Genomic DNA, 144,179 nt, shown 5'->3' on the forward strand with positions numbered 1-144,179 from the left:
GTAGGACACCCAGTTGGTGTCCACTAAGAATTAGAGAATTGCTTGGTATGGGGGAGGGGAACCACACCCCCAACACTTGGAGTACAGAAGTATTCAGTGAGTAGTGAATATAGGGAACAAGTGTTTTCCTTTTCATTACCATATTTCTTTTAACCCTCACATAACCCTGATGGGTTCATGGAATCCTGGCAGAGGAAACTCTTAGTTGACCACTCAGCATCCATTTTTCCCTTTCCTTTATCAGTGTCATTTTTTTTTTCTTTTTGTTTTTATTTTTTATTTATTTGACAGAGAGAGAGATAGCGAGAGCAGGAACACAAGCAGGGGGAGTGGGAGAGGGAGAAGCAGGCTTCCCGCCGAGAAGGGAGCCCTATGTGGGACTCGATCCCAGGACTCTGGGATCATGACCTGAGCTGAAGGCAGACGCTTAACGACTGAGCCACCCAGGCGCCCTATCGGTGTCATGATTTGTTTTTCCCTAGCGCAGCTTCAGGAAAACCAAATGTATTCCTGCTCCAATGAGGGGCTTGATTTATCTCAGAGTAAGCCCACCCCTTCCTGGTGGTTGGTTCAGGAATGGCTACTGTAGAGGCCATTTGTAGGCAACAGGCTTGAACAACGGAAACCTGAGTAAGGTAAAAGGGCCCACAGTGACCCCAACCCCCTGGCTGAAGACAGGCCCAGCAGGTGACCCACCTCAAAATAGCCATAAGCCCTAACTGACCAATAGGCTACTTACAACCAGGCACAGTTACCAAAAAGGGGAAAATTCCACAGGTCCCCATACCCCCTCACGTTCCTCCTTTAAAAGCAGCCCCCACCCACCGCTTCATGGCAGACAGCCTCGCCTCTGCTGTCCTGCCCACGGCTCCCTTGTGGTGGGTCCAATAAACTTCTACTCCTTTGTTCTGCCTCACATGAATCCTTTCACCACCCGTGCCACTGGCTTCCCTCACATTTGGGGGCCCCCATCGGATCAGAGACCCCTCAACTTGAAAGTGAGTTGAGAGGAGAATGCTCCTGGGGAACTTCTTAGAAAAGTTTCCTTAATCTTTGATGCTTAGATCACCTGCAACCATATAGCTAACAGCTTGGGCAAAGCCAACATGAGGATGACAGAGCTGAGAGAAGTCAAGACCAGCTTCCTTGATAGTACAATTGAATTGCTGAATCAGCAGAATTCAGAATCAATGTCTTTACTGCTTAAGCCAGTATGAATTGGATTATTTTGCTACTTGCGGCCAAAAGTATCCTAACTGATACACTGCTATATTTTCCCACTTGGAAATCTTGACTCAGACAGCTAAGTAACTCAAGCAAGAACTGGAGAGCAGACTGAGGTCTCTCTGACTCTGATGCCAAGCTCTAATCTGCTGACTAACCTGAGAATGGGCCATTCATGGCCGTGGAGGAGAGCCACAGGAACAATGAGCCAGACAGTGGGGGCTGCAACAGCAGAAGGGAGCTAATGTGATTCTTCTTCAAATGTTCCTCCCCAACACAGGGGGAGGGATCTGAGGCAGAGTCTCCTAATCAGCCAGAGCAGTGTAACATACTAGACTTAAAAATAACATTCTCTCTCTCTCTCTCTCTCTCACACACACACACACATAGCATTATCACAGTGTTTTTCTGTGTACAAGGTGCTTTTCTGATACACAATTTTAGCTGATTTCATTCTTTTAAGGATTCTGTTGAGGCATGCAACCCACTTTAGAGATGAGGAACTGAGGCTCTGTGAAGTTACCGGATTTGCCCAAAGTCTCTCCCCTACGCGGTAGAGTTGCAGCTTAATACAAAGTCTGATTCTAAATCCATGCTCTTTCCATGTGTTTGTCAATATGACTCTTGTTCCTACAGATGACATGCTTGAAACCATGTACTTCAAAAACATTCTTGGCAACACCTTGGGGAATGGTGGCCTGCACAGTTCATGCAAGGACAGAGTGAGAGGGAGGTCTGCACACCCACCCATTCAGAGTTCCCAAGCATACTTCAACCCTGGAGCCAGGAATCTTTTTGTCTAGAAACAAGCCCTTTAAGGAAGGCTGGAAAACCTCAAGCAATGAGCCTTTTAGCCAAACCTCCTGCAGGATTAGAATTCTGCAGTGCATTGATCTTTAATTGAAAAACTCTTTGAGGGTGCCTGAGTGGCTCAGTCCATTGAATGTCAGACTCTTGAGCTCAGCTCTGGTCTTGATCTCAGGGTCATTAGTTCAAGCCCCATGCTGGGCCCCATGCTGGGCCCCATGCTGGGTGTGGAACCTCCTTTAAAAAAAAAAAAAAAAAAGCAAAGCTCTTTGCTCTCCACTAGTACCCTTAGGCCATGGAAGAAGACATTACCAGTATCTACCTCTCATGGTAACTGGCAAAGGAGCCATGCTGAGACAACCTGTATCATAAACCAGAGAAGAAATTCAAGCTGTTGGTCTCCTAATATTACTGGCTGAGGGTTCTCTTTGGTTGTTTATAAAGATGATTATAAATTGGGTTTCCTCAAGCAAGCGCCCACCCACCCAGAACTCTTCTGTTGTCTTCACTAGCAGCTATGTGCACTGGGGGATTCTGTGTAGAGCCCTTCCCTGACATTGCCATGGGACGGCACTAACTCCATGACTTGCCTATATGACAAGGGTAGCAAGAGCAGATTTTTGTGGCAAATCTTGTTTATGAACCATCAACTATGCATCCATATTGTGCTAGCACTTGGTAGAATCAGGGTTGCCAAAGATCTGGTCATCAGTGAGCTTCCAGTCCAGTAGAGACAGCTGTTATGGCAGAGACTTCTGGTTGAAATCTAATATTCACTCTTCCCTTCTTCTAGAGAGATAGAATTTTTAAGTTGGTACATGACTACCAAGCTAAATGCTGTATTTCTCAGCCTCCCCTGAAGCTAAAGATGGCCCTGTAACAAAGTTCTGACCAATGGGATATAAGAAATGATCTGTGCAACTTCCCTGTTGTGCCTTTAAAAAGAAGCGATGTCTTCACCCTTTCCCCTTCTTTTCCCTCCCACTGCTTAGAATGCAGACATGATGGCAGGAGTGTGAGGGGCCATCTAGAACCATGAGGTGAAAGCCACATATTAAGGATGGCAGAGCCAGGGTGCCTGGCTGGCTCAGTTGGTGGAGCATATGACTCTGGATCTCGGGGTTGTGGGTTCAAGCCCCAAGATGGGTGTAGAGATCACTTAAAAATGAAATCTTTGGGGAAAAAATAAAAGTATGGCAGAGCAGCAACATAGGAGTAGGTAAGGCCCTGATGGTGAAGCTGCCATACTAGCCCTGGACTATCTCCCTGAACTTTTACCCATAAGAGAAGTCAACTTTTCATTTAAACCACTGTTCTTTAGGTCTCTTTGTTGAAGAGGCCAACTTTATATGCCAATGAATATAGATGTGAACACCAATACCTGTAAACCAATGTCTAATAACTCAGTAGCCCCATCTGTGTAATGGTAGAACCTCAGCAAGATGTTCTCCATTTACTCCAGGGAGCCCTCAGAAAACTTCACAAGTGACCTACAACCAGTGTGTGGATATGCACACTTGCTCTGTTCTTCCCTTTCTACTCCCTGTCATTGACATTGCCTTCCATGTGGCAAGCCTGGCCACAGTCACAGCCCATCACAAGAAGGCCACCACCCAGGCCAAGAGTAGTATCTCGTCCACTTCCAAATCCCTCAGGCTTCTGGGTGAAGAGAGGTCCAGAAGTTCTGGCAAAGGCCAGAGGGACTCTTCTACAATTCTGGTCACTCTGTGTCTGCTGGGGCATCTGGGCAGCTCTACCTAGAGCCCCTCCCAACACTCACATTAGCTTTGGATTCCCCCTCTTCACCATAGTGCACACTCAGCCCAAAGGGCCATCCCTAGAGGAACAGATACCACATTGTCCCTTCCAAGCAACTCCTCCTCTTCTCCCTGCCCCCACCAATGCCTCCTCCATGGCTCACCAACACAAAGTTCACAACCACATGAATAAAGGCAAATAGACCCCAAGATGCATTGAGGGTGTGTGTAGGGGGAACACTGACAATAAGCAACTGAAGTTAAACCATATATCAAAGGTGTGTGTGTGTGTGTGTTAGGATTGGAGATTCTGTATCAGCAGGAGTAACTATGGAGGAAGCATTATCTCCAGACCCAGGCCAGTTATAGGGACCTCAGAGAGACTTCCAATTTCCCATCCCCTCCAAATGCTTAACAGGTAGCCAGATAAAAGAGCCAATAGGTAACTGGATGGATAAACCGAAGAGTCTGTTTTTCCTTAATCCAGTTGCTTTGGTTCATTCGTCAAGAGTTCATAAAACAAAAGTGCCTAGAGGGACCATAAAGAAAATGTCAATGAGTAAAGTGAAAAACATATGTCCCACCCAAGGGACCGTGGATGCTCAGATCCTGCTAACTGTTACCATGTAGGAATGGGGACCCAGACCAGATTAAACCAGACTTGTCAAAGAAAATGACCAAGACATCCTAGTTTTTTATGTGAAATATTCCAATTTAAAAAAATGTTTTGTAAATATCCCAATTTTTAAATACTGATCCTTAACTCAAATCTTTTTAAATCACTAAGTGGGCCAAATTAAATACATCTTTGGGCCGTATTCAGCCTGCATTCTGAATTTTGAGACCATGTTTATATCTGTACTTAATGTTTGCTGAATACTTGTCTTGAGCAGGGCACTGTATTAGCTCCAGGTTGTATGTGTATATATGTGTGTGGGGAGAGGTCTAAAAACAAGGTCACTGCTCTCAGGGAATTTATAATCTATAAGGACAGATATGAAGATGTGACACAGACACATGCAACTGCAGGGAGGAAGAAGTCCCATCTTATTTGGGGAAATCTGAGACAGCTGCCTGGAGAAAGCACTACTTCCTGGAAGGGAAGCCAGAAGAAGGAGAAGAAATTTGGGAAGGGTGAGGTGAGTCAACAATACCAAATGCTACCCAGAGATTAAGGAGGACAAAATCAGGGAAACATATTGACTTTGACAATCAGGAGGCCATAGGTCACCAAGGAGTAGGTATTTTTAAAGGGTAATAGGACCAAGGTGATGAAACTACCTGTGATACCATTTGTTGGAGAGACTTGATCGCCGCAGGAAGGGAAGAGGACAACAGCTCAAGGACTAGCAAGACTAGAAGAGACAGGGAGTCAGTGAGATTGTGAGGTCATAGGAGAGGGAGCCATGGGTGATGGTGGGACAGAAGACCAAGAGTAGACTCTTGGAGAGGAGGGAGCCAAGGGCCTGGGTAAGGGGTTAACCTAGGTCAGAGAAGGAAAGCCTCTGTGAAAGGAAAGAGTCATTGCTCTGAGGACATCGCAAATCACAAGACAGTCCCCAAAGGTCCCATTTCTGAAAAACATCAGAACAGAAATCCACGCTGAAGAGTTGTAAAGAAGAAAGGGGGAAAAGATGCTTAAAATTATTTCCATGGAAGTTCAATTAAAGAATAAATCTTTTTGATTGCAGGAAACATCTTTGAGAAAATAAGAACTCAGTGACAAGTTTTAAACAGGGTTGGAGGCAACACAAGTAAAGATGCAAAAAAATTCACTTTGGCTACAGATGAAATCAAGGGCAGGGTTAGCGTTAAGTTTATCTTGGGGAATGGAAAAAATGTTCTAAGAGTCCATATTAATAGAGTGGGGTTATCTGGGAGGCAGAAAGAAAGCCAATGACTCTCCAGTCATGAAACAGAAAAACAAAAGGATTAGACCACTGAAGATTATTTTAGAAAGAAGTGGGGAAGTCTGTTGCACAGTTATCCCCTTCACATTCTCTTAGACCTTTCCAGCCATTGTGAGAACTCGGCGCTCCTTCCTCTCCCGAGCTTGCCTTTAGTTGTCCATCCACACTGGCCCCGAGCCTGACTTGAACTTGCTGCTTCTCCTCAACAGCTTCCTCGAAAACCCATCACTGCCTCCCCTGGCGTGTCACTACCGCACTAACTTGGTTTCAATAAGAATATTCAGTGCTTTTATTTGTGCTACTTCCCTCACTCAAGAACCTCAACAGGTTTCTATAATTGTGTCTAAGGTGATATCGTGGGCAGAAGGTGACCTAGAAATAACACCTAGCACGTGTTAGGGCACACACCTACTATGTGCCCAGCAGGGCTTCCCATACAGCCATTATGGCCTTCAGTCCTGACAGTAACCCTCTATCCAATCTCTGCCCCTTGCCCGCTGTGTGATCAAAGGGAAGGTTCTTACCCTTCAATTTCTTTCTCATAAAATGCAATAATAATAATAATAATAATAATAAAGTCTATGTCATCGAGTTGTGAAGATTAAATGAGTTTGACATATTTAGTGTGCTTAAAATAGTGTTTGGTATGTAGGTCACCTGGGTGGCGAAGTGGGTTGAGTGTCTGACTCTTGGTTTTGGCTCAGGTCATGATCTCAGGGTCGTGGGATCGAGCCCCACGTCAGGCTCTGCACTGAGCGTGGAGTCTGCTAAAGTTTCTCCCTCCCTCCCCTTTTGCTCCTCTCCCTGCTCACTCTCTTCCTCTCTCTCTAAAATGGATAGACAAATCTTTTTTTAAAAATAGTGTTTGGTATGCAGTAAGCTCTCAACAAATATTCATTATTATGATTTTTAAGGAGGGGCCATTGTTATCTTTATATTACTTGTGAGGAAACTGAGGCACAGCTTGTTTAACTTATTTCCCCAATGTCCACAGAGCCAGCTGGGAATGATGCCAGAGTCTTCCTTTTTATACAAGAAGCCAGTTAGAATAGTGAGCTAACAGAACTCCCTGCGTGAAGAAGGAAAGCTAAGTCGGCCAGTCATTTAGGAAGGTTGTCTTCTGTGTCCATCCTTAAGTCCATAGGGCCACCACTCTTTGCTTTTAGGTGAGAGACAGGCTGCAAACTGATCTTTAGCAATGACGTAGTGGTATTTCTTGAGATAAAAGAAAGAAACCCAGGTCTATTAATACAAACTCCTGACATAGTACATGATGGCAGGAATGTGCTTGGCTGCTGGAGGGCCTCAGGTCCACGCCGGCTGTCAGCCAGAAACATCAGGGTTTTTTGTCATGTGACACTCCCTTCAGGGCAGCTCACAATGCAGCTTCCTCCAGAACAAGCAAATGAGAGAAAGAAAGTGAGAGGACAGCCTGGGAGAAGAGCCACCGAATTTCTGTTACCCAGTATCAGCAGTGATGTCCATCCTCTCTGCCAGATTCGATTGACTAGGATCGGGTCACTAACTCCAGCCCGCACTCATGGTCGCAGGGGCACACAAATGCGTGAATGCCCGGGAGCGGGGGACGGGGCGCAATTTCAGAGACTGCCTACTGAATGAGTCTCGGATGCAAACTATAACTATTATCATCCAGATTCCCCTGTGTCGTTAAACGCACTTGACCCTTACTGGTCAGGTTTCCAAGGCACCTGACTACATTTGACCTTGTCAACAGCTCACTCTTTCTTACAATTTTCTCCTTTAATTTTTGGCAACACCTCAGTTTGCAAGGTTTTGTCTTACCTTTACTTAGCTGCTGTTTTTATTTTCTTTCACAGGTCCATATTACTCTGCCAAACTTCAAGTTTTCAGTTATTCTCTTCATCAAGTGTCATTTGCCCAAGGATGGATGCATCACTGAAATGACCATTTCCTGAGCATCTACCATGTGTTAGATGCCCTGACATTAACTACTCTAACTGGCAGGATCATTTACAGATTAAACTCCTTTGAATCAGTGGCCCAAGACTTCTAGATTCACATTACTGGCTCTGAGGATAAACATACCAGAGATTCCCTTTGATTCCACTTCTGTATTACATCTGAAATCACCTGTATAAGCAGGTGGAGTAAAAACAGGCCATTCTGCTTTATTGTTTTCCATTTTGCTTTTGGAACCTATGATGTACTTTAAAAAGTTGGTAATGTTTGTCCCGAATTTGCTCATCTGAAAATGATTTCAGTTGAGAAATTTAGTGATTGGAACATTTCAGAGCTTTTTCCAGGGCACCAAAACTCTTAACATGGTTTATGAATTCTGCAGCCCTCTCTGGCTGACTGTTCCCAGCTGTCTCTCTGTAACGCCACAGATCTGGCCTCACGAAGGGGTTTTCATACCCTTTATTTTCTTAAAATGTTTTCCACTTGATCTTAGGATCAGGTTCTGATCATGGTAAAATACGAGAGACAGAAATGATCCTAGGTGGGTAAAAATCACTGTAAACATTTACTTAGTCGTCATCAGATCGAAGAGTCCTTGAGCCTAGAGTCTGGGAACATCCAAGATTCCTTTGGAAGACCTGACAGGATTCTGTTGAGCGAGACGATTAACGAAGAGAAAGCTGCAGGAACAAAGGCTATAGTGGATGTTACCACGACTTACCACCGGCTTCTTAGGGATAAAGAAATAATAAATAGTCATTTGTGAATAATGCATGAATCTGAAGAAGATGATTCTTAGCTAAATTCAGAGCATCTGAATTCTGGGAGTCCATATCATGTCAGCCACCAAGAGGACTCTTTCGATAAAGCTCCCATTGACAAAGCAGCTTCACCAGGCGCTGTCAGGGTGAATGCTCCCTCACCCTCAACAAACATTTCCTTCCTTTTCTCTCCCTCACTCTGAGCATTCGCCATGCTTCTTTTATATTCTAGACAGGATTTTAAAGCTGTTTTAAAGAGCTGGACATATGTCAAGAAGAAAACTATTCAGGGCAGGGTTCCAGAAAATACATACCCAAATGATTTCATTCCTAGCTCCATCACATGGTGTTGTCCTTGGCTGAAATGTGGCGATTAATATTCCCTTCAAATTCTGAAATAGCTAGAAGCTTCTTAAAGGGTTGAGGTTCGTGGCAAAGAGTTTTGCTTAGATTTTTAGATTGTTGTTCCATTATAGCAGAAAGTTATTTTTAGTTCATTCTTTTGTATTCTTGTTCAATAATGTCTAATCTTGAGCAAGGAGAGGCTCCCCAGATTAAGTCACAGATCAGTTAAGGTTAAAATGAGATCTCTAGGTTCTTTAATAGTCTTTGACAAGGAGGACACGGATTTTGGTTTATATGGTTAACAGGTGACAACCTTTGGCTCAGGCGAATTGAGGCAACTTGCTCTGCTAAAAAGAGCAGAGAACCAAACTTCCAGAAGGTCTTAGAACTCTTTGGTTTAATTCAACATCTACCAAGAAGTTGTTCATTGAAGATTCCTTGCTGTCAGCAGAATTGCAATGATAATAAGACATGGTCTCTTGCCCTAAAGGATCTGAGAGTGTGTGCTGGGTGGGGCGGGGGGCAAACATGAATAAATCATAAAAACAAGACTTGATACTCTATACAGAGACATCCTTCTAGACAAGTAAGATAAATAGATGTCTGTTGAATATCAGGCAGAACATGTATAAAATGGTAACGAGTCTTTTTTAAAATTATACTTTGTTTTTATTTTTCCCTTTATTTTCACACATAATATCATAATCTTATTCCCACCTTACTTTTTCTATTGTTCCTTCTAAATTCTACTAATTCTATATATACAGTCTTTTTTAAAAGTTTTATTTTAATCTCAGTTAGTTAACATACAGGGTTATATTAGTTTCAGGTGTACAATGTAGTGATTCTACACTTCCATACATCACCCTGTGCTCATCACAAGGGTCCTCCTTAATCCCCATCACCTATTTCACCCATCCCTCCACCACCTCCCCTCTGGGAACCATCAGTTTGTTCTCTATAGTTAAGAATCTGTTTCTTGGTTTCCCTTTCTCTGTTTTTTTTTTCCCTTTGCTCATTTGCTTTGTTTCTTAAATTCCACAGATTAGTGAAATCGTATGGTATTTGCCTTTCTCTGACTGACTTATTTTGCTTAGCATAATACTCTCTAGCTCCATCCACATCGTTGCAAATGGCAAGATTTCATTTTTTTTTTATGGCTAGTTAATATTCCCTTGTATTTATATATACACACCACATTTTCTCTATCCATTCATCAGTCAATGGACACTTGGGCTGTTTCCGTAGTTTCCATAGTTTGGCTATTGTAGATAATAGTGCTATAAATATCAGGTTGCACATATCCTTTTGAATTAGTATTTATATTTGTATTCCTCGGGTAAATACCTGGTAGTGCAATTACTGGATTGTAGGGTAGTTGTATTTTTAACCTTTTGAGGAACCTCTATACTGTTCTCCAGAGTGGCTGCACCAGTTTGCATTCCCACCAACAGTGCAAGAGGGGTCCTTTCTCTCCACATCCTCGCCAACACGTGTTGTTTCCTATGTTGTTGATTTTAGCCATTCTGACAGCTGTGAGGTGATATCTTATTGTAGTTTTGATTTGTATTTCCCTGATGATGAGTGATTGAGCATCTTTTCATGTGTCTGTTGGCCATCTGGATGTCTTCTTTGGAAAAATGTCTGTTCATGTCTTCTGCCCACTTTTTAATTGGATTATTTGGGGGTTTTTTTGGGTGTTGAGTTTTAGAAGTTCTTTATATATTTTGGATACTAACCCTTTATCAGTTATGTCGTTTGCAAATATCTTCTACCATTCCATAGGTTGCCTTTTAGTTTTGTTGATTATTCCCTTCACTGTGCAGAAGCTTTTTATTCTGATGTAGTCCCAATAATTCATTTTTGCTTTTGTTTCCCTTGCCTCAGGACACATATCTAGAAAGAAGTTGCTACAACTGATGTCAAAGAAGTTACTGCATTTGCTCTCCTCTAGATTTTTTATGGTTTCAAGTCTCACATTTAGATCTTTAATCGATAAAGACCTAAAAAAAAATCTTCAAAATGTATGGTGTGGAAATCAATGAAATTGAAAGTTCTGCAAGTACATAATTCAGTGAGTGAATCAAATTATGCACTCTATTCTATCTCTGTGTGGGAAAAAAATAACCAGGAGTAGTTGACTGAAGACACTATAATTGGTGAGATCCATCTCTACTTCTAAAATCCTCAAAGGATTTCTAAAATAAGGGCATCTGAGGTCCTTTCTGGACACTGGAAGTCATTTAGTCCATGATGCACAGTAAAAATGAGAACAGAATCCATGATGGCTTCCCCAAAACATCCTCATTCCCAGGCTGAGAAGCCATATGAAAGTTCAGTCCCAATATTGTGTTCAGTCTCCCAAGGGGTCCCACAAAACACCCCAGGGACAGAAGCCTGGACAACTGGCCATCAGGACCTTAGCCCACGTTCCAACAAGTAGAAGGAGAGAATGGTATAAGGAAATCTAGGACAATTCCAGATGCTGAAAATGAAGGTGCTTCAAACCTGCAGGGAAGAGAAAACTATTTTTTGTCCTCCCACAGAATGGATTTCCTCCCCCCACTGGTTTTTCCTCCCTGGCTGTCCCTGTCTCTGAATTCTGCCCGTCCTGTTCAATGCACACATCAATCTCTCCATTCTTCGAGCAGCTGAGCAGCTAACTCTTTTCTGTGTCCTAGACATAGATCTTGGCTCCACAATCAGATTCTAAGCTAAGCCATTCATGCATTTAAAAACTGGAGCATCTACTACGCTCCAGGCATCATGCTCAGTGCTGGGACACAGCAGGGAACAAGGTCTCTGCCCCTAAAAAAGCAGGCTAATAGAGGACACAATTATCACACTATGAAGAGCATTAGGAAGGAAATTAACAGGTGTTATGATAGAAAGTAACAGGCAGGACATCTCAGAGGAGGCAACCTTTACACCGAGACCAGCCAATGTTGTAGAATCATTAGCTACTATATGGGATGAATAAGTAAAAGAGCAAACTTTGACAGCCTTGGGAGCACAGGCTCAGCTCTGCGCCCCCACTGGTTGCCTCTGCCCCCACCTTTGCGATCACACCCCCAGTCAGCGACCGAGACAACAGGGGCTCCAAAGCTGGGTGGTTCCGACCAACACAGGCTCCGACAGACAGACAGTCTTTGCTTTGGGGCTCGACATCTGTCCTCCACCCCCACCCCGCCGCCGCCAGACTCTGAAAGCCTCACCACGCAGAGGCCCCACATTCTTCCTATCCATCTTCCTTCCTTCCTCTCTTCTTCAACAGCTCTCAAACTTCTATCCTGCTCCGGGGCTCCCTTTCCTTCTCTTACCCCTCACAGGCCTGTCCTCCCATCAGTCTCCTCCTTGTCTATTTCCACCTTGGCCTCTGCGTCGCGGAGGGTCTCCAGGAGAACACGCCAGTGCCTCCCTGGACCCACGCGACACTTCTGCCTCTCCTGCCTAGACAAGCATGGTTTGGGCCGCCAGAGGACGAGAAGCAGAGCTGAGAGGATGTGGAATAGCCCAGGGAGAAGGCAAAGCCGCTGGATGCCTTACCTCCGTGCCATTCGGCACAGGCTATGCCCGGATTTCAGCGAGCATGCACAAGGCCACGTTCGCTTCCTAAGGAAAATCCCTCCCCGCTCGGAGGCCCCAGGAAGGCTCACTGAAACCCCACTGTAAAAGGCAAAACTAAGTGGGGACCCTCAGCCACAGCCTCTCTGCTCCTGCCCTGCGGTGGACTTGGAAACCTCGAGAATATTTCCCCGGTTCTTCTTGTTCTCCATCAACCAGGCCATGCCTCCCTTGGGTTGTGTCTGGGCAGAGCCACCAGAAATTCTGTCGTGGGGATCTTTGCTTGGCCAGGAGCCAAAGAGGCCCAGTTTTATATTCTGTTACCAAGAATAGATTCTGTTTCCTCCCTTTCCTGTGCTTAATTCAAGAGTAACTAAAAATGCTAGGTAAACACACAGGCTATTTTTATCCGCACCTCCCGTGTTCACACCCTCCTCCACTTCCAAATGTAGCCTTTCAAATCCTGGACTTACACCTCAGCCCAGTTGTTGTGATGGAAACACTGAAAATGCTTTCTCTCAATCAGATGAACACTTGCTTCTGTGGCCTGCCCCTTCTTTGCTTGTCCTTCCTGTCTCATTGCCCACTCAGCTGCTTCTCTCAGGACCAGGACCACAGGGGAAAAGGAGGCTTTGGTTTCTGTCCAAAGAAACCAATGGCTATTGTAGACAGATAACTCTGGAGGCTCAAGGACGGCTTCTGCCTTCACCAGGGACATTACCAGGCCTGCACTCCAGGATCAACCCCGAACCCTAGAAATATCTACCATCTCAAGAGGCCTCGGTGCCTAAAGGGCCCAGATGGCTTACGAACGACTAACGCATAGCACGGACTCAGGAAATCATTTTGAAATGTCAAATGGGGCCTGTAACATGCCAGTGTGTAAAAATGGAAAACCAGTAAAATGGAAAAGAATTGCTTGTATTATAAAAAACGTTCATTTTTTACATGGTCAGTAATATTTCTTTACTTAGCCAACTCTCCAAGCACAGACACAAGAAGGTCACTTTAGGCAGACACGCCTTTTTAGAGTAATGTTTGAGAGCTGAATCTATGGTGAAAAGTGAGGCATTGGTGCTCCCTGCCCATCTCTGGCCTGCGGACAGGGCTGCTTTCCTGCAGCTGAACCGGCTTCTCTCTTCGCTGCTTCTCGGTTGGGGTTCTCAGGCTCCCAGGTGATGGCAGAGTGACCTGGGTCTGGACCCACCAGGCTGCTCTTAGTTGAAGGGTCTCTGTGGGCCAAGGAATGACTCTCCTGCCAGTGCTAACCCCCCACCCCCCTGAGCTCTGGGTCAGGTCCGTGTTTGCACCTGGGAACGGGTCTCGGCAGGGCTGGTTAGGATTGAAGGTGCCCAGAAAGTTGAAAGGACTGGGGAGCCAAGGTTCTGAAGAAGAACACTGATTGAGACCCTAAAAACGATCACATTCCACACCACCCTGGTACTGACTATGCCCTCTGGGGATTGTCCAGAATAAGGGTCCTCAGCTGGGGTCACACATTAAGATTCACTCAGAGAGAGTTTTTTAAAATGCTGAAGTTACGGCCCTCTGCCCGGAGTTACTAATTAATTTGGGGATGGGGCCCCAGAATGAGAATTTTTTTTTATTGAAATTGAATTAATCAACATATAGTGTATTACTAGTTTCAGAGGTAGTCCAGTGATTCATCAGTTGCATATAACACCCAGTGCTCATTACATCACGTGTCCTCCTTAATGCCCATCACCCAGTTACCCCATCTTCCCGTCCACCTCCCCTACAGCAACCCTCAGTTTGTTTCCTATAGTTAAAGTTCTCTTACGGTTTGTGTCCCTCTCTGATTTCATCTTATTTTTCCCTCCTTTCCTCTATGATCCTCTGTTTTTTTTCTTAAATTCCACATATGAGTGAAATCATATAGTAATTGTCTTTCTCTGATCCACTTTTTCGCTTAGCATAATACCCTCTAGTTCCTTCCATGTCGTTGCAAATGGCAAGATTTCATTTTTTGATGGCTGCATAATATTCCATTGTATATATATATACCACATCTTCTTTATCCATTCATCTGTCGATGGACATCTAGGCTCCTTCCATAGTTTGGCTATTGTGGACATTGCTGCTATAAACATCGGGGTGCAGGTACCTCTTCGAATCACTATTTGTATCTTTTGGATAAATACCTAGTAGTGCAATTGTTGGATCATAGGTTAGTTCTATTTTTAACTTCTTGAGGAACCTCCCTACTGTTTTCCAGAGTGACTGCACCAGCTTGCATTCCCACCAACAGTGTAAGAGGGTTCCCCTTTTTCCACATCCTCGCCAACATCTGTCATTTCCTGACTTGTTAATTTTAACCACAGAATGAGTGCTTTTGAAAAACTGCCCCAGGTAATTTTAACACGCATCCACTGAGAACCCCTGTAGTAGACAGCTGGTCATCCAACAGCTGACCACACTTCTTGGGACTCAGCCAGAATGAGACAGGCTTTTGTGAGGAGAAATTTAGGAGCAATGCCAGTGTGTGTGGTGTTTAGGGAACAAACATATCCACTGTATGGATATCTTCACATGTGTCTAAAATGTATATTTAAATGTATACGTGTGTGACACATATGGATACAGGCAAAATCAAAAATAGCATTAGTCTTAGTCTCCTCCTGAGATAACTTTGAGGTTTGAATTCTATTTTCTTTTTCTTTCCTGTTACTATTTTAAAACATTGATATTATGGACAAACATGGTAGGATTCCATTTATATGAGGTCCCTAGAATAATCAAATTCAGAGATAGAAAGTTAGAATAGTGGTTACCAGAGGCTCAGGGGAGGAGGGGATTGGGGAGTGATTGTTTCATGGGTAGAGTTTCATTTGGGAAGATGAAAATGTTCTGGAGATGGTTGTTGGTGATGGTTACACAACCATGTGGATTTACTTAATGCAAATGAACTGTACACTTAAGAATAGTTCAACTGATTTTTTAAAAGTTGAATTGTAAGATACTGTATCTTTTTGGATAACTTTTAAGGTTCCAAGTTTAACAAGCTTCCATGATGCATATAGCATGGCACAGAATCCTGGAAGTGAATTGGTTCCTTCTTACATTAGATACGTCAGAAGTCATCTCAGCTTCCTGACTGTGGGTTGTTTAGACCATGGAGCAACACCTGGAGATCTCCACTCTTAATTTACTGCTCCCCAGAAACCTCTGAGACATTCTATAGAGCTACTCACAAAAGCTGCCGTCTATTTCTCCCCCCTCCCCCCTCAGTCTCACAGCTATTTCTTAACCATGCAGAACTCCTCAAGGGATTTTTTTTTTTTTAAGATTTTATTTATTTATTTGACAGAGAGAGACACAGCAAGAGAGGGAACACAAGCAGGGGGAGTGGGAGAGGGAGAAGCAGGCTTCCCACGGAGCAGGGAGCAGGCTGAGGGGCTCGATCCCAGGACCCTGGGACCATGACCTGAGCCGAAGGCAGACGCTTAACGACTGAGCCACCCAGGTGGCCCTCGGGGGCTTTTTAATTCACAGACCAGTCAGCTCTGAGGACATTTGCATGGAGCATCAGGGTTTGTATGTAGGAGGAAGAAGGGTGGTGAAGTGGGAGTTTAAGGTGTCTTTGAGGATACAGTAGGTGAACCCAAGGAATGAATTCATTCCAATTTTGTCAAATGGGTGGCACTTAAGTGACAATAGCATAAGTGGCCAAAATGAATCAACTATTTCACTTACACATTCTTCAAAAAACTATGGAGGAAACACTATGAGCCAAGACTTGTCATAGTGGCATTGAAAAGATTCTGAGAAGTCCCAGACTAGTTGCAGAGATCAAAAGAGCTCTAATTGTAGAACATGAGAGGGACCATATGCAAGGTTCAAATACCATTCTTTTTGTTGCAAGGACCAGAAATCCATTGAGCTTCAAGCAAAAAAGGAATGTACTGGCTCACAAGATAGAAAAGGCCAGGGCAAGGTTGCCTTCAAACACATCTGGATCTTGATACTCAACATCTTTTGAATTTTCTCCTCTTATCTCTTGACTCTACATGGTCCTCGTTCAGGGGCAGGCTCACCTTTTGTGGTGATCAGAATGCTCTAAGTTTACTTCCTACTAGTTTAGCAAATTCCACTTAAAGAGAGCTATTTTTAAGAGTTTCAACTAGAATTCTAGAAGTTTTAGTGAGATAAAGTGCCTATCTCTAAAGCTGGAAGGATGAGGAAACACAGGGGGTTGGCTCTGCCCAAAGAATATAGGTAGGTGCGGGGAGGAAGAAATGTTTCCCTGTGGAAATAGAACTACTAGAACTGGTAGAGGAAATGGATCTTGGCCAAACAATCTTTCTCACCACAGCATGGAAGTTTAGATGAGGTAATGACCTGGTCTCCTGTAGGAAATCCGAGAAGGTTTCCCAAAGGCACCAGCATTTAAACTGGTCTTTAAGACCTTAAGAATGGGTAAGATCTGGTTGTGGAAGGAAGAGAAGGTTGAGAGAAAGGGCCAGCCTGGGGAAAAAAAAAAAAAAAAAGAGCAAGAAAAATATGAATACTAATAAAAGATTTTAGACGAGAAGGTTCTGTGTGATCAACCTATTATTAGGTGGTACAAATTGGTCCAGAGAGAATAACACTGAGTTGAAGAAGGATAGACCCCTGAACCTACCTCAGCAGACTTGCCTTGGAATACTTTGGTCTTTCAATAATGATAATAGGACTTCTTGAAAATAATGCAATGATGCATTTTTCCGTGACATAAATGTCACACCATAGCTACTCTTGGGCAAAAACACACAAGTTAGGGGCGCCGGAGTGGCTCAGTCAGTTGGGTGTCCAACTCTTGGTTTTGGCTCAGGTCATGATCTCAGGGTCCTAAGATCAAGTCCCGTGTCAAGTTCCATGCTCAGCAGGGAAACTGCTTGGGATTCTCTCTCTCTCCCTCTCCCTGGACCCCTCCCCTGCTTGCCCGTATATTCACTCTCTTTCTCTCTTAGATAAAAAAATCTTGGGGCACCTGGGTGGCTCAGTCAGTTGGGTGTCTGCCTTCGGCTCAGGTCATGATCTCAGGGTCCTGGGATCAAGCCCCACATCGGGCTCCCTGCTCAGCGGGGAGTCTGCCTCTCCCTCCCCTTCTGTTCCTCCCCTCTGTTTGTGTTCTCTCTCTCTCTCTCAAATAAATAAATAAATAAATAAATAAATAAATAAATAAATAAATAAATAAAATCTTTAAAATAAATTAATAAAATAAATCTTTAAAAACAAGAGCACACAAGTAAAATACTTACTGAATTTACTGATAAAGTTAGACTATTCTTTGGGTTGGGGTATAACTTGTGAAGTAAATTTGCTTTTGGTGCTCTTGGATTTTGGTTTTTTTGGGGGGGGATTTTTTTTTATTTTGTCTTTTAATGTACAGTGAAACAAGGGGGAACCTTACCCATTATGAGGTTTTCAATGAGCCTCATGTGAAAAAACAGGTAAAAGAGTCTGAAGCACAAGATATTACACAAGAAAGCAATACTGAGGTCTTAGAGTTTGGATATTTTCTTTTGCTTTAATTTTTTGCCTATAAAAAATACAAGTCCATAAAAAGGATTATTTATGAAAAATAGAACTTCATGGCCTGCTTCAGCTACCATTGTAAGAGCACCTTTTCAGATACAAGTTCTTTTCCAGAAAACTCTTGAAAATTCTGAGAGGCTTTGTAATGTTGAATGTTTTCAAGGTTCAAAGCATGAGCCAGACAATAATAGTTCCAGACCTAAAAATGCTTCAAATATCTAAGGTTTTCTTATTCAAAATATCTGTCTTGAACCCAACCTATGGTCCTGAAAGCAGTGAACTTTTATTTTATTGTAGACTCCTCCTTACAGACTAACTCTACATGGGAGGCAATTCTGATCAAGGTTAAGTAATCATTGTTTACCAGATATTCCCTCAACAAATGCAAAGAACCAGGAAGCAGAGCCAAAGAGCCCAAGAAACAAAACCACAGTCAACATTTATTCTTGATTTTTGTCACTACTTTTTCCATGTATTCTTATTTTCTTTCACTGTTAAATATACAGCAACCAAAACTTTATTAACATACACATAAGGAAAACATGTGCAGAACATAAGCATGGTAGGTAGTAAGTAAATCTGGTCAGTGGTTGGTTTCTGCACCAAAATTTATGGAAGTGGGCCTGTGTGGTCTGTGGTAGACTTGTGCCATATCCAAGTGGAAGAATCTCAAACGAAGAGCAATGTGAGCCACAGTGAGTTAAAGAAGGCTAATAACACAAAATAGTTTCTGTTCACACCAAGGGACAAGGCTTCCATTTTATTTTTTTCTTGAGACTTAACTTTGTTCTTTTCTCCAACGAATGTTTTAAAATTAGTGCAATACCAACTGAGACATGAGGAAGGAGACACAGGATGGAATTAGAGAAATTATAAATGGAATCCAGGAAGTTCTGTGGTGGATGACTGATAAATCTTGATAAGGAGAAAATGAACAGAATATTTCATCAGTCCATCTTTCCCTAAAGGGAAAAAACACATACATTTTTTTTTGTTTTGGATAAATAGCTAAAGCTTTTGCAGAGGGGAAAGTGTCATGGGAGAATGGGAAATGTCTCTAATGTCTATAGCACACAAAATATCAAAGAGTAATAAAATATTAAAGGGCAAGAGGGTATATCTGTAAAAAATTATAGTGCACATGCTGGATAAAAAAGTAAAATTATGGGATTAAGTGGCTGTGTTACTGAAATAGCACTCAGTACATAAACTCAAGCATTCCTTTTCAAATTCAGTTTTTCAGAGGTTGGGCTTCAGATGCCTGAGCACTTTCGACATTATCTTTGCCTTCATTCTTCTTTATTCGGATAAACACAACTGCTAAAATTATACCTAAAAGAGAAAATGCAGGGTCAAAGAGATGGAATCTTAAAATGTACTATCACATTCGTTTATAAAGTAGTACTGTGGCAGGAAAAAATGACTCATGTGACTTCATTTCTTTCTGTGGTTCAACAAAGTTTTGTTGTCCTGGTGAATAAGGGATTCTAGGCATTGGCTTTCTTGGATTCGTAAGCTTATCATTTATCTTGTTGTCAGTAAGTATGTATCAACTCCCAAATCATATCTAAGCTGGTGGATATCACTGGGTCTTTACCAAGGAATATAGGATCTAACGTATGCTGAAGACGAAGTGTATAAGCATCTGATAGAGTTCCTGATCTTTGGACATAGTCAATAAATGTCTATTCCAGTCCTTCCTCTTCTTTAGAGGAAATAGTCCAATCAGAACAACCAGAAAGCTGTTCTCTGACCTGTTCACCTACCTAAAGCTTAGGTGTGCCCACACCAGATACCACATTTTCTTTGGTGCCTTCCTCATGGCTCCAGCTCTAGTAGACTCCCTAACCTTTCTGGTTTCTCTTATCTCTGAACTCCTACAAAATTACATCGTGCATTTTAGCACTAATTGTGTACTATAAACCAGATACCAATATGGAAAAGGGATGCTGTTTGAAGGAAATTAACCTGGCAGTAAATTTACAGGAGGAATCATGGCAGAAGAGACTGGATGCTCAGAGACTGATTAAGAATCTTGCACTAAAGGGTGCCTGGGTGGCTCAGTCGGTTAAGCATCTGTCTTTGGCTCAGGTCATGATCTCCAGGTCTTGGGATCAAGCCCCACTTAGCAGGGAGTCTGCTTCTGCCCCTCCCCCTGTTTGTGCTCTCTCTCTCTGTCTCTCTCTTTCTCTCTCTCAAATGAACAAATAAAATCTTTTAAAAAATTTAAAAAAAAAGAATCTTGCACTTATCCCAACCCTATTTTGAAAAAAGTAAGGATATGAAACTGGAAGATCCTATTACTTCTATCTTTAGATATCCCCAAACTCATCAAATCTTTAATGTGTGGCAAAAATTTGGGATTAAATTGTCATGGGAGAGGGCGCCTGGGTGGCTCAGTTGGTTAAGCGACTGCCTTCGGCTCAGGTCATGATCCTGGAGTCCCGGGATCGAGTCCCGCATCGGGCTCCCTGCTCAGCGGGGAGTCTGCTTCTCCCTCTGACCCTCCTCCCTCTCCTGCTCTCTCTCTCATTCTCTCTGGCTCAAATAAATAAATAAAATCTTTAAAAAAAAAAAAAATAAATAAATAAATAAATAAATAAATAAATTGTCATGGGAGAAAACTATTTGGTGCATAAGCTCAAAAATCCTTTTAAGATGGGAGGGCGGACAGAGTAAGAAAAGGCCTAGAAGGCAGAAGGGAGCTTAGTAAGTGAGTGAAAACTCAAAAGGCCAGTTCAATTAGTATGAAAGGTGTGTACCAGCCTGTGGTCAGGGATAAAAGATGATCCCCATGCACATGTCAGGATGGACTGTGGCTACGTCACAAAGGTCCTTCCCTGTCGTGACAATGAGAAACTTGAATGGAATGGTATAAGGAAATGGGATCCCTTTTAGACCTGTGAATCAGAGTCCAATGTGACAGATTGGGTCGTGGCCGAAAAGACCAGATGCCAAGAGAACAATGAAGAATTCTTAGAAGAATCCCAGCCCTCCTTTTAAAAGAGAAAGGATGTGAAATGGTGTAAACCCCTTCAGTCAAGTGGATCTGACTTGATGAAGGATCTATTTTTAATATTTAACTTACGGTGAGGAAAACAGTTGAAAGAGGACGATTACCACAGTAAGCACTGAGCTTTTCACAAAAAAGAAGATGGCTAGAAATGGGGACTCTGCTGTCTAGCTTGGCCAGGGGCCAAGGCAGAGTGAGGCCTGTGATAAGCTAGAATTGTTCTGGGGTAATAAAGAATCAGAGTCTACAGTCATGAAAATATGCAACATTTCAGGTATGTGAGCATCTCCACTGGAAAGCTGATTCTACCTATTCCAACAACGGTAGACTAGACTGTGAGCTCTGTGAATGTAGGATCTGGTATGTCTTGCCCATCACTGTATCCCCCACATCAAGCACAGTGCCTGGCACATAGCAGGGGCACATCACCTGCATTTCTTTCTCCTTCATCACAAAACCTCAGTAACTAGGCCCAAAATATAACAATTTATGCTTTAAAGCCTCTTGTGTTATATTTCCCAAACTAACCAACAAGGCAATGATAAGTAAAGGGTTGTACGAAGGCAGCAGTCCTCAACTGGGAAAGTCTCATAGTTGGCTAGTGATCTGTGTTCCTGGCTATTGCATAGATTGCCAGTGAGCAGCTATCAGACCAGTCCTGAAGAGAGACCCTGAGGTAAGGGTTTCAAAGACCCAGAGCAGGAATCCTTGAATCTGAGAAATTATACTCACCAATAACCAAAACGGTGGTCAGGAGTATACCAACTGCCATGCCCACGGTGGGCATTCCAGACTGGTGACCTGCTGGCCGGAAACAGCTTCCTTCCACACACTTGCAGAAAGTAACTGAAAAGCAGAGCAGTATTCAGTAAAATACATTTTCAAGTAAACAGTTGCAGAATTCCTTATCAAAGACAAAAATTCTCTCAAACTACCCATGGTGACAGACATTATCCCAAGTTGCCTGTGGGATAATACCTACCTTGTAAAGACACTGTTCCTATCAAGGGTGGCCGACCACCATCATTGATGTGGATTGGGATGCTGTAAACTCTCTCCTCAAAGTTCGTGTGCCTGGTGGAAAGTTTGGCATGAGTTCCTGTCAGAATAGGGAAAAAAGAATGACATGAAAACACAACCTCAGAACTATGTATCAACGGGAATAAAGCTCATCTTTGCAGTACATACTAATGGTTGACCAGGAAAAGATTCGATGTAAGTATGAGTTAAACTACCCAAAGTATTACCACTCTACGTGTACTTTTCAGAATGTCAAACAGGATGCCAAAGCATCCTGTGATTTCTCGATCATGACTTCTCTGTAGAATGAATACTACTGAATATAGCTGGTTATCATTATTCCCTATCGCTATGATTTTTTATAAAGTTAAACTGAATTAAACACTGAATTAGGAAGAGAAAAAGTATTTGAAGAAATAATTGCCAACTGCTTTTCCAAATTTGATGACAACTCTAAATCCTCAGATCCAAGAAGATTAGTAAATCCCAGGAAAAAGAAAAACAAACAAAACTACACTAAGGCATGTAATAATCAAATTGCTTAAAACTAGTGGAAAAGAAAATCTTAAAAGCATCTGAAGAAAAAAAGATACATTACATTTAAGGGAACAAAAAAGAACAATGCAATCCAAAACACAGTAAAAAAAAATCTTTAAAGTACTGAGAGACAAAAGTCCCAATAAATTTAAAAGTATTCCAGTCAAATGTTCTCTGGTCACTATGAAATTAAGTTAGAAATCAATAATCAGAAAGATGTGGGAAATCCCCATATATTTGAAAACTATATAACACACTTCTAAATAACCCATGAGTCACAGAAGAAACGTAAAAGGAAATTAGAAAGTATTTTGAACTGAATGAAGATGAAAACACAATATATCAAACTTTGTGGAACACAGCTAACATGACACTAAGAGATAAATTTATTGCACCAAATGCCCATGTTAACAAAGCAAAAATTTCTAAATTAATTGCCGCAGCTTCCACTTAATAAAAATGGAACAAGAACAACAAATTAAATACAACATAAGAAGAATGAAGGAAATAATAAAGATCTGAGCACTGAAATACAAAACAAAAAATAGAGAAAAACCTATGAAATCAAAAGCTGGTTCTTTGAGAATATCAATAAAATTAATAACCTCTAGCCAGATTGATTTGGAAAAAAGAGACAATTTTCCAATATCAGAATGAGGTGATGATATCACTACATATTCTGTAGATATTAAAATAATAATAAAATAATATGGCAAATAACTTTGTGCCAATAAATTAGACAAATCAAATGAAATAGATAAATTATTTAAAAGATACAAACTAACAAGTTCAACCAACAAGAGATCTATAACTTAAATAGTCCTGTATCTATTAAAGAAATTGAATTTTTTTTTTTTAAGATTTTATTTATTTATTTGACAGAGACAGCGAGAGAGGGAATACAAGCAGGGGGAGTGGGAGAGGGAGAAGCAGGCTCCCGGCCGAGCAGGGAGCCCGATGTGGGGCTCGATCCCAGGACCCTGGGATCATGACCTGAGCCGAAGGCAGACACTTAACAACTGAGCCACTGAGGTGCCCCGAAATTGAGTTTTTAATTAAAATTTCCTATAAAGACAGCTCTGGGTCCAGATGGCTTTACTGGCGAATTCTACAAAACTTTAAGAGAGAAATAAAAAACAATTTTACATAAACTCTTTCAGATAATTGAAGAAGTAGAATACTTCCTAACTCATTCTATGAGACCAGCATTACTCTGATACCAAAACCAGACAAAGACATTACAAGGAAAGAAAAATATAGACCAATATTCCTCAAGAATACAGATAGAGAAATCCTTAAAATTTTAGCAAATCAAATCTAACAATATATAAAAATGCTAATATTTCACCACCAACTAGGCATTATACCAAGAAGGGACTGGTTTAAGATCCAAAAGTTGATTGATATAATTCACCAATCAACAGACCAAAAAAAAAAAAAAAATCAACAATACAATCATCTCAATAGATGCAAAAGAGGTATATGAAAATTTTAGTATCCATTCCCAGTTTAAAAAAAGAAAGAAAGAAAACCCTCTCTGCAGGGTGCCTGGGTGGCTCAGTTGGTTAAGCGACTGCCTTCGGCTCAGGTCATGATCCTGGAGTCCTGAGATTGAGTCCCACATCAGGCTCCCTGCTCAGCAGGGAGTCTGCTTCTCCCTCTGACCCTCTGACCCTCTGACCCTCTTCCCTCTCGTGCTATCTCTCATTCTCTCTCACCCAAATAAATAAATAAAATCTTTAAAAAAAAAAAAAAAGAGAGAAAACCCTCTCTGCAAGTTAGCAATAGGAGAAAAATTCTTCAATCTGATAAAGGGCATGGACAAAAAAGCTACAGCAAACTTCATATTTAATGGTCAAAGACTGAATGCTTTCTCCCCATATCGGGTACAAGCCAGGTTATTTCTACTCTCACTACTTTCATTCAACATTCTACTGATAGTTTTAGCCAGTAATAAAAAGCAAGATAAAGTAATAAAAGGCATCCAGTTTGGAAAGGAAATTAAAATGTTACTATTCGCAGACAACAGGATTGCCCACATAGAAAATCTACGGAGTCGTAAAAAAAGGAAAAGAGAGAGCACAGCAAAGTGAGGTCAGCAGTGTCATAGGATATAAGATCAAAACACAAAAATAATTATTATATTCCCATATCCTGGAATTACTTAAAAATTAAAATTTTAAATGCCATTTAAGATAGCATCAAAAATATGAGATGCTTAGGGGAAATTTTGCAAGAACTATACACTGAAAATTAAAACACTGCTCAGAGAAATTAAGGAAGACCTAAATAAATGGAGATATATAGCATGTCCATGGGTTAGAAGATTCAGTTTTGTTAAGATGTCAATTCTCCCCCAAATTCAGCTACAGATTCACATGATCCCAAATCACAATCTCCACAGGCTTTTTTGATAGAAATGGACAAGCAAAATTCTAAAATTTATATGGAATGCAAAAGACCTAGAATAGATGAAAAAATCTTGAAAAAGAACACAGTTGGAAAAATTACACTATCTGATTTGAAGTTTTATTATAGTGTAACAGTCATCAAAACAGTGTAATATTGGTATAAAGGTAGGCAAAGAGATCAGTGAAACAGAAAAGTCCAGAAATGGATCCATATACATGTGGTCACTTGATCTTTGACAAAGCTGCCAAGACAATTCAATGTGAAAAGGATATTTTCAATAAATAATGTCAGAACAATTAAATAGTCCTATTAAATACAATGAAACTTGACCTTAACTACATACCACATACAAAAATTAACTTGAAGGGCACTGGGGTGGCTCAGTCAGTTAAACATTGGACTCTTGATTTCGGCTTAGGTCATGATCTCAGGGTCATGAGATCCAGCCCCATGGCGGGCTCCATGCTCAGTGAGGAGTCTGCTTGAGATTCTCTCTCTCTCTCTCCCTGTTCAGCCAGGAGCCCTGCTTCTCCCTCTCCCACTCTCCCCCTCCCCCTCACTCTCTCTCTGAAATAAAATAAATAAAATCTTTAAAAAAACCAAAAACATATTATCTGACAAAGAATTTGTATCTTGGCTATAGAAAGAATGCTAGGAGTCAACAATGGAAACCAAACAGCCAAATTTTTCAAATGGGCACAAAATTTGACCAGACGCTTCACCAGTGAAGATACATGGGTGGCAAATAAGCACATGGAAAGATGCTCAACACCATTAGTCTTTAGGGAAACATAAATTAAAACCAAAATGAAATGCTACTGCACTCTCACTAGAATGCCTAAAATCAAAAAGACTATGCATAACAAGTGTTGGGGAGAACATCGAGCAACTAGACTTCTCATGCGCCCAAACTGGAAAACAATTTGCCATTTTCTTAAAAATTTAACCATGCAGCTACCATATGGCCCAACCATTCTACTGCTGGGGATTCAACCAAGAAAAATGAAAGTGTATGCTCTTACAAAATTCTTGTTCACAAATGCTTATAGCAGCTTTACTTGATGCTAGGTGAAAATAGCCGACAAAAAAGAATACATACTGTATTACTGTATCTAGATAAAATTCTTAAAAATGCAAACTAATCTATAGTGACAGAAAGCAGATCAGTGGTTACCTGAGGATAGGGGGTGGAGGATAGGCAGGGTGGGGTGGAAAATGGGATTTGCAACTGGAGCATGAAAAATCTTGGGAGGTGGTATAAGTGTTCTTGTCCTTATTGTGCTGATGGCTTCAATGATATCTACATTTATCAATTTTTATGAAATTGTACACTTTAAATACGTGCTGCTTATTGGATGACAATTGTTATTTCAATGAAGCTGTTTTTAAGAACCATTATGAAATCTGTTTCTCAGCTGCCATTGGAAATTTTGCAAATGCTGTTCAAATTGTTCAATTATCCAATTGTCCAATGTACACTAAGGGGGATGCTGTGTGTTAATCTTTCCTCCCTCCAAAGCCCAGGGCTTTCTTCCCTCTGAAGAGCTCCTCTCTACAAGTTTTCTTTCAGAGCATGTACCTGCAGCATGGAAGAAATGCAAATAAAAACTAATTTTAATCATTGATCAGTGCTTGTTTGATGTACTTTTGACAACTTACCATTGATTTTGGAAACTTGCCAGTCCTTTTGTAAGATTTCACTGCTAAGAGAAAATTCAAACTGTGGACCCCGAAATGACTGCTGGTCATCATCAGTGGCCTCGAAAATAACACTTCCGGTTGTTTGGAGGGGATGGCACAGAAACAAGCCTGAGTTGTCCTTGGCTAGCCGAGGGGGGTTGTCGTTCACATCCGAGAGGGTCAGGTGGAAACTGGCTATGGAGCTCAGGGAGGAGCCACCTAAGGCAGTGAGCGATTAAAACATGGTATCAGCTCTCTCATTTTCCTTTAATGGGAAAAAGATACTTCTTTTTCTTAAAAAAAAAAAAAAATACACACACACACAGTTCAAGCAGTTGGGTATACTGAGGTATACCCAACATTTGAGGTAGTAGGAAGATAGCAAGATTTTAGAATCAGACCTGGCTTCATTTCCTGGTTAAAAAGTCTCAGTGATAATAATAATAACTAAGATTTATGTGCTAATATTTTTTTATTTAAATTCAAGTTAGTTAACAGATATTGTAGTATTGGTTTCAGGAGTAGAATCTAGTGATTCATCAGTTACATACAACACCCAGTGCTCATCCCAACTAGTGCTCTCTTTAACGCCCGCCACCCATTTAGCCCATCCCCCCCCTTCCAGCAACACTTAGTTTGTTTCCTATAGTTAAGAGTCTTTTATGGTTTGCCTCCCTCTCTGTTTTAACTTACTTTGTTTTTCCTTCCCTTCCCCTATGTTCATCTGTTTTGTTTCTTAAATTCCACATATGAGGAAAATCATATGATATATGCCTTTGACTAACTTATTTCGCTTAGCATAATACCCTCTAGTTTCACCCATGTCATTGCAAATGGCAAGAATTAGTTCTTTTTGATGGCTGAGTGATATTCCGTTGTATATATCTATACCACATCTTCTTTATCCATTCGTCTGTCGATGGACATCTGGGCTCTTTCCATAATTTGGCTATTGTAGACATTGCTGCTATAAACAACAGGGTACATGTACCCCTTCAAATCTGTATCTTGGCATCCTTTGGATAAATACCTAGTAGTGCAATTGCCGGGTCATAGGGAAGTTCTATTTCTAACTTTTTGAGGACCCTCCATACTGTTTTCTAGAGTGGCTGCACCAGTTTGCATCCCCACCAACAGTGCAAAAAGGCTCCCCTTTCTCAGCATCCTCACCAATACCTGTTGTCTTCTGAGTTGTTCATTTTAGCCATTCTGACAGGTGTGAGGTGGTATTGCATCGTGGTTTTGATTTGTATTTCCCTGATGCCGAGTGATGTTGGGCGTCTTTTCATGTGTCTGTTAGTCATTTGTGTGTCTTCTTTGGAAGAATGTCTATTCATGTCTTCTGCCCATCTCTTAACTGGATTATTTATTTTTTGGGTGCATGTGTCCCTTTGAATCAGCACTTGTGTATCCTTTGGATAAATACCTAGTAGTGCAATTGCAATTGATTTTGATGAGTTCTTTATAGATTCTGGATACTAGCCCTTTATCCAATATGTCATTTACGAATATCTCCACCCACTCTGTAGGTTGCCTTTTAGTTTTGTTGATTGTTTCCTTCAATGCGCAGAAGCTCTTTATCTTGATGAAGTCCCAATAGTTCATTTTTGCCCTTGCTTCCCTTGCCTTTGGTGATGTTTCTAGGAAGAAGTTGCTGCGGCTGAGGTCGAAGAGGTTGCTGCCTGTGTTCTCCTCTAGGATTTTGATGGTTTCCTGTCTCACATTTAGGTCTTCCATCCCTTTTGAATTTGTTTTTGTGTATGATATAAGAAAGTGGTCCAGTTTCATTCTTCTGCATGTGGCTGTCCAGTTTTCCCAGCACCATTTGTTGAAGAGACTCTCTTTTTTACGTTGGATATTCTTTCCTGCTTTGTTGAAGATTAGTTGACCATACAGTTGAGGGTCCATTTCTGGGTTCTCTATTCTGTTCCATTGATCTATGTGTCTGTTTTTTGGGCCAGTATCATACCGTCTTGATGATGACAGCTTTGTAATAGAGCTTGAAGTCCAGAATCAAGATGCCTTCAGCTTTGTTGTTCTTTTTCAGGATTGCTTTGGCTATCTGGGGTCTTTTGTGGTTCCATACAAATTTTAGGATTGTTTGTCTAGTTCTGTGAAAAATGCTGGTGTTATTTTGATCAGGATTGCATTGAATGCGTAGATTGCTTTGGGTATACATTACTTCAAAACAACTCCGATGTGTGTTTACTGATGACAAGACTGAGGTTCAGAGAAGTTGTGTGACATCCCAAGGTCACACAGCAATAGAAAGGCTTCCACCCCAGGAAGTCTGACTCTAGAGCCCACAATTTCTCTTCAACACTGACCTAGGCATATTTGTTAAGTTTTCTACACATCGTTTTTTCAGCTATAAGATATGTGACTTTGTGAGGATCCCACACGTAGTGTTTGTTGAAAATAGTAAAGGGCTGCACAAACGTTATTTACTATGATGTAGCGGTGAGAGATTTAAACTCTGTAGCCTTAACAGATGGTAGCTGTGTGATTGTGAGCAAGTTACTTCACTTCTCAGTGCCTTGACTTCCTCATCCATAAAATATGGTCAAGAATAGCACCTACCTATAGCGTTGTATGAGGATTAAGTTATTACACTAAGTGCTTAAAACCAGGGCTGCCAGTGCAATGTAAACACTGACTCTTCTCATTCTCCCTGACGTCAATCAGATACCAGTTCCACAGTTTCTGACCCCATCTTGTTTTAATTCCAGTGAGCCTTGTCCTCTTGCTTTGCTTTTCAACTGTCTTCCATGGCCCTGACAACACATAACCAAAGGAGGAAAAGCCACGGTGCTCTTGAAGTCATTTCATCTATCTGCACCGTTTCAGAACCAACAAAGGGAACAGGGCTTGGGATCCTGGCTTTGATTCATGGAACTTCTAAAACGTGAGAGGTCTCTAGGACACATCCAAAGTGAAGTGTTGATCTCCACAGTATGTTGTAGTGGAATGTGAGGCATAAAGGCTCAGCCAGAAACTTCCTACTGATTAATCGGGAGCTTTTAAATCAAGAGTTCAATGTATACGATGTGATAGTGGAATGTGCTCATCCGGAAACAAGCAGGGGAGAGAGCGAGTCCCTGATCTGCCTCAGCAAGGCATGTCTGCTTGCACACAACTCTTCCAAATTTGGCACAGACTCCAGCATTTCTACCCTCATTGGCTTAACTTGACTGTGGCACTTTTGTTTTTCTTAATCCTTTCACATGCGGGGGCCATTTTTATGATTCCCATCCACTGGAATGTTCCCCATTCCACCTCCCAATTCCTGGGACTCACATTTAGAAGTTTATTTTTTTGGTCTAAAACTGTATTTATTTCGTCCTAATTTGTTCCATTCTCATTTTTCGGTAAACCGGGCAGATGTATTTGCTACTCAATTAGAGGATTCAACCAGCATAAGATCAACAGAATTTCTATGCTAAGTTGGAAAATTCCATTTAAATGCAAAGAAACCTAATGTTTTAATCACCAGCCTTATCACTGGTAAGCATACTATTCCTATGGGTGTATGTTTATTTTAATTTTTCAAGTTCCCTGGAACTCCACATTCAAAGTCAGAGAGGAATATATATCACCATGACCAGATTAAGTGGGATGCAAGGATTATACAGGATGATTCAAACATCCTTGGCTTATCTATATAATAAGTCTTTCCTTTCAAAAGCTCACCCAATTTCAGCAAAACAGAGATACCCAGGGCCACCCAAACCTAGTGAATCAGAGTCTCCAGAGATGAACCCCTTGTATCTGATTGAACAAGCTCCCAGGTGATTCCGGCACATATGGAAGTTGAGAACATGGCATAAAACATTTTCTGTTTCAGAACGGATCAGCCCCGGGCCACTGCAATTTAAGGCTGAAGGAGCAAGTCATGGCCTAGGTCAGCAGGGCAGTGGTTTGGCCCTGCTCTCAGGAGAAACCCACAACTGCCTTGGAGGAAGGGGATGTAGTTCAGCAGAGATGCAGGAACCTTCCCCAAAGCTGTAGCCCCCACAGGAAACGAGAGCAACCGGAAAGAGCACCCCTGCAGCCTGGCCAGCCTGCAGGTGCACCCTTGCCGGAGAGATGCCGGTGGATCCCCCCCTGCACCAAGCCAGGAAGGTGTGAGCACTTCCCTCCCCTTCGGTACCTTTATCATCCTTCCACTAGAAGATATTCTGACAATCGGATCCAGTGAACTTTCCCACCCACCTCACCTTCCCTCCCATGTCTATCGGTGTAGCCCCTAATCATTCGTTACTTTTTTTCCTCACCTATTTCGGTGGCCACCACTTGCACCCGATACACACTCTCAGCTTCCCTGTCGAGCCGAGCCACAGTAGAGATTTCACCCGTGACGGGGTCAATTTTAAGCCAGCCTCTGCCATTGTCTCTCAGGGAATAACTTCATAAGGTGAAAAGAGCAAAAGAAAACCCACATTACTCTGTGTGAAGATGCGAAGATAGTTTAAGATCATTATGCTGTTCTAAGAGCCTCATCCCTTGCATATCCCTTACAGCATATTTAAAGGATCATTATTTTATATTATTGATGCTTTACTTGCATACCGTCCACCTTCAAAAGGAGGATTTGCGCATCCTTACAGAGTCGTAGTTATATTTGTTTTATTAAAAAAGGTATAGTCACAAACTCCAGAGGAAAAAAGTTCAACTTTCCTGGAAATCAAAGGATTCCAATTAAAACAACCTGGAAGCATCTTTGAAAACTGATTAGCCAACCACTCCCTCTAAGAAAACTCGGACACCCAGGGGTGGAGATGTTAGGTGAATGGGTGGATACTCAGAGGCTGCTCGTGGCACAGTGAATTAATTGCTCATTCTACAAACATCTACTGAGTGCTTAGCAAATATTGCGCATTAGACCAAGAGCGGAGATTACCCAAAAAGGGCGGGGAGCTCTTAGGCCAGTGGAAGAGACAGACACAGAAATAGTTCCAATAAAATGTGGCAAATACAATGAGAGGGGCCCTGCGGTATCCCAGAGAAGACTTTCTGAAGCCGAAGATGTTAACTAAGGCAAGAAAAAGAATGCTTTAAGAAGGAACAATTGTGTGAGCTAGTGCAGAAGAGGCCAAGGACTAGCCTGGTGGTGTGGGGGAGTCGGGCATTCCAGCCGTGTTGGGATAAAAATGGGAAGCAGTGGATGGCAAAAGATGAAGCCAGGGAGGTGGAAAGAGCCAGATCATTGGAAGCAACGGGCAGCAACAGAATGCTGTTAAGCAGGAAAGTGTTCTAGTCATATTTGTGTTTTCAGTGGAACTCATTGGCAGGTGTACGAGAGATGAATCTGAGATAAGACTAGAACCACCAGAACACCCCAATTAGTGCAGCCCTTTGGGAAGGAATACAACATAGCCATAAGGATGTCCATGTCTTCAGACCACAGAATACCACCTCTGGAAATTGTCCCCAAATAAAAAACAATTTAATTGAAGTTAGAAAAGAATTACATTCATACATAGATTCAAAATATTTTATACAATAAAAAAAAATACTGGAAACAACCTACATGTCCAAAAGCAAGAGCATGATTAAAAAGTCAGGATGTGTTCTTTCATCAAATTAATTTTTTTCATAATATTAGTATGATCTATATGCCAAGCACTGTTAGGCTGTGTGTACGGGTGATGAAGAAGAAATCCTATGTACTTGGGATTTCATTCTGAGTAAGATGGGAACTCTTTGGAGGGTTTTCGGAGGAGTCCTATGATCTGATCTACTTTTTTAAAGGACCACTGGGTGCTGATGGATTATGAGTTTGCCGAACTGAGAGAAAAAGAATGAACTCAGGCCAAAAACTTGGGAGTCATCCTTAATTCTTAACTGACTTATTACTAGCATCAGAACTATTGATTGATTATTCCTCATTCTTGAAACCCTTTTTCATTTGTCTTCTTACAGGACACTCCCCTTCTCTGTCTTCATCCTCATCTTCCTGATTTCAATTTAATAGTATTTTTGGTATACCTTTTCCCTGATCCAAGAACTTTTCTTAAATGTTTTTGTTTTGCCCACTCATAAACTCAAATTTTTATTTACTTGTCTTTGATGATTTTTATAGCATTCTCATGCAGAAGGCAGAAGCATTTGTTAAACAATAAATGGTTGTAAATTATAAACATTTTGTGCCCCATCATACTTCGTGACTCTGATGTATACAGTAGTATCTACTCTAAACCACACAGCGTAGCCCCCACTATTCTTTCTCTCTTCCCTTTGCCTTTATGGGACATAGAGAATGAAACAATAGGTAGGAACTTTACTCCCTGACAAAGAAAAAGGTCTTAGAGGTGATTTCACATGCCTAAATGACAGCTCACTGGGAGGCAAGACTCCCCTGAAATGTTTTGAGAAATTTAAGGAATTGGCATTCGTAACCATATGCAATGGGTTAAGCCAATGGCTTAAGCTGAAGTATTCATTATGCCACAGACAGTAGTGCCAAAGTGATAAAACAGAAGCAAAATATCCGGGCTCAAATCCTATCCATGTGCTTATTAACTATACAATCTTAAAGAGGTTATAGATATTGATGTATACACAACATATATATCTTGGGCAAATTATCATTGCACATGTTTAAGGCAAATCTGTGTAGGTCCTATTGCACTGGGGAAAAAATGATTGAGAATTGCTAAGATGGAAAGATTTGCACATTTTGTTTAACCACCTCAGCCTGAGCACTAGCCTCTCCAGGGGTAGGCTCTGGAATGAGTCTTGTCACCCCAGACCTGTTGTCTGGAGAGCCAAAGAACATAGGCGCTCTACATCCAGAAGATTCCCTTAACCCTATCAAGTGGGTGAGTCTGCCCAGTTGGGCTTTTGCTTCATTCTCTCTGTCTAGAAAGAACTTCAGTCCACCTTAAGGGTTGGACAGCAACTCTCCCCCAAACCCTGGCTCCCATGGCTGGTACAGACACAGAGCCTGGCTTTAGGTAGCCCAGTCTCTGGACCCCATCTCCTGAACTCACCAGCCGTCAGCTGGGATTTGTGGTGAGTGGGCTGGGATGGAAGCTGACATGCTTCCCACTTGCCTGAGCCTGATTTCTCATTGATGCCCCCAGGGTACTGACGACTGTTGGAACCAAGGTCATGTCCACCCTGTATCCTGGGATACAGCTTCAGATCACCGGCTGCTTTCTTAGAGGAGAGCCCTGGAGTCAGACCAGCTTCTCTATCCCTCCCAACCCTTCCTCCTCCCCACTGGCCATGGTCCCAGCACAGCTGGGCCTACCCAACACTGCTCTCCTCTACCTTATATCCAGATTTTCCGGATCCCTGGCAGTCACATTGCCCACTTTAGTGCCTATAGCCACATCTTCACTGACTTTTGCTTGGTATACGCGCTCGGAAAATTCTGGTACTTCATTCACATCTGTCACAATAAGTCTGAACGTGGCAGAAGAGCTGGTGTTGTAATTTACACCAGACACCAGAGGCTCAGGATTTTCCGCTTGGAACACAATATCGTGAATGGCTGTTGTTTCAAAATCAAGAGGCTGTGTAGGGGGAGAAAAAAGAGGAAAAATTAATTTGGGGGATGATTGGCTCCCTTAAAAGCTTCATTCCCAATGGTCCTTTAAAAACGTTCTTACAGGGGCACTTGGGTGGCTCAGTCAGTTAAGCATCCAACTCTTGATTTCAGCTCAGGTCTTGATCTCAGGGTCGTGAGATCAAGCCCCATGTTGGGTGTGGAGCCTGCTTAAGATTCTCTCCCTCTCCCTTTGCCCCTTCCCCCATACACTCTCTCTCTTTCTCTATAAATAAATAAATACTTTCTTACAGAGCAGCAGTTCCCAATTTGGTGTCAGCAAAAACCTACTTGTCAGAATGATAACAGAGCCAAAGTCTTTGCTGCAGGACTTATCAGAGCTTTCGATATGCTAGATGCATTATGACTCTCCTAGAAGAGGAAATCAATGCAGCATCCCTTAAATTTATGTAACCCTGGGATACTTCATTCACTGAGCAGAAACTTACTAGTTCTCTCAAGAAAATTCTCAGAAGACAGCTAGGGAAAGGCTTATATACAGACATCCACATTGTATAGAGAATGATTTCCCAGGGACCTCCGAATCCAAACCCCAAAATAAAGAACTTACCTGCATAAAAGGTAGGAGAGGTTAGCAGAGAAAATCGAAAGATAGAGGGTCTGCTCTTGTGACAGACTATGCTGGACAGAGCCAGGAATCAAGAATCAAGAAACCAACTTGAGTGTAGTATGAGGAAGAATCTAACAGGGCTACCCAAGACAGAAGGAGTGGCTTCAAAAAACAGTAAATTCCCAACTCTGGTACCTTTCAAGAACAGGCTTAAACAACGTGTGACAGGCCAGCATAGAAAGGACTTCCGTAGCATTTCAGCAACTGGTTTTACGTGACTTTTAAGGTCTCTCTCAAGACATTGAGTCCATGATTCTATGAGGGGAAAAAAATCCTAGTCCGAAAGGCCTGCTGAAGAGGAATAGCCCCTAAAGTTGGGCTTCTCATCTGGGATTAAAAGGCTTCTGGGAATCCGTGAGGCCCTAGAAACCAAAACCTAAATATTTATATTATGCGCACAAGTGAGTTTTTTCCTAGGGAGAGTATACAGTCACGGTCTCAATGGTACCAAGGACCTCAAAAACAAAGGAACCAAAGCGAAGCCCAAAAGGATATAAAGGATATAAAATTTTGTAAGCCAGATGAGATGTAAAAAAGAGGTTGCTCACAGAGATAAGCACCCACTGTCTGCAGGCCATGGCCCCATGATGACATTTTGATCACCACCAAGTGGTCTGATAGGTCTCCCTACCTGGGGGTGGGATGCAAGCTGGAGCTTTATGGATTATGGATTATGGAAACTACATTATTTGATTCACTCTCCCAGGCCTATAAGACCCAGGATCTCTTGGTGAGCTGTCAGTCTTTTAACTTTAGTTTATATCAGTTTCTCATCGGTTGAACAAAAATGGTAATATCCATTCATGAACAGAAAAACTCGCAGATGGGGCGCCTGGGTGGCTCAGTCGTTAAGCGTCTGCCTTCGGCTCAGGTCATGGTCCCAGGGTCCTGGGATCGAGCCCCGCATCAGGTTCTCTGCTCGGCGGGAAGCCTGCTTCTCCCTCTCCCACTCCCCCCTGCTTGTGTTCCGTCTCTCTCTGTCAAATAAATAAATAAAATCTTTAAAAAAAAAAAAAAAAAGAAAAGAAAAACTCGCAGAGGATTTGACACATGATTGCATTAGCTTGGCCTGCCCTTCCCTAACATCTGAAAAAGTTCTCCCCCTCAGGCAGGAGTTGGCTCAATGCTGTCCTCTCTACATCCAATCCCCATCTGCTATCTCCAAATGGACAAGCTCCATGTCCTCTGTAATCTCTCAGTTTCTGACTCAAGACTCTAATTGTTTGGTTATCTACTTTAGATCCTCACTAAGCATAAGCTCTCTGTGTTATACTGATCTTTGCTTCTCCCCTCTTCCTTGGCACACAGTATCCATCGTGTATCAGTCAAGAAATAGAAAGATGAGAAAGACTCGGTCTTCGTGGGCCCTTGAGGGCTCCAGTGGAAAAGACATTCCGGAGAAAATTCCCACTCTCCAGAAACCCCTCTCCTCCATGCACACACAAACACACACAACATCACAACCCAATTTCTAGTTCAAATAGAAAGTATGATAGAAAGGTTGTTCATATGGAAGAGAAAGAATTATGCGTGAAGATTCAAGGCCATTTGAGATAGAAAATAAGAAGCAATGGACAGGATATAATATAAAGGATATAAAATTTTGTAAGCCAGATGAGATGTAAAAAAGAGGTTGCTCACAGAGATAAGCACCCACTGTCCGCAGGCCATGGCCCCATGATGACATTTTGATCACCACCAAGTGGTCTGATAGGTCTCCCTACCTGGGGGTGGGATGCAAGCTGGAGCTTTTGATTCCCAGAGACCCACTCTTCATCTCGGGGAATGAAGGCAAGGGCATCAAACCGAGAAAGCCTGGTAGTTGGAACAGAAAGACAGCAGCCCCCAGAGCAAGCCTGCACTGTGGACAAAGGAAGCACTCTCTGCTCCTTGCTGGTCCAGCCAAGCCCAGGCTCAGGCAGGCAGCTCCACTCTCTGGGTGCTCAGACAGAAGAGGTGCATCCCATCCTCACACCAAACAGATCTTCAGGGGCCTCCCTGGCTTTCCCCTCCCATCACTGAGGCCCCCAGAGGTGGGCGATAAAGAAATGAGACACTACGTCTGCAAATGGGAAGCAGCCTGTGTCATCAAGATAGAATGCGTGACGCTGAGACAGAGAAGCCTGTGCATCCAGCTAAGGAGCTGGAACGTCATCCTTGAGGAGGAAAGGGAGGCACAAGGCACAAGAACTGATGTGGTGAGGGGTACCCACCCTCGACTGGGAGACCAGTTAGGAGAGGGCGTCAGTGCTCCTTAAACACATACTGAATGGAAGAACAAAGGAGAAAGAAGCAGCCTGCCATTGATCGGAGTGCTTAACTTTCACACCAGGAAAAACACTGAGCCAGATCTTCCAGGGAAAAAATCAGAAATGAAAGATGCTAAATTAGCAAATGATCATCAGCAGAACTTAATCAAAGAGAAGCCTTATCAAACCCTGTGTATCGTCATTCATAACACAGGGATGTGCCTGCAAAGCCAAGTCAAGAGACCTATCATGGCCTCCTGGGATGGTCGTGGGTCCCATCTGATGAGATACAGTCATCAAATGAGCTCACAAAACATGCTCAGGCCACTTTTCCTCTTCACACAACTGCTTGAGTTAAATCAAACCCAGTGATTTAGATTCAGCCTGGAGGCAGAGATAGAAGTGCTGAGGGAGAGGACTGCAGACTGGGGATATGTAACATTGTCACCAGTGATCACTGACGAGGAAAAAGTGTGTCCGTTACTTTTCCAAATGACACTTAAGCTAGTTAAAAACAGGTCAAGGACTGAGAATTCAAAATGACCAGCCATGATAGAGAAGTGACAACGTTTGCATTTAAAGAAATTAAAGCTGAAACAAAACCCCAAATTTCAAAAAGGGGATCCCATAGGGGAACTGTCAATAAGCCAGGCAGGACTCAAAGGAATAGACTTGCCACTCCTGATACCTGCTTGGCCCCAAGACTATCGTGTTCTACCGCATGACTGGCCAGAGCTTTGGGCAGCAGTAAATATTGAGGAGGACAGCATTTCCAAAACTTGTTTAATCCTCAACATCACGTTGGAATGTGAAGTAATAGAAAAAATATATATTGTTCTCTGCCCCTGGTTCCTGACACTGAGCTCCTAAATCCCTTGGAATTTCCTGGGTGAGAGGAATACCTTTTGTTCTAATGAAGCCATTCTTAATGGGCTCCTGGGTTGCTTCGGGATGGAGGCTGCTCACCAGAAAGATCAAGCACTTCTGGCCCCACCTGCACCTCCCAGGAAAGGGAGAGAAAGCTAGAGATTGAGTTAATGATCAACCCTGTCTATACGATGAAGCCTCCATAAAAATCCCACAAGTTCAGAGAGCTTCCAGGTTGGTGAACATATCCCATGTTCTGGGAGAATGGGGCACCCCAACTCAAGAGTAGGAAGAAGCTCCTGCACTGGGGAAACTTTCCAGACCTTGCCCTATGGATCTTTTCATCGGCTGTCCCCCTATGTCCTTTATCATATCTATGATACAATAAACTAGTCAATGTCCATGTTTCTCTGAGTTCTGTGAGCTATTTTAGCAAGTGGTGGGACCCAAGGAGGGAGTCACAGAGCCAACTTACAGCCAGTCGCTCCAAAGCACAGATGACAATCTGCGATTTGCAACTGGCTTCCGAAGAAGGGGCAGTCTCGTGGGACTGAGCCCTTACCCTGTGGAGTCTGTGCTATCTCCAGGTAGATAGTCCCAGAATTGAGTTAAATTGTAGGCCTTCAGGCCGGTGTCAAAGAATTGCTTGGTGTGGAAACGCACACATGTAGTGTCAGAAACGAGAGATGCTAAATTAGCTCAAATTAATCAGAATTAAAATAATGCTGGACATTTATTAAGTTTACTCTGTGCCAGGTGCTGGGCTAAGAGCTATATATGTATTTTCCCGTTTAATCCTCCGGCATCCTTTTCAAGAAGGTGTTACCATTTTGCCTATTTTTACAGATGAGAGAACTGAGGCTTTGAGAGCTGACCCCGTATGGTCAAGGTCGCAGGGCTAGTAGGCGGCAACACAGGCCTCAACAGAAACCATCTCCCTAATGGTTTCTGGTTTCTGGTTTCTGGGGTCAAGTTCCCAGCTCTGCCACGGCTGGGAGACCTGAACCTCATCTGCACAGTGGAGCTTAGCTGTGCCTTGGCTGGGGTCAGGGTGGAGCACTAAGGAGAAGGGATGCAGACATGCTCCGTAAAGTGAAGCGGACTACAGTCGGGCAATAGGGCTTCCTAGGCCAAATCTGCCCACAATTAGCATATCTGTAATTCAGGTGAACAGATAGAAAGGAGACTAAGAAGCTTCCTAGGCCAAATCTGCCCACAATTAGCATATCTGTAATTCAGGTGAACAGATAGAAAGGTGACTAAGAAGCTTAGTTTCTGGATAGGACACCCAAAGCACAGGCTGTAAAAGCAAAACTACATCAAACTGAAAAGCTTCGGGAGAGCAAGGGAAATCAGCATCGGCTTGAAAAGGCAACCTACAGAATGGGAGAGATTATTTTACAAACCAGGTATCTGATGAGAGGTGATATGCATCGTATTAAGAAGAAACTCCTGCAAATTGCTGGCATAAAAAACCCAAAATGACCTGATTTTTACCTAGAAATGACTAGGCAAAGGACTTAAGTAGACATTTCTCCAAAGAAGACATACAACTAGCCAACAGGTATATTAAAAGATGCTCAACATCACTACTCATCAAGGAAATGCAAATCAAAACCACACCTGTTAGGATGGCCATTATCAAACTTAAGAAAAGAAAGTGCTGGCGAGGACGTGGAGAAACTGGAACCCTCATGCACTGTTTGTGGGAATGTCAAATGCTAGGGCTGCTGTGGAAAACAGCCTGGAGGTTCCTCAAAAAACTGAAAACTAGAACAACTATATCATCCAGCAATCCACTCCTGACTATTTACCCCAAAGAACTGAAAACAGAATACTTGCTCTCCCATGATCATGCAGCATTAATCCCGGTAGCCAAGAGGTGAACACAACCAAAATGTCAACTGACAAATGAATGGATAAGGAAAATGTGGTATATACACACAATGGAAAATTATACAGCCTTTTCAAAAGAGAAGAAAATCCTGCCATATGCTACAGCATGGAAGAAACTTGAGAACATTAAGCGAAGTCAGTCACAGAAGGACAAATTATGTTTGCCTTCATGTCTTTGAGCTACCTGGAAGAGTCAAACTTACAGAAATGAAAAAGCAGAATGGTGGTCACCAGGAGCTGGAGGGTGGGGGAAAAGGGGAGCTGCTGTTCAAGGAACATAGAGTTTCATTCTTGCAAGCAAAAGAGATCTAGAGATGCTCTACAACAGGGGCATATAGAGAAGGTACACTATAAAATGTAAGAGGATAGATTCCATGTTATGTGTTTTTTTTTTTAAGATTTTATTTATTTATTTGACAGGGAGAGACACAGCGAGAGAGGGAATACAAGCAGGGGGAGTGGGAGAGGGAGAAGCAGGCTTCCGGCTGAGCAGGGAGCCAGATGCAGGGCTCGATGCATATGTGCTTTTAAAAAGCATTATTTTTTTTTAAAGATTTTATTTATTTATTTGACAGGGAGAGACACAGTGAGAGAGGGAACACAAGCAGGGGGAGTGGGAGAGGGAGAAACAGGCTTCCCGCCGAGCAGGGAGCCCGATGCGGGGATCGATCCCAGGACCCTGGGATCATGACCTGAGCCGAAGGCAGACGCTTACTGACTGAGCCACCCAGGCGCCCCTATGTTTTTTTTTTTAAACTAGTTTTAAACATTAAAAAATGATTAACACAAAGGTTCAGAAGCCGTGGTAGTCCCCTAGCAGCTTAATTGTGTAGGGAATTAGAAGCCTAAGTCATACACAAGTAACCACATTATAGAGTCTAATTTATTTAAAACACTGAAAACAGTATAAATACATGCATCTGTCATAGTGAATACAGACATCCTAAGGGCGGCTGGTTAACATTTGGGGTATCCTAATCAAGAATCCACACCTTAGGGTCAGTTGTTGCTGAGCATTGAAGAGATCTTAATCAGAGATGCCCGCTCCAGAGGCAGCTACTGCAGGCCTTGAGCTACTAGCTCAAGCAGCACTGGAAGGTTTGTTAATTGGCAGAGTGATCTTACAAAGAGAGGAAGGTGGTATCCTTCCAAGTGGTATCCAAGACATGCGGTTTGGTTTAAAATATACTATAATCTCTCAGTCATCACATGAATGAGAGTGTGAGCATCTGGCTAGTCCAGCAGCCTATACCCTTCAGAGTTCTAGAACTCCAGTTCTGTTCTGTCTCTGTCTCGGATCCCTTTTCTTTGGACAGTCAGACAAATCCTTTCACTAGAATACTATTATCACAGTGCCCCAAGGACAGAGAGCTAGGATTTCACAGGCCTAAAGCACAAGTTGGATGACTGTTTTTGTGCTTGTCTGTGAATAACTGTGTATAGGACAGAATTCAATTATTTATTCAGCCAACCAATACTTATCAAACTCTCCTATGTGCCAGGCAGCATTCCAGACACTAGGAATACAACCACAAAACAAAAAGGATATGACAAGGATTTTGGTCAGAAGCCTGCTGGATTGTAACATACCTCCTCATGTCAAGGTTGTGTGGAAGACTACTCACAGCTCGTACCCACCACTAATCATTCGGGGTCACCAACATCTCCCTAAAGGTGCCCATTAGCCACAAATGGTCCAATTAACTTAAGTTGGCTCACAACAAGCCACCACGAGAAAATGTTGACATGTGGGAATCGTTCGTACCGAGATGGGCAGGCCTCTATCTTCTCTTAGATGTCTAGAGAGCTCTGGTCCTGGGAGAAACTGGGAGCTGTGTGCCCCCTCCTGCTGGGAAAGGATCCAGCCTGCTGCTTGGACCACCCACTGCCAACTCTGAAAACGGCCCTTTCCTTTATCTGATCCTTCTGCAATTATTCTTCTCCACGTAGACAGCCATGAACAGGGTGGGGGGAGTCGTCCCTAGTCCTTTTCCAAATGTCAGACTGACACAGGATCCTAATGGTTTCAGTTGGTCCTCACACAAACTTCGCTGCCGGAGCCCCATGAGGCCCTTTGTTGGAGGTGAAGTGTATGGTGATAATAGGATCAGAATCCCAAAACTCTGCCCCCGGGCTCGCTTTGGCACTAGCACTTTTATCCCCGTGCGTCTATCCATCCTCTGTGAAATTATTCCACTTTGTCTGCCTCTTCAGCTTTCCTTGATTCTGGTCTAAAACTTTCCTCCTGAGCCTTTTTTGCAGCCTCTAGCACACCATAGCATAAACCACCAACACCCAACCATGCCTACTGACCCACTATTGCTGTAATTCTGACCCCTTATACTTCCGAATATATCAGATGACATTGAGTGATGCTTCCTATAGAGTCATCTGGTAAACCATTTACGTGCTGTAAAGCATAGATGAGGCAGCCATGGAGAAAAAGGTCAAGATTTAGGTGTATACGGTAGGCGGTGGGAGAAGACTGAGGGAGGGCTAGAAAGATCCTGCACAAAGAAGCAGGGACTATAGTAATCAAGACTTTGGCTCTAGACTTCCTAGTCCTTACAGAAGGTAAGATAACGTGAGAGCCAGTGAGTTTAGCAATATCATAAAAGATGAAAGTAGGGGGTTGGCAGGAAGGATAGGATGAAAGCATAAGTCTATTAAACCTTGAAAAGAGATCTATGGCTGACACATTGGAGGGTCTACAGCCTTAAGGGCTCATAGGGCTCATCCAGTCTAATAGCCCACATTTGCAAAAGGAGAGGTAAAGCCCTCAGCAAAACCTCCATGCTCCCAAGATTTAACAAATAAAAATATAGAACACCTAGTTAAATTTGAACTTTAGGTAAACAACAAACAGTTCTTTTACTAGAAGTATGTCCCAAATATTGCATGGGACATACTTTTTCTAAAAAATCGTTTATCCTATATTTTACATATTTCATATGGCAACCCTACCTCCCTCCACAAAGGTTACTTGCTCAGCAACAGACCCAGAACTAGAATCCTGGCCTTCTGTCTTTCAGGAGGATGAGAATGAATGGGTGCTCTAGGAGTCCCTCACCACACCTGAAAGGTAACAGCTAATCCACTATCTCTGCTTATCGATCCTTGCACTGTCATAAGAAACTTGATTTATAAAAAAGAAAAAAATCCATTAAAGAGGCTCTTTACCCTTTTAATTATGACATATCCAGCATTGGTTTGGGGATCTGTGTCAACCCCCAGTCGTCTGTCGCTGTCTCCCTGTGTAATACGATACAGGATTTTAGAACTCCCAGTGAATGGCTCATCAGCATCTGTGGCCTGGATGGTTAAGATGGTGGACCCAACGACTGTGTCTTCAGCAAGGGTTAGGCTTCCATACTAAGAAAAAAACAGGGGAAGGAAATGAGAATGTCCGTTGTCATCAAGCATAATCTCCAAAGGGCAAATCTGTCTCTTTGGATTCACAATGAACACAAATCATGGTTTGCATCAATACTTACCAAGCATGTTTTCCTACCAATAAATATGTGGCCGTTGATTTTGACATCAGTCATCCTCGTAGACTGACATCCATTGCACCAAGAAACATGTCTCGGGGAGCTACTGGCAGGATTCTAAAACAGATTCCCTTTCTCACATCCAATACGTTTATTAACTGCAATTATTATACTAGTAATGATATAAATAAATAGCTACTATGTGTTGAGTACCTAAATTATGGCAGGCATTTTACATATATTATTTTAGTTAATCTGTAATCCACCAAGGAAGAGAGGTTAAGAGGTTGAACTTTGGAGTCAAACAGCCTGGGGATGAATCCTCAGCTTGCCACTTAGTAGCCGGGTGACCTGAAGTAAGTCACTTCATTTCCTCAAGTCTCAGTTTCATCACCTGTCTTATAGAAATAATAGCAACACAACCTATGTCTTGTTTGCTGCGGGGATTGAGAGAGATAAAGCATGTAAACCCCCTCAATGCCTGGCACATGATAAGGACTCAGGAAAGATAAGCAACAAAGCACCCTATCAAGTAGCTATACTGTCATTTCCGTTTGGCAGAAAAGCAAAGGATTGGAGAGGTAAACCGCACCCAGGAGCTCACAGCTGGTGAGTCACAGAATTGGGACTCAGGCCCATGCTTGTCCAACTCCAAAGCTTGTGTTCTTGCTCACTGGCCCAGACCAACCCCCACCTCTCTGCTGAAAATCTCCCAGGTCATCCCTGTTGGCGTCATGATCTTAAAGATGGTAAGAAGCACAAAGAAGCAGGGACTATAGTAATCAAGACTTTGGCTCTAGACTTCCTAGTCCTTACAGAAGGTAGGATAACGTGAGAGCCAGTGAGTTTAGCAATATCATAAAAGATGAAAGTAGGGGGTTGGCAGGAAGGATAGGATGAAAGCATAAGTCTATTAAACCTTGAAAAGAGATCTATGGCTGACACATTGGAGGGTCTACAGTCTTAAGGGCTCATAGGGCTCATCCAGTCTAATAGCCCACATTTGCAAAAGGAGAGGTAAAGCCCTCAGCAAAACCTCCATGCTCCCAAGATTTAACAAATAAAAATATAGAATATAGTCCTCCCAGGGGAGGCCTGGGGCAATGACAGACGCCCACTTGCTCTCTCTCAGGTACAGTTTGCATTTCCAACTCCCAAAGCAGGATCTTCTTATCCTCAGTGTAAAACCACTGTCTAGATGGAACACAAGAAAACCACAACCCAAGGAAAGGCTCGTGGAGACTGAGAAGGAATGGGCTCTTTATCTCATGCCTGTGGGGCCCCAGCGTCTGCTACCCCTTAGGTTGAGTCACACCTCTTGCCGCCCCAAACCCTCTCATAAATCAATTCCCTTTCTTTGTCACAGCTTTGTCCCTATTTTGATTTATGATCATCATCACAGGGCTCTGGGCTAGCCCATAAGTGACTTCAAACATCACAGAACCATCTAGTCAAATGGACTTCTCTCTGCTCCAGAATAGAGATCTCCCTTTTAAGGGAAGCTGTGGTAAAGCCACCCCCAAGTTTAAAGCCCATATCAAAATAAGTGAACGTTTTTCTTGATGTTCTCTCAACTGATCTTTTTTCCCCTGCTCTTTCTGCCCAATTTTCCTAATTCTTGCAACTGTCTTAAGCACGTTCTTCTTTGGCTTAACCGAGAGGTCAGTTTTCCCTTTCTCTTTCTCTTACCCAGTTATTGCAAACAGAGTTTAAATCACCAGTATTCCAAATATTAAGTTTTTGACTAAAAATGCTTGTTTGAGACCTAGTGGTAATCTATTCACTGTCACAAAATATATAAGGACAAAATGCAAGTAGCCATTCAAATCCTTTCAGTTTGACAAAGCTTGTCATTGCAGCTTTTAAGCAAGCCCTTGGAAGAAATGAGCCATTGGGAGGAGTTTATAAACAGATGTTCCCAGATACTCTAACAGTGAATGCCATTGTTCCCTGAAGATTTCCAATGAAAATGGTGTCTGGGTTTGTTACCAGTGTACTAACTAGAAAGTTACCTTTAAAGTCTGGAATTTTTCCTAACTACCCGCTGTGTCTTTATCCCAGAAGTAAGGGTCAAGTAATACGAACACAGCAAAGATAAAACAACAGGTGAAAACTACTCACATCTGATTTTTCGAAGATGGGGATCTGGTCATTGATATCAATAACATGGACCTGCACATGACAGAGGGTTTTGAAATCTGAAAATCAAAGTCAAATCACAAAAATATTCATTAAACATCATGTGTTAAAACCAGAAATCTGCAAGAAACACATTGGCAAGGGAAGTGACAGTCACAGCCACAACCCTGCTACTGACATGCAGTGTTTGTGGGGACAGGATCCTCTGCTCCCCACCTGCACCCACAAGAAGGTCAGCAAAAGGAGGCTGGAGAAAGCTCTGGGAGAAGCTTCCCTGGCTGTCCCACTGTCCTCCAACCGCTCCTTCCCAGGTAAGACTCGTTCCTCATCAAGACTGGTTGTTTGTTTTTGTTTTTGTTTTTTCCTGTGAAGCAACCTCTCTTTTCTAACTAGTGAAACTTATGTAACCTTCAAAACCTAGAGCAAAACTATCTTTCCAGAAAGCCTTCCCTGAGTCACCCAGCCAGCTGTCTTTCCTTCTCTGAGCACTTCCGGCACTAACCATCTTGCATCTCCTCTGTCCTCCACGGTGGGAAGGTTGGGTGCCTATTCCTCCAAATGAGGGAAGAAGCAGTACAGTTAGCCCCCTTCAAGAGGCCTGGCTACCCAGACTGTGGGAGGCAAGAGGGGGTCAGAAGTAGCTCATGGAACCCTGGGAAAATGACACAGGCTTTGAGGGGTGGGTTTGACAATTCAAAGATCTAGTCCGAGAGAGCAGGTTCAAGCAAGGTCCAAGATGAGCGTGGAATACAGGTGGGGATGGGGTGCCAGGGATATATCCAGAATGAGAAACAACATGACAGGTTCTCTGTTGGGGTCACCATGGCTCTAAACCATGATGTACTGTGTTGTATAATAGCTAAGACTCAGGGCTCGGGAGTCCCACTGTTGAATTCTGACTCTGCCCCTTATCAGATGTGGGAGAGCTTATCAGATGTGTGTCCCTCCAGGTCTCTGCGTCTCAGTTAGTTAATCTATGAAATGTAGATAATAACAGAACTGGGGTTCTTGTCATAATACAAACTGTCAGCACTCTCTGTGTACCAGGCCCTGTATGAAGTGCTTTACCAGCATTACTCATTTCATTGTCATACAAGTTTCATGACGTAGATACTATGATCGTCCTCATTTAGTTCATGAATGAGGAAGTCACAGGATAGAGAAGTTAGGTAACCAGACTGAGGTCACACAACTAACTAGTGGTCAAGCCAGAATTCAAATCCTTGCGCTCCCTTTGCCTTCTCTGTCTGCTCTCCACCCTTCCACCCCGCTCCGTGTCCTGGGAAGCTGACCTCAGAGACTGCATCCGGGCACCCTGGCTCCTGCCAGGGGAGGGGGGGAGGGGCAGGAGGAGAGAGGTCGGGGGATAGTTCCCCCCAGCAGCCTCTTCTGTAGGCAAAAGTAGAGGGCTTGTTCCTTCGTGGAATGTTCCCTTCAATCGCCCCTTCACACCTCCGTGGAGGGAGGCTGTCCATTGCACTTCGTGCCTCCAGTTGGTTTCCCTTAACCCTGCCCACAACCTTTTCAAATAATCTCTTCTTTAAACTCTTCTTGGTTATTCCTTGTTTCCTGCTAGGATCCCGACAGATACATTCAGGCAGTCTAACTCCAGAGATGGTGTCCAATGCACTGGACGTGAGGCCAGGCTTGTGATCTAATAACAATTGAATTATAATAATGGATGCTGATAAAAGCTGGGGTCAGTCTCCAGAACATTTGAGGACAACAAGAATGGTTAACAATGGGTCGGGGGTAGAGGGGGGGTGGTTTCCCAGGACCTGAACTCGCTGGCTCCCAGCTCTGCACAAACCTCACTTGGGCCAGTAGTGTGGCCTCCTGGGTAGCGAGCCCTCTCCAATTTTATGTAAAACTATGTTAATTAAGCCTAGTCTCTAGGCTATATTAGTGCACAATTTAATGTTTAATTCCATCTGCATGCATATATGTTTATGTATCAATCTATTTTGTGATCTGGTCCCTGTTCTCTATAGATGTACTCACGAACATAGACAATTTGTAATCTGATTTCCACCTTATGCTCTTATAGCCTCACATTACTTCAGGTCTCCCTGCATTTGTAGATGGAATTTCTTCTCCTCCATAAGCTCTGCACTATTTCGTAACTTGTCATATTCATCCTTCAAAACTCAGCTCAATGACACCTCTTCCAGAAAGCCTGACCTGCTCTCTCCCTCCACTAAGTCACTCATATCCTTCATGGGTTACCTTGTACATGTTTCTTGTAATTTATTCATTCACATGTCCATCTCCTTTATCATGAATGCTCCTTGAGGACAGACCCTGGGTCTTATTCACCTGTGTATCTTCAATACCTTGAATGGTGTCTCATGCAAGGTAAGTGCTCAATAACTGTTTGCTGAAAGAATGGATGGTTAATGGTGTGAAATTGTTAATTCACCATAGGCAGGGATGATTTATTATACTCACTTCTGTTGTACCTCTTAACATAATTCTAGACATATATAGTAGGCCCTCACTATTTGCCAAATTACTAACTTCCAAAAAGTCTGTATTGGGGGCCTGTTAAACCCTAATTCTCTTCGGTATGTCAACATCTGTACAAAGGGGGAAATGTGAGGAGTGGTGTGAAATGATGCTCTTTTCTTCTCCATACCTATATAATCTGTGACTCCTAGCACAATGATTACTGAACTATTTGGTCATCTGAGATTGGGTGCTCCTTAACTCAGAGAAAGATTGCTAACCTAGGAGTGTGTGTGTGCCCCCAAAATCAATCTGGCTCTGAATACATGTGTTTTTGTGTGTCTGTGCACAATCGTCCAAAAATGCGTGCATTTGTTAGAGAACGCACAGTTTTCATCAGATCTTCAAAGGGTCTTGTGAGCCAACAAAGATTAAGAACGACTTGCTTTGAAATTATATAGGAGTCAGGAACAATGTCTCCTGACGTCTCATGGCCAAGTGAGGGGTGATAGAAGACAGACCTTCCCCAAAGATGCATTTCTCCTCCACTTCCATACAATAGAGTCCTTAGACTCTTTCATACAGTAAGAGTCCTTGGAGTCCAAAAGGGAGAATTGGAAAATACGATTAATATTCTGGGTCATGATCTCAGTGGCCATGAGAATAGGCCTTGCCGACCTCCAACAACAGGGAACTTAATTGATGATGGCTCCCTGCTGTGCTCTGACATCCAGCAGCACGTTTGCACAGAGGACTTGCTTCCCATGGGCTGCCCCTAGCCAGTGACTAGGCAAGGCAGGCAGGCCAAGACAGCCATGTTCTAGGAGATCACAGACTCATTCGGTGGACAATTTTGGACTTCCCAGGGGCCTTGGCCAACTTTTTTTTGACTCTCTGTGGTCTATGGTACTCCCACCAGCCTTCCTTCACTCAGGGTTAGGCTTGTACTGTGGTCTGATGGCTCCCCCAACCTTCTCCGGACATCCCCCCCCCCCATTTTTTTCTCATGGGCCTTTCCCCTAATAAAATCCTTATACATTTAATCCCCTTTTGGCATCTGCTTCTCAGAGGACCGGAACTAATACAATAATGTTGCCTGAGCTGTAACTCTGGCCTCTACCGCGTTGGACCAACTGCCTCTGTGCTCCATGTGTGTCTTACGCAGGAAGCAAGAGCTCTCAGATGGCATCCTGTAATACACCCAGGCATCAGGGCAGCCTAACAAAGCACAACTAGAAGGAAAACAGGGATTTTCACTTTTGACAGTGAACGTGATACCAACCTTTGTCAGCCACCTCCACAGTCAGGTTGTACTGAGGAGTGTCTTGCTTCTTCAAGGACCGCTCAGCTAACTGGAACACTCCTGAGTAGGTTTGGACCAGGAAAAGTCCTTCCTTGGGAAACGTGGGGATTTGATCCACAATTCTGTATACTAAAACACTGTTGGCAGTGTTTTCTTCATCATCGTCGTGGGCAGTGAAAGTCCCTATATTGCTCCCTGAGGAGAAAGAATAAAAGGAATCCATCCATTACAGATTCTATTTAATCTACTGTATTCAAAATGGTTTCACGGGATAAGCACGTCCCTAGAAAGTACTGTAAATCACTCTGAGTAGCAGACTAAAGTTCTTACATTTATTTGGTTCTTCTAACTCTTTCCATAATATAGTGTGTTGAGCAGTATATTATTAGTCTGATAGGGCCAGCATAACAAAGCACCACAGATTGGGCAGATTTAACAACAGAAATTTATTTTCTCACAGTTTTTGAAGGCTAAAGGTCTAAGATTAAGGGGTTGGCAGGGTTGGTTTCTTCTGAGACTTCTCTCCTTGGCATCTAGATGACTGTCTTCATGTGTCTTCACCTGGTCATTCCTCCAGACGTGTCCGAGTCCAAATTTTCTCTTCTTAGAAGGACATTAGTCATATTGGATTAAGACCCGCACTAATGACAGTATTTTACTTTAACTACCTTTTCACAGACCCTAGCTCTAAATAATAGTCCCCCTTTGAGGTACTGAGGGTTAGGATTTCACCATATGCATTTTAGGGGGGACAGAATTCAGCCCATAACAAATAGCATCCTACAAAAATTCATGTCCACCTGGAACCTCAAATGTGACCTTATTTGGAAATAAAGCCTCTGCAGATGTAATTAGTTAAGAATCTTGAGATGAAATCATCCTGGACTTAGGGTAGGCCAAAATCTAGTGATTGGTGTTCTTATTAGAAGATCAGATGACACAAGACACACACAGAGGGGGTGGCCATGTGAAGGAGGAGGCAGAGACTGGAGTTATGCCATAAGCAGCGAGGAATGCCAGGAGCCACCAGAAGCTAGAAGAGGCTGGGAAGAATTCTCTCCTAGCTGGCATCTTGATTTTAGACTTCTGGCCTCCGGAACTGTGAGAGAATACATTTCTGTTGTTTGAAGCCAAGTTTGTGGTAATGTGTTACAGCCATCCTTGGACACTGACAGACAAGACAAATGGTGTAACTCGACAAGGAAAAGCCAACTGTGGCTTGCTTCTAAGCAACTTCATGCAACAACTGCAGAGACTGACCCCACCCCGCAGATAACACAGGGCAAAGAACAGGCACACATCCCCCGTCTTGCTGCGGGTTATGGCCCTATGTATTTTATTCCTGTGAGTGTTTCGGTCCGGGGAGTTCCAGCAGGCAGAGGCTATGACTCACTGCTCCCTCCAGTTCTGGGTGAGTTGTAATAGGTTCTGGATCATCTTGCTCTGTGAAATGAGAATCGTGGGTTTCCAATAGGCAGCAAGAATCCCACCGTGGGGCTAAAACTTGAATACATCCCAGTTGTGGAGTTAGGTTTCACCCCTTCCCCAATCAATTTGCATTCGCTGACTTACATGGAAATTTGGAGGCGTTGTCTTTTCTTTTCTTTCTTTTTTTTTTTTTGAGGGGGGAGGTAGGGAAGTTTCTATGTTATGTCTGTCATGGAGCTAGACACATGTAGACGTGTCCCGTGGGCTGGGGAGGGGGCATCATGACCAACAGGGCACAGGCGAATATTTACCCAAGAGAGTAGCAGCTGCTTTTGCTGAATCCACTACAACCAAGTCACCTTTGTGGCATGCATCTGCCCTTAAGTGTCTGTGTGTTGGGATGAAAGAGTATCTTACTGAATCCTGTGATCCTCTGGGGTCGGAGAAGCCCTGCTTTGGACCTCTCCTCTCAGCAAGTTAAGTGTAACACAGAGGACACTGTTCTTCTCCCACCTCACAGGAAAATTCCAGCTGTCAGAGGCACCATAAGGACTGTTGACATCAGTGACCAGGGAAATTCCAGCAGAGGATGCCTCTTCGGTGGGAGCAGAGAACTTTTTGGATGCGCCAGAAGGAAAAGGAGGGCCAGGTCTCTGAAGAACAAAGGCCAGGAACGAGTGGCAGCCCAAACTGATTCAGAGGTATTTACAGCAGCTCTTGGGGTACTCAGAAATACTTTAAGGAGGTGGGGCTTTTACGAAAAGCTAAACTTCCTGTATGAACACATAGGATTTGGTAACAAGTGGGATTTCAGAATTAATACTGGCACTGCTAAAACTTGGGGACGGGAGTCCCACAAGATTCTAGCTAATCAAAGACACCAAAGAGGAGAATATCAACACACTAAGGAATAATTTAGTATTTTATTGAGCTAGACAGTAAGCCCCCCAAAGGGCAGGGACATGGTTTTGTACCTCTTTTAGGCTAAATATAAAGAACAGACTCAATCTCTGTTGATTTATAAGAATTCCTGGTCCATTAAGTCTACTATTCGACACTTTGTGAGACAGTGTCACAAAATAAATTCTCACCTTTACAGAGGCAAAGAGCTCCCTGGGCCCCTGAACAATTTACTCTACCAACAATGACTTCCTCACCAGTCTCAGAAAACTAGTACTATCCTCTTCACAAAGGTAGGCAGCTTCTAAAATGGTTCCCAGTGATCCCCCATATTGACTCCTTGGTGTAACCCCCTCCTTCCGAGTGTGGGCTGAGCCTAGTGACTCACTTCTAATCAATGGAATATGGTGAAAGTGACGGATGCCACCTCAGAGATTACATTATAAAAATACTGCCTTTCATCTTGCTCACCATTTTTCAAGGTCTTCCTGCCCGCCCCCCCCCCACCAAACTTTCCCTCTGAATCAAAGGTATGCATCAGAGCTGCACTCTGACTCCTGACTCACAGAAACTGTGATATAATAAATGTTTGTTTGAAGCTGCAAAGTCTGGGGGCTGTTTGTTATGCAGCAATAGATAATGAATACACCAAAATGTTAGGCCCTATAAAAGAGACTTGAGGGATCATCTGGAAAGTTCTTCAAAGGTCTTCTGCCTTCATTCAGTATCACAGACCAGAAATCTGGGAGGTTTTCAAAAAGGGTGATGCCACAAGTATTTCTTGGCTATTGTCACTCATTCCATTGTTACACAACATCACTGTTAGAAGATTCTTCCTTGTAATTAATTAAAATCCTTCACGCTGTCATGTACCCCTTCCTGCTGCAGAAACATTAGAATAAATGAAAAAGACAGGCCCTAAACAAAACACACTGACAACAGGCCGCCTGTATAGGATTCCTGACAGCAAGAAAAAAAAAACAAAAACAAAACAAAACAAATAAAACATGCACATTGAGCAAACAAGCCACAGGAGCAGGGCCCATCACGCTGCCAGAACAGCACCCACTGTGTCAAAAATGTGTAGCAAGAAGAGTAGAGCGATCAAAGAAAATGATGAGAGTGTCCACAAGGCATGGGAGAGAGGATCTGCTCACAGGGACAACAGAGCCCTAAGAGTGGCAGTCATAAGAGACTGCTAACCTTGTAAGCCTCTGGAACTTGCACAAAACAACAGACAAACACATGTCAAGAAATACCAGCCTGTTCAATCAACGGGCTCATCAGCACAGGGTAATAGACAAGAGTTGTCCCAAATCCAGGGAAGTCATAAAACTCCCAGAAATCCTAATGTCCTCGTAGTAGAGGTCCCCTGTACAAAACTAAAGCCACCATTCGACACAGTTAAAGGCAACACAGCAGGTCAAGAAGACTTGCAAGGACAAAAAGAGGTAGGACTCGAACTTCACCTACCAGCTTCCTGAACTATTATTCGACTCCTAGAGAGGGAGGATCAAGGGTCAAAAGCCAACTTCCATTTTTGGTGCTTACTTACTGCAAGGTATCTGACATTGGATGTAATTATTTATCTAAATTATTTAGCAAATTTCATGAGATTTTATCTGTTACTGAGGTTGTTAGAAGGCAAATAAGAATCTATGGGAAAACCTTGCCAATGAGATAACCTTATATATGTATTCAGGATATGGGCATAAGTGGTTACAGTGCCAGGGGTGGTGGTAAGGGTGTAGAAGTAATAGTAGTAGTAGTAGTAACAGTAATAGTAGTGGGAGTAATCGTGGTAGCAGTGGTGGTAGTAGTTATAAAAGCTCCAATTTAAGAACGCTACCCAGATATTATCTGAGCCGAAACACTGTATCTGTGTGATTCTCAAAGTGCGTTCAAATCTCTCTCCTGTGCCAGACATGCACAGATGATCCCCAATCACACTTACCTGCCCATCTTTTACCTGGTGGAGAGGAGAAAGGGATTGCGGAGGTAACATATGGAGGACAATCACATGGCTTTGAACAGCTCCCATTTCTTACCTATATTTTCATTCTCCTGGACCTCAAATACGGTCACTGCAGATGGACATGTAGGTGGGTTATCATTAATGTCTTTAACTTTCACATGAATTTCCAGTGGGAATGAAAGCACTTGTCCAACCTCATCCTTTGCCACAGCATAAAAAACATACTACAACAGGAAGATCAGTGTTAAGACAGGACTCCTCCATCATCCCCATTAAAAGGCAAAGAAAACAGCTACTTAATTTACCCCTTTATTTTCAATTTACTTTGAACTGGGAAACAAGAAAAAATGAAATGGGTCAGATCTGTGGGGTGCTCTCTTGTCTTTGAAAGCAATCATGTACTGGGGTTCAGAACCAGTTTGGGGTTTTTGTTGTTGTTTTTAAGTAAAATCTATTCTGCCCTGAGTTGTCCATAGGCACAGGACTCTGTCTTTGTTGTCCGTGAAACTCTTCCCAGATTTACTCACCGAATCCTTTTCTTCTCGGTCCAAGGGCTGAGTCACATAAATACCCCCTTCCTGGTCAATTGAAAATGGGAATCTTGGCAGCTTCTCCTTGTCAACTAAGAAGTATTGTGCACCTGGCTCATTCCACTGCACCTGTAAGGGCCACAGTGAGTTGTCAGGAGAGATATATCAAGACCAAGAGAACTGGAAAGGAATAAACACTTTTCTCGTTCTCAATTTGAAATTTCTGACAATCTCGTTTGTATGTCTGTGGTTTTCTATAACTACTTCATATTCAACCAAAAATAAGTCTTTTTTCCTTCTTTTTTTTAACCAAGTTATAGCGCTCAAAAAAAGCACACAGGGGTATTTTTCTTCTCTAAAACAACTTTTGTGAACCCTCTAAAGAGGCTGTGGGTTGTTCTTTTGGAAGTCTGACCATGGAGTCTTCCTATCCGTGCAACATCAATTTAAGGAACAAAATGTACTTTACAGCTGGTACTATCTGAGAACAAAGCCAAGAGGTATGACAAGTTTCTATAACTCCCCAGTGAAGATGATAAGAGCAATAGGAGACACTCTAACCTCATCTCCATGCCATGATTTAAGTAAGACAGATAGTTCAAAAGTAAAACACATTCCTCCCCTGAATATTTAGTCTTAAAGAGATAAGAATAATTGCCAACTCCTAGTATTGTTTGTAAACAACTTGGCAAAAAATAAATAAACTCAGTAGTAAGATCAGTCCACTTGCTAGAGACAGAGCCCGGCCTCTCTGATATTCTAATACTAATAATAACATCTACTGGGGGTTTGCCATATGCCAGATGCAATTCTAAACACTTTTAAGTATTATCTCATTAAATTCTCAAAGAGCCCAATGAGGTAGAGCGGTGGAGACAATTGTTATACCCATTTTATGAATGAGGAAACTACGGCACAATGTTTAAGTGACTTGCCCAAGCTCCTATGGCTATCTGAAATTTCCAGACTGAACTATTCTCTTAGACCAGCTCGGGAAGGGTATCAAGGAGCCTCCCTCATCCCTTGTTAGTTATTTAAGCACCACCCTCTTGTCCAAGCCAAAGACGGTGTTCTTGGTTCTCAGGGAGCACTCCTGTGTCCTAAAAATTCAGTCTGACTTCTTTTCTCTTGAGCTGTCCCCCTCGATTCTTCTTCTTGGGTTTCAAGACACCCAAAGCACTTTCCCCCAGGCCTGGGTATCATGTATGATGTGTAGCACTCTAGAATTTCTCTACTTCAACAACCTTGAGAGCAAATAAGTATGTTTGTTCTTTTTGGCATTTGTAAGTCCTTATGGAGATAACCTAAATAATAAATAAGACTTTAGTAAAGACCTAAGTCTGAAATTCTCATGGCTGTGAGTCCTGACACATTTTCTTAGCTGGTAAAGCAAACTACCTCTTGCTTTCATTCCTTTTTTCACCCTGAAGGTGAGGTTCATTAATTCAACATTTCAACAATTAAATATCCTTTTAAGATAGACAATAGATATGATGGGATGGGCCATTCCAGTGCCCCTTAACAACACCTGTGCAGAAAACCTTAGGGGAACTACAAACTGAGACTCATAACATTAATACCTTTTATCCCCTTTCACAGATACTACCTCTGAGTTAATCTCCACAACAACCAGAGAGGTGTTGTTATCCCCATTTTATTGATGAGAAGTTGGGGCTCAGAAGAGTTAAACAGCTTATTCATGATCGATCATTAAAATAATGGAGCGGGCACAAGGTTTTGGTTATCTGCTTCTAAATCCAGTGCTCTTTCATTAATCCACAGCTTTCATGTCAAGGAGCTCCTGATATTCCAGAAAAGACAAGATCTGGGTGGAGACAAGAGCAGATTTCCAGGATCTAAGGTAGGAGGGGACCCAGGGTAAGAGCTCCAGCCATGGGGAGGGGAAGAGGGGGACATGTGAATGAAGAGGAGAGGCACATATAGGAGATGGAGCTGCAGGAGGTTGGTCTCCAAGGGTACAGGTTGCCTACTTGACTCCTACTCTTAGCCAGTCCAATATCTGTCCCTCAGGCTATGATGGGATGAGTCTACTGGATAAAGACTTTCTCACAAGAATAAGAAGAAGCCTTTCAAAAATATTTACAGTTCCTATTCAAATCACGTATATACACATGATTTGTGCACCATATACAACCCACTCCAGTGCAGCCAAATCCCATACTACTGACAGTAAACAGACATTAGTGGTATCTACTTGGAAGCTGAGGGTGAGCGAAGTTCTCTTTTAAAGCTTGTGTGTGTGTGTGTGTGTGTGTGTGTATCTGAATCCAAGCTGGTAAAGTCCAGCGTTTACCCATGATAATAAACTAATAAACTCCAGAGACTAGGGGCCAGAGACTTTATCTACTTAGTTTGTTTTATAGTTATGCTATGAACAAATGTACCAAATAAATGTATCAGTGAAGATCATGAGAGTGGGCCTCCACAAAGTGAGGCCATTTATCTACTAGTCTCAAGACACTCCTTGGGCACTACCTGAGTGATTTTGATGGGGTGAGGATCAGTTGAGTTTTCTACGATCTCCACAGGTTTTGGTGCTTTCCAAATATTCTCCTTCACCATAATATCCACAGATGTGCTGTCACTGAAAGAATTCTCATTCTGGCCTCCCATGTCCTTTACTGAGACCACCAGATTGTAGTTAGAATTCTTACTGGGATCCAGTGCCCGAGATCCTATGGGAAGTAGGAGAGAAAAAGAAACAGCTCCAAAGGTAACACAGATCTAGGTCCCTTTTTCTGACTCAGACAGTCTCACGAGGGCATCACTTGACTTACCTTCTAGGGTAAGTGAAATCGCCCCCGTTTTGTTGTTGATCTGAAAGTACATGATGTTGTTGATCTTGGGAAGCTGAATGACAATTTCATAAATAAGCTGACCATTGGGAGTGGTGGGATCATCCAGGTCTGTAGCATTGACATACATGAAGGGCTTTCCTGTTTAACAAAATATCCCCAGAGGGGAAAAAAAGATGTTAATTGAAATCCAAACCAACCATAGCCACTTTTATCTTCTAAGATAAAATTCTTAGGGGAATGGGGGAATTTATACTAATGGGGAAATGAATCTTTATTCTACTTCCTTCCACTAACATGGGGTTTCTCAAAGTATGGTCCAAGGATTTGTAGGGGTCTTTGAGATTATTTTTAGGTTTGATGGAGTAAAAAACGCATGCATGTGTAAAAGATCCACTGAAGCACAAGATAATTCAATGGATTTTAGCATAAAGGAGTATCAAAAAAAAAGACATTGATATAGTTTTAGATTTCACATTGCCATCAGCCTTTAAGAAACCACCACTTGTTGAGTTCTGGTATAGTATCAAAGAATATCCACAGTTATCTGAAAATGCTATTACAATACTCCTCCCTTTTCCAACTGCATATCTGTGTGAGGCCAGTTTTGCTTCATATGCTTCAACCAAAACAGCATATAGCAACAGAATGGATGCAGAAAAAGACAAGAATCCAATTGTTTTCAGTGAACTACTCCAGTCACTAAGAGATGTGCAAAGAATAAAACAAAGCCACTCCTAATAATTCCTTTTGTCTTTGAAAATAGTTATTTTTCACTAAAATATGTTGATTATTACTTCCCATGAATTAAATTTTTAAAATTCTAATAAAGTAAATATTGGTAGATATAATCAGTGAAGTACTGGAGCCAGCTCATGAGAGCCAATGGTTGAATTTCCAGAAACTTTGTGAGCCAATTATTAACACCATTGGTAGCTTAAAATAAGCCACGGTGGCAGTATTTATACCACAGAAATTGGAAAATGCTACACATCAGGGCTTTTCCCCTCAGAGAGACAGCTATTAAACATTTACCCACACATCACTGGATAGAACCCATATGTTTAAAAAAAAAAGTTCTTTGGAGTTACTAATAATTTTTAAAAAAACACAGGAGACCAAAAAGTTTGGGAACCACTGATCTAGAAGAGCCTATTAGTAAAGAGAGAAAGAGTAAGACTTGGAAGATTCTTATTTAGCAGAATTCATAAGTGAGTCTTTCGTTGTAAGCTCAGGGATAGAGATGTTCCATGTAATAAAGTGGAAGGAATATTCTCCCCGAGTTATTGGAAGTGGGCATTGAAGAGAGAGATAAAGAAGATTAAGTAACATAGAGGGAAATTTGACAGTGAGTTGGCAGAAATGGCCAAGAGTTTTTCTGAGAACTCAGAAGTCTAATATTCACATTTATTTTCTTCATATTCATATTATGACATAATGCTCCCTCATATCCCCAGATCTTCAATAGAGCCACACACCTATGCCTTGATGAGGGGCTTTTATGGAAATGAAGGGTAGAAGCAAAGTGAAGGGATGAGCTGTAAGTAGGAGTTGCAAGTAAGAGAAGAAAAGGAACTGGGAGCCAACAGTGACCATGAGCATGAAGATTTCTGAAAGAATTTAGGAGAATGAGTTCACCTCTCCAGAGTATTCTTGAGTGTCCTAGAGCTCTAAGGTGTTCTAAAGCTCATTCTAGAATCATAGTTCTCAACTGGGGTGATTTCGCCCCCCACGTGACATTTGGCAATGCCTGAAGGCATCTTTGTTGTCACAGCTTGGGAGGAGGGGTTGCTACTGGCATCTGGTGAGTAGATAGATGTCAGGGATCCTGCTAAACACCCTACAATGCACGGAAGAGCCCCTGACAAAAAGAGAATTATCGGTCCCAAGATGTCAATAGTGCCAAAGCTGAGAAGCCATGTCTTAGAGCAATGAGGATAATAAAATAACTCCTAGAGGACTGCTGTGAAATTAAAGTATGACAGGAAGTGCTTAATGAGTGATGCTGCAGCTGTTAGCCACACAAATCTGCCCCTTCTGCCTGATATTCTTCACCTTTCCATAAATATCTCCGGACTCCTGCCTTTTACCTGGACGAGAATTCTGTCTTACTGAGCCTTCATACTTTCTCTGGAGAAATGTGGGTCGATTGTCATTGATGTCCTTCACTTCTATGGTGATGGGAACTGGGCCCTCCACTATAGCTCCTTGAGCATCCAGGGCTGAGAGCTGATGAAGAAAGGAAAAGGAAACCACCTTGATGAGTCTGATCTTCATATCACACACCCAAAAGTCAGTTGAAGGAAATTAGAGCTCAAAGACCCAATAACCTGGTGACTGTAGGGGAGAAAGACACCCATAAAAGCCCCATACTGTGAGCTACTAAAATAGGGACCCAATCAGTTAAACTCTGCTAATCACGTCTGTGTTCTCCCAGCAGTAAGGTATGCTGGACACTGGACATGCTTCTTTTCTAAATAAAAGTCAGTGAAATAAGAACATTTTGACCCTTAAGGCTATGGAGGTGCCGTGTGCTCTGACAGAGCATTTTAGTAGTCAACCTGCAAAGCCAATAGAAGTTACCAGATGGGAAGTTTTGCTTGCCCTTTTTTCTACAATTAGCTCTCTACCATTCCTATGTATTCAGATGCCAACCATAAAAAAACTAAGGAGGACAAAGAGGGAGAAGGGTCTCTTTAGTCAGAGCCTCTGAACATTGGTTACTTCTGCTTCTTGCAAGGCCCACAGGAGTTCCATCCCCGCCCTGATGCTGCCTTCTCTGTGGGTCCAAAGCCCACACAATAGCCACAGGCAGATACCACTGAAATATCAGAGAAGCACTGGCTTGTTTTGATCCAGGTGTTTGAGCATGGCCAGACTTGAACAAGTAATGCCATCTGAGGGCTTTGGCAATTCAAGTTGAGTTACTCTGGTTAAAAGGCCTGAGGAAGAGGGTATCTTTGCCATACCCAAAGGGGTATCCCTTTGTAGTTGGTAAAAAATGGACAAATGACATTTGCAAAGCATGCCATTAATGTCAAGAGAGCTGTAACAGGATTCTACGGAAGAGATGAAGGTGCGAGTGATACTTCCAGGACAAAGCTAAAGGATGCTCAGAGAGGTTGGAGTTAGGTTCCTTTGACTCTTCTCAAGTCACCTGGAGTTTGTGAACAGCTCTTGTTTCTCTATCCAAGGCTCTGTTATGATATAGAAGTCCATCTGGTTGTATCTGAAATATGCCATCTGTCTCTCCAGTTAGTTTGAAAGTCACAGCAGGAGGACTGGCCTTAAACTGGGAAAAGGCAAAAATCAGATTAGGTTGTAAGGAAACACAATGTTGTAGAAAGTCACCAATTTCAGGTAACATTTTCATTTGTATAATCACTAAATAAGATCTGAGCTTTTAAAGTTATACATTCTAGGGGGCCTGGGTGGTTCATTCGTTAAGCGTCTGCCTTCGGCTCAGGTCATGATCCCAGGGTACTGGGATCGAGCCCCACATCGGGCTCCCTGCTCCATGGGAAGCCTGCTTCTCCCTCTCTCATTCCCCCTGCTTGTGTTCCCTCTCTCACTGTGTCTCTCTCTCTGTCAAATAAATAAATAAAATCTTTTAAAAATAAATAAATAAATAAAATTAAGTGATACATTCTAGGGGCGCCTGGGTGGCTCAGTCAGTTAAGCGTCTGCCTTCTGCTCGGGTCATGATCTCAGGGTCCTGGGATTGAGCCCCACATCAGGCTCCCTGCTCAGCGGGGAGTCTGCTTCTCCCTCTCCCTCTGCCCTGCTGCCCCCCATCCTCTTTCTCTCTCTCTCTTTCTTTCTCTCTCTTTCTCTCTCTCTCTCTCTGTGTCTCTCAAATAAATAAATAAAATCTTAAAAAAAAAATAAAGTGATACATTCTGAAAGTTTGCTTGAACATTAACTATTTAACCTTTAAAATACATTTCCTTCAAGAAACAATGTATGATATAATTTAATACATTGACAAAAGCCAATTGATGCTTTAAATTGTAGCTGGAGTTAGATGAGATTTTTTTCTGAGAATATCTGAGAGCTTTAACATTGCTAGCTTCTAAGAAACATTAAAAGAAATAACTTTATTGCTAGGATAAAAAAAGATGTCATCTGGTACTTCTAACCATTGTGACAAAGGTCAAGAGACATTTTAATATTAAGGAAAACAATTTCGAATTGGCTTTAACTTGATAAAATTCTATATGACAATCTCTTAATTATGTTTTCAGAAGTGAAGAAAATATCAATAATTATTCATGGAAGAGTTATAGCACTTTTAAGACCACAAGAATAGAAAATTCACATAAAATAAAGCAGACATAAAAGTTTGTTCAACCTCATTAATAATTTTAATACACATTTATAATTTTTATTAACATTAAAAATCAATAACAGCCAATGTTGTACAGGACATAAAGAAACACATATATTATTGATAGAAGTGTAAATTAGCACAAATTTCCCTTTGGAAATCACCTGAGGCATAGAATGTAGTCTTTGATAGCAAACATCACTTAACAGAATTTATCCTAAGGAAATATTTCTCCAACAATAAACTACATGCGTGTAGTATAAGTAGCCTTATTTACAATGCTGGAAAGTTGAAAACTCCTAATGAACAAAAATTAAGGTTATAATATTATTACAGCACATAAAGTTGATAAAACATTAATCATTAAAATGTTCATTCTACAAATTATGAAGCAGCATAAGAAAAAATGATATTACGGAAAGTAACAAAAGGAGACTATAAGAGTAAATCTAAACTATGATTGTAACAGTACCAAAAGCATTCATGTCAGTGGGCAAGATATGGGAAAAAACTAGTTAATGTGCTAAGTGGGTAGAACTGTGAGTGAATACTTTTTTGTGTTTGCTTGTTGATATTATGTTGTTTATATAATAAAGAAAAGTGTTACTATTTTGTGTTTTAAGGATATCAATTGGAAAGATGGAATAAGGATCTGAAAAAAAAACTTTTCCTCCATAAAAGCAATGAGAAACTGGAAAAAAAATTATAAATAAATATCAACTTTTTCAGAACCTTGGAAATTAACCAAATGCTTGCAAGATCCAAGAAGTGTTTAATTAAGAAAATTACTATCAATAAGAACCAAGTTTTGTTATTACTTTGACTTGCCCTAATTCCATTGTCTTTTCTCAAGATATGCATTAACCTTGAAATCCAACAGCCTCACAGCCTCAGTACTATGGAGGGGGCAGAAAGGGTTTGGAGTTTCCCAAAATCCCCATTCCCAGACAACTGCTATTATCTGACCTATCTGGAGTTCCCTGGAAACACCTACTCAAAAGGCTTGGCTTTATCTGACCTCAGAGTTCACTCACTGCAAATGGTTTTTCTCTTGGGGAATTTGTCAAAAATAATCATCAGCAATTGTTTAACATTGCAGCTACCTGAGGCAGTGATAACAGTTGATGCAAACAAGAAGCTGACCAAAATACTTAAAAAGTTCCTCTGGGAAGTAAGATGACCCTAGGGGGCATTGAAAATCTCCAATATAGGGGTGCCTGGGTGGCTCAGTTGGCTAAGCATCCAGCTCTTGATTTCAGCTCAGGTCATGATCTCAGTCCCGAGATTGAACCCTGCATCAGGCTCTGCACTCAGCGAGGAGTCTGTTTCACTCTCCCTCTCCCTCTGCCTATCCCCCTGCTTGCGCTCACTTTCTCTATATAAAATAAATTAATAAATCTTTAACAATAATTAAAAATAAGAAAAAAACAAGATTGAAATAACTGAAATCAGGAATGTAAAAGGGAACATTGCTACCAACCTTACAGAGATAAAAAGGGTTAATGAGAATATGATAAGTAATTATTTCCCCCATGAATTAGACAACCTCAGTGAAATGGATGAATTCTTACACAGGCGGAAACTGTCAAAACTAACTAAAAAACAAATAGGAAATCTGAATAAAACTATAACAAGTAAAGAGATTGAATTAGTAATTAAAAACTTACACAAAGGAAAGCTCAGTACCAGTTGGCTTTACTGGTAAATTCTACTTAACACATAAAGAAAAAATAACACCAAATCTTCACAGATGCTACCAAAAAGTAGAGTAGGGAATACTTCCCAATTCATTCTAGCAGGATAGTATCATCCTGACATGCAAATCAGAAGAGACAACCCAATAAAACTGCAGACCACTATTTCTTATGAATATAGATGCAAAAATCTTCAACAAAATACTAGCAAACTTAATCTAGCCACATATAAAAACAATTATATGCCATGACCACGTAGAATTTATACCAGAATATGAGGCTGGTTCAATATACGAAAATCAATTAATTTAATACCCTATGTTGATAGAATAAAGGACAAAACCAAATGAATATCTCAATAGAGGCAGGAAGTCATTTGACAAAATCCAACATTCTTTCTTGATTAAAAAAGAATACTCAACAAACTAGGAATAAAAGGTAATTTCCTCTGTATCTTTGGGTTAAATACCTAGTAGTGCAAAAATACAGATGTAGTGAAAAGAAGGGGCACATGCACCCCAATGTTCATAGCAGCAATGTCCACAATAGCCAAACTTTGGAAGGAGCCGAGATGCCCTTCAACAGATGAATGGATAAAGATGCGATACATATATATAATGAAATATTACTCAGCCATCAGAAAGGATGAATACCCACCATCTGCATCGGCATGCATGGAACTGGAGGGGATTATGCTAAGTGAAATAAGTCAATCAGAGAAAGATAATTATCATATGATTTCACTCATATGTGGAACATAAAGAATAGTGCAGAGGACCACAGGGGAAGGGAGGGAAAACTGAATGGGAAGAAATCAAAGAGGGAGACAAACCATGACAGTCTCTGGATTCTGGGAAACAAAATGAGGGTTACAGAAGGGAGGCGGGTGGGGGAATGGGGTAACCGGGTGATGGGTATTAAGGAGGGCACGTGTGGGATGAGCACTAGGTGTTATATGCGACTAATGAATCATTGAACACTACAACAAAAACTTATGATGTACTACTATATGCTGGCTAACTGAACATAATAAAAAAAAAAAAAAAGAAGGTAATTTCCTCAACCTGATAAAGGGCTTCTAAGAAAAACCCACAGCTAACCTTATAATTAATGGTGAAAGAATAAAAGCTTTCCCCAAAAAGATTAGAAACAAGAAAAGATTTCCCAATCTTGCCACTGTATTCAAGGTCCTAGGCAAGAAAAAGAAATAAAAAGCAACCAGATTAGAAAGAAAGAAGTAAAACTATCCCATTCACAGATGACATGATTTTATATATGGAAAATCCTAAGGAATCTAAAAAATTTATTACTGCTAATAAACAAGTCCAATAAGGTTGCAGAATAAAATATCAATATAAAAAATCAATTGTATTTCTACATGCAAGCAAAGAACAATCTAAAAATGATATTAAGAAAACAATTTCATTTATAACACGATTGAAAAGAATAACATACTTCAGGATAAATTTAACCGAAGAAATATAATATTTGTAAAGCGAAAACTATAAAACATTGTTGAAAAAAATTAAAGAAGATCTAAATAAATGGAAAAACATCCCATCAAAATTAAAAGCCTTTGTGCTTCAAATGGCACTATCAAGAAAATGAGACGAAAATCCATAGAATGTGAGAAAATATTTGCAAATCATATATCTGATAAGGAGCTTGTATGCAGAATATATAAAGAGCTCTAACAACCCAATTAAAAAATAGGCAAAAGATTTCTCCAAAGAAGATATACAAATAGCCAATAAGCACATGAGAAGATACTCAACATCATTAGTCATTAGGGAAATGCAAACCCAAACCACAAAGAAAAAAATAATACCATTTCACCCCCATGAGGATAGCTGTAATAAAAAACACAGATAATAACAAGCATTGGCAAGGATGTAGAGAAATTGGAACCCGTATACAATGCTGGTAAGAATGTAAAATAGTTTAGTTGCTTTGAAGAACAGTTTTACGGTTCTTCAACAAGTTAAGCACTGAATTAACTATGATCCAGCAATTCCACTCCTAGGTATATATCCAAAAGAGTTGAAAACATATGTCCTCACAAAAAGTTGTACATGATTGTCCATAATAGCATTATTCATCATAGCCATAAATGTCCATCAGTTGATAAATGGCTATTGAAAATGTGGTGTATATCCATACAATGGAATATTATTCAGCTACAAAAAGGGAATAAAGTATTAATACCTGCTACAATACAGATGAACTTTGAAAACATGCTAAGTAAAAGAAACCACACACAAAAGCCCACATGTATGACTCTATTTACATTAAATGTCCAGATAGGCAAATCTACAGATACTGAAAGTAGATTTGTGTTTACCAGGGGCTGGGAAGAGAGAATGGGGACTGTTAATAGATACAGGGTTTCTTTGAGGCTCGTGAAAATGTTCTGGAACTCGATAGTGGTGATAGTTGCACATCTTTGTGATATATTAAAAATCCATGATTTGTACATTTTGAGGGTAGACTTTATGGTGTGTAAGCTAAATCTCATTAGAAAGGGGAAAACTTAAATAAAATATCAATATAAAAAATCAATTGTATTTCTACATGCAAGCAAAGAACAATCTAAAAATGATATTAAGAAAACAATTTGTATCATACTATCTTATGATCTGGAAACCCCTAGGGTACTGAGCTAGTTGTAAATCCTCAATGAAAGAAGTCTGTGGCTATTTAATCCTTTTTTTTTTTTTTCTTTGTTCTGTTTTTTAAGATCTCTTACCAACCCAAGGACCAGTCTCATGGGGCAATGAGCTCGCTTTGTGACTCCCAAACTCCAGGCAAGAATACATCAAGCGGTGCTAAAAGAAGGGATCTGTACAACTCCTTCCACCACGGTAATGAAGAGTTCAAAGTGCATCTTACTACTAAGTTTGCTGCATCCTCTCCACATACAAAGATGGAGAAGGCATGGTCTGCTTGACTAGGAGTCACGAGACCTGTTTTCTAATCTCAGCTCTGCTATTAACTTATTTAAGCCTCAGTTTCCTTATCTGTAAAACAAGTGGTTGGTACCGAAAGTCTCCTAGGTCTACAGAGATTCTGAGATCTTAGGAAGGAAATCCCCTTCATCTCCCACTCCTCTACTCCAACACACTCACCCATAAATAAGAAATGTTCAGCCATGACAACTGGCCAAAAAGAGATAGGCTTTGTAGGGTGGTTAATGGAAAAAGAACAGAAAAAGAAGTAAAGCAACTCAAGGAATGGGACCCTCAGAGACTGAAATCATCCTATCCGGCCAGTTTCTAGGTCTGTGAGGTGTGCAACTTTGGGATTGCCTCTATGTGGTCCTGATTCTGTTCACTGGAACGTGGACCTGTGCTCACAGAAAACCTATTCGATACTGCCCGTCCCTGGTACATGCTTTTCCCTCTGGCAGCACAGGGCAGGTGTTCAGCAACCCTCCATTGCTCCCACAGTACATGGGGTGGGGGTCATGGGCACACCCCAAAGGCTCATCAAACCATCCTCAACCACTCCAAGGCCAAGTGGGCTCCCCCAGAAGATTTCTGGTAAATGCAGGAGTATGTTTTTCTCCCTCCCCATTATATTTCCAGGATTTTTTCAGTGTCCTTTATAGCTGGAGTCTCTTATTCCCATCTACAGGCCACCCCTCAGTCTGATGGTTTTCTCAGTTATCTAACTACAGAAGATGACCACCTCCCAGCATGGCCAACCCATAGGCAAGGGCCCAGGGATGGGTTCAGAGGAGGTACTAAGGAAAAGCACACCATTCCAGTGCTACTCCAAAGAACCTGCATCTTCCAATGCTTCAAGCAGCATACTCATTGGACGGACAGTCAGGTGGCCATTCCACTCCAGAGGCTTGTTCCCTTCCCACCCTGGGGGAGAAGCAGAACCTAGAGGTACCAAGCTCCCCACCCCAGGGAAGGGAGCACTCCCCCCAGACACAGTTGAAGAAGTCTGAATGAGAATGTCATGCACAACCCCTCACAAGACCGAGGCACCCATCTCTCTGTTTAACTTAGCTTCTGAAATCATTCTTGATAATGAGATCTGCCATGCCTCCATTTTATTTCCTTCTATACAGTAGATTAAGGAGTAAAGTCCACTGCAAGAGCCTGTAAAATCAAGATAACAGTGATCAAGAGGAGCCATTACCTGGAATATGACTTGACTCGCTTCTTGGCCTTCAAAAATAGAAAATGTCTTGGGTTCCAGGGGTCCACTAAACTTCCCCTCTTGGCTATATCCAATTGTCTGTTAAAAAAGGAAAGACAAAGAGAAAAATTGGCATACCCATCATTATGAATATATACGTGCCTCTTGCTGATTTTATTAAGGCTTCCAGGACTGATATATGAAACACAAGATTCTAAACTAGCTCAAAACAATGCAAAATGTAGTCAAAACAGGTAGAAAGAGATTTTTGATATTCTTGAGCTTCTGCTATGTCAAGATGGCTTGCCATGAGCCTTACACTGTCTTTCTCATTTGACCATTCCAGCAATCACCGTATGGGGAGAATATTAACACTCCCATGTTACAAGTGAGGCTCACAGAGGTGAAGCTACTTGCGCAGAGTAAATTCCACAAGTGGCTGACAGGGCACACACAGGGGGGTCTGACTGAACCAGTTTCTATCTTCCCACAGTGCCACTCTGCCTTCTAAATACCACACAGTTTTATACCACCTTCTTAAAACACCTCTCCTCTACTCCGGTTAGTTTATAAGAACATTTCTGGCAGATTGCCAGCACCCCACAGTTTAGTCACTTCAAGGACAACTGAATTTATAAGGGAGAGAAATATGTAGATATGTTGAGTCCAGTGCTTACTGTGCACACCATTACATGGTACATTTTAGTCAAATCTGAATCTGAATTTGAACTGTGACTTCAAGAAACACTTCCTGTTTTAACATTTGATTAGCAATCTATACTCACGTAGGAAAAAAAAAAAGAACAAAATGTTTACTTTAAGCAGTAGCCCTACGATGTTTCTAAAGCCCAAAGCCCCTGAACTTGAGAGGCAAGCAGCCTCTGCAGACCCCCAAATCCAGGCTGGGATAGCAGTACGTGATGGCTGCGACAGGGAAAAGAGGAATCAGTATGCGGTGAGCTCAGTCCTGAGCAGTTAATCCTGACAACAACTTGGGGACAAATTCTGACAGTTAGCTCTGTTTTACAGGCAATGAGACTAAGATGCTGAGAGGTGAAGCAATTTGCCCAGGTTGGGACGGGAAGCAGGATTCGAACCTATGGCTGCGATGGGTGCTCTCAGCCACTGTGCCCCACTACCCACCAGAGGGAGCAAAAATGGCCAGGACAATCTGGCAGGAAAACAGGAGCATCAAGGATGTGCAGGAGGGTGTGACTCCCACTGTCCCCAGCCCAGGAGGATGAGGAGCCTACTGCAGCCCCTGCCATCCCTCCATCTTCCACCATGACTGTGCCTCTAAAGGAAGCTGAGCACAACATGCGGCACACGCAGGGACAGCCAGCCATCAGCCCACCCACAAAGGGCACCCTCTAGAATGAGGGACTTAGCATCCATACCCAAAGCTGGTGTCCCCTCCTTCTTGTGTGATTCTTCAGGTCTCCAACTTGTGTAGAAACCAGGGGTGGGATAGGTTAGGATCAGAAGTATAATATGAGAAGTATATGGTTTGGGAGCTAGAGAGGTAAAACCAAGAAAGTAAGAAGAACTAGGGGGAAGAGAATTTGGTGTTTTCCACTTCTTTAGGGAGAGCAAGTACACTCTTGGGATGGACATACCAAGAATAATAATCGGGATAAGAGTATGGGGGAAAAGCTTCCACTATGCCCCTTGGTTCACTGAATCTCGATTAACTTGATACCAGTTATCTGGCAAATGAAAACACAGAGGGCTTTGGAATCTGGTCCCCTCACCCTCAGAGTTGTAGCAGGCTCATGGACTAGCTGCCCCCAGCCATCGCCCACCTCTCTCCCTTGGGAAGCCATCAGGGCAGCCAAGTGACCCAGTTTTGGCTCATGAAACAAAAGGTGAAATCTGCTGGGGGAGTCCTGGTCAAGCTTTTATTCTTCCAATGAAAAAAGACAGATGTGGCTGGATTTGCCACCCCCTTCTCTGTTGTTCTTGCTCAGACAATAGACCTCATGTCTATGGCTGTGGTGGTTGTCATGAAACCATGAAGGGACAAACCAACTCAAATAATGGGGGAGCAAAGAGAAAGAAGTTCAAGTCTCTGGTCACATCACAGAAATGCAAAACCTGCCTTGGGATGCCCACTTCAGGCTACTTGTTACCTGAGGAAAAGAAACCTCTCCTTACTAAGCTGCTCCAAAGTTGAACTTCCTGTTGCCTATATTGAAAGCACTCTTAACTGACACAATAATTTTATAGACTTCTAGCTCATCAATCCCTTTTAAGGACTATCTTCCTGTGGGCGCTCTTTCTCCCTTATACTCCTTTTCCACATCTTCTCTGGAGGACGGGACACAAGAACTGGAGGTAGATGTCCAGGCACTGCCATGGTCGGTACAAGACAAGGGTGGTGCTTTCTGTGAGGCCGCTACTTAACAGCAAACTGCCTTCGTCAACTTTGTGCTCACGTCAGCAGGGGCCAGTCTTTCAGCAGTTCACACCAGTGATGGCATCCAGAAGAAACCCCCATTAGTCAGTCTATCTCAGTGGCAAGGTTCAGAGTTGGGTTCTCATAACAGGACGGCAAATCTCCCTTTGTGTCATTAACATGGTTATTGAGGCTATAAAGATTTCAAAGTGCATGTGCATGTCATGAGTCATCAAGCCATACCGCCAGAACTGGGAAAGACAGTGTGGGGGAACTGGTGAAACGGAAAGAGGGTCCATGCAGGAGTTGGAGGGGTAATGCCCACCATCATGCACAAAGAGGTAAAAGGAAGGGAAGGGAAGGGAAGGGAACTGTCATTTTTTAATGTTTCCTGTGCAACAGCTGTGGGACTAGACCCCCCACACACACACACACATATCATTTCTTCTGATCCTCAACAAGATCAGGAAAGTGTCTCCAGAGAAGTCCCACAGCGGAGACAGAGAATGTGGGATGAAGCCAGCTCTGTTGGACCACCAAGCCCCAATTCCGAGCCACACTGCTACCCTGCCTTCCAGGCCAGCAAAGGACACATGCAGCTGCCAGATGTGCCTGCCTGGTAGCCGTCCTCATCATACTTTCCAGCAAGACTTCTCTGCAGGGATAGATAGCATTTATGCCAAACTCTTATTCCTTCTAGAAAAAGTATAATCCCAGGCAAAACTCTAGAGTAGGTGGCTTCTCCTTGATTTCTCTGCCTCCCTATTCAGCACACTTTCCCAAACCCAGATCACTCACTCGCTTTCTCTTCAGGGCCCTTGCAATACATTCATGCAATGTTTCTCACCCCCTCTGGGAACCAGTGCTCAGAAAAGAGCAGGAGAACCACTGGCAGTCTGGGATAAATGACTGGCAATCACTTCACATCGCTGTCTCTGCTGAATAAAGCCTTATGCTGCAGGAAAGCTCCAACTAAACTTCCAGTCTTCGCAGGAGAGGGTCTGGAAGCAGGGGTGGGTGGAGGCGGGAGAGAGAAGTGGCTCCAGCCTAATGCCCCTGCAATCGCACCGCACAGGTAGCAACCCGCCCCCGCAACCAGACGCAGCCGTGCACGTGGCTATCTCCTGGACAAGGCTCTTGCTGCCAGCAGGGGTTTGGGCATTATTTCTTACTCTAGGTAGGAGTCCCACTGGGCTGAGATTAGAGAGAAGGAAAAATGATATCCCACCTTTTATCCAGAAAAAAAATTATGCATGTCCCATTCTCAGATAAGATAAGCCCACTAATATCAAATTATCATGACAGAATCTTCTCTTAAATCTTGTTGTCTCCTAATATAAGTCCACAATTATATATTTAATTTCTACTCTACTCCTAGCATGGTGCTATGCGCTGAGGCTACAGACATGACTAAAAGATAGTCCTCCTCATGGAAGTCAAAGTCCATATGAGTGTAGACACTGAATATTTAAAATGCTATAGTAAGGGGTGCCTGGGTGACTCAGTCAGTTAAGTGTCTGACTCTTGATTTCAGCTCAGGTCTTAATCTCAGCGTCGTGAGTTCAAGTCCCACATTGGGCTCCAGGCTGGGCCCGTTATATGCAGTAGTAATAACAGCCAATAATAAGAATAGGCAATATTTATCCAGTGCTTAGACTGTGCCCGTCACTGATCCCAGGGCTCTATAAATGCATTATCTCATTTAATTGCCACAACTACCAAAAAGGCAAGTGCTCTTATGAGGTCCATTCCACAGGGCAAAAAACTGAGGCTCAGGGCTTAAGTAACTCACCCAAGCTCCGATCACTAGGAAGGGGCAGTGCCAGTTTTGTACCCAGGTCTGACTGCACTACCATCCTGTGATAATAGAGATGGCAAAGGGCATTTGAAGGATGAGAAGAGGAGAGACGTCAAGAGGAGATGTTTGACCTAGTCCTTACACAGTCCTGGTGACAAGTTTTGAGCCCCGGGTCTGTGCAGAGGCACCTTGCTCATAAAATTGGAACTGTAGCTTCCCCTCCTCCCCCAAGAAGAAGGCTCTGGTTAGGTTTACAGGTTTGGCTCTATTTCATTCTGTAAATATTCGGGACTGTGAGGGTTCTAGAGGGCTCTCAGGAACTCAGAATTTGATGTTATTTTGGGGTCCCAGAAAAAGGAACCAAGATCTGAGGTGTGAAAATCTAGTAACGTCCTTCTAAGGAGGAAGCAAATGCTTCCCCATAATCTTGCTTCATAATACAACAGATTGTTGGGTCAGTATATGATCTTTTATGAGCCTCATGAATAAAACAACATTGGCACCCCACTATCTACCCAAGATCGAGGGCTGGGTCTCTCCATGTTCCATCCAGCTCCAACTTGTAGAAGCCTGTCAATTGAGAGGGTTGGCTTAACAAATGGCTAAAGACAACTCTGACCAGAAAACTCCAAACCATATATGGGAAGAAAAGCACAGAGCAGAGCAGGGTTGAAAATAGGGAAAATGCTTTTCTTAATATTTCGGTGGTAATTTTTCACGGTCAAAGTGTAAAAAAAAAAAGTCAAGATTAAGGGACATAAACTAATATATACACATATACCTAGACTATATATACATATATACTGTATACAAAGACCAATATAGGCTTCAGTATACTTTTCTTTCCAGATTTCCTGAGCTATACATGAAGGTCTAAATATGAATAGACAGATTTGTTTTAAACCTTGTCCATTAAGTGGTACTGGCTTTTAAGAGCTGAGAAAAAGTACTTCCCTGGTTGCAGGATAGACATATGACTTGTAGCCATTTCACTGGGCAAACTACGGGTCCTTTGTATACAATTTAATTTTGATAGACCTTTTTTAAGTCATGATAATCATTGTTTCCCTGGTATGAGGTAGAAAATGTCAGAAAATATTCTAGTAAATGAAGAAAGAACATCCTCTTACCAAATACAGTATAAGGAGACACAAGCAATGCAGTGGGGCTTGCATCATTGCCGTTTTCTATATTGAAACTCCTGTGAATAAACCAGAGAATAAAAGTGATTAGTTACCAGTCTGTTAAAATCATGTCTCTCCAGCCAGAAAGGATCATTGGACAATATCCAGTTATAAGCCTAGTAGAATGGGATCACTAAAGGCCAGCTTCTTCTCTTTAGGGAACAACCCAGTCTTCCAGAAGCTTCATGATACCTCATCCAGAGGAACACACAAGTCAACATCTCAAAAGAAGCTCATGGTAATTCTATTTCTTTAACTGCTTCGCTTTATTATAATCTTCTCCACTTATAGGTCTTAAATGATAGAAAAGAAGTATAGTTTTCACTTTTATTATATGCATGGGAAAGATATGTTTGGGCAAATGCCAGGATAACTAGATATTAACATTTTAATGGTTCTGATTCAAAGCGGCAAATACATGAGATTCCTCAAACAGAAAGAACTCAAGAATGTTCCCAGTCCTTCATTCAAAGACCTCACCAGCCAAACTCTGGTCTTCTAAACATTGTTGTTAACTAGGCAATATGCCTAAGGAAAAGGTATACTTTTTATTACTCCAAAAGCAGCCAAATAAGAATACAAACCCTGTCCTTATTCTCTTCTGTTCAGTATTATTTTTCCTTTCTTTCTTGTGGCTTCACATTTTTTAGAAATTATAACTTTCACCCTGAGACACATCATGACTAACTGATTTTAAGATCTGATATAAATTTTCCACATGGCCTGTAAGGCAAGGCTGTTGCCTGTCATAATACTGGACTGCCAACCAAAAGATCAACAAAATGAAAAATGCACTCATTTCACTAAAATTCCAATCACTTCATTATCTCTAGGGACTAAGGGTGATCCTGATTTACTGTTTCATCTTTTTCTTTCTTTCTTTTCCTTTTTTTCCCTTTTTCTACATTGCATTTATCTCACTAATATACTCAGCATGAAAAAATGGTTACTGAAATTCTAACCACTCTAAAAATGTACTCCCTGAAATTTTTTAATTCCTTACATTGGATAGCTTATATTTGAACTTTAAAAAGGTAAAAGCACTATCCCATTTTAGCCTCACAAATGCTACAAATGCCCTGGGAGATAAAGATCGAAATAAGCATTTATTAAGTATCATCTATGAGGTAGATTTGGGGGGGGGGCTTTTACCAACAGCAGAACAGTGGTGTAGACAACGGATTCTGAGTCCGAAAGCCTGGACCAGAAACCCAGCTCTACCTTTCACTAGCTGTGCTGCCATGGGTATTACCACTTAATTTCCCTGCACCTCAGTTTCCTCAAACAGAAAATACACCACAATTGCTCAATAATAAACATGTGAGTTTCTCACGGACAGGATGAGTTGGGAAACGTTATACTAATTTTATATAGGAGGACATGGAGATTCAAAGTTAAGCAATTCGCCTAGTACGTAGGTAGGAAGGGACATTGCCATGCTTCCAGCCAGATCTGTCAGAGCCCAAAGACCCAAACCTCTTTTAACTCTTTCTACGGTACCGTAGGTAGTGTGGGAGCTGCTGAGATACGGATGTAGGCACAGAGAAACAGAGATATGAAAAATGTATATATTGTTTCTACATGCTAAATCCGGGAAGTAACCTTTCCCAAGGTTCTATAGCTATTTGAAGGAAGAGCTAGGATTAAAACCCTTCAGGACAGTCAGAGTCATAAACTCGGTGAATGTTTAAAAGTTAGCTTTTGCAACAGAATTAATTTGGTCGTTGTGTATAAACATCATTTTAGAATTGGCTCATTATCCTAAACACAAGACATTTTTCTACAGCTTTCAAATGCTTATGTGGTGTGGAGACCCATGGAAATAAATAACAATGGCCGGCTCTAGCATACTGCAATATCAAATAGGTAAATGAATAAATTATTAAGTCTAACTCGGTTTTTGTTTTTTTTTAATCTAGCGAAATGCACATGATCAGCTTGTAAGAGGAGAAATACAGACAATAATGGCACATTTGGGGATCATTCTCCTCAAGCTCTTCAGCATTCAAGAGTTTTCAAGTACTGGTCCCCAACTTACTCTTCCAGCCTTATCTCCCACTCCCTTCCCACACTCAGTAACGCTGTCTACCCGGACGGACTCTGTACCCTGAGCCTTCCTGCCTCCACTCTTTGGCACTTGCTGCCCACCCCACCCAGCACGAGGCCAGCTGGAATAAATGGACAGTCAATATTTGCATCAGGAAGTTGGATGGAGGTTGTTCTTCCTCACCTCTACATGTACTACGGGTCATACCTTACCTTCTAGGTCCAAATTGTTCATTGATTTTAAAAGCATTGAATTACTATAAAAAGCTTCTCTCATATGACAGATCCTGTGCTAAGAAGTGGGATAACCAAATGAGGGGTAGAGAGTCTGCCTTCATGGAGTTAGAACCCAAATCCTACTTCCTTCATGAAATCTTTCCTAATTTCCAGCCAGAAGTGTCTTCCTCTCAAAGCCCCTCCTGACTGCATTTTTTTAAATCATTTATTTATATATCTGTGTTATTGCCTGTACTAGAAAACAAAATCCTTCAAGGCAGAGGCCTTATTTTTAAAAGTTTTTTGAGCCTCTCACAGTTTGTCAGGCGATGCTTTGCATATATTAATCCCTCAACAGATGTTTGTTAAATTCTAAAACATTTTAATTATCTAACAGTGATATCCTATGAATTTGTCCAATCTATAAGAGCTTTCGGAATAAACATAATATGTTCAAGGAAACTAATTTGAGATTTAAAGATTTGTTTTGATGCAAAGTAATAAATTTTTATTGTCGATGAAAAGGGTCTCTTCTCTTTTAAATACACTAACAGATTTCTGCTCAGTAAATAGGTTAAAAACTGGCTGATACATATCATCTCTTCTTAAACTGATTTTTTAGTGCTTTTAATCTCCCAAAGACGTATACATTGAATGATAGAAAAACAAATAAAAATAAGATAAATGACTTATTTTAGTCAGATACTCAGACAGGCCACCATCTGGGATGTTTTAAGGAATCTGAAAAGTGAAAGTAGCAATGCACTTATCCTTTATTTTGTCATTTACACTTAGTCTTATCCCTCACAGAGAGGTTTCCAGTGGGAAGTAGAAGTAATTGCTTTTTCCACCGCCATGCCTAGGGTTCCATGACTCATTTGTAGACTGATCTACCCCACGGTACAGCTGTTGGGAGCACGGACCCCGGAGTTCGACCAGCTGGCTCCTCCACCGACTTGTGTCTACTCAACCACAAAGCAAGGATGATCAGAGTACTTACCTGTGAGATTTATGAGGTTCAATGAGTTCATATTTTGAACAGTGTTTGTTAAATAAAAATTCATCCAGCCACCCCCATGTGCTTCGTCTGAACTTTGAACATTGTCCTACAGGACGTCTCCTTTCATAGTCCCTGGCTTCCGGTGGCCCAGATAACGAGACTGCTCAAGAAGCAGCCTTCCCAGCAACGTCCTCACGACCAAGTGAAGCAGTGAGGCAAAGCCTTTATACCCGTGCGTCCAGGCAAACCGCGCTACTGCAGGGATTATGCCAGAAGGGGACTTTAGCCTCTCAAACAAGTCTTGCTTCTATTTCCTTTTTGCGTGGACATAATTCCACTAATGACTATCACATCCTGGATCATACTGTTGCTGGAGGGAAAGCATAGTTTATAACTGAAACTGCCTAAAACCACCAAGCCACACACACTTGATAGATTTCCTCATGAACACTACTTGGAAAAGGATTGGAGCACATTTCTAGATAATTCAGTGACATTCTATCTGAACTACCTGAAAAGGTTGAATACAACCATGTGCTTGGAATGTGTGCTATTTGTTGGGGTTTCCCTCAGGCACAAGGACTAAATTCAGACAGTTTCTATGGCAACTATCTGAGAGGCCAAGCACATCCTTAGCAACACAGGTCAAAGGTTTTTTGAGGGGGGGGGGGAGGATTTTTGAAAAGCCACCACCACTTGCTTTTAACCGTGAACCACTGACAAATACAGAATCAGGGCTGCTGGCCTTGTTGCTTCAGGCTGATTCACCACAGCCCACAAAACACACATCCCCCCACACCCTGCATCTGTGTCCAGCTGGAACAACAATGCAAAGGCAGCTAACACTTACTGAAAACAATTTGTCACGCACCTGCTAAGACTTCTATATGCATTACCTTATTGATTTCTCATAAGAACCCTATGAAGCAGGTATTATTAAAATCTACCTCTTAGCAAAATTCAAAAGATGAGGGTCAAAGAAGTCGAGAGACTTGCCCAAGATCACACTGCCTGGCTCATTCTACACTTATGCTCTTATTCATAAACATAATAAGACATCTAGTATCACTTCATCCATTACACATCTTCCCAAAAATTCAAAAAAGTTTTTCTTTTTTCTTTTTCTTTTTTTGAAAGAGAGAGACAAAGATAATGGGAGTAGGGGAGGGGCAGAGAGAGAGGGAGAGAATCTCAAGCAGACTCCATGTTCATGGCAGAGCCCGACACGGTGCTCAATTTCACGACCCTGAGATCATGAGCTAAGCAAAAATTAGGAGCGGGATGTTTAACCAACCGAGCTACCCAGGGGCCCCATTTTTTTATTTTATTTATTTATTTATTTATTTATTTATTTATTTATTTATTTATTTGAGAGAGCATGAGCAGTGGGGCAGAGGGAGAGGGACAAGCTGACTCCCCACTGAGGAGGGGAAATTTGAATACAGAGACACACAGGGAGGGAAGACAATGTGGACACATGGGACAAGATGGCCATCTACAAGCAGAATGGAGGGGCCCCAAACAGACCCTTATGGCCTTCTGAAGGAACCAACCCCATGGACACCTTGACTTTGGATGTCCAGCCTCTAGAACTATGAGACAATACATTTCTGTTGTTCAAGCAACCCCATCTGTGGTGCTTTGTTATGCCAGCCCATCAATTTAAATACCCCAAGGAACACTGGTTTTGACTGAGAAAGGCACCGCCATTCCAGAATAGAGGTGGCCTCCAACAAGGCTATGTTCAGTTATTACACATGCAGTGCCCACAGCATCTCAGGGGTCCACTCGAAGCTTGATTAATTCTCCTGCTGGGTTCCATTTCCTCCAAGAGGCATTTTTAGACACTCTTGTCATTTCCCCATTTATCTGAGTAAGGACATGTAATTTCTAGGTCCCAGGTCTCCAAACCTTCAATAACTCAACACACAAGCATCGATTTCTCCCCCTTACAAAAAGCTCAGTGATAGGCAAACCTTAAATAGAGTTAGTCATCTCTCATCCTTTAAAAAAAAAAAAAAAAAAGGCATTAAGGTCTTTGAATTCAAATAATTTTCCCTGCTCAAAGGTTGAACTATGCATTTCCAAAGAACAAAGAAAGTGCAGGAGGAGAGGACTAGAAAATTTGTTTTCAAATATCATAGGTGATGTGGGCAGGAAAGGATGTGACTAGAATTCATAATACCGCCAGGACCAAACAGCGCTACATACCCTGTGTGCCCTTTATCATGCCTCTGCACTGTATATTGCTAAGAGCAGCATAAATTATAAAGCAAGGCCAGATATGAATAAAGATCAGATTAAAAGCCTGCTCGCACCATTGCTCAGCAAGTAATGTTCAGATCAATCATGCCCATCTTTTTGGTCTCGCTCGCAAATCTCTGGCACCACATTTCTTCAGGTTTAGAAAAATCACAGGAAGATCTGACCGATTTGCAATCTTGACAAATTAGGGACCCAATTAAAGTGGCCAGTAACAAGCTAGAAATAAACAGGCAGGCATAAAAGCAAGGCTGCTGCCTCGTATTTCAGACTGATTTAGGAGGAAGGAAGGAAGACAAGGAGGGATGGATGTCCCCCACCCCAACACACAAATATAAGCACTCTGGTCTCTCACTAAGCTTTTGTAATGTAGATATGCCGATCTTTCAGTATATGCAAATCTGGATTTACACACATACAAAACTGAGGGTGATTATTTGTTGTATCGATGGGTTCATGGTCAGATGAATGGGCTCATGAGAGATACATGCCTCCCCCCCCCACAGGACTTAAAAAGTTTTAAGTCTATACAATCAATTTAAATACAAATTACTACCATAATTATTCTTATTAAAGAAAAAATGAGCTCTAAGGAATATTTTGAGACCTGTGTTTAAGCTTATTCCTGGCTAGCCTTCATTCCGCCCAACACTCCCCAGAAGTGAGTAAAGGAAGGGGGAGCTCCCCTCAGAGCCACACACAGTGCCCAGCCCTGAATGAAAGGCGGGGGCGGGGGGAGGTGACAGGGAAGGGAGGCCTCCTCATGAAGCGGGTGGCTATCTAGCCAGGGTGCTTCCCTGACGTCTGGAGCAGGCAGGCAGCAAGGACGTCAGCGCTGAATGCCCTGTGGTATCCAGGTTTACACCTCAGAAACCCCAGGAGGAAGGGAGGGAAGAGTCTGCTTTCGTTCATATCTGTCAGAACATCATAAGGGCCTTCCCTGGCCTAAAGAGGAGCATAGGAATCACTATTTCTCATAAAAGATGGCTTAATTATTTTTGACAAAGTGTTTCCTCATGTAACAGTTATCTGTGTCTTATAAAGCATACAGATCAGCATTTTGTCAAGATAATAAAATCACACATTCTGTCCTTAGAAATTCAGTATGAGGTAAATCTGAATTAGATTTCATCCCATCGGGTTTAGACACAGAGATTAAAACAAAACAAAACAAAAATCCCCCAAACACTTGCTGTAATACTAGCTCATTTATAAAGTAGCCTGGAGGCAAGGAGTCTCATGACAAAAATGTACAGTTATGCACTGTGGCAGGTTCACTTCTAATCCCTGTAGTAAGATCATAATTGACAATTGTGGCGGGCAAGTGAGTCAAAGAAAAATTAATTTAATTCTATCTTCATAAAGAATACCATGCCACTATGATATCTCACTCATGAGTTAGTTTTCTTTAGTTGAAAAAAAAATTTTTTTTTTAATTAGCTAGTATTTTATGAGCATTTACTAAGTTAAGAACTCTGGACAACTTATTTCATTTAAATATCACAACAGTCGTGTAAGGTAGGTCCTGTCGTCATCCTACAGGGAAGGAAACGGAGCTCAGAGAGGTTGAGGACAGGGTGCCTATCTGACTGCAGAGACCATGCACAGAACCCTCCCTGTGAGGAAGAGGTGTTCATCCTTAGTTTAAACATTCTTTTTTTTTTTTTTAAAGATTTTATTTATTTATTCGACAGAGAGAGACACAGCGAGAGAGAGAACACAAGCAGGGGGAGTGGGAGAGAGAGAGAAGCAGGCTCCCCATTGAGCAGGGAGCCCGATGCGGGGCTCGATCCCAGGACCCTGGGATCATCACCTGAGCCGAAGGCAGATGCTTAATGACTGAGCCACCCAGGTGCCCCTAGTTTAAACATTCTTAAAGAGCACAAATCTACCATTTTGACTTCTCTTTGTCTCTTCCGCAAGAACACAAGTCTTAATGTTTGAAGATAATTAAAATATGGTAAGAAATTATTGATTCAGACTATCAGAGAAGAGAGAATTCAGTCTGTTAGTCTTCCAGAATCTTTTAAGAGAAATTGAGTTTTCTTTGTGCCATATACACAATAACCAGGTATAGCTTGGGCTGTTATATATGTTTAAGTGAAAAATCAACTTTTTAAAATATGTCAACCACCAAGTAAATATGTTTTTATTACATTTACATTTAATGTACCTCCGTAAACATTTCTGTTTGTTCTCCCAAGTAACAGATAGACAGATATTCCTGTAACAAACTAAGCTACTTTTCTCTTGTTGAATCAATGAGTAGACCACAGAATGAGCCCCAATCTAGGTTCGAGACCAGGGATTTCTGAATGAATCCAATTTTATGCCAACAATTAAATCTCTTTATGCCTATCCATGTAAACTAAGACCCATAAAAGCACTTGTTTGTTGGCCTTTGGAGAGACGGGCCTGATGATTCATGCTCAGCTTTCCTTCTCAGAGTCATCTCTCTTAATGTGGAAGAAAAGTGGGGGCACATTCTCCTTTCCAGAGAGTTCTTTTGACAACTGAATAGGAAGTTGAGTTTCTGCCACCATATATTTTGCTTTTTATAAAAAAAGGGAGGGGGGGGGTGCCTGGATGGCTCAGTTAGTTGAGCGTCCCACTCTTGATTTGGGCTCATTTATAAATGTCATGATTTCAGGGTGCTGGAATTGGTCGGACTCCATGCTCAGCAGGGAGTCTGCTTGAAGATTCCCAACTCTCCCTCTGCCCCTCTTCCCATTCTCATGCTCTCTGTCTCTCTAAAGAAAATGAATAAAATTTTTAAGAAGAAGAAGAAGGGAGGAGGCACAGGAAATGCAAACTTCACCTGGAACAACAATGACTTTTCCCAGGGGTCATCTAGGCAAGTTTCAAAGGATGCCACACCCACCCCTCACCAGAAGACTTATCCAGTTGTCCCTTAAACAACTCAAGGGTTAGGGGCACTAAAGCCCTATGCAGTCAAAAATCTGCATAAAACTTCTGACTCTCCGAAACCTTAACAACTAATAGCCAGCCTGCTGTTGACAGGCAGTCCTACTAATAACATAACCAGTCAATTAACACATATTTTCTATGTTATATGTATTATATATTGTATTCTTACAACAAAGTAAGCTGGAGAAAAGAAAATCTCCATCTCCCTCATGACCCTGAGATCATGACCTGAGCTGAAATCAAGAGTCTGACACTTAACCAACTGAGCCACCCAGTTACCCCTAACACTTGAACTTTCTAAAGGAGAGAGCTAACATTCATTGAACATCTACCACATGGCAAGCAATATTCCGAACTTTTTACAAGCGTGTCTAATTTAGTCTCACAACTACTTGGTTAGGCAAGTATCTCCATTTTATAGATGAGAAAATTAAGGTTCAGGGAGCTTAAGCAATCTGCTCAGTGCTCGCTGGCTGGTAAATGATGAAACTGGCCTAACCCATCTGCCCAACCCTGAAGACTCATAAACTCTACACCCTGCAATCTGCAATAAACCCTCACTCAGCAAAAGACACTTCGTTTCCTGGTGAGAGCTGAATATTGTCCATTTTCCTTGTCACCTAAATGTGCTTTCTTTTTCTTTTAAACTATTTTTCACTTGCTATCTAAGTTTTTAAAGAAAAATAAAAACAAGAAAATATCAGAGGCTGCACTGCCTTCCTAATCTCCTCCTGAGCATCCCCCATCACAGAGAGCATCTGTCCCCAAAAAGTCACCCATAATAAAGAAAAAACCAAGACCAAGGCAGAGACTGGACCTTTGAAGACACAATAAACTGTACACAACTTGACATCTCAAAATGATCACTTGTTAGCAAATGGTACATCCACCAACAAGCTGGAAAGAAGCATCAAAAGCTGACCAACACACACAGCAAGTCTTGCTCTCCCAATTGGGAAGGCAGGTCTGTCTCTCAGTTTTCAAGTCTTACATTCAATACTTTTAAGAAAGGGTTTCTTTTCTCCTATGCATTTCCCCTCCCCCACTGTGTCCCAGACAGTCCTAACAATCCTAAACTGAATCTCATTCTCTGAGAAATAGATAGAATGTTCATTTGTGGAAGACCACATCTGAGACATGACACTTTGTAAGAATGAGATTCCAACTCTGATTTTTAGAATACAGAGCCCCAGAGCATCTTAGGACTAGGCACTTTTATATTTTAATCACAAAGAGTGGGTATAACACTCATTTAAACAACCCCAACTCCATCATTCCTTTATTTCCACTGTCAACCTTGATCCAACCAAAGTCACTTTGTTAAATAAATTTATAGAATGGGGAGTCTAGTGAAAAGAAACCAAAAAGAAACTATGCTCCATAAGCAAATCTTACCACACCGAGAATAAACTTCCCTCCCCTTCCCAGCCACATAGCACCCTTCAAGGAATAAATTTGTCCAGCAACTTCTTAAGTACTCCCCCTCCACCATCTATTTTGTCATTCTTGAAGAAGTACATTATCAACATAGTTAAGACATGTCAACCCTTACCTTTCCGTAAGTAAATAACAAAATGGTTGTTAAAAGTTATTTTCTTCCATTCAGCTGTTGAGACTCTTGCTGGGGCCTGAGAATCTCCCCGGAGAACACTCCCTTTGCACTGCTCTGCTTCCCCAGCCTCTCCCTTCACCTTCAGTCAAACATTAACCATCAACTGGTTTTATTGATTCTCAGGAGCCATCAGATGTCATAAAAGGTATCATTATAATCACTACAGAAAAGAAGTGGGTTTGTACCAAAAGAAGCTAATTCACACCCAATACATCTCCAAGCAGGTGTCTGAATTTTTGAATGCAGAGAAGTAAATTAGAGGACAAAAGGAAGTTATAGTGGGAAAACGTTCTATGTATTCACCTGCCTCTAGAGTTTTAGCTCCATGACATCAAGAAGTTTGTCCATATTTTGTACACCTGACATTTAGCATAGTGTCTGCATAGAAGACACAATTAACAAATATTTGTAAATTCCATCTCAAACACAGAGCACAGGGCACGACGTCTGAGCAATGACGCAGTTCACTGATAACGACTGGAGAGACGTAAGAAATAACTCAGAAGGTGTAGCCAAAGATGCAAACTGGGGGTGCCTGCTTCTGAAGTTCAAGGGTCCTCTTCAAAGTCTGCATGAAACAACCAGTTGTCGCCTTCCCCCCAAACACACACAAGTCCTTCACAATTCTGAGAATAGATTTACCTATAAAGCAAGTTACTTACACTCAAAATGAGGTTTCCAATTAAACAAAGCCAATAGCCCCAGATTTCTGAAGTCAAGGTGTCCTTGAGACTGATTTCTGATTCCCATCTCTCAGTCACTCTGGAAATCCACACTGGAGAATCAATGTCACTTTTGTGTCAAATGTGTCACACTTCATCCTGTTTCTGTTGACCTTCTGATATTCATTTCTGGGCTCCTCCTGAGCTGTGTTGTGCTTTCCATTTGTCTCTAGGTGTGCATCTAGCATAGTGAAAGAACAAGAGCACAACCCACTGTCTAGATGGACTTCTTCCTTCTCAGATAGATCCCTTAAGAAGCCCAGGATTGCTCTAAGCCTCATTTATCTTGAGAACCTTGAAAGTGAAACCATCTCATCATACGCCAGTGGTTTAGCATGCTCAGTGGATCAGCAGGGCTAGGAAAAGTCCTTTTCCTTTGTCTGACAGCCAACATAACTGTTTAAGGAAATGAGGTCAGTGAGGCTAAGCAATTCTCAAATTCACAACACCTCTGCCCTCCCATTAGTTAAATAAAAGGACCTTGTTCTATAAAATCAAATAGCTTCCCTTGTATGTTTCACTTCCTGAAATCGATGACAAGACTCTCACCAGCATTGTTCTAAAAGGAGTTTGCTTCTTTACAAACTTTTAAATAATGTATGTAAAAAAGAACTTCTAATCTATAAAGTGTTTTTTTAAAGATTTGTTTATTTGAAAGAGAGAAAGAGAGCACACGGGCACACATGAGCAGGGGCGGCGGGGTGGGAGTGGGGGGGGGGGGACCACGACCCCCCGGGGGGGGGGGGGACAAAGATGGGGGGGGGGGGGGCTTGATCCCAGGGCGCTGGGATCATGACCTGAGTCGAAAGCAGATGCTTAACCAACTGAGCCACCCAGGCGTCCCTCTATAAAGTGTTTTTTTTAAGTATATATACATATGTATCACTTTTAGTCATCCTTTCTCAGCAGTAATATACAACTATGGTCATGACATATTGGTTTATTAGTTTAAAAATATGTTTTCTCATTTAATCTTTACAACATGTTCACAAAATAGATTCCATCTTATAGAGAGAAAACAAAAGTTTTACCTTTTGCCCAAGTCACACAGCCTGTGATTAGAGAATTAAGACTCCAACCCTAGTCTGTCTGATTCAAAGTCCAACCTATTCACCACAACCATAGAATCTGCGAAATTATTGTCCTTCTAGTTCCATGTGAGTAATAAGGAAATCCATGGGAAGAAAGGTTCCTGTATGACACCTTTCCTGATGGAAGACAGCCAAGATCCTAAATTGGGTTTCCCTATACATTTTATGCTACTTCTAGCCTCTAGCTTCCAAGTCAGAGAAGCAGGTTGATTAAACTCTAAAAGGCCAAAACCACCCATCAGAAAAATCAACAGGTGATCGCATCTCTAAATTATAAAGGCTTTTCCTGTGCTCTCCAGGATAATGGTTTAGCATGGTCTGAGAGCTGTGTGTTTCACCATTATAAATTATATATATTTATAATTTATAAAATTGCCTGGATTTTATCATTCCATATGTTCTGCCCTGTGTTTCAGGATGAACACCACCGCATCTTAGGAATTCATTTTCATGCAAAAATGAAACATTGCTAGTTCAATAGTTTAATACTGACTCAGTAATAATGGGAATAAAGAAAATTTAATTGGTAAATTACTGATTCCCTTTATCAAAGCAAAGGAGATATAAATGATTTATATGACAGAAACAAATGAAGTATTGAAAAGATTTGGGCAGATACTTCTAACTAACAGATTCATGGTGTTTAAAACATTTTAGCACTTTTGTCTAATGTTTTAGCCATTCCTTGGACATTAGCCCTAGAAAATGCATCAGTAATGTTGCAATTTATCAACAATGCGAGTTAGCAAGGAATAAAGTTAGGATTGCCTCCCAGATAAAAACTCCATGAAAATTTGGAATTATTCTTAAAATTCTAAGTATGTTACATTTCTAATATTTTTACTCTTGACAACTCAAAGTAAATGAAATCTATGAATGCTAAGTTTTTCCATCTTTCATGCACTTGCATTTTAACATCTACTTTGTGTGTTACATAGCATGTATTTTGAGAGCATTTTATCATGAGTTTATCAACACACAAGCCTCACCGAAGAGAAGTGTACAAAAATATTTTTTAATTACTTATTTAATATCTGTCTTGCTCTTGTTAATGATGGCACAAACTTTGTCTTCCGTGAGCACTCAGTAAATACTTTTTAGAATCGAACTCATTTCAGTTGCTTAATTCAATAATTCCAAATAGTCAGGACTACATGCAGGCTCCACCAACGCTCATAGGAACCCAAACAAGTAAAGGATTTCGCACCCTCTCACACCAATATTTTATACCTTTTGTTTCAAATTCATTTAGTGAAACGAGGAGAAATTAATTTTCTGCTAGTGAATGTTTTAGGCAGAAGCAAGATTTTCCCTGGTTACTTTCATTGGCCAGGACAGTGTCCATTTTCTGATAGATTTAAGCAACACAGCTCTCTTTTATGTAGCTCCGATCCTTGTCTCTGGGTTTGTTTGAGTGCGGGTTTTTGTGTTGTTAATTGCTGTTGTTTACAGTGCCGCTGGAGGGGGGCAATTTTCCAAAGCAGAACACTTTCAGGAACTATTGAATGATTTAAGACTCAGCTCAAATAAATCACTAATTCCAAGTAGGAAACACTAAACCATACATCATGCTGTTGAAAAACTTAGCTGACAGCCACCTGTGTTCATCCTAAAAATATTCAAAAAAGACAGTTTGAGGCTAACAAAGGTTGGTGTATTTCCCCTCACTACTTAGACAGATGTGGACCCAGTTTGCGGTTGTTTCTTTCAAGAATACTTTAACTCCATCTGTAGCTGGTTGCTCCAGGCAACGGCCCAGTAGAAGAGGTCCTTAATCTGGCTCTAGTTACCGTGTTGTGAAACTGCTGACGAATCCTATAAATGGAATGGTTAGTAAATATCCCCATCATCAGCTGTACAGTGGACAAATGTCTTATAGAGCTTTCTAAACCTGGAGAGTTTATTAAAACTGGGCCTTACACCATGAGATCCTAGTTCGGTAGGTCTAGGATGCATTCCAGGAATGAACATTTTTTAAAGCACTCTGGAATTCTGATGCAAGTGATCACAAGAACCCTTGTGTGAGAAACACAAGCTTAGGAATCCTGTCCTTTATCTGTTAGTAAATATTCTTTAGCAAAACCCACACTTGAGATTAATTTCCCCCCATTATTTAAGATCCATTTCTGCAGGATCTGTCTCAGACAACAATGCCGTTGGTTTGATATTGTACCTGCAGATCGGATCCAGCAGATCCAAATATGCACATCTTCCCTCAGACACTTTTTCTTGATCTATGGAACTTTTTGTTTGACCTCAGATTTTCTTTAAATTCCAAGAAATTACAATAATCTTGTTGGTTTTCTGAGACCTAGCTCTATCTCCCTTATCAGATTTCACCAATGTGAGTCTTTGCACATATCCAGTTCACCCTTCAGACTGTAGCATCTGGCTTCCATCTCCTCTACCCCACTCTATCCCACCTCTATCGCCATTCTCTGTTGGTGGGTCTCTCCTTAGACACCAAAATGTTGGGACTGCCTCTGAAAATTTTGTCCTTAGGAAGTATTTCCTGGGGGTGGGGAGAGTAGTCTTTTTTACGGTAATCAAACAACTGGATATCCACATGCAAAAGAGTGAAGTTGGACCCCTACCTCACACCAAGTCAGAAAGACTAACTCAAACTAGATCAAAACACTAAATGTAAGAGCTAAAACTATAAAAGTCTTAGAAGGAAACAGTGGTAAATCTTCATGACCTTGGGTTTGTCAATGGTTTCTTCAAATAACAATAGAAATAAACAAATTGAACTTACTGAAAATTAAGAATTTTTGCTTCAAAGAACAGTATTAAGAAAGTGAAAAGAACTCACAGAATGGGAGAATATATAGCAAATCTCTTATTTAAGAAGGAACTGTATCTAGAACATGCTAAAAAGATCTTTTTTTAAAAAAAAGATTTTATTTATTTATTTGACAGAGAGAGCACAAGCAGGGGGAGCTGCAGGCAGAAAGAGAGGGAGAAGCCAGCTACCTGCCAAGCAAGGAGCCCAGTGTGGGGCTCGACCCCAGGATGCTGGGATCATGACCTGAGCTGAAGGCAGACACTTAACAACTGAGCCACCCAGGCGCCCCAAGAATATGCTAAAAAAAAAAATCTTACAATAAAAACCCAATCAACCATCAACAGATGAAGAGATAAAGAAGATGTGGTATATATATATATATATACAATGGAATATTATGCAGCCATCAAAAAAAAAAAAAAAAAACGAAATCTTCCCATTTGCAATGATGTGGATGGAACAAGAGGGTATTATGCTAAGCAAAATAAGTCAATCAGAGAAAGACATGTATCATATAATCTCACTGATACAAGGAATTCTTAATCTCAGGAAACAAACTGAGGGTTGCTGGAGTGGTGGGGAGTGGGAGGGATGGGGTGGCTGGGTGATAGACACTGGGGAGGGTATGTGCTATGGTGAGCACTGTGAATTGTGTAGGACTGTTGAATCACAGACATGTACCTCTGAAACAAATAATACATTATATGTTAAAAAAAAAAAAAGAAGATAGTAGGAAGGGAAAAATGAAGGGGGGGAGTTGGAGGGGGAGATGAACCAGGAGAGACTATGGACTCTGAGAAACAAACTGAGGGTTCTAGAAGGGAGGGGGGTGGGGGGATGGGTTAGCCTGGTGATGGGTATTAAAGAGGGCACGTTCTGCATGGAGCACTGGGTGTTATGCACAAACAATGAATCATGGAACACTACATCAAAAACTAATGATGTAATGTATGGTGATTAACATAACATAATAAAATAAAATTTAAAAAAAACCAATCAAAATGGACAAAGGATTGGAACAGATATTTTTTTAAGAAGGTGTACAAATAGCCAACATGCACATGAATTGAGGCTCCACATCACTCTGCATCAGCAAAATGGAAATCAAAACCACAGTAAGATACTACTTCACACCCGTTAGGATAGCTATAATAACAAAGGCAGACGATAACAAGTATTGGAAAGGAAACAGAGAAGTCAGAATCCTCATACACTTCTGGGGGGAATGTAAAATGGTACAGCAACTTTGGGAAATAATAATGAATGTTTCCTCAAAAACTTAAACATAATGTTACCATATGACCCAGCAATTTCACCCCTAGGTATCTATCCAAGAGAGATGAAAACGTATGTCCACACAAAATCTGGTACATGAATGTTCACAGCAGCATTTTTCATAATAGCCAAAAGTGAAAATAACCCAAATGTCCATCAACTGATGACTGGTTCAAAAAAATGTGGTTCATCCAGACAATAGAATATTATTCATCCACAAAAAGGAATGAAGTAGTGATATGGGCTACAACATGGATCACCATTAAAAACATAATGGTAGGTAAAAGAAGCCAAATCTATGAGGCCAAATACTGTGTGAATCTATTCATATGAAATGTCCAGAAGAGGCAAATTCATAGAGGTAGAAAGTACATTAATGGCTGCCCGGGACCAGGGGTCAGGGCATGAGGTTGGAGGGTTATAACTAAAGGATTTGGGGTTTCTTTTACTGGGGATAAAAATGTTCTAAAATTCTTTCCAGCGATGGCTTCACAACTCTGTGGATATACTAAAAACTATTGAATTCTATGCTTTAAATGTGAACTTTATATGAACTTTATCTCAATAAATATATTACCAAAAAAAGGGAAGTATTCCCTGCAACCAATCCCACCCTGATAGGAATAATCAAGACATGGACTAAACATTTCTGTCACCTCAATCCAGTCCCTTAGAAACAGATCATTTGGGTTCTACTATTGCAGATACTTTGGGATATTTAAATAAAATTTTATTTTCATTTAAATATATCTGTTTTACTTATTATTTTATCCCCCCTCTTATCTCCCCCACAGGGCCCTTGCATCGGTCTCCTAGTGTTTCGGCTCAGCCAGTTCAACACTGGATAAACCTCCGACCTCACCACTGCCTTTCTACTAAGCTAGTAACTCCAGAGACGAAGAGGAGAAAATTCTCCCTTCTTTGGCCTTCCCACTCAGGATGACATTAAGCCTAGTCTCACTAACAACTCAGGAGAATTGCTGGAAAAAAACCCTATTATCTTAAGCCTGAAATTTTCCAGTTGCTATATGAGAAAATACAGGAACTGAAGTCTCACATCTGTGAATCACTGAATGCCCCTGTGGAGAGCCGGGCACGCAGGAGTTGCCCACAGTGCAGAGGAAGGGCATGGAGGGGAGGAGGGAAGGATGGAATCTACTGGAGAGTCTCCGGCCTCATCAGCAAGTGCTCAGGGTGCCAGATCGCCCTTCTAGCAAAGCATGGAGTAGGCCCAGCAGAGCATCCTAAATGGCTGGAGCCTGCTTATCCACCTGCCCCTGGTTGAAATCTGAATGGCTTGACCACTCCGGACGGGCTTTTCTACTCCTAGATCTCCCCAGTGCGGCTCCCTAAGCATGAGAAACAGGGAGAATTGCCTGGAACCAGGACTACAGCCAAGCAGATTTACGAGACGTAGCTGTACCTTCCGTAAGTGGCCACTTTATGCAAAAGAAAACCAGAAACAGTTAACAACACAGGGCTTGACATAAAGTCAACCAAAACCCATCATTCTTTTTTTTAATCTCCCAAAAGAGTTTTCTGAATACAAATAATAAATTTTAGGGCGCCTGGGTGGCTCAGTCAGTTAAGTGTCCGACTCTTGATTTTGGCTCAGATCATGATCTCAGGGTCCTGGGATGGAGCCCCGCATCAGGCCTTGCACTCAGCGTGGAGTCTGTTTGTCCTCCTCCCTCTGCCCCTCCCCCCACTCTCTTTCTCGGTCTCTCTCTCTCAAAGGCGATTTTTTTAAAAAGAAAAATAATCATAAGTTTTTAGTGCAGGGATTCTCACACCTAGCTGCAGAGAACCGCAGGGATTCTGATCGGTGGGTCTTTGGCGAGAGCTCCCAGCAATCATTCTGGAAGTCGTCCTTGGTGCCAGGGCCCAGCTGAGGTGAAGCCCCACCGGCCTGACGTTTGCATGCCAGGCCCTGTTCTAAGTGCTCCCTCTCTCTATTAGCTCGCTTAATCTTCACAACAACCCTGAAGTGGCTATTATTACTACTTTACAAATAAAAAGATTGAGGAACAAAGAAGGTAAAAATAGATTCTCCACGGTCTGAATCCAGGTAAGAATAGAAGAAAAAATCCAAGCACTTAACAGCTACCCTCGGCTGCCGGTTCCCGCCTGCAGACCACCTCTCTGCACAGCTCTACTTACCCACAAGGTACAGCACTCAGACAGGTTCAAGTTCACCAAGCAGCCAGATCAGCTCACAAATCCACAGCCAAAATAGCAGCCCTTGCACCCCGATACAGTTCCCACCAGCTGTCCATCCCTTGCCACCTTTCCTGAGAGTTACTTCACCGGGAATCCTGTCCCAGCTGAGCAACCTGCCCAGGGGCCATTCCCATTAAGAGTAACACCGACCACTGTATCCCATAGAGCGTTTTCCACCTGAATCTTCTCCCTGCTGATGGCCTCTCGGGGTTCCTCCTGACCTCCCTTGTCGTGGAGCGCTAGTATCCCCTGGCTGACTCGGATTCAGTCGCTCTCTGTCAACTGCTCTGCAGAAAGGTCCCGCTCTCCCAGAACTAATCAGGAAGTGGTTAGCTTTTACTGTAGCTCAGCTCAGACAAGCCAGGCCTAGTGACCAGTATTGCTCAGAGTCATACTTAACGCCAGGCCCACCTTGTCCCCAGCAATAACTGAATTATCCCTGATTCGGTGGGCTTTCTAAAATGTACCCTCCCTTCAGTGACTGAATATTCACGTGGCTCCCAATTCAACAATGCTGACTTGTGGACCTTCGTTCTGGAATCTAACATGAGTCTACAGGGACTACGGGCTCTGAAAATTAATTTTCTTCTACTTTGGAATACAAAGCTCTTTGGTTCTTTTCCTTTTTTGGTCATGAAGCAAAGGAATGTGGGGAGAATTCCCGGAGACCCGTCCTGGGGTCACAGTGCCAGTGGCACATTTCCCAAGCCTGACACAGACAGTGAGAACTTACTTCTCCTCATCTTTATCCGGCTCCGTGATAAATTAGTGTACCATTCTTTAAGGCAGAGTGCTCAAGACCACAGACTTTGGAAACTGGCAATTTGGGATCTGAATCCCAATTCTAATGCTACTCTTTGACTTCTGTATGTATCACCAGAATGAATTTGGAAATCTTAGACTAGACCCTTGATACCACACCCCCCACTCTGTGCTCATCACTGCAATGGCCCAATCAAGGGAGTAAAATGCTAAGGTGCACTAGGGGTCTTTGTAGAGAGCTCCAAACTGTCTAAAAATGGTATCACGATATTTAACTGTATATTGAAGGTGGAAAGAGGAGTTTCTCAATGTTTTCCATTAATTACTTTTCTAAGGAGGTTTTCAACTCTACTCCACCTGCCATAAGTATCTGCTCCTCCCAACCACACTTAGACCAGAAACTAAGAGCAATTAGCCCATCTGTCACAAACCTAAGTAACTAGGAGGCTAGTCACCATGTCTCGTGGTAATAGAGGCTGCTAGACAACTAAAATTAAAATCTGGTGTCTTTACCACACCAAACCAAATACAAAGGAAGTCACAGAAAGTTAAGTTCAAATCTTCGTATAAGTTTCTATTTTAACAGCTAATCTACAAAAAAAAAAAAAAAAAAAAGAAAAACTACAGCAAACATCAGTGAGAAAGCTTGAGATGAATCATTAGACATCAGATTGGACATGATTTGGACATAGCATTTCTCACCAAATGACTTCTGGAAGTATGGCAGGAACTTGGTTTCTATCGGTAGCTGATTGGATAGTTACCCTGACTCGATGGCCCTGGAGCAACATCTTCATCTTTTGTGGAGCCTACAATTCTCCCCTTGAGGAACTTTGCACAATTTTCCCATGTAACCCATCTGATTAGTCCACAAGTTATTTGCCACCTGTTCATCTACTGAATTTAAATATGTTCATCTATTGGATTTAAGGATGAGTCCCGATTCTTGTTTAACTATTTACTCTGAGAAATAAACAGTTACTTTGATTATCTCTATATAGAGAATTATCCATTCTGTGCCAGGCATCGGACAAAGTGCTTGGCTTATGTTATTCTAATGTGCACAAGTCTGAAAAATAGATCACAGTCTCCAAGCCCTATCTACAACCAAGGAAATGGAAGCTCAGAAGAGTCAAATATCTTGTTCCAGGGCACATAGCTAGGTAGATGACCCAGCTAGGATTTGAACTTGGATGTGGTAACTCAAGATCTTTGCCACTGCGTACACTGCTCCTGATTTATAGGGACGTCCTAGTCACAGCTTCTACTCTGGACACCATGACCACTCCCTTTCTCTTCTCACTTGGCCTCGAAGTAGCTTTACTGCCATTAACCGGAAGAGGCCTTAGTATACAATCAACTCTGTTTTATAACAGTCTAAAAAGCAGCTCTGGGAAATTTATGCCAAAACTAGAATTGTTGCTTTTGGCAAACTCTCTGATGTTTAAGCAGGCAATGTTAAACCAGTCCTATTTATTCATATGTTGCTATATTCTGTCCAGGACATATTTATATAAGTTCACAGAGTACTCTGTCCAAATTCAGAGCTCTCCATTTCAGAAGCCTCCTGGGCTCACTAAGATCCTCCTGAGGTGGTAGCAACTGGTGTTCACTTCCTTTAGAGTTTTCCAAGTGTAAGTCATGTCTGCCATGCTGTGCAGAGAGAGCTCTAGGATCACAGGGAAAAGTTTCTCTTACAGACGTCTTTCAATAAATAAATGAAGTGAGAATGATAGAATTCAAATATCACCATTTGCCAACCCTACTGAAATAATAAGTATAGGCAAATCACAATTAACTGGTCACTATATGCCTCCTGGTAGATCTGTCTACGCAGGATTCATGTTGAAAAAAAAAATGTACTTGAATCAGATCAAACCTCTAACTTTAGAGTGTAGATCCAACAATGTAAGATCTCTTTGCATTGATTGTATAGAAGATGCAGAAACATTCTCTATAAAGACCTTTTTTACATCCACCATTGATAAAAGCAAAGGATATGGCATTAAAATGTAACTTAATAAAGGCTTTTCTGCAGAGGTTTAAATTAATGAAATCCATCTAGGATCATCTTTCTGCTAGGATCATCTTTCTGCTAGGATCATCTTTCTGCAATTAATTTGATTCACAGATGGATGCAGAAGGCCCACAGGAGTATCTGTAGTCTATAGTCAGATACCAAACGCTTCATCCTGGCTGTGTGTGTGTGACATGAATTTTCTCATTTTAACATTTTGTAATAGAAAATTTCAAACATAAACAGAAGTAGAGAGAATAATGTAATGAACCCCATGTACCACCACCCAGCTTCAGCAATGATCAGCACATGTCCAATCTTGTTTCTTCTATGCCTCCCTTGAACCACATGATCCCCCACCCCAGAGCATCCAAACTGGCTTCTTAGAAAAAGAAAATGATGGTCTTGTCTGGAAGCAGCCCTCTGGTCAACTCTGCTGAAGGTAGAATGGTCCTCCCTTACCTGGAATACAGGTCAGGCTTGTTAATTCATAAAATCATGTCAGCTTTGCCCTCCGCCTGACTACTGGCATCTGAAATATAGAAGCTCTTTTGTTTATGGACAGGTTGGATTCTTGGAGGCTTTTTCCAACTCTGTTTTTGCTCAACACCATAAAAATTACTTTTAGCATCTCTAGTTTGCGGGTAGACAATTTTGAGGAACTTTCGCTCTCTTAACTGCAGACATTGGTGAGTTTGGCTCTTAACCACAGAAGTTTGTGAGTTCTGGCTCTGAACCACAGAAGTTCCTGAGTAGAAAAGGCTGTATCAACAGCTCAGAATAACCACCTTCCAGGTCCTAACCAAATAGCTGAGTCTTTGCCTGGTGGCTGCTACCCGCTTCTGATCAAAAATCTGCATAATGTGAGAAAGATCCATTCCTCACACCACCCACCAGAATACATTTCAAGTAGATCAGAACTTTTTTAAAAAAAAATTTTTTTAAGGGAACCATACAAGTACTAGAAGGTGAATTCCTGTACGACCAGGAAATGGAAAAACTTTCCTAACTCAAAACCAGAAGAAACACTGAAAACCCTGAGAAACTTAATAATATTAATTTATTAAAAAATTTTGCATGTACATGAACACCAAGAGGAAATTAAAAAGAAATGATAGATTAGGAAAAAACATATGCAACAATAATGGAGAGAAGGTTGATATATTTAATGTGTAAGATCTGTTAAAAATAGAAACAAAAAAGACCCAAAAAAAGTAGACAAATGGACAAGCAATATGAGCAACAGTTCATTAAAAAGGAATGCAAGTGGCCCTAAAACATATGAATAAAAAAACACTGTACCTCATTAAAAATGAGAAAAATGTAAATTAAAAACTATTACTTATCTGATTAACAAAAACCCAAATACAAGTCTTGTTGGAGATGTTATGGGGAAACAGTTACTCTCACACATTCCTAGTGGGGATGCAAAATGATACAACCCCATGGGTGGGAATTTGGCGATATTAGCAAAATTACACTTACCCTTTGTCTTAGAAATCTCACCCCTAGGAATTATCCCAACAAGACACTGAAAAATTTTTCCAAAAATAAATGTACAAGGTTATTCACTGCAACACTAGTTATTACTAAAAACTGAAAGCAACCAAAATGTCAACCAATAAGGTTCTGGTTGAATAAAATGTGGTACATCCATTCAATGAACAGTTTGCAGCTATTAAAAGGAATGGGGATGATTTCTATGGAAACCATATAGAGCAAGCTCTAGGATATACTAAGTGAAAGAAACAATATTTTAAAAAAATATATAGTATGCTACTACTCATCTAATGTCTAAGAAGATACAAATATATATATTTGTGTGTAAAATTATGTACATATGTAAAAACATACATGCAAGCATTTGCTTATACAGATCTTCCTTGATTTATGATATGGTTATGTCCTGATAAACCCATCATAAACTGAAAATATTATAAGTAGAAAATGCATTTAATACATGTAACCCACTGAACATCATAGCTTAGCCCAGCCAACCTTAAACACACTCAGAACACTGACATTAGCTTACAGTTGGGCAAAATCATCTCACACAAAGCCTATTTTGTAATAAAGTGTTAATATCTCATGTAATTTATTGAATATTGTACTGAAAATGAAAAACAGAAGGGTTGAATGGTTGCAGAATGGTTGTGAGTATATTGGTTGTTTACCTTCATGATCTTCAGGCTGACTAGGAGCTGTGACTTCCCCAGCCCAGCATCACGAGAGGATCGAACTGCATATCAGGAAAAAAATCCAAATTCAAAATTTGAAGTACAGTGTCTACTGAATGTGTATCACTTTTGCACCACTGTAAAGTTGAAAAAGCATTAAGTGGAACCATCATAAGTCTGGAACCATCTGTACTTTAGAAAATAGAAGAATAAACCACATTTGTTTGGTAGTTACCATGGCATGGGGGTACACCTGGCTGGCTTAGTGGGAAGAGCATGGGACTCTTGATCTCAGGGTCATGAGTTCGAGTCCTACATGAGGTGTAGAGATTACTTATAAAAGATTTTTTAAAAACTTAAAAAAATAGTTACCATTGGGGAAGAGGGGGATCAAAGTGGAGAGGACAAGAACAAGAGCTAGAAATTCTCTCAATGTAACTTAGTGTATAGATTTGACATCAGAACCACATCAATTCTTTACACAGTTAAAAAACAATCTTAAATCAAAATGAAAAGAAAGCAATTCCTAAACGTTGAAAACAAATGAAACAAATAAACTTCACTATGTACTGAGTTGGCAGCATAAACGCTGAGAGGAATTAATCCAAGTAACTTTAAAACGGTAATTTGAGTGTGTATCCCTAGTGGGATAGATCCTAAGGACAAAAATAACTTTAAAGAATCTTAAACTGTTTCAGATATCATACTGTTAGTGATGATATTATTATCATTATTCTGAAACATAGTAAAGCAGAAAGTAATTATGTTAATATTGTTTGGAACCAGGATTTTAGGCAGAAGAGAGAAACTATGCAAATACAAAATCAAAGAAGTTAAATAAAAAACTTTACATCACTAAATCCAAATTCAAAATATTAGCTGGAAATCATGATGTACTTTATCCTAATATTTTTTATCATTCTGTCCACTGAAACAGCCTGGGAACAATGACCAACTTGTAAGCAACGGCCAGCCCTACATCCAGTTTGTGATCTTTAAATGTCATTTTTCACAAAAGGAATTACGCCTCCTTGGAGAAATTGCTGATTCTAGGTCTGCAGCAGGAAATCTACAAAATGTGCCTAGAACATCTGTCATAGCGGACAGCAGGGAAGTTATCAAAAACTACTGTGGTTGTATCAAAGATTGAGAAGCCAACAGGAAGAGGCTCTCACAGGCAAAAGATGGAAAATTTTGAGAACCAATAAGAATAATGACCACAATATGAAACACACAAAATATGTAAGATCCGTGAGATCCCAACAAAAACGTATTCATCACCTTCGGAAGATGTAAAGAACCAATGTATTATTCTGAAAACATGTAAATACAGGGCAAGAATCAAGGATTGAACCTGCCCTTCCTATACAAATGAATCTCAGGGTAACCAAATAATTTTTAAGGAAAAGTTTCTCTTTAGAGAAGTCTTCCAGCTAATAAATGAAAGAATATTACCATTTTGCAAGCCCTACTGAAATAATGGATCTCCACAAAGATGATGAGCTAGAACAGAGAGATAACTGTTCTCTATGTGCCTCCTGAGGGAAGTTCTACAATACCACTTATGAAGACTTCTTTTATGAAAATGTGGCCCTGCATCAGATCAAATCTCCAATTCTAGAATGTGAGTCTAACAACTCGTTTGTGGGAAATGCTGGTCAGAAGAGCAGGTTATGGATGAAATGACACCTCAGGTTGCAAAATACGAAATGTGAGAAACTACAGGACAAATGACTCTGGTTCTTCCATATATAAATTAAAAAGGGGATGGGGAATCTTTAAAAAAAAAAAGAGAGAGAGAAGATGGTGGAGGAGTAGGAGACCTGGATTTCGCCTCCTCTCAGGAATTCAGCTGGATAGGGATCAAACCATTCTGAACACCTACAAACTCAACAAGAGATCGAAGAAAAGAAGAGCAACAACTCTCTGAACAGAAAAGCGACCACTTTCTGGAAGGTAGGATGTGCAGAGAAGTGAATCCGAGGCGATATTCAGGAGGATAGATGGCGGAGGAGGGGCCTCCGTCGGCCGCTTCTGGCAAGTGATAGAGCCGCGGAGCACAAAATCGGAACTTTTAGAGTTGGCTCCGCTGAGGGACGTCACTCCGGTGGCTAAGTGGGGGGTGGAACCCTTGTGGGACAGTGTGGTCTCAGGACCCTCGGGGTCACAGAAAGACCAGGGGTGCCTGAGTGCGGCAGAGCTCCCAGGTATAGGAGCAGGGAAGCCGGCTACAGAGACGGAGCCGAGGCGTGGGCTCCCAGCTCGGGGTTGCTATAGACCGTGATCCGCGGCACAGTCGGGCCACCGCTCCTCCAGCAGGGACCCAACAAGTGGCAGATCCGTGGAGACTCCCCTTCTTCCCCCAGAAGGAGCAGCATGGGAGTGCACCACAGGGATCTGCTGGGTTTGGGGACTCCACACAGGGTCGGGTGCCAGAGATAGAAATGCTCGGTCACAGGCCGGGTGAGCACGGAGTGTGGCCGGAGACCGGGGAGCCGGGAGTGACTGACTGCTTTTCTCTGGGGGCTCACTGAGGAGCAGGGCCCCGAGTTCTCGGCTCCTCCGGGATGGAGATTGGGAGGCCGCCATTTTCACTCTCCGCCTCCAAAGCTGTACGGAAAGCTCGCAGGGAACAAAAGCTCCGGAGAGCAAACCCGAGCAGATTACTTAACCCGGACTGGGCAAGGGCGGGGCAATTCCGCCTCTGGCAAAGACATTTGGGAACCACGGCAAGAGGCGCCTCCCCCAGAAGATCGGCAAGAACAGCCAGCCAAGACCAAGTTTATCCATCAATGAGAATGGCAGAACTCCAGCGCTCGGGGAATACTGCACAGAGAATTCATGGCTTTTTTACCATGATTCTTTTGTCTTTCAAAGTTAATTTTTTTTTAACTGTCTTTTTTTTTTTTTAATTTTTCTTTTTCCCTTTTTCAACCAACATCTTATCAATCCCTTTTTTAAAAAACATTTTTATTCTTCATTTTTAGAGTCATATTCTATCCCTTCACAGTAGTTACCTGTATTTTTGGCATATATATATAAGTTGTTCTCTCTTTAAAATTTTGAGATAGTTTCTTCTAACAGATCAAAATATACCCTAAATCTCTAGTGTATGGTTTTTTTCTACTCCCCTGCCTGATCACATTCTCTCCCTTTTTTTTTCTTTTTTTTTAAATCCTCTTTCTTTTTTCAAACAACTTATCAATTCCTTTTATAAAATTTTTTATAATTTCCATCTTTACAGTCATATTCCATCCCTTCATCATATTAACCCTTATTTTTGTACATATATAAGTTTTTCTTTCTTTAAAATTTTGGGAGGCACTTTCTTCTAACAGACCAAAATACCCCCCAAATCTAGTGTGTGGCACTGATCTATATACCAGCCTGATCATATTTGATCACATTCTGTTTTTTTGTTTTGTTCTGTTTTGTTCTGTTTTTGTTTGTTTTTATCTTTATCTTTTTCTTTTTCTCTTTTCTCTCTTTCCCTTTCTTTTCCCACTGCTTCAGGTCTTTTCTGATTTGTTTAGAGTATATTTTCTGGGGATGTTGTTACCCTGCTAGCATTTTGTTCTCTCATTAATCTATTCTCCTCTGCACAAAATGACAAGACGGAAAAAATCACCTCAACAAAAAGAACAAGAGGTAGTACCGACTGCCAGGGACCTACTCAATACAGACATTAGTACGATGTCAGATCTAGAGTTCAGAATCATCACTTTAAAGATACTAGCTGGGCTTGAAAAAAGCATGGAAGTTATTAGAGAAACCTTTCTGGAGAAGTAAAAGAACTAAAATCTAACCAAGTAGAAATCAAAAAGGCTATTAATGAGGTGCAATCAAATATGGGGGTGCTAACTGCTAGGATAAATGAGGCAGAAGAGAGAATCAGTGATATAGAAGACCAAATGATGAAAAATAAAGAAGCTGAGAAAAAGAGAGATAAACAACTACTGGATCACGAGGGCAGAATTCGAGAGATAAGCGATACCATAAGACGAAACAACATTAGAATAATTGGGATCCCATGAGAAGAAGAAAGAGAGAGAGGGGCAAAAGGTATAATGGAGCAAATTATAGCAGAGAACTTCCCTAATTTGGGGAAGGAAACAGACATCAAAATCCAGGAAGCACAGAGAACCCCTCTCAAGATCAATAAAAATAGGTCAACACCCCGACATCTAATAGTAAAACTTACGAGTCTCAGAGACAAAGAGAAAATCCTGAAAGCAGCTCGGGAGAAGAGATATGTAACCTACAAGGGTAGAAACATTAGATTGGCAACAGACCTATCCACAGAGACCTGGCAGGCCAGAAAGGACTGGCAGGATATATTCAGAACACTAAATGAGAAAAATATGCAGCCAAGAATACTATATCCAGCTAGGCTGTCATCAAAAATTGAAGGAGAGATAAAAAGCTTCCAGGACAAACAAAAACTAAAGGAATTTGCAAACACAAAACCAGCCCTACAAGAAATCTTGAAAGGGGTCCTCTAAGCAAAGAGAGAGCCTAAAAGCAACATAGACCAGAAAGGAACACAGACAATATACAGTAACAGTCACCTTACAGGCAATACAATGGCGCTAAATTCCTATCTTTCAATAGTTACCCTGAATGTAAATGGGCTAAATGCCCCAATCAAAAGACACAGGCTATCAGATTGGATTAAAAAACAAGACCCATCAATATGCTGTCTGCAAGAGACTCATTTTAGACCCAAAGACACCCCCAGATTTAAAGTGAGGGGGTGGAAAACCATTTACCATGCTAATGGACACCAAAAGAAAGCTGGGGTGGCAATCCTTATATCAGACAAATTAGATTTTAAACCAAAGACTGTAATAAGAGATGAAGAAGGACACTATATCCTACTTAAAGGGTCTATCCAACAAGAAGATCTAACAATTGTAAATATCTATGCCCCTAACATGGGAGCAGCCAATTATATAAGGCAATTAATAACAAAAGCAAAGAAACACATCGACAACAATACAATAAGAGTGGGGGACTTTAACACCCCCCTCACTGAAATGGACAGATCGTCTAAGCAAAAGATCAACAGGGAAATAAAGACTTTAAATGACACACTGGACCAAATGGATTTCACAGACATATTCAGAACATTCCATCCCAAAGCAACGGAATACACATTCTTCTCTAGTGCCCATGGAACATTCTCCAGAATAGATCACATCCTAGGTCATAAATCAGGTCTCAACCGGTACCAAAAGATTGGGATCATTCCCTGCCTATTTTCAGACCACAATGCTTTGAAACTAGAACTCAATCACAAGAGGAAAGTTGGAAAGAACTCAAATACATGGAGGCTAAAGAGCATCCTACTGAAGAATGAATGGGTCAACAAGGAAATTAAAGAAGAATTTAAAAAATTCATGGAAACCAATGAAAATGAAAACACAACTATTCAAAATCTTTGGGATGCAGCAAAGGCACTCCTAAGAGGAAAGTGTATAGCAATACAAGCCTCTCTCAAGAAACAAGAAAGGTCTCAAGTACACAACCTAACCTACACCTAAAGGAGCTGGAGAAAGAACAGCAAATAAAGCCTAAACCCAGCAGGAGAAGAGAAATAATAAAGATCAGAGCAGAAATCAATGAAATAGAAACTAAAAGAACAGTAGAACAGATCAACGAAACTAGGAGCTGGTTCTTTGAAAGAATTAACAAGATTGATAAACCCCTGGCCAGACTTATCAAAAAGAAAAGAGAGGGCGCCTGGGTGGCTCAGTCGTTAAGCGTCTGCCTTCGGCTCAGGTCATGGTCCCAGGGTCCTGGGATCGAGTCCCACATTGGGCTCCCTGCTCGGCGGGAAGACTGCTTCTCCCTCTCCCACTCCTCCTGCTTCTGTTCCTGCTCTCGCTATCTCTCTCTCTGTCAAATAAATAAATAAAATCTTTAAAAAAAAAAAAGAAAAATGATCCAAATCAACAAAATCATGAATGAAAGAGGAGAGATCACAACCAACACCAAAGAAATACAAACAATTATAAGAACATATTATGAGCAACTATGCCAGCCAATTAGATAACCTGGAAGAAATGGATGCATTCCTAGAGATGTATCAACTACCAAAACTGAACCAGGAAGAAATAGAAAACCTGAACAAACCTATAACCACTAAGGAAATTGAAGCAGTCATCAAAAATCTCCCAAAAAAAAAAAGCCCAGGGCCAGATGGCTTCCCAGGGAAATTCTACCAAACATTTCAAGAAGAATTAATACCTATTCTTCTGAAACTGTTCCAAAAAATAGAAATGGAAGGAAAACTTCCAAACTCGTTTTATGAGGCCACCATTACCTTGATCCCAAAACCAGACAAAGACCCCATCAAAAAGGAGAATTACAGACCAATATCCTTGATGAACATGGATGCAAAAATTTTCACCAAGGGACGCCTGGGTGGCTCAGTTGGTTAAGCGACTGCCTTCGGCTCAGGTCATGATCCTGGAGTCCCGGGATCGAGTCCCGCATCGGGCTCCCTGCTCAGCAGGGAGTCTGCTTCTCCCTCTGACCTTCGTCCTTCTCATTCTCTCTCTCTCAAATAAATAAATAAAATCTTTTAAAAAAAAAATGGTATTGAGGAATTATAAAAAAAAAAAAAAGAAAAATTTTCACCAAAATACTAGCCAATAGGATCCAACAGTACATTAAAAGGATTATTCACCACGACCAAGTGGGATTTATCCCTGGGCTGCAAGGTTAGTTCAACATCCGCAAATCAATCAACGTGATACAATACATTAACAAAAGAAAGAGCAAGAATCATATGATCCTCTCAATAGATACAGAAAAAGCATTTGACAAAGTACAGCATCCTTTCTTGATCAAAACTCTTCAGAGTATAGGCATAGAGGGTACATACCTCAATATCATAAAAGCCATCTATGAAAAACCTACAGCGAATATCATTCTCAATGGGGAAAAACTGAGAGCTTTCCCCCTAAGGTCAGGAACGCAGCAGGGATGTCCACTATCACCACTGCTATTCAACATAGTATTGAAAGTCCTAGCCACAGCAATCAGACAACAAAAAGAAATAAAAGGCACCCAAATCGGCAAAGAAGAAGTCAAACTCTCACTGTTTGCAGATGATATGATACTTTCTGTGGAAAACCCAAAAGACTCCACCCCAAAACTGCTAGAACTCATACAGGAATTCAGTCAAGTGGCAGGATATAAAATCAATGCACAAAAGTCAGTGGCATTCCTATACACCAACAACAAAAGAGAATAAAGAGAAATTAAGGAGTCAATCCCATTTTCAATTGCACACAGAACCATAAGATACCTAGGAATAAATCTAACCAAAGAGGCAAAGGATCTGTACTCAGAAAACTATAAAATACTCATGAAAGAAATTGAGGAAGACACAAAGAAATGGAAAAACGTTCCATGCTCATGGATTGGAAGAACAAATATTGTGAAGATGTCAGTGCTACCTAGAGCAATCTACACATTCAATGCAATCCCCATCAAAATACCATCCACTTTTTTCAAAGAAATGGAACAAATAATCCTAAAATTTGTGTGGAACCAGAAAAGACCCTGCATAGCCAGAGGAATGTTGAAAAAAAAAGCAAAGCTGGCGGCATCACAATTCCAGACTTCAAGCTCTATTACAAAGCTGTCATCATCAAGACAGTATGGTACTGGCACAAAAACAGGCACATAGATCAATGGAACAGAAAAGAGAGCCCAGAAATGGACCCTTAACTCTATGGTCAACTAATCTTTGACAAAGCAGGAAAGAATGTCCAATGGAAAAAAGACAGTCTCTTCAACAAATGGTGTTGGGAAAATTGGACAGCCACATGCAGAAGAATGAAACTGGACCATTTCCTTACACCACACACAAAAATAGACTCCAAATGGTTGAAAGACCTCAATGTGAGACAGGAGTCCATCAAAATCCTAAAGGAGAACCAGGCAGCAATCTCTTCGACCTCAGCCGCAGCAACTTCTTCCTAGAAACATCGCCAAAGGCAAGTGAAACAAGGGCAAAAATGAACTATTGGGACTTCATCAAGATAAAAAGCTTTTGCAAAGCAAAAGAAACAGTCAACAAAACCAAAAGACAACCGACAGAATGGGAGAAGATATTTGCAAATGACATATCAGATAAAGGGCTAGTATCCAAAATCTATAAAGAACTCATCAAACTCAACACCCAAAGAACAAAGAATCCAATCAAGAAATGGGCAGAAGACATGAACAGACATTTTTCCAAAGAAGACATCCACATGGCCAACAGACACATGAAAAAGTGCTCAATATCTCTCAGCATCAGGGAAATCCAAATCAAAACCTCAATGAGATACCACCTCACACCAGTCAGAATGGCTAAAATTAACAAGTCAGGAAACAACAGATGTTGGCGGGGATGCGGAGAAAGGGGAACCCTCCTACACTGTTGGTGGGAATGCAAGCTGGTGCAGCCACTCTGGAAAACAGTATGGAGGTTCCTCAAAAAATTGAAAATAGAGCTACCATATGATCCAGCAATTGCACTACTGGGTATTTACCCCAAAGATACAAAAGTAGGGATCCGAAAGTGTACGTGCACCCCAATGTTTATAGCAGCAATGTCCACAATAGCCAAACTGTGGAAAGAGCCAAGATGTCCATCGACAGATGAATGGATAAAGAAGAGGTGGTATATATATACAATGGAATATTATGCAGCCATCAAAAGGAATGAGATCTTGCCATTTGCAACGACGTGGAGGGAACTGGAGGGTATTATGCTGAGCGAAATAAGTCAAACAGAGAAAGACATGTATCATATGATCTCACTGATATGAGGAATTCTTAATCTCAGGAAACAAACTGAGGGTTGCTGGAGTTGGGGGTGGGGTGGGAGGGATGGGATGACTGGGTGATAGACACTGGGGAGGGTATGTGCTCTGGTAAGTGCTGTGAATTGTGCAAGACTATTGATTCTCAGATCTGTACCTCTGAAACAAATAATGCAATATATGTTAAGAAAAAAAAAAAAAAGAAGGTAGCAGGAGGGGAAGAATGAAGGGGGGGAAATCGGAGGGGTAGACAAGCCATGAGAGATGATGGACTCTGAAAAACAAACAGGGTTCTAGAGGGGAGGGGGGTGGGAGGATGGGTTAGCCTGGTGGTGGGTATTGAGGAGGCCACGTTCTGCATGGAGCACTGGGTGTTATGCACAAACAATGAATCATGGAACACTACATCTAAAACTAATGATGTAATGTATGGGGATTAACATAACAATAAAAAAAATTTTTTTTTAAAGGGGGGGATGGGGAGGAGGGAGAAGAAGCCTATAGATTAAAACAAATTTAAGAGAATTTTTGGACCTGGTTGAAACAACCAGTTCTTTCTAAAGAGTGGGGATAGGGGAATGAAACAATTAGGAAAATTCCAATGTTGTCCACTGTTTGATAACAGTTATGTGGTTTCAGTTCTTAATGAGTCCTTATCATGTAGAGATACATACAGAAAGAGTTATAGATTAAGTGGTTTACTGTCTGGGGCTTGCATCAAAAGAATCCATTTGGGCTGTGAGGGTGGGTAGTGAGGGGGACAGAGGTGAAACAAGATCAGACATGAGGGGGTAACAGCTGGAGCTGGATGATGGTACATGGGAGTTCATTATGCTATTCTCTCTACTTTTGTTTGCATTTGTAATTTTCTATTAGGAAATGTTAAGATGAAGCACGCCTGGGTGGCTCAGTCGGTTAAGCATCTGTCTTCAGCTCAGGTCATGATCTCAGGGTCCTGGGATCGAGCCCCATATCGGGCTCCCTGCTCAGCAGGGAGTCTGCTTCTCCCTCTCCCTCTGTCTTTGCTCCCGCTCTCGCATGCATATGCACTCTCTCTCTAATAAATAAATAAAATCTTAAAAAAAAAAGAAAGAAAATGTTAAGATGAGGAAATTCAAGTCACACACAAACACACACACACACACACACACATACATTCTGACCTTCCCTAACTTCTTATTCTTGAGCAGAGGATCTGAGTCAATAATGGGTGAGTGGTGGGGTTTTTGTTCATTAAATAATCAAGACATTTCCTTCTTTAAAGAGAGTCATGAGCACATTCTAATTGGAAAGCTGCCTGAGAAGAGACTATTCAACCCTAACACCATGTGCTGAATCCTCTTGCTTCACATTCTGGATCTGGCCTTTTGGAAAATTTAAATGAAGACTCCTGAATTAGAAGGTAAATTTGGAGGTCAAAGTCTTAAAATATTAGTATCGAAACATAAAAACTGTTCTCCTTTGTTAGCATCTAAGTGCAAAGCCTCTCGCGGGAGCTAGGATTCGTGGCCTAGTGGGTGCAGAGTGAAACAGAGCATGTGCAAACACAGAGCCCGTGACCTGGGAATGTAGCGGGGGCAAGGGGTAGACTGCCCACTGGAGACTAAGCCCCAGGAATCTGCAGCCACTGTGGGAATGTCTTTAGCCTTTCCCAGCATGATTTGGTGTTCTGTGTCTCCAGTGGTCAGAGAAATCAGAGCTGATGATGGGGAGGTTCAGAGAGGTCAAATAATTTTCTCAGGGTCACACAGCTGGTAAGTGACCTGGTCTGTCCTCTAACCCAGGGAAGTCTGCCTGCAAAACCCTTTCTCCACTGTCTGGGTCTGGCAGGTCCCTGGGCAGCACCTGGGGGATACTGATGGCTGGTGTCCCTGCAGGGGTCATTCACAGAGCATTTCCTGAGTAAAAATCCTAACCCTTGAAATAAAGGTAACAGCACTGTCTGGGACAGGATGAATACCTTGTTACAGAAGGCAAGTGAGTTCAGAAGACGGCTCATGCCTCGGCCATTTATCTAGGCAGCAAATGCAGGACAAAGGCGTTCCGAAAGCCTGGCAGGTGCTGGTGGGCAATGAGTAAAAAGGAAGTGTATCTCACAGCTCCTTTTTCCCATTGCCTTATATCACTTTTAAATAGATCATGAGTGATATTTTTATAGACAGATGCAGTCCCTTTTCCCCTGTGGCAAGTAACTCAATGAGAGCTCATTTGTTTAGCATTCTCTTGATTAGAAAGTAGTGATACAATACAATGAGTATCGATGGCTGTAAAGATGACCTAGAGGCAGCGAGATGTCCTGAAGAGGTTTATGACTCATCAAAATGCAATTATATTCCAGAGAGGCAGAGCTTTAAATATCTCTTATTGAATTACATTTATCTGATAAATGTTCAGCTGCATATGGCTATGTGAAATCTATATAACCAGAATCTTTGCTTCCCCAGAAAAAACATTCTCTGACCACGCTGGCTCTCCTGCCGTTGGATCTAGATAAATATGACTTCCACCAAAATATTTACTCCATCACACGAAGGTTTTGGAGAAAACAGACTTAAAACTGAATTGGAAAGAATATGGTAGAAAATGTTTGCCCTGTACATTGGGGGAGGTTCCCAAATCTGCTATCACGTGTAAGGAAATAACATACATAAAGTCCTATGTATGCCCATAATCGGTAAGGGCTCCTGGGTGGCACCTATTGTTATTATTGTCATATTGGAATTATTAATATCATACTCCATGCCCTGTAGGTCCTTAAAATAGAACTACATTGATGCAAACTGGGTTGTATCCTTAGAAGAGGAGTGAGTGTGTGTCTTTGGTCTTAGCTTGAGCTCAGATTCACTTGAACACTGTGCAATCTAATAACCACCATGCTATTCCTCATTTATGGCTTTTAATTTATCCCAAATAAGCAAATACATATAAAGCAGGTACAAGACAAAAAGACTATTCCTAAAATGCAAAATTTTCCTGGAAACATGCTGTGAGCTGGGTTGTCGAGTGAAGTCCCTCAGCTGATATAAAGCAGCAGAGAACACTGATGTTTTCATTGTCTCTCCACCCCTGTATTAGTCGGGGTTCTCCAGAGAAGCAGAACCAATATGATGTGTATCTATACAGAAAGAGATTTCTTTTTAAAGAATTGGCTCATGCAATAATGGAAGCTAACATATCCAAAATCCTCAGGGGGAGCCAAAAGGCTTACTACCAGGAAGAGCCAATGTTACAGTTCAAGTCCAAAGACCATCTGCTGACAAAATTCACTCTTGCTTGGGGGTGAAGGGGGTGGGTGAGGGTGGGGGGGAATCAGTCTTTTGTTCTATTCAAACCTTCAACTGATTGAGTGAGGCCCACCCACATTATGGAGAGCAATCTGCTTTATTCAAGTCCACTGATCTAAATGTTCATTTCACCCAAAAACACCCTCACAGAAATATCCAGAATATTGTTTGACCATATATCTGGGCATCATGCCCAGCCAAGCTGACACATAAAATTAATGCTCACAATCTCTTTCTCTCTTACACATACATTTCTCATACATCTTGAGCAAGATTCATCCCAAAGTGAGGAAGGAAGCATCTAGGTTGTGATGCCAAGCACCAGGGTTCTTGTAGAAACCTCCAAAGAGGCCACAGGCCTGATGAGAGCATCACTGCATCAGTTCCAAGGTACGATTTTATCTTTTCTTTTCTAGTGAGAAAAATAATCCATTGATTGAGAAAATAGGCATTTTTTTTAATCTAAGATGCTATTTTTCCAACCTGTGAGCTAAATACTCTTATGGTCCCATTTACAGATGGAGAACCTCTTTTCAGTTAAGTGATTTGCCTTAGCATCTGTCAGCTAATAGAAGAATCTAAATCTGAACACAGATCTTCAAATTTCCTATGACTTGTGACTTCTCTTTATGCTGTGCCAGAAGTAAGGAAAGCATGAAGTGCAGACAAAATGCCTGTAACAGAAGAAACCTGTGATAGTCAGTCTGTCATACTACATGTGGTTCCACGGTTTCATTGTGATTAGGGGAGTTGTGGGGAGGAATACTTATGTAGATATACATCCAAGCCAATAGACAGCAAACCATACCTCCTCTTCTAAAGAGATTTGGGGATGCTTCTGGTAGCAAGACACACCCATATTTCTCAATCCATCACACCCTCTTGACGATCCTCCTTGTTGCAGAGTCTCACTGAGGCCCTGGAAAGGCTCTCACCAGGCCATCTGCTGGGTCTCTTATCTCCTCCAACCCCAAACTTAAACTAATGGCGGCTCATAGTTTGGGCAGAACTATTCCAAAGAGCTGCTGAGAGGCCGGCAGCCAGTGGCAAGGCTGCACTTTGATCTCTTGCTGGCCCCTGCCTGCCTTTCCTTCCACGGTGCCTCTTGCAGCAAACCGTGGGCCAGTCCGTGCACATTTGCCAAAGCTCTGAAAATCATGGCTAAGGTGAAAAACAATGCAAGAGCGGGTAGTCCACACCAGGGCAGCCATGCGCAAGTAGGAAATTAGAGGAGATGAGAGGTAACGCCAGACTGTCCAATGCAATGATAATGACCAGAAACCAGGAAAGTAGTTGCCTTCTTTCAAAAAACATGTCACTAGCAATAAGGTAATACCCAGAGAGGATTTCTGTAAAGAGAAGAAAATAATACATTAACACATTCAGATCTCAAAAGACACTATGAGGTACATCCCACAGTCTTTATGACTATTTTTCTAGGTAAGGAAGTGGACCCAGAGCAGTTAAGTAAACTTGCACAAAGTAACACAACTAGTAAAGTGGTCCCACCAGTGTTCAAAACCAGGACGTTTGATTCCCAACTTGAAAACCATAACCGACCAGTCTACTACACCACATTCTAGCTTTGTAATTGTTTTGTGTTGACGAGACAGTTATCAGGACTGTTGAGATTTATCATTTTTTAAATTCTTACAGTTTATTTAGCATAATAATATCACATACATGGCTTTCTAATAGAGACCATAATAAAATTGTGTATTTTCTAAATATTTCCTAATTTGGACTTTTTTACCACCAAATAAGATCTCGTCCATGCCATTCCTCCAGCATTTTCCATATATGTGGTGGGCCAAGTTTTAAGCCAAATTGTTTATGTAAAATATGAGGATCATTCCATCATACTACATTGTTTCATTCAGGTCGCATTATATTTTAGCTTCTTTCAAGAATGATTCCATTTTATCAGGAATTAAAACCTTAAATTGGGCTCTAATTTCTTTTTCACATATCCATGAGTAAGACGGCAGGAAACTGAAGTGAGATTTGTTTGGGTTTTCTGATTTCACTTTTTGGAAAGTTTGTGGTTTTTGGTTTTTGGTTTTGTTTTTTACTTAGGGTCTTCCTAAAACCATACCATGGAGATAATGTCATTTGGCATCTGGTGACAGGTGAGCAATCTGTTTCAAAGCGATAAAAATTTTATAGGAGTGTTTTAAAATGTTATTCCAGTGCCTTAAACTGTTTTTGTGGTGTCACAGCTTGTGCTGTGATCTAACTTCTTAGTTGCTGTGACATCTTAACTTCTTGAAGACTCTGTTCTCTCAGCTGCAAAAAGGAGCCAATAATCCCTACTTCTTGGAGTTATGAGATATAAGTAGTAAAGATAAAGACCCAACACAAGCCCAGCATGAGGAGGGACACAATGACAGTTAAAATCCCCATGGTTCTCCCTGGTCTAAGCTCTACCAGTCACCAGTCATGTGACTTTGGATATGCCTGGTTCTTCTAGAATTCTATTTCCTTGTATGTGGGTCTAGATATCAAAGGGTCCCATTGACTCTGACTCTGTGATTCCAAGACGTCCTTTGTCCCACCCATGCCCCTCATTGTGCTGGCAGCCCCCCACCACACCCAGGCTGGCACTTGGACCCGGCCCAGACTGCTCCCAGATTTTCACATCCCTGCTCATATCTATTATCTCCAGGACATCCAAATTGAGCTAAATGTGCCAATTATGCTCTCCTCAAGTAATTGCACAAATTTGAGGCTGCCTCCGTTAAAATGAATGTTTGGGCTGAAGAAAACTCAGCTTGGAAAAGAAAAAAGATACCCAAGTTTGCCAGAGAATTTTCTTAATGCTTTTAATAATCTGGAGTTGGCAGAGCCGAGCACTCCTCCAAGCAATGGAAACGTCTCTTTGCCTTCTTCCAACACGAGTATGCTCTAATTAGCGTGCGAGCACCTCTCACTATCCATTGTCATCACATTTGATTTGGAAACTGGATCAAAGAGAAAGCAAACTGAGGGTGAGTTTAGTAAACTATGGGGTGCTGAATAAATCCAACGATGATTACATACTATCTGCCATTTATTGAACACTTACTTTGTGTCTGAGTATAATCATTAAGACATATTAAGCAATACCCACAATCATACTGCGAAATAAGTATCATTTATGAAGCAGGAATTTTAATTATCCTCATTTTACAGATAGGAAAACTGAGGCAGAGAGGTGAAGTGCTCTGACTTAGAGCCCCCATTCCTTACCACCACACTATGGTGCCCATGATGGCAACAGTCACAGTGATGATAGCTTATATTTAGTGAGTGTGTGCAATGCACTGGACACTTTACAAATGTAATACAAGGGGGGAATTTGTTCATCAAAAAACAAACAAACAAACAAACAGCTTTTTGGAATGCCTGGGTGGCTCAGTCAGTTAAGCATCTGCCTTCAGCTCAGGTCATGATCCCGGGGCCCTGGGATCAAGTCCCGCATCGGGCTCCCTGCTCAGCAGGGAGCCTGCTTCTCCCTCCGCCTCTGCCACTCCCCCTGCTTGTGCTCACTCTCTCTCTCTCCAGTAAATGAATAAAATCTTAAAAAAAAAAACAGCTTCTAAAATGTCCACATTTTAAGGAAGGAGCAAAATTTATCTCAGAGATACATGGTATTTTTGTTTATTCCAGTGGTTTTCTACCCTCATTATGTATTAGAACCACCTGGAAGCTTTTTAAAAATACCAATATCCAGGGGCGCCCGGCTGGCTCAGTCGGTAAAGCACGTGACTCTTGACCTCAGGGTTGTGAGTTCAAGTTCCACAGTGGGCATGGAGCCTACTTAAAATTTGAAAAGAAAAAGACTCACAATATCCAAAACCTACCCCCAGTCCTGGGTGTGGGACTCAGGCATCACTCATTGTTTTTTAAAAGAAAGGTAGGCTGCCACACGAAACACCTTATTTGGAGGCATCTGGAGTCTTAGAAGCTTGACTACCCTACATTCTCCTACGAATGGACCCTGAGAGCTTGTCTGGAGTTTCTAGCTGGGAAGCACCAGCTACTCATATACCCTTGACAGAAGAACAATCTTCTTCTATTGGGGAAGGTCATCCTCTTGGACCAAGCATGCAGCTTCTGGAGGGATGTACAAGGGGCCATGAGGGAGGAAGAGGACATCCACCTGGCCAGCCAAATCAACCATGGTGATCAATGGACTGACAGATGTCACAGCCAGATCACCCTCACATCCAGGCATCAGTCATTTTTAAGAGCTTTGCCAGTGAGTCTGATGCCCAGGCAGGTTGAGAACCACTGGTTTACTTTAATCCACACACTTAGGACCATTTTTGGTGTGAATTTGACTGGGAAGGAAAAAGATGTCAACAAAAAAAAAACATTCTGCATAATAAAGGCAGGAGACTTTGGAGTCTTCTTTAGGTAGGAAGAAGAGTTGGGAACCCTAGAACAGGGAGAAGAGAATATTTGGAAAGAGCTCTAGACAGTTCAGGAGGAAAGACTAAAGATCCACCCACAAGACAGCAGGCAAGACCCTGAGGGAAAAGGTGGTGTGCTGGGTTACAACAAACTGAAACAACACTTCACTCCTCCCCAGATGCACACCCTTTGCAATATGATTTTGCAACTCCCCTCATCCAAAAGTAGAGTCCTTTTCCCGGGCTCTTGAATCTGCACTGGTCCTATGGCTTGTGTGGACCTGCACCGTGCAGCGGGAGTGACACGGTGCCTGCTGTGAGCCTAGATCTCAGAGACATTGCATGCTTCTACTCACCCCCACACTCACGAGCCTAGTGTAATCTGCTGCAAGTTAAGAGACCACATGAAACAGAGCCTACGTGTCCCAGCTCAGCTGAGATCAGCAAAATGACCCACAGCTAACTCAAGATCCACATGAGAATCCCACTGAAACCAGAAGAACCACCTCATTGATCCTCACCTGCTAATGCACAGAATTGTGACCACGACGTTTCGGGATGATTTGTTATGTAGCAATAGCTAACTAATACAGATGACTAGGGGTATGGCCCACAGAACAGGGAAGGGCCACTAATCCTCACTTTTAAGTTGTTGTCTGGTCTGTGCTGTAAACCCTCCTGCACCGGCCCAGCGAGGCCCACATCTGCAGTAGACACTAGCACCTTGGTTAATGACACTTTTCCTAGTGAATAAAGGGGCAGGGGTGGTAACAGGACAGTCACAGCAGGGGAGGTGCAAAGGAGCTGGAGAATCCTGCAGAAGCAGGAAATCAGAGGCGGGGGGGCATTAGGAGAAAAACACCCCCCACCCCACCAAGAGCTCAAAGCTATGAAGGAGGAAGATGGGACAATGTGGAACGGGCCTCAGATGAGCCTCCAGGGCTATCAGAGGAAAAGGTGAGTCCGTTAGGCTGGCGGGCCCAGGAGCATGCCTGCAGCAGACCCAGGGGTCCATTGCTATTATTTCATCACATCACCCTACCGGAAGATGATTGTGACCTTCGTATTGTAAGGATAAGGATTACAAGGTTAAATAACCTCCCCAAGATGACTCAACAGGAAAGAGGTGGAACCGGTCTGCCTGACTTGAGAGCTCTCTGGGTAATTAGGTGGTGAGAACTCTGAACGCTTATTCCTAAAACTCCAAGCCTCCAGGCTGCCTGGGGTGTGGCCGATCATGGCCCACTGGCCTTATTTGAAGACGGGGTAAAGTGACCCCAAACCCCAGATTTAAATCCTCCTGTCCCACTCAAAGGCCACCCCAAACAGTCCCCTGGGACTTTTCACTCCAGCAAATGGTTCCATTGGCTTCCCCCACCCTGTTCCCCCTGTTTACAGCCAGAGCCAGTGTTTTGGGGTCCCTGTGACCACTTGGGGGGACCGAGCGCTCAGATCAGGAGCTGGGACCAGCCTGAAGTCACATGGGCATTCCCCGCTCACCCAGTCATCTAAGTCTGTCCCAAGGTGTGGCACTTCTTCCCCAGAGCCTGTCTGTGACTGTGACCCTGGGACCAAGCCTCAAGTACCCGGCGTGTTCACTGACCCTCCGCATTTTCCGGGGGGAGAAACCAAGACGTGGGCCATGCTAAAGCCAGGGGGTCACAGGGACTATCGGGCACCCAGAAAGAGCCCCATCCACGGCTTGTGTTTCTCTCTCTCTCTCCCTCTCTCTCTCTCTCTCTGCCAGTGCAGGGTCAAAATCATCTGTGTACTTGAAATTTCCCCCTTCAAGAATTATGCTTTCTTGAGAAAAAATTGTGCCACCGGACTCCTCTTTCTAATTCCAAAAGGACAGGCTAGATTTTACCTCCCTGGGTCTCCAGGGGGTGGGAAAGAAGACAGGTAAGCTCATTAGACCCCCAAGGGCTCAACTTGCCCATCTCACAAATAAGACTCTCCAGTCTGGAAGAATCCAGAGCTGCAATCCCCTCAGGCCCTGGCAGAGAATGTCATCCTTTCAGCAGGAGCAGAGCCTTGCCTTAGGAGATCAGACACGTCAGATAAAAATTAATTGAATGTGAAGCACCTTCTCCTCATGCTAATTGCAAAACCAGTTTCAAGCCTCACATTTCTAAGAGGCTTTTATCATAATTAATCATGTATTTTATGGGAGGGCAACTGTGGAGAGAGCTTGTTTAGGATCCCTGGGTTTCAGAGCAGGCCTGTGAGTCTTTCCTGTGGTCTTTCCTCACACAAGCATGCCTCACACCCATTTCTGCAAAGGCCATGACTTTCGTCCATTAGCATCTGTCACCGGAGGGTGACTTCACCCAGAGCCCCCTTCCTGGGGTCCTACCGCTTGTGGATTCATCTCCGGACTGCTCTGCTTACCCTACCCATAACTGTTCCCAAGCTGCAGGCTACCTTAAAAGGTCCCTTGGAGCCTCTGCACCTCCCACACACTTCCTGTTGCTAACAAATGAGTCTAAGCTTATCAGAACAGCTTGCAAGATAATTAAAATCCAGGGCCTGGAGGGTCAGCTATTGATGGGCAATTAGGACCCCAATTACCAGCCACCAACCATAAAGAACCAGCTGTGCTTCACTCACATCCAGGGAACTCAGCCTTCCTTTGAACCCTACATGTCTGGAGAATCACAGGTGGGAGAAGGGAGAAAAGGTACAGTGGGACGCAGTGGAGGGAACGAGAAGGTCTTGACTTTGAATCCTGCCCTGTGGCCCTCTGGCTGACTGGCCTTAGGCAAGTTACTTAACCACGCCGAGCTTGAGGCTCCTCCTATGTAGAATGGACACGGGACTACCTGCCTTGCAGGGTTGTAGTAGATAAGATAAAGTGCCTAAAAGCAAACACAGGTGGGAGCCATGTGTTGCTGGGCCAGCTCGGCATCCTGCCCTTGGAAACTGTAAGGTCAAGGCTTCAGGCCCAGTTCCCTCTATCAGTGATTCGTGAGGTGACCAAGTTCTCTCCCCTTTAAACCTACACTCCCCATCTGTGTACTGGGGTGCACCCCACTAGTTTTCAGCCTTCCCACAATGGCATGAAGCTGGGCAGAAGCCCCGAGGTGATGGCACTGCCCAGCCACAGGTTAATTTGTTTTCAGACTTCCAAGAGCTGGGGACAGGGAGCACCACTGGCAGGCTTTAGGAAGAGGAACGTCCTTGCAGTTGGCCTGAGGGTGGGAGCAGGGAGAACAGGATGGCAGGCGTGCACCCCCAGAAGCAGCTTCCCCAGCCAGGGCATACCATCTCTTCTGGAAAATGACAGGGTGCTCGTGCCTTCCAGCTGACTCCTACTAGGACATCTAGATCTGTGGGACCTGGGATGTCTCTGAGGCTTTGAAGTCTGTCATATTTCCCCCACAAAGACTCCAAATGTAGGCCCTGGCCAAGGCCTCGTCACAACCAGCTCCCTGGAGCCTTCTGGCTCTCTCTCCATCCTCCAGTGGGAGCCCAGGAAGGACCCTACCAGCCTTCAGCTCTGCAAGAGAGAACAGAGCCCGCTGTGCTCCCAGTCATCTCTCTCCACAATCCCAGAAGGCAGGACAGCACGGCAGCACCAGAACAGACCTAGGATCAAACACCACTGACACGCTACTTGACATCAAGGCCCTCAGCCTCCTTGACCCAGCTTCCTCCTCTGTAAGATGACAATAACAACAGAACCTAATGAGGTTGCTGTGAGATTTCCAAGAGAACGCAGGGAGCAGGACCTAAAGTAAGTGCTTGGCAAATGAGAGCTATTTGTCCCCTGGGTGGAAAAATCTGGAAGCTGAGAGCATCATACCCAGTAAGGAAAGTCATAGACAGCAAGTTACAGAGCAGAGAGCCCAGGACTGAGAATCAGATCTGGATTCATCGTCCAGTTCTGCTGCTTCATAGCCGTGTGACCTTAGACCAGTCACTTGACGCCCACGTGGTGGGAAGGACAACCATCACACAGTGCGGTCATGATAACGCACGTGAAAGCACAGTGTGTGAGGACTGCTGTGGGCCAGGCGTTATTTTAGAGACTCGGATGAGAGACCTTGGAAATCATCTTCACAATGGCATGTATCATGCTTTATTTAATGTCACATCCCTCTAGCACAGAGCCTGGTGCCTAGTCAAAGCTCAGTAAATGTTTATTTTTGAATTAATAGATTTAGCCTAACCCTCTTCACTTGACCAAAGAATAAATCCTGAAGCACAGAGGTGACCAGACATTTGTGGAAGAACTGAGGCAGGTCCCATGTCTCCAGTGTCCTGCCACCAGGTTCACATTCTAAAGAATACCATTCTCAGCACCGGGAACATTCCCACTGCCCATTCTCATTGGTCCTTGCTTATTGCCCTCAGCATGCAGGTCCTTCATCCCCAAACCTGAGCCTCTGGAAAGAGAGGCCAGTCAGACTCTTGAGAGGATCCTACCAAAGCACCAACCGCTCCTTCCTGAAACCTGTCTTCAGAGGGCCCCAAATCACCCTGCCAATTGGCCCTCAGTTTTGGAATTAAAAAACCAGCCATTCCCACCTTACCTGGAGCTGATGGGGTTGCTGCAGTCCCGGTGAAGAGCTGCTCATTTCTGGAACACTAGGGTCTGTGACAGATTGAAATATGGATGCCTGCACGGAATCTGGGGAAGCAACAGAAAATAGCAGGCACTGGTTCTGAAAGTCACCAAGGATTCCCAAATCGGTGACTGGATTCCCAGCTATGCCCTGGGGAAGACAAGCCCCTGCAGCCCCCATATCTGTCTGCCCCTAATCACTTCAAGCCACAAGCCTGTCAGAAACCAAGAGTTAGCAAGCCAGGAGCCTGGCCAAGGTCATGGCCATGCCTGCGCAGCCACAATAGCCAGACTCTCCCCTCTGTGTTTACAGGGACTTCCAGAACACCACTCCCCGGGGGTGAGGCATGGCAAATCAATCAGAAGATGAAAATGGAAGCGTATTGGTCGTATGCTGTTGCCCCTTCAGAAGAAAGCCACTCTCCGTTTTTGGAAGCTGGGAGACCAGCGGTGGAGTTTCAAAGACCCGAGCTCTTTCTACCCCCAGGAGACTTGTCAGGCCTTTGTCACCAGGTCTAGGCCAGCGCTCATCAAAGTGTGGTCAGAAGACGTGCTGTATAAGCTGGGAGCTGGATCTGGGCCCCATTCTGGTATTGAAGCCGAACCTCCGGGGTCAGGGCCCTGGGATGTCTAAAACCCCCTGGGGGAACTGAAGTTTGACTAGCGGTCTGCAGCCCCCTGACCCCAAGGGTTGGTACTGAGTCGCTATGTTCCACAGGAGGGGATAGAGGCATTGATGCTTTGAGGTAAGAAGCAGAAATGACTCGCTGTCTAATGGAATTGGAGTTCCAGAGCTTGTGGAGGAGATGGGGCTCCTGCAAGACGATCCCAGCCTTCCCCCGCGCCACCCCACAGGGTGGCGGACTTCAGTGGGGGTTTGGCTTCATGGATGTCTGCAGAGGCAGGATGCTAAGAGGTTTGAGGAGCGCACGAAGGGCCCTGTGCTGAGCCTGAAGTCAGGGGAGAAGAATACAGAGGAGGGCATCTCAGGAACACACCCGGAGTGTCAGTGCCCAACACACGGTGGGACCAGCACCCAGTGGGGTACTGAGTAGCAGAAAGAACAATAGTGATAAAGGTAACCATTCCCTTAGGGCCAGGTCTTTTGGCCTCAAATAAATCCCATGGTGTCATGAATAGTCCAAAAGAGTGGAGGTCTCCCCAAAAAGACCAGCCCTGCTGAGGAATGTTACAGAGAAATTTGTACCCATCACACAGATAATATGTCCACCAAAATTCATAAACTATATTTCTGTGTAGCTTCTGTGAGGTCATCACCCAAGCTGCGAGTTTATGGGAGGATTCTCCAGTCTGACTCTAGCTTCCCAGCATGCACTTGGGAAGTCAAAACTCACCACAGCTCAGCGCCAGCACGTATGTGATGCGTGTTCTTGCCTTTTGAGTAAGGTGGGTCTAATATACACACTGAAGGGCGCTTACGTGTCTCAGTCAGTTAAGGGTCTGCCTTCGGCTCAGGTCATGATCCCAGAGTCCTGAGATCGAGTCCCGTGTCTGGCTCCCTGCTCAGCAGGGAGTCTGCTTCTCCCTCTCGCTCTGCTGTGCTCTCTCTCTCTCTCTGTCAAATAAATAAATAAAATCTTTAAAAATAATAATAATAATTTACACACTGAAGAAAAGACTCAACCAGGACTGAACTTGCTCTTGTACAAGCACAGAGTTCTTTTTATTAGCATATGAGAGCATTTCCCAAAACATGTTCTGTGGAACACTAATTCTGTAGGATGCACCAGAGTTGTCTTGGGCAAACAGGTATGAGAAACGTCACATACTCTGGTCCTCCCGACCTGAGATTCACAATGCAATATCAACAGCTCTGAGAAAGTTTTCTGTGAAGAAGAGTAGTGGGCACTTACTGTTTGGCCTGCCCAGTAGCCCTCCCCCACTCTCATAACAATACTCTAGTTTACCTTTGGGGAAACACTCCCTCCCTCCCACTCGCCCCACCCCAACCCTGCCTTTCATGTCATCTTGTTTACTGAAACCTTTCAGTGACAATGCTGCCTCATCTTCAACACACACACACACACACACACGCACACACACAAGATTGTTGGAGCTGAGACATATTCTGTATTTCCAGAGATTTTACCCTTCAGATTTTCCCTTAATTCCTATAAACTATCTAGAATTATTCCAATTATGAGCCTATCTCGGTTTCTGTTGCTTGCAACCAATCAACTCTAGGTGATGCAAGAGACCTGTTCTCCACATGCAAAAACATGAAATTGGACCCTTACCTTATACCATATACAAAAATTAACTCAAAATAGATCAAAGGCCTAAACATAAAAGTTAAAACTATGAAACTCTAGAAGACACTTCTAGAGCATTGGATTGAGCAATGATTTCTTAGCTATAAAACCAAAAGCACAAGCAACAAAGAAAAAAATATTAGACTTCATCAAAATGAAAAATGTGCAGCAGACGACACCATAAGCAAAATGAGAAGGCAACCCACAGAATGGGAGAAAGGGAGCGTGGCATGTCATTGCGCAATGTGGACAGAGTCTCAGTTGGGGAAGATGAAAAAGTTCTGGGGATGGGTGGTGGTGATGGTTGCACAACCATGTGAATGTACTTCATGCCACTGAACTACACTTAAAAGTGGTTAGAATGGTAAATTTCATCTTGTGTATATTTTATCCCAATAGACAAGAAGCCTATTTCACTTCCTAGAACCAAATTTTCCCTGGATATATGTGACCCTGGAATTCTCCCTTTCACCAGAACTCACATGAACACCACAGAAAGCAAGGGTCCCAGAGAACATACTTGGGGAAAGTTTGGCTCACAGTGTGGCTGGACCTTCAAGGATAAAATCCCACGGTGGAGTAGGGCAAGGGTCTCCCCTAATGCAGGGAAGAAACGTGGGCCAGTCATCTAGGGAAGGAAGATGCCCGCATGTCAGTAAACTAGGATTAAGAGGGAAAGCAGCCAGCTGCAGACTGCAGAGGAGGCATCCGTTCTCTGGGTCCTGAAATCAGGTTATCTATGAGGCAGTTCCCAAGTGGGAGAACTTAGAGGAACCCTCTTCTGGAGGCAGGCGTGGAAGGCTGGAAACAAGAGAGCCAGGCAAGAGGCCTGAGATAATGCACCCCAACCTGCACCCCGAGGGACTAGGGGCTAATTATCTCCACCATTCTAGACTGTACTGTTTATGTGTGGAACACAGGTTGCTTAGCAACCTCAGGACTTAAAAAAGGCTTTTGGAAATTTTAGCCTGTTCTCAGCTGCTAAGTGGAACTCCCTTGGCAGGGAGTTTGGGCCACCCCTTGGCCAGGGCATTTGGGTGGAATTACCCACCAGAATGGCATTGAGACTGCCCAAGGGAAAGATGATAATTTAGGATACCAGGGTAGAAGAGTCTCTTGTTAAATAGCCCCTCCCTTGCTCCAGGCTTCCTCTTAAAAGAAGTATCTGAAGGCTCTTGGTTTTCGTTTGAATAAAGAAAATAACAAAACATAGCTAAAACCTTTTGAGCTTTCATCACGGGCCAGTGACTGGGCTTTGTGTGCATTCTCCCATCTCCTGTAAAAAAAAAAAAAAAAAAAAAACAACTAAGAAGTAAATAACTTTTTAATTCATTTATTCAATTTCTTCATTCAGATGAAAAACCTGAGCCTACAAAGGATTAAGTTACTTGTCCAGGTTACCCAGCTGGGAATAGGTGAAGCCAGGACTTAAACCCAGGCAACTGGACTCCAGAACCCACCCTTTTCTCAGCCACTTCATCCTGTCTTTCCAGCTACCTGCGCACAGGGCTGCTCGGTCTGCATCTTCCCGCTCAGGCACAAAGGAAGCGGATTCTTTGTGTCCACTTCCGTCTTCTTTCTCATATGCCCAAGTACAACCGCAAGCACCTGTGAAACCCTCAAGTCCCCTTTATCTGTTGAATGCAGCACTTGTCTGCATAAAAGCAGGGGAACGGACAAGGCCACCATCAACCCGATTTTTTTATGAGTCAAACGTCCTCATCTTCAGTACCTAAAATAGCATGTCTCATTGCCCACTGTCTGTACAGAGACTCTCAAAGACACAATTAAGGAAATCAAATTAAGAGTTCCCTTCTTTTGCTGCCAGAAGAAGTAGCATTGGCATTTTCCCAACTGCTAATGCTTTTTAACTGGCTTTATACATTCCAAGAGACAGGGATCAGGGCCAGTCCAATATATCAGCAAAGTAGGCGAGTGTCTACATGCTGGGATCCAAGAGAGAAGCCGGGGAGGAGGGCACTGAGAGACCCGCCTACTTTAAAAGACCTTTCCCCATGCCAGTCACTCTGTAATTCTCCCTCAAACACTGTCGAAGTAATTGATGGGCAAACAAGTCCCAATACCACCTCATTCGTGCGTAACACTTTAATAATCCTGCAGAGATTTGAATATTCTTTAGGATTAAAAATCACTTTTACTTACCACATTTTGTCATCTTAAAAACCCTGTGAGGTTGGTATCACTTTTCTTATTTTATATGTGAGGATTTTAAAGCTCACTAGTAATTAGCAAAGGCAGGACTAGTACCTAAGCCTTTAATACCAAGGCGTAAGATATTTACACTTACCAACACAATTACTCTTACACAATTCCTTCACCTGCCAGAAGCCTGAGCCTAAGACAAGTTTTCATAGGTGTCCTGAGAAGAGCCAAGTCTGGTTTGAATCGACCAATTCAGCCTTAGTCTGGGAACCCCAGTGCTCGAATGCTAATAAAGGCATATGCCCCGGGGCCTCCCTCTCTTTCCGTCTGCACCTGCCTTGAGCTCCCCATGCACCCCCTCGAGGCCTCTGTGCTATGTACTTGGTCCAGGACTTGTGCAAAACTCCGCTTCAATTTCTCTTGTGGTCTCTTTTTGATCTGTGGCTCCCTACCCAGCACCCTGTACTCCACTTAACAAATGTTAACTTAGCAAGTGGTAACAAGGGGCACCTGGGTGGCTCAGTCGTTAAGCGTCTGCCTTCAGCTCAGGTCATGATCCCAGGGTCCTGGGATTGAGCCCTGCATTGGGCTCCCTGCTCAGCGGGAAGCCTGCTTCTCCCTCCCCCACTCCCCCTGCTTGTGTTCCCTCTCTTGCTGTCTCTGTGAAATAAATAAAATCTTTAAAAAAAAAAAAAAAGAAAGTGGTAACAATTAGCACCAGCATCCTTATCGGCACTAATCTGGGCTGTGACTCAGAGAATTCAGTTCGTAGTGACAGCTCAAATGGGCCCCTCTTGGGGTGCTCAGGGAAGGTACCCCCGGGCTGACTACCTAGCCCGCTCCGCTCGCTTGCGTTGCATATTCATGGCGCTGCAGGTCTCGTCCAGAAGACATCTGTATGGCCTGGTTTCGCTTATTTTTTCCCACCTCGGCTCAGAACTACTTTTGCCCAATCATCCCTCAGATAACCCAAGAGCCTCACGCTGCTTTTTCCAAGTCGTGAAACACATCCTGGCAGGCCACCAGCTCCCTCTTATAATCAAATGGATGAATCACAAGGAGATTTCCTCTGGATTTTTTTAATAGGACTTAATAGGCTGTAATTCCCTCATCAGATTTTTATTCTCAAACACCTGCCCTCTGTACTACGAGCACTCCCTGCCTTCAGACGAGGCTGGTGTAAATGTGTGTGTGTGAACCCACCCACATGCATCTGTAGGTCTGGTCGTATATGCATCCCTGTCTGTGTGTGCATATGGGTATAAAATTGCTAATGCCTTTCCAGAAAGCGCCTTCCAAAACTTTCAAATTCCCCACAAGGCAGCCGATTTCTCCAAGTCAAACAGCTGCCCTCGGGCCTCTGGGTGATACCAGTAAGACACGGGGCACTTCTCAGTGCCCCCACATTTCCATGTTTCTAAATGCTGACAGTAAGGGGTTAGCTTCTCTACTTCGATTCAAGTAGTTAAAAACAGCACAGCCGAAGGCACGGACACATTATTTTTAAAATATTTTATTTATTTATTTGTCAGAGAGAGCACAAGTTGGGGGGGGGGGGTGGCAGGCAGAGGGAGAAGCAGACTCCCCGCTGAGCAGGGAGTCCTACGCGGGACTCGATCCGGGGACCCTGAGATCATGACTTGAGTCGAAGGCAGACACTTAACAGACTGAGCCACCCAGGTGCCCTGGCACATTTTTATCCGACTTCTTTGACCACAATCCCAGCAAACTTAAATGACAACTCGTCCTGAGTTTCAGAAAGGACATGCACCTCTTGAATACTCCATTCCTTTGGTGGACGCTGCGATAGTAAGACCGCCCAGCCCCATTTTGGGCATATACTGAAAAGTGGAGCAAGATGAGTCTAGTTGATGTTTGAAGTTCCTCTAATGGCAGTACTCTACTTCTCCTTTAACTGTGAGACCTCTCTTTCCCACCTGTACCCCCGAACATGCACGCGCGCACACACACACTCAACGCATGCACTCGCGTGCGCACGTGCAAGCCTCCACGTGCACACCCACGCAGAGCCACCTGTGCGCCCTGCCGGCCTTCGCCAAAAGCCTCCAGCCCTTGTTTGCATACATTTGTGCCTAGCCGTATTATAAGAAAAGCAGGTGTGCCGTGTTCCCTTCCCCGTTTCCCAGGAAGTTAGGCCGCACAAGGACCGATGGTTTAGGGTCTCTTGCCCCGGGACTGTTTTCCAGACAGTCGCAGTCAGAAGCCGAGCCCTGACTCCAGGGCGATCTTACTCCTGCGTTTGCCCCCCTCAGCGGCCGTCCCCCCGCTGTCCGAGGCATCCGCACCGCTGTCTGCTGTGGCCGGCGTCGGGCCTCAGTGCTCTGCGAGCCCTCCCCGTACAAAACCTGAACGCTGCCAGACGCTTGCGCCCCGGAAGCCCATCCTGGACTTTCTGGGGGGCTGCTGCCTCCGATGAACAGCGCCCTCGCTCTGCCTGCAGCGCATTCCCGCCTGCACCAGGCTCCGTGCCCCGGTGGCTTCCTCACCGAGCTCCTCACAGGGCCATCTCATGCCTTCTGGTTCCTGCCAGTCAGCTCCCCTGGGCCATGTGCTGAAGCGGCGCCACTTGGCCCGTCACATCCTTGTTTGGAAACATTCGAGCGCCGGCATCGTCTTCTGAACCAAGTCGAACCTCTCAGTCTGGAAATCGACATATTCTGCAACTGCTCCCCATCTTCCCTTGCAGATTGCTCACTTCCCACCTCCTGGACAGATGATACATTAAGCCCTTTCCAATTAATCCTCACAATAATCCTTTGAGATGGGTATTATCCTTGTTTTTCAGATGAAGAAATTGAGACTTACAGCTGCTAAGTAAGTTGCCCTAAATAACCCAAAGTATTTCGTTTCCTAGGGCTGCTGAGTTTACCATAAACTTGGTGGCTTAAAAAACAACAGAAATGTATTCTCTTGCAGTTCTGGAGGCTAAACATCTAAAATCATGATGTGGGCAGGGCCATACTCACTTGGAAGACATTAGGGGAGAATCCTTCCTTCCCTTCCCAGCTCCTGGTGGTCCCGGGCATTCCTTGGTACTTATATTGGCTTACAGCTGTATCACTCCTGTCTCTGCCCCATCTTCACGCCGGCCTCTTCCCTGTGTGTCTCTTCTGTGTCCAAGTCTCTCTCTCTCTCCTTTGTGCATTCATTGGATTGAGGGCCTACCCTAACTCCAGAAAGATTTCATCTTGAGATCCTTAACTAATTGCATTTTACCTGTGGAAATCTTTTTTTTTTTTTTTAAGATTTTTTATTTGACGGAGAGAGAGCACAAGTAGGCAGAGGGGCAGGCAGAGGGAGAGGGAGAAGCAGACTCCCCGCAGAGCGGGGAGCCCGATGCGGGGCTCGATCCCAGGACCCTGAGATCATGACCTGAGCTGAAGGCAGACGCTTAACTGACTGAGCCACCCAGGTGCCCCTACCTGTGGAAATCTTGAATAGCCTTCAAGATCAAGCTCAATGGCACTTCCTCCAGGAAGACATTCATGATTACACCGGCCAAGGAAGGAATTCTTTCTCCCACCCAAGCTCCAACTGCCTTACTTCACGTCTCTGCTGCTCCTGCTTATCTTCTACATCCTATTCTGGGTTTTTGTGCAGTTGTCCTTGTTCACCACTGTGCCCACTTCCCACTAATGTATCACAACCTCCTTCTCGTACCATGTATTCTCCACAGCTCCTTGCACGGCAAGAGCTCCACAGATTTAGCCAAGTGAACTCATAATCATCTGCCTCTCCCTGTACTGAATAGTTCACGTATTAGTGAGCAACAATGTAGGATGCTTAAAAACCAACTCTTCCCCAATGTTCCCACTTCCCCAAAATGGAAATTTTTTAAATAGCCCAATTTACTTTCCCACATCAAATCCAATCATTTTATTAATAATGTTTTCCTTCATTTGAATCTTATCTAATGACAGCAAATCCAGACCCTTCCTGGTATAACCCTCCCATGGTTTTTTCAGTTTCTTCCCACCGCCAAAGCCACCTTCTCTAGCTTCTTGGGACAGGCAAATATACAATTTTGGGGGGCTCTGAGGACCTGGATAATGTCTTTGTCATTATATTCCCAGCACCCAGCGGTGCCCGGGTGCCCCATCCTGTTGAAGGATGCACGAGGGAATGAAGGCATAAACGCCTCGTTAGAAGTCCTCGCGGGATGATAACCTTTGCAGGTCTCCACCATCCTCACCACAACCCTGTGAAGCAGGTGTCATTGTTATTCCCACGTCACAGATGGGAAACTGAGGCTGAGAGGATAAAGAAGTTCCTCCTGGTCACACATCTAAGTGATGAAACCAGAGTGAAACCAAGTCTGTCTGACTCCAGAGCTGTAGCTCTTCCCCAGAAAGCCTCTAAGACTGGAATGCACCCTGTATTGTCCTGCCCTGGTTCAAGCTGAAGGAGGCCCCGTGGGACAATCCTCAACAGGCCCTTCAGCTTGAGAGTGTTGGCAGCTGTTGGCCCTTTGGCTGGGAAGGTTAGAAGTGACTAGGATGGTTGAATCTAGGAGAATAGAGAATAGCCTAAAGAATGTATGTTTAGGGTGTGTGTGTGTGTGTGTGGTGTTATGTATGTGGGATGCGGGGTGAGTGGTGTGGGATATATGTGCTGTGATTGCTGTATGTACGTGTTTATGCGTGTGCTCTGGGGAGGGGTGTGTGCGGCGTGGGGGATGTGGGTGGGGTATGGGATGTGTGGCATGTGTGTATGGTGTGCATGTGTGTGGTGCGTAGTGTGTGTGGGGGTGCAGTATTGTGTGGAGTGTGTGCTATGTATGTGGGGGGGGGTGATGTGTGGAGGTGGTACCATGTGGTGTGTGTTGGTGGCACCTGGGGATGAAAAGAGCTGTGTCTATAGGAAACAGTTTGGGATCCTGAAAGATGCAAAGGACTCCGAGTCACATCTGGACTCTACTCCAAGCCCAGACACAACATCTGAACTGGGACAAGCCATCTATCCCCCTGAACTTGCTTGCTGTAAAATGGCCTGTCAACTTCATGGGCCATTTGGAAACTCTATTCACGAAGAAACAGATAAAGGCCCAATATACACGAGGGACTGCATTGAAGAGTATAGCGGTAAAAGGGAGAAATAGCCATCCCTGATTTTAAGGAGTTTCCGTTCCATCTGGGGAAAGGCAAACTTATAAAACTGATTTATGCAGAATGGAAGGTGTATGACGATGAAAACAGACATCTCTTGAGCTCTTCATGTTTAGCAGATTAAAAGATGTTCATCTCACAATCTTACAGGTAGGTATTAGTAACAACCCCATTTTGCAGAGGAGAAAACTGATGGTCACAAAGGTTTCGTCTTTGCTCCAAAGACACACTGATGTTAAATGGCAGTGACATTGCCTGAATGTTCACTCTTATCCTCTCCCTGGACTGTTTCCTCGAGCACTGCGAAGAGGCCAAGTGCACAGAGATGGGCACCTCATGCTCAATGTGGATTTGGAAAAAGGAGAGCGGGCCAGCAGAACTGAGTTCTAAGGCTGTGGCTTTAGGCGATATTCAGAAACATAGGGAGGGGAGGTGCCAGAAGGTACACGCAGGGGCCACTGATGTGAAAGGGGGACACCGGGTCATCCCACTCCAGCAAGGGGTCACACACAGCCACGGGAAGGTCAAACTGTATTAATGCCATCAAGGAGAATTTGGTTACAGTCATGCCTGGTAGATTGCAGGCTGAAAACCACCTTTTTTTTTTTTTTTCTTCTTTGCCCCCTAATCTAATTTCCTCTAATGCTTTAGTCAAGCGTAGGGCCATGAGCCTTTGGGGAGCAAAGGTCCATCTGTTCAGTCAGGAATTTGCCAAAGTAAAAGATCAATCTGGCTTTTATTGTACTTAGCATTTAGAGGACCCCAAATACTTCCCAACTGTATTAGCCAAAAATAATTATTGTGAGTCATGGTTCCGAAGGAGAGATGTCAGGGATAGTCTTTGAAACAAATAACAATGGGGCTACCACCAATGAAAAGAAGAAATAAAATAACAGGTATGTTTCTGTAGAGTGTGCTTGCTCTAAAAACAAATAGAAAGAATCATAATCGTCTTATTTGGGGAGGAAAAAACATTTAAGAATGCCTTTTTTTTCCCAAAGATTTTATTTCTTTTATTGTAAGATATATAGGTAAAAACTTGCATATTCTGAAAAAGATAGAAAATGGTAATAAAATGGACACTTTTCCTATTAAGAAATATGTTCATAAATATGCTTTATCAAATGTTAAAATGGTTATTATTTTGCAAAATAACAATAAATAGAGCAGAGCTGTGGCATATAAGGGTCAACCCAAAGTACTGAAGTATTTATGTTTTGTGTTTTATAAAAATTCAGACCTCTGATTATATTTCAAAATTTGGCATTTTGCACTCCAGGTTATCAATAATTCAGATTTTTAAAATATATTCATGATGGCCCCAAGACCTTAAAAACAATGAAAACACAAAAGGTGGTTTGACTAAGTAGAATTTAAGTAATTTTCCCCTCAACAAAAAATTTAAGACACAAAAGCCAAGATATGATTTTTGATCCCTTAAGTGGCACCCCTATCAGTTCCCAATTCTACAAATTTCTGGATCCCCAACTATGGGCATGGAACAAAAATTGTTCGCTAAGCTTTAGTTTCCAGGAAGGTCCATCATTTCTTTTCACAGCTTGATGGAGCAATAATAGTCATGATTATGATGAGCCCGGTTCTACAATCCTAGCTCCATGAATATAAGGTACAGAGAAAGAAATTCTCCCTCCTTTGGATAAATCCTTTGACAGCTTTCCTGTATTTGTCTATGGCCCACTGGCCTCAAATTCATGTATCGGAACACTGGGTGACATTTTAATAACAAAAAGTTCTTGTTCTGAGCATTCTTTTGTAGGCTTCAATTCTCTACTATCCAGAGGAGAGAGCAAACACATGTGAACCCCAAACACATCCTTTGATGAGTCTTGGGTGTTCAAGTAGCAAGGTCAGGCTTTTCTTGTAAATAAATACTGATTTTACAAAGATCTTTCGTTTCCCATGCATGATGCTGCCCTTGAGGCTAACAAGCTAATTCCCAGCTACAATGGGGGAAACCTTATCTAATAATACTTAAGGATCCAATCTAATATAGATTATCAGTCCCAATGGTGTTCAACGATGTCCATAGGGGGACATCTGGGGTGACTGGGGGCCTAGAGCACAGAGAGGTCATGGCAGGATTTGGACTTGAGCTTGAAGGCCATATTCTTGTTGTTTTTGGCCACGATCTTGCCCCAGAAGCGCCGGGCTTTCCTGGGGATGCTCTCCCTCCTTTTCTGGTAGGCCAGACGCCGCTCGTTCTTTTCCTTGCTGTCCCGCCGGAGGCGGACCTGCCGCACAATGCCCTCAAACAGCTCCTTCACGTTGTGCTGGACGGCCGCCGACGTCTCGATGAACTTGCAGTCAAACACCACAGCACACGCTCTCCCTTCTGGGGAGGAAAGGAGGGGAGAAGAAAGTCAGAGGGGCTCCATGGCCCAGGCCAAGCTAGCGGGCTCCGTACTCGGAGCTGTCGCCAGGCAACTCTAGGTCAGGCGGCCACGTGGTGGTGACAGTGTCCTCCCAGCACACAGGGAGGCGGTCACAGGAAGCTTCCCGCAAGCAGGAGAGGTGGGCTCTAGAGCTGGTCCACCACAGATGCACTGTGTGGAGGTCCAACTGCATCAGCCACGGTAACACCAACTCAGTAAAAACCGCAGCCTTCACTTACTGCACTTACCATGTTACTGGAAAAACACATTCTCCCTCCCAGACAGATGAAGAAACTGAGGTCGGGGGTGATCTTTAAAAACATGAGGGAGTTCACACAGCCTGTAAGCGGCAGAAGTGAATCCAGGCCTGCTTCATCCTCACGCTCGGATTCTTAACGCTTTCTGCTGACTCGGTTTCCCCGAATTGAAAAACAATCCTACTCTTTGACTTTCCTCTCTTAAAAAATGATGTTAAAGCTCTGATGAGGTTATTTTGAAAAAATGTTGATGATTTCACAAATGTACAATACAGTCTCCAGCAAACTGTATAAACAAGCTTTTCTGGAGTGGCCTCCGTGTCAAAAGTTCCGTTGTGTTCACTGACCACGTATCCAAGTTTGGCTTAGAAAAAAATGATCAGTGTAGACAGTCGTCTCCTAAGAGTAAGACATTCCCAAGCTAGTTGTAGACATTAAGTCTTCATCAGGTTTCTTTCCTCCCGAGTGGGGCCTGGCAATGCAGGGTTTTAATTTTTACCATTGTACCAGGAACCAAATCTGTATATGGACAATAAAATCTCAAGGGCCCCCCGTCCCCAGCAAATAGGCGATATCCCTGAACTAAACATGAAGATGTCTAGGTGACACCATCAGATTGATGCCTTCACGGAAACTTAGGAAGCAAAAGGCAAGGGGCGGGACGGTGTTCCTAGGGTCTCCAGGAACCAGAGGCAGCCAGAGTGGAATGCTTATTCTCACTGAAACTCCCACAGTGCCCCACATCAGAGTTCCCATCCTTCTTACATAAAGACACTACTTATATTTCCCTGAACTCCTAAGAGCTCCCCAGAGAAGAGAAAAGGACAAGGAGAAAAGGTTGGGGAGTGCCAGTAAATCCAACCCCCCCAGCATAATCTTTTCCCACAAGCAATTCCAGGCTGGGGAAAATGGGAATCCAGCAAGTAGCCCAGATGGACAAGGGGGCGGCCATCAGCACAGGGATCATCTGCTGGGAACGCTGGCATCTTCTACACAATACTCCACAGAGCATTTTAATAATGAGTCCCTGGTGCCAGCTTCACAAAAGAAGAAGAAAAGAGGGAAGCAGGAGACTGGTGAAGGAAAGGGAGGTGAAGGAAAAGGAGGTGACCCCGAGAGGGTGTCCGTGGTGGGGCACCACCCCTCTCACCTGATACAGACACTTCCCGGCACCGCACCAGGTCACTTTTGTTGCCCACCAAAATGATAGGAATGTCCTCGGTCTGCCGGGCCCTGCGGAGCTGGATCCGCAGCTCAGATGCCTTCTCGAAGCTGGCATGGTCTGTGATGGAGTAGACAATCAGGTAGGCATCCCCGACTTGCATGCAGTGGTCCTGGAGCCATTCATTCTCCCCCTGAAAAAACGAGAAGAAACTCCTTGAGCTCGGGTGTGCCTGGGAAATGAAGCGTCCTTCGCAAAGAAGCGATCTGTGTATCCTAAGGTTTTTACTATCCAGTTCCTCCTACAGCTTGAGTTGATAAATTATACAACGACTTTGCCAAACCACATTTCCAATTTCTAGCTAATCTACCAAAAATGAGCCCTCTCTGACTTCCAACAACTCCCTTTTGCCTTTTCCCAACTGATGAAATTTCAAATCCTTCTGTGAGAAGAGGGTTCCCAACCAAGAGAAGGTCTAGCATAGAGGCTCAGAAGCCCCAAATCTTTAAAAAGCAAACGTTGAAGACAAGTATTAAGAATGTCAACTTCATATAATCTGGTTTTATATAGCTTTAAATGATCATCCATCCTTCTTGGCACTTTCCCTAAAGCAGATAGACGTTTTTGTCTTTTTTTTAATAGAATTAAGAGCAAATCACTGCAACTTGCTTATTATTCAGAGCTCATTTGTGAATGGCCTCTTCTTGAGAACAGTCTCCTACTTCAGAAAAAAAAAAAAAGCTAATCAAGAAAATGAGCCCACCTCACCTAGAACACTAAAAAGGACAAGGTCACCCTTGCACCAAACAGCCTGTTGGAAGGCAAGCCCTGAAGGAATTTACGGAGAGCTACAGGCTCTGCATACCTTATTTTCCCACATGTCCAGGAGTATAATTGTTGCACTCTCCCCATCAACAATCAGTGTTCGCTCGTACGTATCTTCTGGAAAAGAAAGAACAGTAATACTGGAGTCAGGAAAATAGGCAACACTTTTACCTGAGTGTCATGTAGGAAATTATGTTACAAAGTAAGCCTACGAAATATGCAATTAATTATGCAAATATGCAGATACTCACAAAGGCAAATTACTATTTCTTAATCACCTTCCACAACGTTCTACGTATGTTCCTCCAGTACTTCCTGAGCAGAACACCTATGTCTTCTGAATGTGTCTCACTGAGCCACTTGAAATGAAGACTTTCGTTTTCATCATTCCTAGACCTTTGCTCTAGGGAAACCATCTATAAGGATAAACTCACTGAGAGCTTTTGACTCCGATTCAATGGATGATGGCTTGAGAATCACCCAAGGGAACCGTAAGCCTCATTCGTAAGCCTTACATGGAAATCCACTGTACCTTTCAGTGGGGGTATTACTGGACATTCACTGGCAATTTCAGGAGCCCTGGGCTCAGAGACATTTTTCCTGTTTTGAGACACGCAAGAAAAAAACCTTGAGACTGTCCCTGTCTTGGCTGAGGTTTGCTCCCTCAAAAAAGTACAGTTCCCTAGGAATAAACAGGCTTTTCTTTTTCCATCTTAAGTACAGCCTTAAGTGCAGCCTCCAGCTCCACTTGGTAATGGAAACTTTCCTCCCTGCACTTGAGCCCAGTCTGAGTATAGGTGAAGGGTGAGCAGTACGAGGGGCCAGAGCAGCTCCAGCCCACAGAAATCAGTTGGGGGGGGAGGGTTGGCTGAGTTAACTGGGATTTTGCAGAAGTGATTCCCATCAACTGCATACAAAGAAGCCCATCCCCACTCTATTTTCACAGTGAGGTTTCCTGTTGTGAGTTTCATCATTTGAAAATTATGATTTTCATAGTGATTTTTTTTTTTTTTTTTTTTTTTAACCATTTTTCTTGCTGCTCCTCTTGCCTTAAATCTGTTCCCTGGAAAATCCAAAAGGCTTGCGCCCTTACCTCCTTCCAGAAGCGCTCCCTCACCATCTACTTAAACTTGCAATACATCTTCCCTACCAATATTTTACTCCCTTCCAGTTTTTCTTCATCATACTTAAAGGTACCTAACATGCAATCCATTTATTATTTTCTGTCCCTCTCACCCCCAGAACATGAAGGCAGAGATCTGCATCTGTGATGTTTACTGCTATACCCCCCCCCCCCCCCCCCCCCCCCTCGGGCAGCGCTCAGCATACTTCAGGTGGGCAGCAAATGCTTATTGAATGAATGAATGAATGAGAACCACAGCACTGGGGATATAAGCACAAGCACGCCTGAGTAGAATCTGGATGCCATCCCTTTTTAACTATGTGCCTCTGGACCATTGAAGTGCTCTGGGCCTCAACTTCTTCATCTACGAAATGGGACTGATAACCGTATTCATGCCTTAAGGCCGCATGACCATTACCTATGTTAAGCCTGGGCACAAAGTAGAAAGGCAATAAATATTAGCTGCTGTCCTCACTTGTTCGGATGGAGGAGGCTGGTTCTTGCCACACGTGGCATTTCCTACCATAGCTAAAAGCCAGCTTAAAAGCGCCACTTGGGGAAACCAGAGCATTTCTTATTTTATAGGAATAAGGGGTTTATTAAAAGTAATGCTCCTGTTTAAATGTTTCTTCATCTAGGAATTGGAATCAGGGGAGGGAAAGGAAGGAAAACACAGACAAATGAGAAGAAAGTTAACCAGGGATGGGATGGCTCTGTCTTTCTGTCAGTCTCCCTGCCTCTACAAGGTATCATTCTAAGCAATGGTAACGGTGTCCCCACTGGGGGATTAAAAGTCTTTTATGCCCATCCTGTCTGCCATGCACAACTTGCAGCATGATTGGGATCACAGTGCGATGCACAATCTGGCTTACTGCACAGTATGACAGAGTACGACTCAACAGGCATATTTATACAGCCAAATGGAAATGGTCAGAGCCTGAGCAGCACAGAAGGGGGGCCGGCTGACTGCCCCTTGCTACCTTGGGCTTCGTCTCTTTTTCTCTAAAAGCTTTCCCTGTGCTCAGGAAATCCAAAACAGCACTTTCTCTGTCCTCAGCCTACCACTCACCACCCAAAAGCAGGTACAAGGGATTCACCAGGGTCCCCAGCAGTTCAAAGAGAAACATACCTACCACACTGCAATAGCTAGAGGAAAAAGCAAACCCAAACTTTCCCTTGGTTCACGAGGTATCAGAACATCAGCCTAGAGAAAAAGTGGTTTAAGGATTACACCTTAAAAAGTAGATGCCTAACTGCTTTGCTGTTCTGCCAAGATTCCTGGACTTACCCTTGCCTGAAAATCGTGCTGCAAACCCAGGAGCCGAAAACAACGTGTCTCCACCCTGCTTCACTGCGTGTGACCCACACCTAGGTTTACATACTGCCTCTGGCTACCAGGCCCACGGATTCTTCAGACACACTAAGCATCCTGCTTCCTGGCCCTCGGCTAACCAGGAGAGGGCCCTGCCTGCACCCAAAGCTCTAGTTTCTCTTCCTCCCCTTGTCACTCACTTTTTAGCCTTCTCAAGAGCTAATCAGGTGGGGAGAGGGGAGATAAAAGAATATGAATTCTAGGGGCGCCTGAGTGCCTCAGTCGATTAAGCATCGAGTCCTTTGAAATTTGCCCTGGGTTGAGGTGTGTGGAGAAAGGGTTGAGGCCTATTGGCTTGTAGGGCTTTTCAGGATCCTGGGTCTGGGGAAGTCCTCTTTTCTCCCGTGCTCTGGGGGTGCACTTGCACACTCTGTGTAATGAGAGATCATCCTCAGGGGGTAGGCTGGAGCTTCGATGACTGGGTGACCGTCGCTATCTTCCCTGGACTAGCACACCTTAACCTTTCATTTGACCCCCACTGTGCGTGGAGGGCCCCCCAGCCCAGGACTGGCTCCAGTGCCGTGTGGGACCTGCACAGGCATTCTCTCTCATGCTGCAACGGGCTCCTGCAGCCTCTTAAAAGCTCTGAGGCTCCAACATCCCTCTCCCCCAAAACTCTCAATGGCTCTCAGCTTTCCTAGCCCAGGAGATGCCAACGGGCCCTGAAGGAACACCTGCTCTAGGAACACTGTCCTCGCCTCCTGCAGCGTCTCATAGGGCCCTGGCCAGGAGTAGGACGAGAGTGGATGGGGACCAGAAGTGACTGAAGTGCCAGTTTGAGAAGGTAAGTCCAGGGAAAGGAACGGTAGATTCAGAATCGGCTCTTTCATTCATTCCGTACTTCTACATGCCAGGCACTGGGCTACATGTTTAGTATATGTTCTCTCCTTGACTCCTCTAATGTCCTGTGAAGCAGGAATTGTCCGTTTCAATAACGGGGAAGTCTGACGAGGGTCAGTCCCTTGTGCGAGAGCGCTCAGCTACGTCCGTATCCAAGCTGGGCTCCCAACCCACACCGACAGCCTGAAGCCCAGTGCTCTTCCAGACTCCCCGTGTGCAGGTGCCGTACCTTCCCACCCACCTCAGGCCTTCCAAGCCCCAGGCGTTCTTAGGGTCCAGCTCAGAGACCGCCTCTTCCATGAACCCCTTCCTGATTTCCACAGCCAAAAGTAATCTTTCCTCCTCTGATTTCCCACAGCACTGTCCTTGTACCTCTTTCGAAACACTCATCACACCCGATCTTGGTGTACAGATGGTGTACATCCGTCTCTATCGCACATACTGTAAGCATCTTTAGGGGGAAGCCCTAGGACTCTTTGCACATCCCCGTAGTGATTCACTGAATTCCATGGTGTATGTTCACTAACTATTTAGGAATGAATGAAGGGATGAATAAATGAATGGCATTAAATGTGTAGAGAGAGTCATAAGATTATTGTAATATAGCTGTAACAACATCCATCTTTATTAGAAGAAAATCTGATGAGAGTATTGTATAGAGGATTTTTTTTTTTTTTTATGGTTAATGCTGAAAAAAGAACAATGTGGGGGCATGCCTTGGAAAACCTTCTTCTTTGGAAACATGAGGCCCCTAGTGATTCCAACAGCTGCCTACAGATAAGAGATGTAATCCTAGACAGTATAAATTAAGTTACTCAAATAGGACACATTAGATAGGATGGGTCAATGGAGAAGCTTCTTGCCCAAGATTCTCTGAGGAGGTAAGCATTCTCCCTCTCCCTCCCCACTTTAAATAAAGAGTTCTCCCAAATACCGAAGCCTGCCTTCCCAGATTCCAGGTATGAGTCGGTCTTCTTAACACTCTATGCCTATGGGGATGCCACCCCCCGAGAGGTACCACTCCACTCGAATGGACATTTTTGAAAGTCTGCTACCCACCAAATTTTTCAAGACCTCCCTCAAAAAACAAGACTCCTGGTTGATCTCTTCCTTCTGTCAATCTCCCAAAACACTTTCCTGTTACTTCTTACAGTATTCACCCTGCTCTGAATTACAGCCACTGACACTTCACTTGTTCCCAAGAGGGTGTCCTGCATCTTACACGTCACTGGGTACCCCAGAGCCTGGCACAGAGCCAGGCATGCACCTGACACTACCAGCATGTGGACGCTAAACCCAGGGGTTGGTGGGCACAGTGAATGCACACAACCAGGTCTGACTCCCGGCCAGACCACGGGCTAGCTTTATCACCCTGGGAAAGTGACGTGATGTCGTAAGCCTCCATTTCTCCACCTGTAAAACAGGGATATTAAGACAAAATTGGCTCGATTTTTGTTTTATCAGAAAAAACTTAGGAGAAGTACTTCGTAGAGTGTCTGGCACATAGCAGGTTCCCGGTCAATGGCAGTGTAAGGACACCATGGAACTAAGATGACAAAGGCCTGAGCTCTAATTCCAGCTACCCCACTGATTCTAGGTAAGCTACTTGGTATCCCTGAGACTCAGTTTACTCCTATGAGTACAGGAATTTTATAAGTACCAAAATTAACAGTAGCAGATACAAGGTACCCAATAAAGCGCCTCTCCCATTGCAAACATGCATTCTAGATATTCGTTCCTCCCTCCCTTTCTCCTATACCAACAGTCACCCACCAGCCTTTACAGAGAAAGAGAAAATCAGCCTTCCAATACTGACCCTATTTCTCCTTGACTCTCATTTAGCTATCCCTGAGATTCCAGAAGTGAGGAGAGAAATCAACGTTCTATCAATGAGTCATCATTTACAGTCCAGATCAGGAGCTGCCACGTGAAGCAGTGAACTCCCTGACCCTGGAGACAATCAAGAAGAAACGGTTGGCCAAAATGGGCTGACAGGAGGGAGGAAGGAGCAGGACTCCTGTGCGTCAAGCAGAGGGCAGAACCAACTCATCACTAAGGCAGTTCCCTACCCTGGGAGTCTGTGATTCAGCTGTGAGTTGCAAGTAAGAGTACAGACCATGCCACTCGGGCAAGCACTGGAAGGTTCTTCCTTTATGTCTATAGCTGCAGATAAGGATCTGTAGCTCCTCTGGTCACGTACGCTAAGATGGAAGCTGTGGCTGAAAGTCACTGTATGAATACCACTGATGATCAGGATCCTCATACATGTATCTGAGGAACACATGCATTTTTGTGACTACGTCACCTCAAATCCGTTTTGCAAACAGGCGAGTCTTAAATATTTTAAGTGAGATTGTACATGGAACATTGTCTTGAAAACCTGTACATATACAAACACATGTATCACCACTGTTATACTTAAAAAAAATTTAATATTGCACTATTTCAAATATAGATATTAAACTATTTTATGCCCTCAAAAGCCTCTAATAATGGTGGAAACTGATGAACTTACCCTAATAGCTTTTCAAATCTGTTTGGTTTTAGGTATAACCGTGCAAAAAAGCTGTGTCCATACTGAGCTCTTGAAAAGTCCAGGTCAGAGTTGGCAAAAGCCAGAAGTGGGATCCTGACCCTCTGACTCTGCCCTCTTTAATTAGTCTACCCCCCAGTCCCCGCGGCACTGGTATCTAAGAAATTCCCTTTCTGGCCCGGGTTCCATCTAGGAGCATTTTCATTTTCTCGTCCTGAGGCCCCATGCCAGGGCTCTTCTGGGGACTCAGCTTCCCCAGCCAGTGCCAGGGACGCATAATCACCGCTCCCACCTCTGCAGATAAACGACCCACCCCCTCGCTCTTTCGGACTGGACCACCGCTGATGGACAGAAGCCCACTGGGGCTGGGCCACCTACCTCCCAGCACCTCGCAGTCGCTGTCCATGCTGTCATGTACACCTGCAAAAATGTTGGCCAGAGTGGACTTGCCCACCCCCTGCTCCCCTATGAGCACCACCCGGTAGTAGGTGCTCCCCGACTCGGAGGAGATGACGGAGTCTGTGGAGTCAGAGGACCAGCTCCGGCGGCAGTGGTCCTCGGGGGCAGCGGAGTGGCGGCTGCGCTGACTGCACTGGTGGGGCTCCTTCTGGACCATCAGGTGCCTGCCGTCGGCCGGGATACTCCAGCGCTGCTGCGGCCGCATGCCCACAGTGCCCTGGCGCATGGCGACATTGTTCAGGGTCATCGCTGGGTCCTGCAGAGCAGAGCAGCCGAGAGGCACGCATCAGTGAGCGGGAGCCTGGGGGGCTCACCACACAGTCATCAGTGGCATCTCAGCAGATGGGGTGACACCCAAGTAACCCTGACATCGGAACCCCAAGGAAACTGTCCCCAAATCCAAGAGGCTTTCAATTAGTAACCAGCTCCTCAGGCAGACTGTCGTTCACAAAAAGAAAGAAGTACCGTGAACAACACCCACTGCCCCCCTGCTTCCTCCATCCTTGAGCAAGCCTTCAGGAAGCCCACTCGGCACTGACACACAGGCAGCCCGAGCAAACCAGCAGCCTTCGGAGATGGCTCGAAAAGCAACAAGTTAATGGAGCTGGGGACCAGCCGGCCAGGTTAGCTGCTCTTGTCTAAACATGGCTCTTCATTGCACCAGCGTCCAGCGGGCTTCCGTGCCTGGGTGGCAAACACGTGGCAATGACCTCACTCCCTCTGGCTGCACTGGACAAGCACTTATTGGAACTTCCATGTTTAGTAAAGTTGCCCTGATGCTCTCCAGCTGCCCGAATAAGCTATTATTTGGGGGCAAAAAAGAATTTCTGTCTGAGGTTCATGCCTCAGCTCTGCCCTCTTGCCCACAGACATCATGTTTCAAAAATCCCAGCCCCAAGCCCTGTTGTTCCCGCAGGGAAATGACCTGCTCACGTTCGGACCTATCAAACTGGCAGAGAAAATGCTTCACTCTCACTAAACCACGTCCACTCCGAGAGTTCTTCAACCTTCCTGAGGAAAATCAGAAGGCCAAAGACCCTCCTAAATGCCATGGAACAACTTTGCTCCAACTTTCCCTTTGCAAGCCTCCATCCCCTTGCATGGAGGTCTGTTCTCTCAGGCTACTTGAGATAAAGCAGAAGCCTTCTCATTTTTCATAAGCAAGATCATTCGTGAGAGTGAGAAATGCACACTCCTCTTCCCAAACTCACACCCACACTCCACACCCCAACACGCCGGCCACTAACGGGGATGACCGTCCGGTTTTTCAATCTCATTAAGCCGTGCCTCAGTTGGCCGGCTGGCATTCGAACAACAAAAGCATGACGTATCAAGTGAGGGCTGCCCTCTGACCACAGAGTCTGCAGGAGGAGGTGACCTTCCTACTGAACTGAACTAAGGAACCTGATGACAAATGGCATCCTTTGCACCTTAAACTCTGCCCCCCGCCCCCGAACAGAAAACCACAGAGCGCACGGCAAGTTCCAGGGCCTCTTTTCTCAACTTAGAAAGTTGTGCGGGCCGGGAACGCCCACTCCGTGCCCGCGCACTCCCCCCGCCCCGGCCGGCGTCGGGGGGTACCCCCTTCCCAAACCGCCCGCTTACTTGGCTCGGCCGGGTGGGCGCCCACGAGGCCGCGTGTGCTGCGTGGGTGCGTGCTACGATGCTGGGGCCGCCGAGCGCTGGGTGCTCGCGCCGAGCCCGCCGTCCGTGCCGCCGTCCGTGCCGCCGCCCGCAGCCGCCGCGGCCCCGCCGTTTATAGCGCGCCGGCCGGCCCGCGCCGGGGCTTTTCCGTGACGTCAGCGCCCCCGCCGGGAGGGGGCGGCTCTGCAGCAAACTCAGACTTGCAGCCACTTCGCTGAAACGGTTACTCGCAGTCATGTGACCCCCCCTCGACCTTTTGAAAAATAACGACGGTTCCATCCCGGGCTCCTTTATTTATTTTATTTTATTTTTACCAGGTGGGTGTAAGAAGCTGGAAAAATACACGGAGTGCCACTTTTTTTTTTTTTTAAGATTTTTTATTTATTGATTTGACAGAGAGAGACATAGCGAGAGAGGGAACACAAGCAGGGAGAGTGGGAGAGGGAGAAGCAGGCTCTCGGCCGAGCAGGGAGCCCGATGTGGGGCTCGATCCCAGGACCCTGGGATCATGACCTGAGCCGAAGGCAGACGCTTAACGACTGAGCCACCCAGGCGCCCCCACGGAGTGCCACTTTAATCGCGCTTCCCGGCAGAGCGCTGCCGAGCTGTCGGGACATAGGATGGAGAAAGAGGCAGGTTTGAGTTGGGACCCCGGCTTGGCCAGAAAAACGGGGATCGGCCGGGCGCCCGCGGAGACTTTAGCCTCCCGGAGGGGGCTGCAGCCGCCTTGCGTGGCCAGGGCTTGTGTGAGCCTCATGTGCTGCCCGGAAAGCTGCCTCTACCTGCCTCCTGTCCCCCTCTCTCTGGAGGACGAGGGAGGAAAGCCCGGCATCGCTTTACTTCCCTTCTCTGGCACGGGCCCACAGAGACCGGGCCGAAGAGAGGTGACGGAAGGGGGACAAGACCTTGAAAAGGGCAGTTCTTTTCTTTTCTTTTTTCTTTTTTCTTTTTTTTTTTTTTTTTTTTTTTGACAGAAACAGCGAGAGAGGGAACACAAGCAGGGGGAGTGGGAGAGGGAGAAGCAGGCTTCCCGCGGAGCAGGGAGTCCGATGCGGGGCTGGATCCCAGGACCCAGACACTTAAGGACTGAGTCACCCAGGCGCCCGAAAAGGGCAGTTCTAAAAAACAACTTGATGAGGGGTCCAAGCAGATTGTGCTAAATGCTGCTGGCGCTGCTGTGGGCCAGGATGCGGAGGCTCCTCAATCAGGGGATTTAATCAGCGCTCCAATCAGCAGCATCGCTGGGCCGTGGCACGGGGCACGGAGTCAATGCCTCCCAGCCGTGGGGGGAGGAGCCCTGAGCCAGACACGGTTGGGGGGGGGGGGCGCCGCGCTCCTCCACCTCCACGCCAGACTCCCGTGAATGAAGGGCACAGGATAAATTATAACTATTACTATCACCATTTACTAAGTACCTCTGAGTACCTGTACTGAGTAGGTAGTGTTAGGCCTCCGCAGTACCTCAATCCTACTACAATTCTGCAAGGTAGATATATTGCTACCCCCATTCTATGGAGAAGAAGAACACTTGGCCAGAGAGCTTGCCCAAGGTCATGCAGCTGGTGTAAGTGGCAAAGTCAGGGTTCAAAACCTGGTTTGCCTGACTCTTCGCACTGCACCACCAGCTGAAGGGTTTCGGGGACCTCTTTCTGGGGACGTGGGCATTTCCCAGACGCTGTGTTTGGAGATGACACGGGCCTTTCCGACGCATCCATCCACTTTTCCAGCCAGCTTTATCTCTGGGTTGGCTGGTGGCTCCGAGAAGCAGCCAAAGGCCCCAGCATCTATTTGAGTGGCTGGCCTCTGCTGTGATTATAGTCCATTCTCAGTTATCCTGCTTGCAGTTACCTGCTTTGGGGATTATCCAAGTGACCAGCTGCTGAGACCTGCCAGGCCCCAAGCTGGCAAAGGTGGGATTCACGGAGTAATAAAAATTTAGAGCTCATTTAGTCCCAGGTGCCTTGGCCCCAGTCTCCCACTTTCTACATAAGGAAGTTGAGACCCAGAGGGATGACTACCCCTCAGTTGGTAGTAACTAGAGCCGGAACTAGAACCTGGGTATCATAATTTCCTGGATGGTACCCTTCATTACCATCGAGTTTTCCTTCCAGGTTTAGGTAGGAGAGGATGGCCACAGATGTGGGGAAAGGAGAAGATTGGGGTAGGGTTGTCTGGGGGAGGGAAAGAGATCATCCAAGAATATATAGCTGACTCCATAGTAGAACACATATAGGGGCGCCTGGGTGGCTCAGTCGTTAAGCGTCTGCCTTCGGCTCAGGTCATGATCCCAGGGTCCTGGGATCGAGCCCCGTATCGGGCTCTCTGCTCAGTGGGAGGCCTGCTTCTCCCTCTCCCACTCCCCCTGCTTGTGTTCCCTCTCTCTCTGTGTCTCTCTCTGTCAAATAACTCAATAAAATCTTTGAAAAAAAAATAATAAAACACCTGTAATTTGTGAATTATCTGCATTTCAGAATTTACCATGCTTTTTCCATGCTGAACCTCCTACTCTGTCAACTGGTCTCAACAGGCACATTATGTGGCTAAAAACCAAGAATAAATCAGAGTCTATAAGCATTTCATACAGTCTCTCAATGCTACTTTTGCCATTGATAAGAACCTAATTCTTCACATTAACAAGAACCTGATTCTATGCCTAGGCAATATCCACTATGAACTGTTTTTTATTAGTAGAAGTGAGGCACACCAAAGAAAACAAATTCTAAAGACTGGTGGGGGCTGGGGAGGGGGACTTTCAGTCCACTATTGATTGGGTAAGTACAGCAATGTTGCGTTTGAATAAAAGAATCTACCTTCTTAAATTTTCTGTCCCACGAAAAGCCAGATGGGAAAACAACTACTTAGCAAAAATTTCAACTGAACAACAGTTAAGTTGGAGTATTTGGGCAAAAATCACAGTTACACCTCACAAAAAGTGCATTTGAGAGCCGAATCTTAGCCAGCAGAACCCCAGCTACCTTGTCCAGGATTCCAGCTCACTGGGACTATCTAAGGGTATGGAACTGGAGGAAAGAAAGGTAGAATCAGGGCATTCGGACAAGTGGCAAGTTCTGAAGAGGAAAATATTGGCAGAATATTGTAGTTTCTTATTCTATGAATTATTCTTTCCATATTCCTTCTGGCAACATTTGAAGGCGTCCTGGGGTTCTAACTAACATGAAGATGAGTATCGCTAGAAGGCAGAACTCAAAACAAAAATAACATTTACTGATACGCACGACTTATCTCAGTTAATCCTCATCACCACTGCACTTCCCCAAGTTTTATGGATGAAGATGATGAGGAAAGAGGTGAAATCACCCGGCCAAGGTCACAGAGCTAGTAGGCAGCAGAGCTGCTCTCTCTGGAGCCACGATCTTAACCTGTTCTACTCAGAGTAGGGGATACACTTGAGCCCCGGTCCCATGCTGGCGCCTCAGGCCATGCCCTCCCCCTAACTCCCCTCAAAAGAGGAGTTTTTATCTGATTGGCCAAAGCCCATGACCTTCACTGGCCACATTTTACCGATGGGCCGGCTTTCTTTACTTAAAGGCACGAGCCATCTTCTTCCTCTCTACTCTCTGGGTCCCATGCACTGGATTAGAACATGAACTTGGGGTTCCTTTAAGGCCCTGACTACCTCTGTCTCTGTCACTGTCACTCTTTCTCTCAGAATATAGACCTGAGCAACCAAGTCCCATGATTTCAAAAAGGGATGAGAGCAGGTAGAAAGAAGTGGGGAAGGAGTAGAACATTTGACAAGGGCTGTGGGTTGGGGCATCAGGGACCCGCACAACCATTAATAAAATATTATTTTGAATCTCATCCCTTGAAAACTCTGGAGGGAGGGGAGATGATGGGTAGACCAAGATCCGTACATCCTTCAGTCGGTAATATGACCCTAAAAGCAAGCGACTCACTCAGGTCTACAGTACCAGACTGCCTCATCGACACTGGACACCTACTGCAACCAAGGGGCGCTTACCCATGCCACCAAGTCACGCTACTCAGTGGCAAAGGGGACACTGTCCATATGCTCTCCCTTTTCCACCAGCAGAAGGTAGATTGCAGACTGGGCATCGAGTAGGTGATAAAATAAATGGGTTTTTAAATTGTTTTTTAAACGTATTGCGTTTCGACGCCTTTAGGCAAGGCATGTTCTCCAATTCCCATTAGTCCTCACTAGCCCCTACCATTTTCTACCCCAGCCAACTTCCCTCATTTGATTATTTACCTGGACCCAAGGGCATCTGACTTTGTAACCCCCCCCCCTCCCCCGTAAGAGCTGTAACAAACGGTAAGGAGGGGATTTAGCATCAGAAAAGCCAGTTCAAACCCAGGCCTTACTTCTTAGGCACACAGATGCTGGGGATGTCACCAGACCCCAGAGGCCTTGACTTCTGTCATTCTGGAGAGCTACTGAGTGTGGAAGTGCTTTGTCAACCACAGAGCACCATGTCAATGCCAGTGATTATGATTATGACGCAGGAACCAAAGATTGGAGCTGGGCCACCTGCCCTCGGCTTTGCTGCCTCTTAAGGCTCAAGTTAAATTAATCCAGCAGAATTCAGGACACATGAGGCACAGGGAGGAAGGGCGGGAAATGTACTCACATTGATGTTACTAGGAAAAAATAATTAGCAAGGAGAATGCTGTGCTTAAGTTCTCTGGAAACAAACAAGGAGATGGGGTCAAATACTCAGCTCACATAATAGGTCTCCACCAGCCACAAAAGCACTCGGGAGAAGCTGGGTGGGAGGCAATGTGCAAAGTGTCTGAGCACAAAAAGAACCACCCACCCCCTCCAGGAAGTCTAAAGAAGGAAAGAATTACTATATGGAAAATCATTGCTTTACAGAAGGGGGAGAAAAAGGCTCCAATTGCAAAATCAAGAGAGCCCTGATTAAGAGAAAATAAAGACTGAAGAGAAGATGGCTAAGAATAACCTCTCAACACCCAGAGGCCTGTGGGATCCAGATGGACACTCTTTCCAGCTGCATCCTCCTTGCTGGCCCCAGCGCCTCATCAGACTCCTGCTGAGCAGATTCCATTTTCCATTGAAAAATTCTTAGCTTTCACCCTTCCTCCACTGTTAGCTCAGCCTCAGCCTGCAGGCGTTACCATTCCAGTGGCAGAGCTTGCTAAGCGCCCCTCCTTCTAAAATCCTGTCAGGTGAGTGAGGAAATGCAGAATGTAGCTCAGAAAGCCAAGAGGAGGCTCCTGTTCTCTGTTCTCTGCCCAGCTTCCTCCATTCATTCATTCATTCAACAATAAATAACTACCGAGCATCTACCTTATGCCAGGACCTGTTCTTAAGGGCTAGGAATAGGTACTTATAACTCATGGAACTTAAGTTCCAATGGAAGAAATAATAAACAAACAAAATATCACCATATCATTCATTCATTCATTCATTCATTCATTCATTCATTCTCAGAGCATTCCACTTGTTAGCCTCAGTTTTCTCATCCATAAAAGGGAATGATAATCCTGGAGAAGATGTGTAAAGTAGGGGTCAAGTACATACCCATTCAGAAATCTGACAATGCCAACG

The 144,179-nt window shown here is 43.2% G+C and overlaps 2 protein-coding genes across 2 annotated transcripts; both read right to left on the minus strand.

The window, feature by feature from the left end:
- Positions 1–18,959: 18,959 nt before the first annotated feature.
- CDH17 (cadherin 17) lies at positions 18,960–72,292 on the minus strand. The gene is made up of 17 exons (XM_021688459.1): positions 72,225–72,292; positions 66,902–67,000; positions 59,889–60,023; positions 58,822–58,960; positions 56,714–56,872; positions 56,412–56,611; positions 53,913–54,044; positions 53,459–53,609; positions 49,062–49,277; positions 45,317–45,393; positions 42,885–43,076; positions 33,785–34,029; positions 30,784–30,914; positions 26,489–26,728; positions 21,843–21,959; positions 21,593–21,706; positions 18,960–19,179 (listed from the first exon to the last, which is right to left on the minus strand). Exons 1-17 carry the CDS (start codon positions 72,270–72,272, stop codon positions 19,079–19,081), a joined length of 2,496 nt encoding a protein of 831 aa, XP_021544134.1. The 5' UTR covers positions 72,273–72,292; the 3' UTR covers positions 18,960–19,078.
- A 54,772-nt stretch (positions 72,293–127,064) lies between these two features.
- GEM (GTP binding protein overexpressed in skeletal muscle) lies at positions 127,065–138,706 on the minus strand. Its single transcript, XM_021688269.1, has 5 exons — positions 138,590–138,706; positions 136,904–137,240; positions 130,698–130,774; positions 129,821–130,025; positions 127,065–128,373 (listed from the first exon to the last, which is right to left on the minus strand). The coding sequence occupies exons 2-5, from the start codon at positions 137,229–137,231 to the stop codon at positions 128,096–128,098; spliced, it is 888 nt and encodes a 295-aa protein (XP_021543944.1). The 5' UTR covers positions 137,232–137,240; positions 138,590–138,706; the 3' UTR covers positions 127,065–128,095.
- Positions 138,707–144,179: the final 5,473 nt, after the last annotated feature.

Source organism: Neomonachus schauinslandi, chromosome 4 (genome assembly GCF_002201575.2).
Source record: "Neomonachus schauinslandi chromosome 4, ASM220157v2, whole genome shotgun sequence".
NCBI lineage: Eukaryota > Metazoa > Chordata > Mammalia > Carnivora > Phocidae > Neomonachus > Neomonachus schauinslandi.

Bases quoted from the DNA above. Each gene is read 5' to 3' on its own strand.
- CDH17 (XM_021688459.1), bottom strand. From the start codon at position 72,272: ATGATGCAAGCCCCACTGCATTGCTTGTGTCTCCTTATACTGTATTTG. The intron at 60,024-66,901 runs GTAATGGCTCCT...GCCTTTTCCCAG, and splicing joins CGAGTCAAGTCATATTCCAG to TTTAAGGCCAGTCCTCCTGC. The intron at 43,077-45,316 runs GTGAGTAGTTTT...TTTTTTTCTTAG, and splicing joins CCATCTTCGAAAAATCAGAT to TATGGAAGCCTAACCCTTGC.
- GEM (XM_021688269.1), bottom strand. From the start codon at position 137,231: ATGACCCTGAACAATGTCGCCATGCGCCAGGGCACTGTGGGCATGCGG. The intron at 130,775-136,903 runs GTAGGTGGCCCA...TTTCTTTTCCAG, and splicing joins CGACTGCGAGGTGCTGGGAG to AAGATACGTACGAGCGAACA. The intron at 128,374-129,820 runs GTGAGAGGGGTG...TTTCCTCCCCAG, and splicing joins CCGGGAAGTGTCTGTATCAG to AAGGGAGAGCGTGTGCTGTG.